This window comes from Jatropha curcas, chromosome 4, assembly GCF_041381405.1.
Source record: "Jatropha curcas cultivar XTBG-Jc1 chromosome 4, XTBG_Jcur_1.0, whole genome shotgun sequence".
Classification (NCBI taxonomy): domain Eukaryota; kingdom Viridiplantae; phylum Streptophyta; class Magnoliopsida; order Malpighiales; family Euphorbiaceae; genus Jatropha; species Jatropha curcas.
In genome coordinates, this window is record NC_143154.1 from 360035 (window position 1) to 502424 (window position 142390).

Here is a 142390-nt window from a genome sequence, read left to right on the forward strand (position 1 = left end):
TCCAAATTTTATTATAAGGGTTCGCCTAATTTGATTCTTTGAAATCGAACATGAGAGTTTTTCCCACATGCCTAATCTGTGTTGCCAACTGAATTATAATCCCTAAATAACTTCATGTATATTTGGTGAATGATAGAAAGACATTTTTAAAATTATCTAGTAAAGAAACTCAATTTTAGTATAAGTAAATTAGGCCGTCTTCTAATATACTAAAGTAAAATTGTTATATTGCTATAAAAATAAAGAGATACTTAAGAAGTCTTTATGTATGATGCAATACATTACGCAATTAAAGTCTATCTATTTATAATAAGTAATTAAAGATTAAGTGTCCATTTGATTCAACGGTTCATAGCAGTTGATAGTGACGATTGATGATTACTGTTTGTGTTTGGTAAAATTTTAATAGCGTTTATTGTTAATATATATAAAATGATCATTAAGGGTATAATTATTTTCTTATATTATTGTGTATAATGTATATATGTAATATATATTTTTTTAATTTAAAGTGAGTACATTATTCTTTTTATTTTAATGTATTATATAAATAAAAAGATTAAGTAAAATTTTATTAATTTGCTCCGAATTTGGAAATACGTGTATAAATAATAAATAAAAAAACATTCTTTATAATTTTTTTTTTAATAATTTGGAAAGTTTTGAGATAAATTTTAGATCTCCATCCAAGCAAGTTCGAGTTGGTATATAATCCTAATCCTCCTACGCATATTTGCGTGGATATATATATCTTCGTTCTCTTTCTATATATATAAACTCTAAAGCTTAAAGATAGGCACGATTCTAACGCCATTATCGTCTTCTTCTTCTTCTTCTTCTGCCATCTCTCTCTGTCCTCCAAGTCTCCACAATTTCTCTCCCTCTTGACTCGCTTTTTTCAACTCACCAGGTTTGTCCATCCAATCCCTTCTGCTACCTTTTTTTCCCTCTGCATATCTTTCTCTTTCCTTCTTGTTTTATATAATATAATTTTTATGTATTAAAAGCAAGCTTTTCTTGATATTCTGTATCAAATTTAATATTTATCTCATCAGGAATGAGATTTTCTTTTGAATATTCAAGATTTGAGAATGTTGAAATGAAATATTAAATATATAAAGAAACTAGCAGAATGAATCAAGAAGGCAGGATTAGAATAGAACAGTAATGTTTCATTAATTAGAATGGTTGTTGATGAGCTTTTTAGGCAGTTTAAGATGTAAAGGTTGTTTTTTTTTTTCTCAGCAAAGTGCCTTTTTTTTTTTTTCCGGAGATCGAACTTGTGTTCTCGCACTCACGGGCTTACCATCTCAACCAACGCGTTCATGGGTTTCAACTTATATTTTCCTATGTTTATTCATTAATTTTTATTATAATTTCTTTTTTATCTTAAAAGAATTTGTTGTTATTATCTTGAATAATGGAATTCAAATTCAAAGATTGGACCACATTTCCTTTCCCTCTGGAACAATCCACCAGCTAGTAGTAATGGTTTTGGCTTTTTCTTCATTATAAAGCCTTTCATTTTATTTTATTATTATTGTATATAACATTCCAAGGAAGCTATATGATGTATTTCCATTGAAAGGTTAGGCAGCAAAGAAGAAGAAGAAGAAGAACATTTACTATATTGCTAGAAAAAAGAAAGATATTACTATTCACCACTCCTTTTTAAGGTATCTATGATTAGGGGTGAGCAGATCTGGACCCAAGCACTTGCATAGCTATACTGATTCAATTCGAAATAATTCAAATTGAACTGATTTCACTCAGATTTGATCAATTATGAAATTTATTCAAACCAAATCAATTTGATTCGGTTTGATTCGGTTTGATTCGATTAGACCGAATGCTCACCTCTACCTATAATTGCCTAATTCGATTTATGGCGCTTCACCAAATTAATGAATATAGAGATTTTTTTTTAAAAAAAATTATTGTTATTTTAACTATTTTTAGTGACTGGTTAGCAATATTTTCATTTAAAAAAATTATTTATTTTTATTAATTTAATACATAAGTAGAGCAATAGGTGTATGGCAAGTTATCATATGGTTGATTACTTTTTTTATTATTTTCTAATGGTTTGATTTCAATTTCTTTTTTTCCTTCCCTAAGATTAGTTTCAGATCTAGATGGAAATGTCTAAATCAGGACTTATTTAAATTAACTATTTATAATTATTTTAAAATTTTAGTAATGGTCTTTTTATTAAAATATAAAATTATTAGTAAGAGTATCATTTTTTTTACATGTCATTATCTATTATATATATTTTAGATCTTTTCAGGTTAATATATTATTTTGCATTTTAATAAATTGATTAAATTTGTATAATAATATTATAAATAGAATGATAGTATAAAAATATTAATTAAAAAAATAGTTTTATTAGTAATTTTTTTATCTTCATAACTTTTTGAATTAATAACTTATTAGGACTTATATAAATTATCAAAATCAAAGAACTAATAATTTTCCAACTGGAAAAAAAAAAACTAATTTCTAAAGGGGAATTAAAAAAGCTACTACTAGTTAGAGTTAGAATAGAACTGTACACTTTACTATTAAAATATCATCTTTTGGCACTTTACAACTCTCAGCTCTGTACACTTAAATGCTGCCAACTTCTGGTTAGCTTCATGGTTCTTTCCTCTCCCAATTTTATGGTTTTTCTTTTGAGATTTTACATTGTCATGTCATTCAAAGTTTCAACATTTAGTGCATATATATATATATATATATATATATATATATATATATATAATTTTTGAAAGAAGGCAAGTTTTTGCAGAACAGTACACTTCCCTCTTTTATGATAATGAAAAGTCCATAATGGAAATAAAATTTTCTTTTTTCTAATTTTATTGTCCTAACTGTGCTTCTCTTTTGTCCTGTCTCTTTCTCTCTAATGCTCTTTCCCAGTTGTTGCTTTGTTGAAGACATTACAAGTACACATTGTAAGAGTTCAAGTGAGAAAATTTGAAGAGTTTAGCTACAAACAAAGAAAAACAGAGCAGGAAAACAATATCAATTTCTGAAACAGAGTTTAAAAGAAAAAATAAAAAGACAATATGGGTTTCTGGACACTCTTTGAAGTAGCTTCTATGCCAATTCTACAAGTGTTACTTATTAGTATATTGGGAGCTTTTATGGCTACTAGTTACTGCAATATTCTTACTACTGATGCTCGAAAATCATTGAACAAGGTAACATATTAAGTCTTATGTGAATCTTCTTTTTCCTTTTTCCTTTTTTCTTTTTCCACTTCCAATATGAGAATTCCTTTTGGCAACGCAGATTGTTTTCATAGTCTTTACACCCTCTCTCATGTTTGCTAGTCTCGCTAAAACTGTGACTTTCCAAGATGTCATTTCATGGTAGGCTATATCCAATTGAATCTTCAGTATTTTTCTTTTAAATTTCTGATATCTGCAATGCGAAAGTTAAACATGGTAATATATATAAAAAATTAGTTCCAGCCCTCCATTAAGCTCAGAATTTTGATATAAAGAGTTAATCTTGATTTGTTCATTAGGTGGTTTATGCCTGTTAACATTGGACTCACCTTCTTGATTGGAGGGATTCTTGGATGGATTGTTGTTAAATTACTGAAACCACAACCTCATCTTGAAGGACTTGTTATTGCTACATGTTCATCAGGTAAATTTTTAGTACAATTAATTTGATTCCAGGATTTTTCTTGCATAAATGCTTGTAAATTTATAAATGTTCTTTAAATCAGGAAATTTGGGAAATCTACTTCTGATAGTTATTCCTGCAATCTGTAATGAGGATGGAAGTCCATTTGATCGTGACACCTGCAGATCTGTTGGACTCTCATACGCATCTTTCTCTATGGCGGTAATGCATAGGAAGTGTAAATTATATTTCTGAAATGTGAAAATGTCATCATGATTTCTATTTTTGATTTTGACTCGTGCTATGTGCAGCTTGGTGGTTTCTTCATCTGGACTTATACTTACAGTCTGATACGATCTTCTGCTGCGAAATTGAAAGTGATTGAAGCAGCTGAGGAGATTACAAAAGCACCCAACAACGATTTAGAAGCTAGTCAAGAAACTCACCTTCTCAAACAAGAAGAAAAAGAACATGCTGCAAAATCTGTTGTTGATACAGAAACAGAAGCTGTAAGTATCCTCTGAATTTTGCATACATACTGTGTCCTAAATCACGATCATGACCGCGTAATGGCTGTGATTCAGAATGTCATAACCTATGATATGCAAAGACATAATGAAAAAAATTGTATATGTTGAACCTTTTAGGTTGTTTCCCAAGAACATGGAAAAGGAGTACCATTCTTGAATAAATTGCTAGGATCTCTTCACAAGATTTTGGAGGAGCTCTTGGCGCCGCCCACGCTCGGTGCAGTGAGTTTCCTCAACATGTCACATACATTTATTGATTTCCAATTATATATATGTATGTATAGCTTTTAACTATTTTTTTTAAACAGATTTTGGGATTCATCTTTGGAGCAATTACATTCCTCAGAAAACTAATAGTTGGTGATAATGCTCCTCTTCGTGTAATTCAAGACTCCATCACATTACTTGGGTATGCATTATCATCTTTAATATAATTCCTCGATTTGATTCGATCCAATCATTTTGTTTTAAGTAATCTGAAAAAATGAGAAACAACCTTTATTGTAGAGAAGGAACAATACCTTGTATAACACTTATACTTGGAGGCAACCTTATTCAAGGTAACAAAATAAGAACTTATTTTCAAAAAATCATAGCAAGAAAACCAAATCTAACTATGTTTTTATAAATTGAAAAGGATTACGCTCATCGAGACTGAAGCCATGGATCATAGTTTCTGTTCTTTTCGTTCGATATGTGATGCTTCCTGCAATTGGAGTATGGCTTGTTAAAGGAGCAGCTAAATTTGGATTCCTTCCATCAGAACCATTATATCAGTATGTTCTGATGATTCAATATACATTGCCACCTGCTATGAATATTGGTAAGGAATTATAAAATATCAACCATAGCTACATGTTATTATATACATAAATTTTTTGAAATGTTAAGGTTATTTTTGAAAATGAAATGCAGGTACTATGACCCAGCTGTTTAATGTGGGTCAAGAAGAATGTTCAGTTCTCTTCCTATGGACATACTTAGGTGCAGCACTAGCACTTACTGTCTGGTCAACAGTCTTCATGTGGATATTGTCCTGAGGAAAGCTATTTTTTCATAGAAAAAGAAAACCACTATTATATCAGTATAGGAGAATCATTATAGGGGAGAAATAGCCTAAAAGAATTCCATTAATTGGGATTTGTTTCATTTTTTATTTTTCTTAGTTTTTATGCATTGCTTGATTTGTAGTGATTGTTTGTAAATTGCTTACATATAGCTTAACAATTTTTTTTTTTTTTAAAAAAGAAAAATCAGATTTGGATGTGATGATTATGATTTTCTAGTCATTATCAATTTTTTCTTGAAGTTTTTAAATTGAATTTTTTATGCATGGCTTCTAAATTAAGCCATACACAAAAGATCACAAAATTGTTATTTGAGATAGATTTTGAGATATATTTACAATTTTGTTTGAAAAGCAGAGTAACATTCTTTGACAAGGAAGTCAAGTAAATTCCAAAAGAACTGAGAAAGAGAAGAAAACATGAACTTACTCGTTTTCATTAATTTGTTTATTGTTTTAATCTTTTTAGAAATTTTTGGATTGGACATTATATTTTGTGCATGGCTTATAAATGAAGTCTGGAGAATTGTCATCTGAGCTACATTCAAATATTTGCTTAGCTTAAAATGTTTGTTTGGAGACAGAACAACAAAACAATTCTTTAAACAGTTTGGGAATTCTTTAAACATACAATTCTAAAACCTTAAATTCCCTTTGACTTTTCACATATTGAGCATTGTTCAAGTGAAAATGAGGATGGACATGTTTTGATGCTGATGGGTGAAAGTAAAAAGGCACAGCTTCCAAGTCTGTTTTTATTATTTAATATTTTGGACTTCAAACAGTAAAGCAGAGACCCAATTGCAGGAGGCAAAGAATTGAGGAAGCACAAACTGTTTACATAACTATTTCTTAATGGATCTAAACTACAATTCACTATTTCAATATATTGAACAACCTTAACTATTTCTATGCATACTAAAAAAAAAAAGAAACATTATAAGCGGAAATATAAAGAACTTGAAGAGTAGAAATCAAATTCTTATTAAATATCAAAATATGAACTTTGAAATTAAGCAAAAAAAAAAAAAAAAAAAATTACAATATTCACTCAGAAAATACAAGAATAAAAAAATATATCCTCACTCAAATATATATAGTATGTTACAAAATTTTGTATACAGTCAAACCATATCGTATCCTATCCTAAGCAATTCAAACTAAATGGCATGGCAGTGTAATGGCTTCACTGTTTCAAAATCAGGGAACAACTCTAGAGCTAAGAGACAATGCCATAGACAATTTAGACAAGTGTAAGTTGGAGTTTTGGGCGGTTGGGCTGAGGCTCCACAACCTGCAAGTGAATTTTAACTGACTGCAAAATACCATAAGAAACACTACCATCCATCTTCTTGATTTTCTGTTGCTGCTCATCCACAAACCATTCTCCACCTCCTTTCTCACTCCTAGCTGTCAAGTAGACTGGTCCTTCTATGCCATACCTGTGGAAAGTGATTGTCAATCCCCACTTCATAATGTGTATAAACATCATCCACATTTTTTCAGGGAGTTGAGATGGCATTGTGAAGTCTAAAAAGAATTTTAAGGAAAATAAAGAACAGATTGAAGATTTAAAGAACTTAGATTTATGTTAATATTTCTGGTCAACATAGTGTTAAATTTATTAACATGATTTTATTTACTGGTCTTAGAAAAACAACTTGGATGTTGATCCAATTTCACTTTGATTATCAATTTGCTGAAAACAGGAAGAGATAAGAGTTAGTATATGTCTATGTCTTGTATGTCTTGTTGAGCTTTACCATTTTCCTATTAAAGCATCTAATCCAGTGAGGATTAAATCCTGACCCAAAAATTTCCCAAACTAAAACTCACAAGAAAATGAATATTGGGCAGCTATATAAGAGTTGTGGTCCTTATCCTGCATTTGTGTGTCATGAGGACATAAAAAGCATTTTAGGAGCACCAAGCAAAGCTTAATTGAAAAGGAACATAACATAAAAGTGGCAGGAGAGGCTAAATCATTCATAAAAAGTCTAAAAAGGAGAAAAAGAAAACAACTTACTTGGGCACAAATACAATAAAACCATTGGATCTTATCTTCACTATTCTGGCCTCTGTGTCTGTTGGCCTGTAGAAAAGGAGAGAAAAAGAGATCATATAAGCAAAATTGTGTTGTCTGTATGAAAATGAGAGATTATAAGACAACTTACCTGTTTCTGAAGTATATAAGAGTATGGAGCTCCACAGAGCCTCGACTTGCCATCTGAGCATTTCTGTGCCGGTAATTTAAGTCTGGAAGAGATTTTCAACAAGCAAGTTACTTTACTATGCCCAACCCAAAGCAGCTCCAAAAAGATTGAATGGTAAGTTAAAAGAGTAAGGAAGGATATCAAAAAGAATGTAAATGAGAGCTAATTAACCTTACTTTGTCTGGGAGTTCTAACAGGAATAGGGGGTTAATCAATGTAAAATTATCAAAATCTTCACATTCAACACTGTACTGAATGTTAATGGATGTAAATACAAATCACTTGCATGCAATAACCAAAAGCATCATTGATTGGCCCAAATAATTGGAAGGTGAATTTTACGTACAAGATGCATAAACCATGTTGTGAAGGTCAGTGAAATCAGAATTTTCAAAAGATACTGATAGAACTAAGATATTGTAGTTATAGTCAACTTGCTCAGTTGCAAAAATGACTTTAAACAATAAAATACATGGTAACCACATCTACTTATAGAGCATCTACATAGTTTTAGGAACAAAAGTTAACAGGTGAATAGTGTGTTGCTTACTATCAGCAATACTAGTCAGCTGGGGTCTGTCCCTGAATATCGTTGGAAGTTTGTATATCCCTAAAGATGCAGCAAGCAGCCTGTGGACAATGACATCTGCAAGTAAACAAAGCTCCGAAATAAAAATTCCTCTCTTCCACCAGGTGAACCTTAATCGGTTAAAACTTATAAATCTTACTAACCAGCAAATCTTCTAATAGGTGAAGTAAAATGAGTATATAGAGGTGCTGCAAGACCATAATGATGAAACTCTGGAGGGCTGAGATCCCCGCTACAAAAATACACTGCCTGGTTACAATTGAAGTCAGAACACACATTACAAACTCTTCATAGGTAGCAGTTTTGAAACTTCGCTATCAAATGAAATTACCTGTGTCATACACCTTGTTGCCATTATACGGATCAGCTTGTTGAAGTACGGGTCGTCACTCTGGCAAATGTCAATTTTGAAAGAAATCAATCATGAGGATGATATAAGAATATAAAGTTGCAATGATATGTGCATGCAGTTCCGATGACCACAACAAATTCTGCAACATTTCCCATAAGAAACTAAAGAAGTTTTTAAAAAGCATGCGCATTATGTGAGTCAAATAAGCTAAAGTTTTTATAAGACAATTAGAAACCTTATATGGTAATTCTCAAGTATCAAAAACCAGAAACTTAGTTGCACTCATGACAACAAACTACACCAAATGGTACTGATAACTTGTGTAACTTAGATTACAAAATGTCCTAAATGACAAACTGAAAGGCTACACAAAGCAGTCAACATCTAGATAAGCCAACCTAGCTCTCACTGGTTCCAACTTGAAAACTCATATTTTGCAAAAGATTTTCTTATATCAGTAAATAATAAGGATATAAGTACATCAACTGCGCCAAAAAAAAGGAGATTCATGTTAAGAAAACCTCACCACAGCATGGTCAAGTGAATCAGCTAGAGCTTTTGATGATGAGACATCCAAGTTCAGACCAACAGCAGCAGCTGTACGCAGCAAAGGTTCAAGCATATCTTTTGTTGGAGTAGGATGACGCCTATACAATACAAATGATCACCCAAAATTAAATATGAGCAAATCATAGTGGATAAAAAAGGGTCCTATATGATCACAAAATGCAAGCAGATTCGACGGGGGAGTTTTATGAGCTTGTGACTCAACGAGTTATTATGCATGGCAACAAGTGTTGGCATGAAGAAACAACAAGAGAATAGCATGGCTGAAATTGAGATGCTGAGAATGTACAAGATACAAGGATAGACTGATTTCATATAAAAGTAGGAAGGATGCCTATTGAAGAAAAGCTAAGAGAAGGGAGATTTTAACACACTGATTTGAAGGTTAAGCACATTGAACTTGTAAGAGATAAGAAAGTGGAGGGACAGCCTAAGGGAAGTAGTGCAAAGGATTTAGCAGCAGCAGATCAGTCTCAAGATGTAGCCCTGAATTGGATAGAACGAATAAAATAAACCCATATAGCCAAAGTCGCAATTAGTTCAGGATTAATGCCTACTTGAGTTAATAAATAAATCAGGAAACAATTGTTCCACACTTCTCAAATATCCCATATTTATGATAAAATAAATAAAGAAATTTGTTATAATAATATTCCAAAAACAAAGGAAATCTGTCTAATTGTTCTGAGCATGAAATTGCATCATAATAAAGAAGAAGAAAAGTTGAAACTAGAAAGAACTATTGTATCATAGCACTTCCAAAATGAACCAAAAAGTGACATTGTAAGATCATATTTTCAGGAGGAATCCAAGTCGAACAGTTATAATTTTGGATCATTTTCTCATAAGCATATCTTATTTTAAGATTGTGAATTCATTATCTAGCCAAGTAATAAGTTAATAACCCAAAATCTTGATTTTTGATAATAGGTGATCCACCAACTGGGACTACGTAGGCTGGGGATGGTTATTTTTTTACAAAATAGTGCTCCATGTTCCTTATCCAAAAGAAGAATAAATTTTCAGAAGAACAAGAGATACTAAAAAATAATAGAAAACTTTCACTTGACCTTAACAGCGAACATCCTGGAAAGTGTTTAAGAATTTGCTCTGCCACAGAAACATTAGCAGCAAGCATAAACTCCTCGACCATTTGGTTTGCTTCTCGAATCTGATACATACCTAAAGAAACAATATGTACATCAAAATATATAAATTCATAATGATAGAAAGAAAATTTAGGGAGGAAAAAGGGAAAAGAAAAAATAAATAAACAAGAAAATTTAGGGAGGAAAAAGGGAAAAGAAAAAATAAATAAACAAGAAAAATGCATCAGAAAATGGAACGATGATGGATTACAAATTTACAATGTAGAAAGTTGGTCCTCAGTACAAAAAAGATACTAAGAACAAAAAGTATATACTAAAAAAGATACTTCTAAGAACAAAAGCCGAGCATATATTGGGGCTGCAAACAGATAAAATCACTCAAAAAATTCCAGAACTTGGTTGCATAAGAACTAATTCATTTACTAGTAGTCAAAATATTTGATCTCAATTTTAATCTTGTTCAATAAATGAATCAAGAATGATTAAGTGTAAGCTCCATTCATTTAAAATCATGAATAGTTATGAAAGTAAGTTTGCAAATAAGCCTGTTATTGGAGTTGCTTATACGCCTTTTTTAAGGGTTGGTTTAGCTTGACTACAATAATTTCTACACAGAATAAAAACTAAAGTAAAGACATTAACTTTATGAAGGCCAACTCCTTTTCTTTACTTTTGGAATAATGCAAAACACTACCATACAGCCAAGCATGTAAGAATCCCATTCTAAAATATTATCCTGTTGTGAACTGATTCAGAGCTTTATATTTTGTAATTAAATGATTATTTATTGAATAAGTGAGCTTGTTAATAAGCTGGAGTTGAGCTCATTAGCTTACAACTTAACAGAAACCCTAGATCAAGCTTAGTTTGAGAAGTCTGAATTGAGTTCAGTTCAAGCTACAATTTTTATTAAAGCAGCCTGAACCAGGTTAGAACCAAGTAAACCTTGACTTGACTTTGTTCATTCTAACCCTATTATAAATGAACAAAGCTTGTCAATACTCAATATAATAATTTGTGAATAGTATTTCTCAAAGTAACAAATATATCTAACATAGGCTAGCTGGTCTTTACCAACCCAAATCAAAGCAACACAGCATAAACATGTGGTTTTAGCATTTTCCATAAATTTTTTGCTCAATTCAAGCACTTTATATTCCATAAAACAATCCTGCTGTTCTTAATCCTTTTCATAAAGTTCAGCTGTACAATATAGACAGCTTCCCTTGTACCCTACATCTGTGATGCCAAATCCAATACTTTGTATTCATGTCAAGTTAACAGTATGAAATGGGAAGTTCCTCGGATCCTTTTGTTCTTAGAGGTTATTATGTGCAAAGAATACAGAAATCCATACGCAAATGCATTTGGCTTGATGCTGGAGTTATCAGCCATTATGATTACATTGCCTGAATACAGTTCACTCTGCAAGCAGAGTAGCAGAGGGGGAAATAGAGAAAATACTTTTCCATATTTATAAAGCAGCAGCATACCACTAAATTCTGGAACAAATGGACTTAAATTGACTCATATTTGTTCCAGAAAATGGCATGTATGACTACCCTCAGCAAAATTAAACTCACAATTCAAGATTTTGGATCAACCTATATTTGGTTTTCTTCCAATTAAGAAAGGAAATAACTTGCTGTTGACGACATACCGATGTCAAGAGGGTCATGAGTCTCAGTATCAATCTGAAACTTCACTTCAGCAGAAGCAAGAGTTAGTGCTCCTCTCTCAATTCTCCTCTGTCTCATTATCTGCAGAATCATCAAAATAGCAAACTAGTTAGAACAGCACAGTCAGTAAAATGCAAATGGATTTCATTTTCATAGACTCCAGTGATGCGAATGACTAAAGCAAGCCTTCAGGTAGTCACACCTTTGCCAAAGTGTTCATATTTCTCAAATCTTTAGTTACTGGATCCATCAATCGACTGCAAATAGCATAAGAATAATTAGATCCATAAGCCCAAATAAAGTAAGACAATTTCAAATGGAAATTGAGAAGAGAAAATTATGATGTCACCTGTACACAGCAATTCATCGATGCAATCTTAATTTAAAATGCTATTAAGATTTTTACAAATGAACATTGACATTATGGTATCATTAAGGCAAGATACGGCAACCTAGGCCATCTATCCATTACTCAGACTTTGAGCAGGTCAGTTTACAGATGAGGGACTTGATCAAACCAGCATAGATTGCTCATGGTTTCTTATATCATTCATAAAACCTACAGAGCTAAGCTTCCTTCCTGGATTAATAAGCATTTTTCAAAAAATGAATACTAAAAAGCAAGGTGTAATAATAAGATATTGGTCATTAATATTAAACTTGTGTCAGTGATTAGTTCTACCATGGCTTGTCCAATAAGCATGAAACACCAACATAAAGTTTAAGATCCCAACCTCCATAAATCTCAAAAAAAAAAAAAAAGGCACACACAACTAGCTCAAATCACATATACTTTAAAGAATTTTCAAAGATCTTTACTTCTATTTCTACTTATATCTGTTTAATCAGCTCATATTCTGAATATTTTCACTAGGACCCATCAACTCCCAGTCCATCTCATGGATTTGGGTATGCACAATCTTCTGGATGAAGTATTGTAACCATGTCATCATTCAAAATTATAAAGTTTTATTAAAAGTGCAGAATGGTGAAGCAACATAACTACATGTCAATGGGGCAAGAAAGACGGCCAACCAGACAAAATTCTGTGACTTCTGATTCAGAGAAGCAGTTTTTGTTATCATAATTAAAGAAAAACAAAACACAATATCATGCTGAACAAAAGGTACCTATCATCCATTCTAGCCTGAGCTTCAATGTAAGACAATGCTGCACAAGATTTGATGACACTTTTGGTGTATCTTGTAGAAATAATCTCTGCTTCAGGGGTCATTTCCTGCAACATGGGCCAACCATTGAAGCAAAATCCAAAACATATCCCCAGATGTCTATCAGTTGAAACAAAATATGACTTCCAGTGCACTTTGATGTATGTATATATGTGTATGTCTATGCTATATGGTAAATCACAAAAGCAGGGAGAAGTTTGGAGGGGTATCCCTCTTCTACATGTTTATGTACATGGAAGAGAGATGTATTAGTCAATGCCCACCTGACTTCTAGAATTCTTAAAACCATGATTAGGTCACATCTGCTAGAGAAGCATATCAACTGGGGAAAAGAAAAGGGATCCATACAGCCGAAGTCTAACAAGTTCGGACGGAAGCCTAGTCAATTATTCAAGTGATCTCCAAAACTTACATGCTACAGATATGCTTCTACATGCCTGGAAGCTCAGAAAACCAGTCCATGAACCAATCAAAAATTGTGTAGTTGCAGACTTTAGCTTTGACTTATTTTCATTCATTACCAAAGAAATAACTACCGTTATAAAAAGGAAATGGACTTGCTAATGCAGATCTCCCATAATGGTACAGAATTGAGGCACTTACCCAAATGACAGAAAAAGCTAGCCTTTCCACATCAGCTCGAAGAGAACATATATCTGCAAAATAAAGCTCACTAGTATGTGAAATCTAGTTCCTATAATAAAAACAGTATGCAACCGCCATGAGCTACAACAACATGAAATAAGCCCAACTGAGGAGTAACAAAAAGCACCTTCTGTTAGAGGTTTTGGAAGCATGTCAATACGACGCTCAACAAGGTACACAGATGTGCCTCTTTGTGTAGCCTCATCATCAAGTGGGGTGCCCACATGAACAAAGTTTGTTACATCAGCAATGTCTAATTTAATATCAATAAGACGAAAAAACAAAGGTTCTCATTTGCAATTCTAACAAATAAAGAGTATGTCACCCTTATGGAGAGACTGACTGGACTAAGGCTTAACAGAAATGCTGAGAAAAGTTAGAGGATGATAAAATTGACACACGCAGTTGTATTGCTTGTTCTTTGTATATGTTTACTCTGTGTTTGTTGTGTCCATTTTTGGCTAAAATTAAATTTGGGATATGAAGGATACGAACTCCAACTTCAAAATTTCCACTTGCAAGCTGTGTACAGTGCAGTGCATCGTCAATATCCTTGCATCCTGCATATGCCATAAGCACATCCATTTTTAGTCAATTTAGTACAGAAGATAATTATATGCAACAAAGGAGAGAGAGAGAGAGAGAGAGAGAGAGAGAGAGAGAGAGAGATTGAGAGACAGTGAGTGTAATTGGATCATGAACCTGGAGGGTCAACACTGAAGACACGCAGATGTCGCAAGTCTGTCCTAATAGGATTGGCCAAATCTTCTTCAGAGACTGACCATGGTAAAGGCGGCAAGCATGCCAGCACTTGGGCAGAAAATGGTCTTGCATCTATATCATTCTCTATCAAGACCACCTGTAGTTCCACGGTAATATGCCTCAAGAATTATATTCACAAGTCTCAAATATCAGCAGCAACAATTTAAATAAGAAAAAAGCCCCTTTCTGCCTCACACACATGCATGCACACAAGTAGCTGAAATAACCATTACAAACCTCAGTTTCAGTATCTCTATCACCTATCTCTCCTATACTTCGTATATAATGACCAGAAGGGTACCGTGACTGACGGTCCCAAGAATCAACTGCCACAATAATTCTTTTGTCCAGAAGATTATCAAGCTGCCTGGTTTGAATTCGAATTTTTGGAATTCTCCGATCTTTAGAGACAAATAAAGCATAGACAAGACTACCACTCCCAGCAGGCCTTGGCATGGGCTCCAAAGATCCACAATAGCTGCACATAAAATTTAAATAAAAAACTGAATCAATAACTCGATAAGATCTTTTTTTTTTTTTAAAAAAAAAAAGGACAAAAGCAAAGATTTTGCCACAGATTATAAGACTATATTCTATAAGATTATCAGATTAGAAATAACATTCCATGTGCATGAAAGAAATTCAAAGAAAGAACATTAGATGCCTAGAAAAAAGAAATTGTATATGATTGTGATCCAGAAGCAAAGCATTCTAGAATCATGATGCAAGCATGTTGCCTCAAGCATGATGTAAACAATTGAAGTACTGCCAAAAAATCATTATCAGAAGGCTTGTCAAATGAAGCTACAAGAAAATTGAATTTGATTTTTGATGTGATAAACTAATAATGCATCATGTACATGCAGAAAAAGTACTTACGAATGCCAATTACGCTTTATTATGCCAACAACATGGCCAGATGGTCGAGTTGAGATTGGATTAGTGTCAGCAGCAGAACTTGATACAGGATTTGTAGTTCTAGGAGCATCATCTGCACTGCTTGGAACTAGATGAACTTCTTCATCATCATCATCTACGAGGGGAAGAGAAACTTGTCAAGGAAACCAAAGATGAGATACACAACAAAAACAATAATAGTAATAATAAGATTGATAGATCACAATACAAAGCAGAGGTGTATTTTTCTACACTCTAATTCTTTGAAATCCATATACTAGGACAAATCAAGATCAGCATTTGCAAAAGTAAGTTTTGCAGTTTAGAAATGTAAAACAGTTGGTGATAATTCAAGATGAAAAATGGCCCTTAGCATACCTTCATCTGCTATAGACAAAGATTCATCCTCACGCCATTCATCTTGGGGAAGAATTTCCACTGCTACTATATCACCATCAAAAGCCCTATTCATATTTCCACGCCCATAAATAACTATTTCATCGCCGATACTTTCACTTCCAACATATGCTTCAAATGGATTATAACGATTAACACGAAGTTTTCCTTGATGATATATTCCACTGGTCAAACCAGCAGTAATCTCTGACATGGGCTTGTGCTGAACAAAGAATAGGGTACAAGCAATTCATAAGCTGCATGTTTCTTTCATACAAAAAAAGTCTGGCAGCCATGAAGGCAAGCAAAATACAGAGCATACCTCTGGATAAATAACTTTCCTCTTTGAAGGTCTCAAATCTTCAACTTCCTCCATGACTACATCTTCAGAAGCGGGCTGAACAAGCAAGTCAAGCAAAGCTGGTTGTCCCAGTGACTTCACATAAGATTCAACTGAAAAAAAAAAAAAAGAAGATTTTAGAATTAAGCTTGGTGCAAAAAAGTAATTCCATCAAATTTTCACCATAACGATGAACAAGCCAAATATGTTAAATGTCAAACTCATTCAGAAGATGGGTGGATCACATGAGTAGTAACTATACATACTTGTCTCAGCCGAAAGACCCTCTTCAGTAGCTCTCTTCTTATTTTCCCTATCATTAGTAACAAGTAAAACCTTCACTGCATCACCAAGATGACTCTGATACCATCTGGCAGCAACCCTAATTGCTGAATTACACAATTTCCAGACATCAAGATTGGAATTCAGAAAACACTGAAGATGACATGTTATAGCTATGTAGCAGAGACCATCTAACATGAACAGGCTATGCATGATCAACCTTAACAATTAAAGAACAGATAACATTGCAAAAAAGTAAAACATTATTATGAGAATACATGACAAGAATTGCAAACCTCTATCATTTCTATCGTTAGGACTTTCACCAGTCATGCTCTGAACATAAGTATCCCTATGGAGAATACAGCAAGTAAAAGGAATCGATTAATGCCTAAAACCCTAACAATGAGGATTAAAAAAGAGAGAGACAGCACCTAAAACCCACATTGGTTAAATAGAAAAACAAACCTGTGGAATTCATTAGAAAAGACAAAGAATTTCCTAGCAGGATTGCTGCAGAGGGCTCGAATTCTATTATAAACAGAGGTATTCTTGTTCTTAACTTCTTGTAGCACTATTGATAGCACAACAACATCTTCAATGGCCGGATTCTCAAGCAAATCAATCTGAAAGCACCACAAAATCACAATAACAAACAAGTATATAAAATTCAACTCAATGAAATAACATAGAAAATTCACTAAATTTACCTGATTGAGAACAACATTAGTGTCAAGAACAAGGATAGTGGAAGCAGAAGCAGTCAAGCGAGCACCTGTGGTATCACATGCTTTACAAAATGAAGCTCCACAGTAAATATCGTCTCTGAGATAAACTTCCCTTACAAGCTGCAGCCAGAAAATAAACACCAATGAGAAAATTAAACAAATTTAGGGTTTTTCAGAATGAGAGAAAGAGAAAGGTGAATGAAGAAATAACTAACCTTTTGAACTTTGCCTCCCCTAGTCTTCTTATTGAAGGTCTTACTGTGTAGCATCTCTGAGTCTCTCTTGTGGTTTAACTAGTTGATGAAGCTGTTCTGAACCCAGTAAATGGCGTAGTATAGTAGAAGTGAGAGATTGTTGTTATGTTCTCGCGTTTTTCTGCAACGATACGGCCTGTAAGGAGGTCAGGGAAGGAACACGAGGGTTTCAATTCTAAATTGAAATTTAAAATTAGGTATTATATTTGCTAAGCATTGTTCTCATCGATTATTCAAAGGGAAAATTATTATTTCGTCCCTGATGTTTGTCATAATTATTTAAATAGTCTCTGATATTTATATATATATTTATAACATTTCTGAGGTTTGCCACCGTCATATTAATTGGTCTTTCTGTAAAAAAAAATACACTTTTTCCGTTAATTTTAAAAAGAAAAAACGAAATTTTCCTTTGGAAAAATAATTATTTCATCCCTGAGATTTGCCATAATTATTAAGTAGTCCTCGACATTTATATAAACATTTATAACGTCACTGAGGTTTACTTCCGTCATATTAACTGGTCCTTCCATAAAAAAAAAAATACACTTTTTCCGTTAATTTTGAGTGGAAAAGACGAAATTATCCTTTTAAAGTTTTCATTGACATTATTATTAATCTTTTTCCTCTAAAATACCTAAAACTCACATTTTCACCATCTTCCTCAACCCAAAGCGGTCTTCATTGTCACCACCGTGTCAATGAAAACTATCATCTCCATAACCAGATCACTACCAAAACTAAAATCCAACATCCAAACTCAATCAAGCCATCATCACCCTTCATCCATTTATCTCTCTCTCCTTGATTAGAGAATTTAGGGTAGTTTGGTCATTCTATTAAAAATTAACAGCAAAAGTGTGTTTTTTGGACGGAAAGATCAAGTAATATGACGGAAGTAACCTCAGGGACGTTATAAATATTTGTATAAATGGTGGGGACTACTTAAATAATTATGGCAACCCTCAGCAACGAAATAATTATTTTCCCTTTTAGTTTTGTTGGTGATCTAGTTATGGAGATGATACTTGACAGAGACACTGTGGTGGCAATGAAGACCGCGTTGGGTTGAGGAAGATGGTGAAAATTTGAGTTTTAGGTATTTTAGAGGAAAGGAATTGACAATAATGTCAATGAAAACTTATAAAAGATAATTTCGTCTTTTCCACTCAAAATTAACGGAAAAAGTGTATTTTTTTATGGAATGACCAATTAATATGACGGAAGTAAACCTCAGGGACATTATAAATATTTGTATAAATGTCGGGGACTACTTAATAATTATGGCAAATCTCAGGGACGAAATAATTATTTTTCCAAATGATAATTTTGTCTTTTTCTCTCAAAATTAACGGAAAAAGTGTATTTTTTTTATGGAAGAACCAATTAATATGACGATGGCAAACTTCAAGGACGTTATAAATATATGTATAAATGTCGAAGACTATTTAAATAATTATGGCAAACCTCAAGGACGAAATAATAATTTTCCCTTATTCAAATAAAAAAATGGAAAAAAAAATGTCCAAAACTTGGAGGATATAATGAAAAAAAAAATGACACCTTTGGTAAACCCTAAGCAACAACCATAATAATCTACGTAATCAAAATAATTTTTAGTATAAAATTAAATAATAATATTAAATTATATTATTAAATAATAATCAACAACTTGTTGACTTGAAAAGTAAGCCGCCTCAACTTATTGTTGAAAAAAATTTGATTCCAAAAGCGCACTTTGCAGCCTCAGCCTTGTATTGTTGTAAAAAGTTTGATTCCAAAACCGCACTTTGCTTGGCCTATTGATCTCGAAAGCACAAATTTAAAAAAAAATGTATATAATTATGAAATAGTCTAAACTATAAAAATATCCTAATGGAGTTGGTCCTTCATGCTTTATTTTTTTGTGACTATGCTGTTTTATGTTGAGTTCAATCAGGTTTTCTCTTTTCTGGGGGTCGATACTTATTTGTTTTGTGACTGGTCTGAGTATTCTTTGATTGTCCTTTGTAAGCCTATACTTGAGGATTTTATCACTCTTGCATGGTACATTTGGTCGATCGGTTAAAATTCTGCAATCTTGCTTCCCTATGAGTGCCAAATTGAAGCTTTGGAAATGACGGAAACCCAAACCTCCATTCTGTTTACTACTACATATTCTCTCCCATGCCAGCCAATGGATATTTCTCTGTTCATCCCTTTTAGATCCCCACCAGAAAGAGTTAAGCATTTGTTCCAGTTCCGTACAAGTCGATACCATAATAAGAAACACACTCATACAGTACATAGGAATAGATTGAGCAATTGACTTAATAAGAACCTCTTTACTAGCTTTCGATAGAAATTGACCACTCCAGCTATTAATTCTTTTCCACATTCGATCACGAATAAAACTAAAAACCTCTTTTTTATTTCGACCAATCAGAGAAGGAAGCCTTAGATAATGATTATGATTAAGAGGGGTATGCACATTAAGGATATTAGAAATAGAATTCCTTAAATCGCTCGAGACATTAGGACTAAAGAAAATACCTGACTTCTGAAAATTCACTGATTATCTCAAAGCCTTCTCATAAGTTTCTAAAATTTGTTTTACACAGGTTCCTTCCTGCATTGAAGCTTGAAAAAAGAGAAAACTGTCATCTGCAAATAAGAGATGGGAAACACTCAGGATCCCGCTCTTAATTTTACAACCATGAATGTCACCTGCAACTTTTGCTTATCGAAATAAAACTGATAGACCTTCAGCACAAATAAGGGAGAGATAAGGCGATAAGGGGTCACCTTGATGGAGACCATACTGAGGAATAACAAAACCATACTCAGCACCATTCAGCTTAATCATATAACGGACAGTTGAAAGACATAATATAATCAAATCAACCCAGCAACTAGCAAACCCCATCTTAAGCATTATGACTTTAATAAAACCCCAGTCAACCCTATCATAGGTAGAGGAGAGCAAAATATCCGACTGAACCGACAATGTTCAATTTGATCGGTTCAATTAGTCGGTTTCACCGGTTCGGTTCAGCATATATTAAATAGTGTTTTTTTATTAGCGGTTCATGGTTCGGTAAGAGTCACTAATAATTGGATGAACCGACTAAACCGACAGCTTAAAAAAAGTCTACATGGAACCCTAAAACTGATTCTCTCTCCCTCTCTCTTTTCATCGCTCTTTTCTTTTCTTCCTCATGCTGCATCTCAGCCCTCTTCCTTCTTTATGCTGCAAATGACAGTAGACTAAAACCACTCTCCCTCCCTAACAAGAGTACAAGAAGACGCCTCTCTCACTAAACAACTACTCAAAGCTTCTCTCACTGGCTCAATTCTTTGTGGCTGCTTGAACGAGGTAATTTCAAAATCAATCTATGATTTCTTGATAAATCAATCCATGTTTCTTCTTTGCATTAATTTATATATTTTCTATTTTGTTAATTTTATTTTGCAAATCTTAAATTTGTGGATTTCATACATTTATCTTATAATAAATTAATTTTTTTTCTTTACACGATCGATGAATTGCATTTTTGTTTTTAATTAATAGAGTTGATTTCATACCTGGGAACTTCTTTGATTCTATGAATCTAATAAAAAAGCACTACTCATAAAGGTCCAGAAAGAAACTTACTCCTTATAAAATGCACTAGGGCCTTTTGTAAGCATAACCTGAATCAAGAAATGGAAAAAAATAAAATATTAGACAAGAAAATAAATTTCCTTTTTTACTAACTCATTTACAAAAGTTGACTCTTCTATGAAGCTTTAAAGAAATTATATAAGCACCCAACAAAAGAAGACCGAACCACATGACTCTTTTGTATACTCTGCTGCAATTGCAAAACCATATCTATAACTATTACCGTCATCATTTTTTGTCAATCAACATGCACTACTCAATGGTTGTTTGTTGGTTACATTGTTTATGTGAAATTTGAGATGGTTACATTTCTTTCCATGTTCATTTTGCCTTTATTCTCATTCTATATACTATATCTCAATATTATTATACATCTACATGAATTATTACGGACAGTTTTTTGTTGGACAATTTTTTCGTGGATAGTTTTTCATTGGACAGTTTAGACATCCAAAGTAATAATGTTTTCTTATTGGACAGTTTTTTGTTTTTTTAGAAATGTAAGTGCAACTACATATTCATCTACCCATTCCAAGCATTAATTGTGTGTGAAAGAGAGTAATTTTTATTTCTATTTAATTCTTCATTATTAATATAATATAAGAGAGTAATTTTTATTTCTATTTAATTCTTTAGATATTATAAAAACTTGCTAAGTAATTGATAGAATAAACTTACTAATACTTACTTTTCCATATGCTTGATTGGCTCTACTCTCAATTATTAATTATAGACTATAGTTAATTTAAAAAACTTATTAATTATGTACATGTTCAACTTTAAATTTATGAAATATTGATTTTAAGACTAATTATAAATTTATTGTCAAGATGTCTTGTCAAGATGAAACACCTAGTACAATGCATGTTGATGATGGAAGTTCGCAACCTCAAGATACAACAGTAACTACTGCAAGAGGAAAGCGAAGAGCAATAGCTCCAAGATCAGATGTGTGGGATCACTTCTCCAAATTAAAAGATGCAAAAGGGGACGTTAAAGGCAAGTGCAACCATCATAGTGAGGAATTTTATTGTGATTCTAGAAGAAATGTCACTACCGCACTTAAAAATCACATCAATGCATGCAAGAGAATTCCTTCTAGTGTAGAATCAAGACAAACACAATTGAATTTTCAACCGATTGGCACTCTTAGTACTTGAAAATTTGATCAAGAAGCAACAAGAAACACCTTAATTTTTATGATCATTGGTGATGAATTGCCTTTTAAATTTGTCCAACATAAGGGTTTTAGACGATTTATGTCTATATGTTGTCCTCGATTCCAGATTCCATCGAGGTGGATAGTGTCACGTGATTGCTTTGATCTTTATGTGAATGAAAAAGCTCGTTTGAGATCCATCTTGCAAAGCAATAATCAAAAGTTTTGTCTTACCACTGATATTTGGACTTCTATACAAAGGATCAATTATATGTGTTTTACCATTCATTTTATTGATAATGATTGGGTATTGCATAAAAAGATTTTAAATTTTATACCAACTGTTAGTTATAAGGGTAGAGAGATTGGTAGAGAGATTGAAAGACGCTTAATGGATTGGGGCATTGATGAAGTAACCACCATTACTTTAGATAATGAATGCTCAAATGATGTAGCTATTTCATAAATGAAGGATAAAGTAATTAATTGGGGTTCACGCATTTTAAGTGGCAATTTGATTCACATGAGATGTGTTGCACACATCATAAATTTGATTTTTGTTGATGGCTTGAAGGATATTGGTGGGTCAGTTAAAAAAATTAGAGAGGATGTGCATTACGTGCGACAATCTCCATTAAGGTTGAGGATATTCAAAGAATGTATAGAAATTGAAAAAATTGAAAGTAAATCTTTGTTATGCCTAGATGTTCCTACAATGTGGGATTCGACCTGCCTAATATTATAAGTTGCTGAAAATTTTGAAAAAGCTCTTGAGAGATTTGAAGATCAAGATCCTTTTTTTAAAATTGATCTAATTTGTGATGGGTTGAATGGGGCTCCAAAAAAAGAAGATTGGGAAAATATTAGGAGGATGATGACTTTTTTTATAAGATTTTTATAATCTTACTTTGAAAATTTCAAGATCTTTATATTATTTTTCCATGAAATTTATTTGGTTTATCATCTGTTAAAGGAGTGGATATCTAGTTTTGATAAAGAATGAGTGGTGTGGCAATTAGAATGATAAAAAATTTTTGACAAGTATTGGAGAGATCCAAAGAAAATGAATAAATTCATATTCATTGCTCCAATTGTTGATACGAGGTATAAATTAGATTGGGTGCAATTTTCTACTTGCAAAATGTATGAGGAGGAATCGGGTGTAAAGTTTGGGAAGGATGTGAAAGAGCTTTTATACACTTTATACAATGAATATAAGAAAACACTTGCACGTGAAACTTCAAGCACACCAATTGAGACAGTTGATAACAATAATGAGATAGAAACAAGTGAAAGTCATCCATCTTTGAAAGTGAAAAATGAGTATAGAATCTGAATACAAACAATTTATGATGAATTCTTTGGGTGGAAAAATGCATAGATCAGAAGTTGATAAGTATTTGATTGTAGAAATTGAAGTGAGTTCAGAGGGGTTTGATATCTTAGTGTGGTAGAAGAATAACAGTGCTAGATTTTCTATACTCTCACAAGTAGCTTGTGAAGTGCTCGCAATTTCTATTTCTACTGTTGCTTCTGAGTCTTCTTTTAGTACTAGAGGTCGAGTGCTAGATGCATTTTGAAGTTCGTTGACTCCAAAAATAGTTCAAGCATTATTGCGCACCCAAGATCGACTTCAAACATCAAACCGTCCTATTTCTATCGAAGAAGACTTAGATAATCTTGAAAAGTTAGAGAAGGGTAAGGAATTTTCAACTTGTTTGTTATTACTCTTGCACTTATATCTCACAGTTGTATTTATTAATATGTTATCGGCTCTTTTATAGATTTACAAGGCATTTGCATAGAAGCTGCGGTGGATTTGTAAAATATTTTTCCTAAAATCTTTGCTAATGTTTTTAGGTGTTATTTACTATTTATTCAACTCATTACAAATTAAAGGAATTCTTCTAGCTAATATGATTTAGGTTTCATATTAATCTATTTTTTGTTTATTTATGTAGCCTCAATATATTGTTGCAGGATTATTTTTGTTGATGTTTTCAGATATCAATTTGGATATTGAAGTTAGTTTTTATATTTTGATTTGGATGTTGGAGTTAGTATTTGGATAAGGATGTTGGAGTTAGTAAATGTATTTGCTGCAGAATTATATTTGTATTAGAATGTTTGTAAAAGTGTTAAAAAAATTTTTTGGATTTGGATGTTTGTGTTTTTTTAGTGATCCCATTTTATTTTGATGCATTATTTTGTTTCTTTATGTGATACAATTTTATTCCTTTAGTTGTATTATTTTATTTTGATTAAAATATTTGTCAAACAGGTGCAGTAGCTTCATTTACACTTGATTGTATTATGTTTGTTTTTATTTTCATCTTTTCAATTGATTCGGTTTAATCAATTTATTCGGTGATTTCAGTCACTATGGTTTGGTTGAAATTGGTTCCAATATCAGTTTGGTTCATTTTGATTTCTGCACAATTAACTTCAATTTCAATTTGATCGGTTCGATTGGTGAATCAGATCAAAACCGACTGAACCGATCGAATGCTCAACCCTAATCATAGGCCTTACTAATATCTATCTTCAAAGCAGCTAATCCTTTCTTATCAGTCAATTTACATTTCATAAAATGAATAGGCTCAAAAGCCACAAACATTATTTGTAATTTGTCTATCCGGAACAAAAGCAGATTGGGTGTTGGAAATCACCTTATCTAAAACCTGCTTGAGTCTATTAGCCAAAACTTTTGCAACAATTTTATAATTACAAAGGGATATAGGCCTAAAATCTTGTACATACTGGGGGCTCATCAATTTTTGGAATAAGAGTGATCACAGTATCATTAAGCGATTCAGGAAAAGAGCCAGAGTTAAGCCACTCTTTACAGGATCTGATTACATCACCACTAACAATTTGCCAAAACTTTTGAAAGAAACAAGGGTTCATACCATCGAGGCTCGGAGTGTGACATCCCAGGTTTGGGGCACTACACCTTAGGCGAATCCCACATCGGCTACGCACAGGGTGTTCAGACTGTACATAAGAGGGGTGGTATCTGAACTGGTTAGCGCGCTTTTGGGTGGCACCCCAGGTTTGGGACACTCAAGGGACAAACCCGTGAGGGGTACTCGTACGGAAGGCCCTAAAGCGGACAATACTAACCAGGGCAGGACCATGACAATTGGTATCAGAGCCAGAGCCTTGTCCCTCTGGCCGGTGGTGGGGCAAACCTCAGCGAGGACGCTGAGTCCCTAAGGGGGGGTGTATGTGACATCCCAGGTTTGGGGCACTACACCTTAGGCGAATCCCACATCGGCTACGCACAGGGTGTTCAGACTGTACATAAGAGGGGTGGTATCTGAACTGGTTAGCGCGCTTTTGGGTGGCACCCCAGGTTTGGGACACTCAAGGGACAAAGCCGTGAGGGGTACTCGTACGGAAGGCCCCAAAGCGGACAATACTAACCAGGGCAGGACCATGACACGGAGCCTTATCCGAGTGCATCTCAAAAAGGGCTCGTTCAATCTCCTCATCCGTAAAATTTGTAAGTAGTAGGTCGTTGTCCATACGGGATACCATAGGCTCAATAAGACGGATAATTGGATCATAATCAGTAGGACAAGCTGCAAATAAATTAGAAAAATAATCAACTACCACATTACCCATCGGCATTTGAGATTCACAATAAATATTATCCACATTATAAAGCCCAGCAACATGATTCATACGTCTACCCGCTGAAGCCGCTGCATGAAAAAACCTTGCATTTGTGTCTCCACAATGAAGCCACAAGGGCTTCGCACGCTGATGCCAAAAAATTTCTTCCTGCTGAAGGAGATTATCTAACTCAGTCTTGTATTGAGAGCAACAGGCAAGAGAGTGAGCATCATCCAATTCTCGAGTTTCAGCAATTTTACGCTTCAAAATGGTGATATCTCTTTGGAATCGCAATCACAGCGCACTATCCTAGTCCTTCAACTGTCGACCATAATTTTTAATTTTACCCAGAATATGCAAATCGAAATCCAGAGCCCACCCGTGAGTGACAACATCATGAATGGCAGGTTCCCTCAACCAAGCATTCTCAAATTTAAAACCCTTGTAATGGCGACCGTTTTGTAAATCTGAAAGGCACATAAGGATCGAAGAATGATCTGAGGTTAAAGTCACTAGATTCTGCAGCCAACCACCAGGGAATCGATCCAACCACTCGCTAGTAGCAAAGGCAAGAACAATTCTCTCCTCGATATGATCATCACCCCTGCCATTACACCAAGTGAACCGATACCCCACTATAGGAATTTCAACTAAGTTATAAGCATCAATAGAGTCAAAAATTTCTAAGAGAAGGACCATGAATAGGCAAGCCTCCTTTTTTATCCGTCTCATATAATAATTCATTAAAATCTCCTATGCAAAGCCATATAAGAGAAGATAGACTAGCTAACCTGTGTAAAAGATGTTATGTTTTGTGCCTTCTGCTCCTATCAACATGCCTATAAAAGCCTATAAAGCACCAAATAGCCATATTATTATAAAAGATATGAACATTAATAAAGCAATCATCATAGCCAACCACCCTAACATCAACCTCACTATTCCATAATAAAGCCAAACCTCTAGAATGACCTCTAGCATCAACCACAAGATAAGAATCAAAGCCATGTAACATCCCTTCCCGGTCCACCCGTGAACCCGAATGAACTGAGCCGAGACGCTACAATCTGGTTGAACCTATATCCTATCATGCTGATATCATCTTGTACGCTAAATATGATGTCATGCTATTGCTTTATACATCATTTATATACAGACATTTATTTAATATATACAAGACATTACACTATTTTTCAAAATGAAATGGGCCCAATGATGTGCCCGGTACATGCCACAGAACCAAAATATCAAAATAAGTAGTTACCCTGAAGACTAGGTCTTAAAAAGATGAACTGCAGCAGTTGTAAAGATGACTCTCTACAGTCCAGACCCAAAACCTGCGAGTTAAAATAGGTAACTCGCTGAGCAAATAAAGCTTAGTGGATATCTCAACTTAATAAGAATTAAATAAATAAGCATGTAAGCACACATATCATTATACTTTCATGGTCTTACCTATTGTTCATTATGCTGTATGAATTATACAATTTTTATTAAACATCGTATAATTTATAAATAACACAATTTCATAACTGTATGGCTCCATAAGGTTATAGTGAAACCAAAGTGATAAGAACGACTGTATGAAACTGGATGAATACTGTATGGCTGGGCTGCTATGACCCGTATATAAATCATATCCACTCAACGGCCTGTAGCCTGAGTACCAAACTGTATGGGACGCAGATCTGCTATCTTATGTCGCGACATAGCCTTATCTACGTGGTTTCTACCTAACCTTAGTGGAGCATATTATCTGTATTATTTATAAAATGCATAAACCATACTGTTTACTTGTATGCTGTCTCATTCTATACATCGCTAACCTGTTTCATGCTTTAAAAGGATTTCATAAATGTCAGGGACTGCACCTTAGGCGAAATATCACATCGGCTAAGCACAAGGTGGAAGTGATGTACATAAGGTGTGACAGGCCTTGAGTTCCCGAGACGCGTTTTGGGCTAGGAGGTGGTTCCCTGGCCCAGGAACAAAATCGTGCGGGCCTGGGGCCCAAAGCGGACAATATCTCGGTAGAGCCTGGGATGTTACAAACTTGGTATCAGAGCCAAGCCTTGTCCCTATGGCTGGTGGTGGGGCAAACCTCAGCGAGGACGCTGAGTCCCTAAGGGGGGGTGTATGTCAGGGACTGCACCTTAGGCGAAATCCCACATCGGCTAAGCACAAGGTGGAAGTGATGTACATAAGGTGTGACAGGCCTTGAGTTCCCGAGACGCATTTTGGGCTAGGAGGTGGTTCCCTGGCCCAGGAACAAAACTGTGCGGGCCTGGGGCCCAAAGCGGACAATATCTCGGTAGAGCCTGGGATGTTACAATAAACAACTATAAGTAATATCAAATGAGTAATATTGCAAACAATTGATAACTTGTAAAGGAACTTGCATGAAATTAATCTAACTATTGCACCCGCGACGCAACTCTTACTAATCTTTATGTATCTTAGTTTAGAACATTCGAATTAAGGAAATTTTTTATTTTAATTTAAGTACTAATCTTAGGCTGAATGAATCTACATATGTATTCCAACAGCATTTCTAATGTAGCCTTAAAATCTGCCAGGGCAGTCTGTACATGTTTCACAAATTCTAGCATAACTCTTTCTTCTTAAGTCCAATTTAGGTCATTCTAAAGTCTATGGTTAGCTAACACATTAGGGTACAAATATGTCTTCTATCACCTCTTTGAAATATGTTGGTAAAGTAGTCAAATATTGAATTAAAGTAGCAACTTCCAGTCTGCCCAGCTGTTGGTTTCCAGCCTGCACAGTTTGTACCATTTTGTTCATATCTCTCAATTTATAATGCCAATTTAGGTGATTCTAAATTCTGTGGTTATCTAATACATTAGGGTACAAATATGTCTTCTACCACCTTTTTGAAATATGTTGGCAAAGTAGTCAAATATTGAATTAAATTAGTAACTTCTAGTCTGCCCAGCTGTTGGTTTCCAGCCTACACTGTTTGTACCATTTTGGTCATATCTCTCAATTTATAAGGCAAATTTAGGTGATTCTAAATTCTATGGTTAGATAACACATTAGGGTACAAATATTGCTTCTATGACATCTTTGAATTATGTTGGTAAAGTAGTCAAATATTGAGCTAAAGTAGCACCTTCCAGTCCGCCTAGATTTTGATTTCCAGCCTGCACAGTTTGTACTATTTTGGGCATATCTTTCAATGTATAAGTCCAATTTAGGTGATTCCAAAGCTCATAGACAGCTAAAACATAAAGGAACAAATAACTCTTCTATACCACTTCCTATTTCATCAGTAAACAAGTTCAAATTTAGGTTGAAGTTACTGGTCAGTTGTCCAACAAACCTGTTTCAGCATGAAATCAAATATCCAATTCATTTATTCAATGCATCCCATGCTTAATCAACGTTCTCAAACCTATTACTCAACATTCAGCAACATATCTTATCACTATCATCACACTACACATATTCTCATGCAAGAAAATTTATTAAACTAAAAGAGATATCAAACCTTCAACCAAAAAGCTTTCAACCTTTTTCTTAGCTTCCTTTCTCTTTTCACTTTGAGCTCACCTCTCCTATACATAATAACATCTTATTAATCATCCAAAATCTCACTAAATTATGAAATTCAAGAAATTCAACTTACTTGGATAAAGTCATAGGTTGAATTTAATGCTTGAAATGTTGAATATTAAGGTAGAAAATGGAGGAAGATTTAGGAGAAGATGGAGAAGGTAAAGTGAAGGAAGAAGACAAAAGTGAAGAGGGAGAAGGTAAAGTGAATGGAATTTTCGAGTAACCTCCAAATATATCTTCTAGTATGTTATAAAATTACTAAATAGTACCTAAATTTTCAATATTTTACCATTTAATACCTAAACTTTATACTTTATTTCAATTAGGTCCTAATCCTTATACTTTTATTGCAATTGAGTCTACATCTTTATGTTTCATTCAATTAAGTCCAAGTCTTTGATTTATTTAATTTTTATGGCTCGAACCGGGTTCTGGTTCGTTTCAACTCGACTCGACTCGACTCGCTAAATGCAACGACTCGATTCAGTAGGATGTCACAAGCCAACTTTACAAAGAACCTCAGCCATCGTACCCTGACTAACCAAAGCTTAATACAAAAACACAATACTCTGCCTATGAGAGCGTAAAAGCTCTTTTAAAATGAGAACTGCGCGGCTATTGCCAAGACCTCGACAGTTCCAACTGAGGCAATTCATGGCTAGCGGCAGACCTGCACTGCACTGCTCTATTCCATGATACTTGTTCCTTAATCTGCTCGTCCATTACTGCCTTTGTACTAGGAATTCCCGAGTTAATAGTACTGCTAGAAGAAGGATTGCTTGTAACAGGATGGGCCAAGCGAGCCCTTTTCTTACCCTCCAAAAACTGCACCTCTAGATCCTCCAATTCAGTTTGGTTAGGCCTAATATTAGCCTCCAAACTCGAGCCCATTACAACTTTTGTTACCGGTTCCTTTTCCTGCCCCCAGTCATAATTTGAGAATTTTGGCACTCCAAGATTGATGCCAACATGTCTCTGATAAGTTGCTCACCTTTTTCAGTAGGGCTCTTCTAGCTTCCTCCCTTAGGACGCAACTGATTACCTTGAGCATCCCGAAACCATCGCAAATCATTCTTTGAAACCAAGTTTTGTCGAGTCGCCGCCCTAAGCCACTGTCCCCATCCATAATCAACATGTCCTTCCAGCAAGTGGAACAGCTTATCACAAAAGGTCTCATTATGCCCCAAACATCCACATAAAAAACAAAAAACCAGCAATCGTTCATATTTAAAATTAACAGTTTTAGAGCTTCCATCAACTGTCTTAATCTTTTTCCATTGTTTTAAAGGCTTCCAAACATCAATCCTAACACGAATACACATTTGGAATCGCCAAAAAACTATGTTGTTGTTTTTCATATCACAATCACAAAACTCCCTAATGAAGTTTCCGAACTTTCACGCTACCGTTTCAGACATATAGCCCAATGGAAGGTCGTGAACTTGGACCCAAAAAGAAGAGAAAAATAATGGGACATCTCTAGGATCCGCTTCCTCCTTTATCTTCTCAAGCACGAGTAAATGATTATTAAAAGTCCACGGTCCATCATTCCAAATCCTAACAAGATCCACCCTATGGAAGAACTAGAACAAAAACACCTTGGGGTCTAGTTCACTAATACGAATTCCACGCCCTGGTCTACACAGATTTGCAAAGGAACTTTTCATGGCCTCAATGTTAAATTTTTTATCAGTCAGTAACCTCCCAATAAACGTAAAGAATAGTCTGGCTTAGCTTGCTGCATTTGCTCATTCTATTGGAGGTCCATTTCAGATTCCTCATCATTTGAAAGACATCGAGATGCAATCGAAATATCGTTCATCTCATTGTGCGTAGCTGCTGCCATAGATACAAAAGCAAAAGGACACTTGCACTCAGGAAGACTCTCTCACATGCCCTAGGCAATAGATAAATGACTCTTATTAACTGTTCTTACATCATAAATTCTTATTAATTGAGTTGATTTTGATTTATTGAATTCGTTGTAGAAATTTACCACAACCTCCATTATTTTCTTCCCTCTTTTATAATTAATTAATTAATTAATTATACAAAATATATAAGTTAGGCTATAATGAGTTAAATATTCAATCTAACCCCAATATTAAAATTATAGATAACAAATCCCAAAAACACCAACAAATTCTTAAATCTTAATGGGTTTAAATTTCAGGAATAAGACAATAATTTAACTTTAGTTAATTCCCTCACGTAAAATTGTTGAAGATATACTAATGTTGACGAAGACCGAAGTTTCAGAAGAACGGAAAAAAAAGAAAAAAAACCCAACTTGGTGGACGATCCGAAGATTGCAGGGTTCTGAGAAGCTTCGAATCTTCAACTGAATGCTTGTTTTGCGCCTTTTGGATTTCCATTAAGCATTGGGAATCTCTCTATTTCTCTCTTGCCTTTGCCAGTTTGCCTCAAGAAAACAAACCAGCACGACTCTTCCAACCAAAAAACGAAAAATCCTACCTTTATATTATCTATTTATCGGCTAATCCCAAGCATTCACTTATTTCTTCAATAAATGAAATGAAACTCTATTTTTTCCGTTTTTTCTGCTTGTTGTTACTGTTAATTTTGGGGGTTTTCAGCTCATTCGGCGATGGATTGAACTCTGGGAGTACGGAGATAGTGCATTCGAGTTCTCGATGGGTTGATTTCAATGCTCCAACTCGAGCTGGAGCTCGGTCTCTAAAATCATTCTCGTGAGTTTCGGTGCCTTTTTTCGTGTTGTTTAAATTTTTAATTTTGGTTTATGATTCTATTGATTTTTCTTTACTCTATCAATAATTCTATTAATATTTGTATTCTTTTGATAAAAAAATGTGTAATTTTTGGGGGTTTTGTAACGTAGGTAGTTGAATTTTGAAACATCAGCCTTGTTTTTGGGAGATTTTTGGCAATTTGCTGTAGTTTATTTATAAAATTTCCCATTTTTATGAGTTTTCCCTACAGATTGTTTAATTTCTACTAAATTTCAGTTCAGATGAATTGCTAGTTGTATATTCCATTTCTTCTGGAACCATGGGCCTTGCTGAATCCTATTGCTTGTTGATTTTTGCTTTTATATTTGTATTAGACCTGCCTTAAAGTTATTTTGTGATGGCCTAAGAGATATACTTACAAAATGATCAGCCTTATAGAATCCTGAGTTATTCTAACCTTGAGAACTTGATCATGCCTTCTCCAGATTGGTTTTTACTAACATTCCCCACCTGGTATAATTTCTGGTATTTATGTGCATATAATTTTCTATAATATTTAACTTCAATTTGGCTGTTTAGAGAATTTTATTAGCTGTTCAGTTCAGATTGTGTAATTAGTCATATTGCTTTATCGTATGGTTCCTTTTTAATGCAGACACGTTGAAGATTCAACAGAATTAGTTGCTCTCCTAAACGGTACAATTTATTTTGAGGATACTATCTCTGGGAGAGTGCTTTGGTCATTTTCATCTGGAGCACCAATACACTCATCATATCAAACTCCATTTAATGAAGATAGTGATAATGAAAATGCATCTGGACCAAGTACTGGATTCTTTGTAGATTATGGAGATGACTGGCAACTGTATGCACATGCAAAACACACTAGTGGGGTGGTATGTCTAAGAAGCACATTTATGAATGGAACATTTTTTATGATTATTTGATGATGTTTTTTTATGCAAAGGATATGCTGCCATTTTTATGTTGTTTCTTAACATTTAATCTTTTTTCTATAATTACTTGCTTGCATCTTAACCATTGATAAACTATTGCCCTAACAGAGACTTCCAATTAATATTGAAGACTTCATCCAAATTACCCCACACATATCAGAGGATGGAACAGTTATACTTGGATCTAAGACAACTGCAGTGTTTGTGGTTGAGGCCAAAACTGGAAAACTTATCCGCACTTATAAGTCTCTTGCTTCTCCATCCATATTGCAAAGGAATGATCAAGGGAGTGCTATGTATGATGACAACAAAAATAATGAGAATTTAGTAACGCCTGGTTCTGCTGCTCAAGTCGTATACATCACAAGGACAGATTATGCATTGCAAACTTTTGGTCCAAATTCAGACACAGTTTCTTGGAATATGAATGCAGCCATGATTGAGGCTTCTTTTCTTTGTAAAGATACAGCAGCTGTACTGAACTCTGCCAATAAACTTGGTTCTGAAATTGGAAGTGATTTTGATTTGCCTTTCTCATGTCAGTCTAGAAGAATGGCGGTTAGAAGGCAGGGTAAGCCACAGTTGTCTTCTCGGGCTTCTCATGGTGATGAGAAGCTTCCATTGCCAGCTCCAAATGTAATGCTTCCTTCACAGCCTGGTGTTGACAAGTCAGTGGAGGATTATCAAGAAAGAAGGATACTTTCGGGGTCTGCTCCAAATTCGATGCTCCCCTTGGAATCTAAAGTCAGAAAACTGTCAAGTTTTCAGCCCAATGGTGATAGTGAAAGAATGCTTGCTGTGCCTTATGATTCTGGAGCAGTTGATGTGCGTGATACAAGATTCCATTATGAAGAATTGATAAGCATCATCATTAAACTGTCAAGAAAACTATCATTCATTTTTTTTATAGCCATCATTTTGTTGTGCTTTATCTTCTATCCCCACAATCTAGTGGATAAAGAAAAGGTTGTTGCAGAAGGGCTGTCAACTAGTAGTAGTTTAAAAGCTTCATCTACCAAAAAGAAGAAAAACAGGAAGTCAGGAAAAAAAGATGGCTATGTTGAGGCAAAGGATTCAGATGTGTCATGTGAAAATGGGGATGGATCTGAACTTGGTGATGGCAATGACAAAACAGTGTTGGACCTTAATAAACTTGTTGATGGTGGTGTTGATGGACGTAGAATTGGTAAATTATTTGCATCAAATTCAGAAATTGCTAAGGGAAGCAATGGTACCATTGTCCTTGAAGGTATATATGAAGGTCGATCTGTTGCAGTGAAACGTTTGGTTCAAGCTCATCATGATGTGGCTTTCAAAGAAATTCAGAATCTTATTGCATCAGACAGGCATCCAAATATCGTTCGATGGTATGGGGTGGAGTATGATAAAGATTTTGTCTACCTTGCTTTGGAGCGTTGTACATGCAGTTTAGATGATTTGGTTCAGATACACTGTGATTCCTCATTAAACCGAATCTTCAGTGAGAACCAAGCTACTACAGCTGCAATTGAGTATAAACATCGGTTGGATAAAGTGAAAGTTACAGTACAAGACTTTAATTTGTGGAAGTCAAACGGTTATCCATCATCTCTTCTATTAGCATTGATGAGGTATGCCAAAAATCTTCCTATGCTTTTGCTGTTTTCGAGCCAAGAAAGAGGGGGAGAGAGAGAGAGAGAGAGAGAGTCCGTCATCTCTTCTATTAGCATTGATGAGCTATGTCAAAAATCTTCCTGTGCTTTTGCTGTTTTCGAGCCGCGAGAGAGAGAGAGAGAGAGAGAGAGAGAGACCATCTCCTAGTGTACATTTGATTATTTTACTCTTCAGGTCAAACATTGCTGGGTGTTTGTGTCTAAATAGATAACATTAAAATCATTTGATTCAGTTATTCTCTGCTTCAACAAGTAATTAATATTTCTGGAAGCGGACGTCATGGATGGAGCTATTCTGATTCTCATACATTGTAGTCTATCTTTATCTAGCAGAATTATACAGACAATTTGTTATAGAGAGAAGAACAAGACCATCTCCTATTGTCCATGATTTCTACCTTATTTGATTATTTTACTCTTCAGGTCAAACATTGCTGGGTGTTTGTGTCTAAATAGATAACATTAACATCATTTGATTCAGTTATTATCCACTTTTTATTCAAATTTGAGAAATCTGTTCTCTGCTTCAACAAGTAATTAATATTTCTGGAAACGGACATCATGGATGGAGCTATTCTGATTCTCATACATTGTAGTCTATCTTTATCTAGCTGAATTATACAGACAATTTGTTATGCAATCAGGGAAAATAATCAGAAAAATCTATTTGTTTGAATTTTGACTTGCATTTCAATTGCATTCATTTTATATTTCGGTGCATTTTTCTTTGTAGTATCATTGTAGTAGTTTGCTGTCTTCTGTCATGATATTAATACATCTCATTTTAAAGCTGGAGCTCAGCTATTTAGTTCGATAAGCAGGTTCGAGCTTGACTCATTAAGGTTTTGTTGAGCCAAGTCTCAAGCAACTTTTGAGTGGCTTGGCTCATTTACAACCCTAAAGGTCACGGATGGTTCCATGCTAATGTTTATCTTGTTTTTTTCACGATGGTCAACACTACTCAAATATGTCTTAAGGGTTCAGAATCACAACTAATTGTATTTTCAATTACTAATAAGTTGTTGAGAAATCCATAAGAGTATATATGCCTCAATGCTTCCAGTTATGGCTCTTCAACCCATCTGTAACCTATGTGAAAATAAGTCAAGGCAAAGTGCCCGTGTTAAATTTTACCATTGAATCAATTAAGCAAAACCTTCTTGTAGTATTTCTTGCTAGCACTTGACCGCCTATGTGGTTTCTTGCAAGTTAGTTTGTCTCTTGAGCTTCTCGCTGTCTTTTCTTCAACTTCAATCGTAATGGAATTCCTTAAAGAGAATAGAATAAATAAATGCCATGTTGTCTAAAGTTAAGAAAAGTTTACATTACAAATATTTTGACCTTAAAGCAATCATAGTTTTATTTGCCCTTGCAAAAAGATAATGTTGTTTTTAGGATCGTGATTACAAGTAATATAAAAGTAACAGTGAAACACAATTTGTTTTAGTTGAAAAACCAAGGTGCCAATGTGGAAACAGACTTAAGGCACAGAGACATAATTTTAATTTCTCTTTCAAGTTTAATAGACATAGGCACTGTTTGGGGTCACTTAAGTATCTTCTTGATCTTTTGCATCTTTAATCTGTAAGCAGGGATGTGGTTTCTGGGGTTGTACATTTGCACGAACTGGGTATAATTCATCGAGACTTGAAGCCGCAAAATGTATTAATACTCAAGGAAAGATCTTTATGTGCAAAGCTTTCTGATATGGGAATTAGCAAGCGCCTCCTTGGGGACATGTCTTCATTGGGTTATCATGCAACCGGTAAGTGGTATTAACTGATTTTTTTATTTTGTTGAACTAGGTAGTTTATTAATGCCCTTAGTTTCTGGTTACTACTATTTACACTTGGGGCCAATGGCCCATCATATTGTCAAATGTTTTTTCTCCTAAATATCCTAGGTTCAGCAGCCTTGTATGTTAGTGCGAGTTATTAAGTCAAACCTGGATAGAAATGGATGATTATAAGATAGGTGGCTAAGGAGTACGGACTTCATTTGCACTTTGTATCCTTATATTTGGTAAACATAATTGGTCATTAGTTGTTTCAACCTGATTTTTTTTTTTTTCACAATTGCAGGTTGTGGCAGTTCTGGTTGGCAAGCACCAGAGCAGCTTCTTAATGGACGCCAAACACGTGGAGTTGATTTGTTTAGTTTAGGTTGTGTCCTCTTTTTCTGCATTACTGGTGGCAGACATCCCTTTGGTGATCGTCTTGAACGTGATATCAATATTGTCAAGAACAAAAAGGATCTATCTTTAGTAGAATATATTCCTGAAGCTGAGGATCTTATTTCCCGACTATTAAACCCTGACCCTGAATTGAGGTAAAATAATTATTTTATTTTCAAATTTTGTCCCTGTTGATATTTGTAGCATATGGTGAACATTGCAGCTAGCCTGCTATGTTGAAACTCTCTAGTATGAGAAGTTAGATCATTTATGGCTGGTTAATCGTATTTGTTGCTAATTTATCTTTGATATGTTGTAAGGCCAAAGGCATTGGAAGTGTTGCACCACCCAATGTTTTGGAGTTCTGAGAAGAGATTGTCATTCCTTCGTGATGTTAGTGACCGCGTAGAATTGGAAGACAGGGAATATGTTTCTGATCTCTTGAAAGCATTAGAGAGTACCGCACCAACTGCACTTGGTGGAAAATGGGATGAAAAGATGGAACCTGCCTTTATCACTAACATTGGTCATTACAGGCGTTACAAGTTCAACAGTGTCCGGGACTTGCTGCGCGTCTTGCGAAACAAGTTGAATCATTATAGAGAACTTCCCAAGGAAATTCAGGTTCGTTTCTCAAACCTACAAATACATTAAAATATATGTTGCTTGAGCTTTTCAAGGCCTATGTACATACAATTATTAAGCAAGCAAGATAAACCTGATAAATTATTGAACAAAAGGGATCCCTTGAGATAGCTCTGAACCCATATTTGATCCGTCAAACTCCCATAATTTTGCAGTCAGACAATTCTCCTTTTTAAGAACCTTTTCAATTTTTCCATGCACTGATGAATTACTATATTCCCAAGTGAAAAGAGTTCTTATTGTTAGTTTGTAATTTAAACTTATGTATAAAAGTTCTATTTTTTGCATTGATACTTACAGGAGCTTGTTGGACCAGTTCCAGAAGGATATGATGGCTATTTTGCTAGTCGATTTCCAAAGCTGTTGATGGAAGTGTACAGAGTTGTGTACAGATTCTGCGGGGAAGAAGATTGCTTTCAGAAGTACTTTACAAGCAGTGTTTGAAATCTTTTAGCCCCTTCTGACTCCTGTGATTGTGATGGATGACATTGGGGCTATGTATATATAATTGTAAATACAGCAATAATCTTAGTGTATATTTCTCTGTTTATTAATTAATATAATTATTCTCTTTTACTTGTTATTTTTGCTTATTAAGAAGAGCGGACAGAAGCCTGATATGTAAGATGTTATCGTAGAATCGTCTTAGGATTTGTACTTTTAGATTAAAATTATATTGCTGACCCGTGTTGCATAGAAATGTAGAACGTTTTCGAAACCCCGAAACAGTGTTTCAAAAACACCCATGGTTGAGAGTTTCCGTGCATCATAGCTGGTGTTTCGAAAACACCCATGGTTGAGAGTTTCCGTGCATCATAGCTGCTGACTAACGGCAGAGACAAAGTAAATGCTTAAGCAAAAATGGAAAGGAGCAGGTGAAGACACATAAATGAATTGATTCAAGAGGTCTGCAAATATTTTCTGCAGAAAGGAGAGGATGACTTTGAATTCAAGTCATACTCCAATGCGAGGAAGCAAACAATTTGCATTCACAAGAACCGTGTATACCGTTTCCCAAATAAGAAAAAAAAAGTACGAGTCTTTGCCCAAATCAAATAAAGTTCTTGAATCTTATATAATTTGAATCATCTTTCTTAAAAAAACAAATCAAATTGTCTCCTTCACCTTCTCCTTTCTAATGTATCTGCATATCATTGATAGGCAGATAGCTGTGAACTCATATTTGATCCTAACGAACTTCCATAATTTTGTAGTTTTGTTTCATCTCTTATCAGACAATTCTCCTTTTTAAAAACGTTTGCAAATTTCCATGCACTGACGGATAACTATATGCCCAAGTGAAAATAGTGTTCTTTTTGTTAGTCTGTCTTTAAACTTATGTAGTATGGTTGATATGAAGTTTTATTTTGCATGAATACTTCAGGAGCTTGTTGGACCAGTTCCAGAAGGATATATGATAGCTATTTTGCTGGTCGATTTCCGAAGCTGTTCATCGAAGTGTACAAAGTTGTGTACAGATTCTGCAGGGAAGAAGATTGCTTTCAGTACTCCCCAAGCAATAATTTTTCCTCTTTGTTTTTTCCTATTTCAGGATTACAAAACAAAGTTTCCAAGGATGTTTTTCCAGCATCTTGGAAAACATGACTGTTAAAACCAGAAGAGATCAATTTATTAAATTCCTGTGAGAAGAACCAGAAACAGCTGCCAAATGTTACCATTTTTTTTTTTTTACTCACATATACCAGAAGGCCTCATTAAGCTTGCAGAAGAGCCAACTGAAAAAGAGCTTAATTTCCCTAATTTTATATTAAAAACTATTTCACCATGTGATTGTTTGGTAAAAATGAATCTATTTTACACTTCACTATTAGCATCATCATCATGAGTACATCTATTGGAAGGTATTTCATCATGTATTCTCTTTGAACTTGAACTGTCCATAGATTTATCTTCACCTCTATTAGAGATCCCTTCCAAGTGTTGTCTCTTGGAACGGTGTTTCACTCCCTCTTCCTTTTCATCAACAAACGAAAGAAATGTTTGGAGACGCGCAGATGTTGAGCTTCGACCAGAAGATGCTAACTCCTCAGATTGAAACCTGCTGAACTGCCTCAACATCTTCAAAAAATATAAGAAGAGAGCAAGCAAGCAAGCTAACCCACATATCATAAATAGGCCCCAAAAGCTTCTCAGTTGAAGCCTATCTATTTCTAACTTAGTGGCTGTGGAACTGCAAGCACTTCTCATAAGCCATTTGTCGTGCAACCTTTGGAGATCCCCATTCTCAGATAGTTTCAAAATGGCAGTCGACATGTCTACTGCTAAAGGTGAGTCCCTTGCAAATGCCTGATAAACAAATAAATAACAAAACAATTAAACCCTTTTCACCATAAATAAATCTGCATAAGAATAATGGCTAAGAAAAAAAACATGAGTTTTGTTGTTTGGCAGAACAACAAAATTATTGCCTTTTTGCATTAGAGTTGAGAGCGAGCTATTGGCATTTCTACTATTAATATGGTTGGAGTAGTGTTGCAAAATCTAGCGGTTAGTGATTCAAATTTATAACTGAAATATTGAAAAAATTCTAGTTGGTAGCCCTACTGCCAATGTTGATCCTTCAATCACTAATATTGACAGTGACCGCTGACTCAAACAAGCAATCGAAAAATAGGGATGCAGGTGCACTTACAAATCCCCATCCGTTCTTGGTGAACTCTTGACCGACAATGCTGAATTCACATCTGGTTGAGAGGAAGAGCTCTATATATGCGCGCTCATCGACTATAGCAGCAACACCGCCTTTCTGGGGGCCATCTTTCAAGGCTTTAGCATATTCTTCTGGGGTGACAAGTGGAACTAATCTGGCCTCTTCAATGCTGAGTTCTTCAATCAGATATTCCCTTGCAAATGAACCCTGCTGGTAGCCTATGGGATCCTTGCTCGTCCTTAAAGTTTCGATGCCTTTAATGGGAGAATAAAGCTGCTGCACTGTTAGGATTGAGGTTAGGCTTGCTGTGTAGCTTGAATTAATTATAAGCACCACAAACAGCCATATAAGTAGAACAAGGCGACCAAGGGTGCTGATAGTATTTTCTTCTGCAGAAAATAGGAAAAGGCATATTGTCAATTTAAAATTGAAACTGCTTTGGGGCTGTCTATTGGAAAAGACTGGTAAACTTTTTTATTTGACTTACTATGGGCAAAGAACCATGTTGAAAAACTAAACCTGCAAAAGGAAATTAAATGATTGGGGAAATAGAACAAAAGATGAAATGCTTTGCATAATTACCACAAGAAATAAGCAGAAATCCGAAAGGAACCATCCTCACAAAAAAGAGAAAAAAAAGAACAAGGAAAATGGTTATGCAAAAGATTAGTTCTTGGGAGTATTTTATGTCTTTCCCTCAAAAGAATCTGATAGGTTTCTTGGTTACTTACCATAGAATAGTGATGCATTGTCTTCTAGGAGGACCTCTGAAATCATCATTCAATCTATGCTCCAAAATCCAGACAACTACACCAACAATTATGAAAAAGCTAGCGGTCACAGCCCACATCTTTCTGGAAAATGGCCTCAAAAATGCCCAAGCATCAGAATTCGATGTCTTAACTGGAGCAACTACAACTAGCCCAGACTCAATATACGGCTGCGTAAAGTCAGCCATCCTTGTTCGGTTAGTGGTGATCGCTATGTCACCTATTGCTGCATCAAAGACCTATACAGAATATGCACATGTAGAAGATTAAAACAAGAAATGTGTAAATGATAAATGAACCATTCCATATCTAAAATCTTCAACTTTCTATTTTGAAATACTCACACCAGTTGTAATCAAGCGCACAAGCTCATTGTCACTTGGATTTTTTATTCCATCCCCAAATGGAATTAATTTATAAGGAACAGCGTAGGGCAATAAGTTAGCAGCAGCAGTAAAAACATCAATGCAGTAACCAGAAAACATTTCTGTGCCTCGTACTTGGGAGACAAATTCACGATAACTAGCACGATTTGGGACTCCAATTCTCAAATGTCTTCCATTGTTTGGAAACACCCACCCACGAGGTGTTTGTGATGACTGTCCTGGCCAAATGACACTGTATAATATCTGACTTGAACTGGAATGATTAGGAGGCCTTGAGTAAAGTGTTTCAGGAGGCACAACTGATAAACCAGAATGATTAGACCAATAACCAATTTTCCTATACCCTGTGCCAACCACATTGATGATTTCATATGCAGGATGAATAAGGTTCCTGTCAGAATTGAACTTGATTGGACCTGTGACACCTGTCATATTAACCTGCAAAATGTTTTTAAGCAAAAGTTTTCCTCCATTGAAGATACTCATTGCATCAAGATGCAAACCCCCACCACGCAGTTCAGTTAGTCTCGAATCATTGGAAAAGGAAATATTTCCCCCCTGATCAAAAAATGCATCAATTGCATGGGTAAGCATCCAAACTGTGTCATAGGCATATAGACCATAAGTGCTCAACCCAATAGGGCCATAACCTTTTATTCCACTAGTCAAGTTGCTCCACCTAGAAACAAATTTCCTTCTGAGATCTGAATCTGGTGTATGCATACGCAATGTAATAACTCCTTGAATATTATCAACTGTGTCTGCGGGTAGAGGAGAACTAGTATCTAGCAAAGTGGAGAGCCAATTAGTAGCTATCCACACATATCCAGGTCCCATCATGCCTAGATATTGAGCCACACTTAACACAGTTGGAGCCCAAACGGACAAAGTATGAACAACAAGGATCCTAGACTCAGTCAAAGCCACCTGAACTAGCGCATCGGTGATCTCATCCCTAGTTGCTTTAGGACTCAAAGGTGCTTTATATGAAATTTTACACCGTTTCTCTGCAAGCTTATCACCTAATGCAGCTATCCCATTTCTTCCATAGTCATCATCACTATAGATTGCTATCACTTCTCTCCATCCATAATAGTAGACAATTTCAGCTACTGCAGCCATTTGAAACAGATCATTTTGTGATGTCCTAACAAAGAATGGGAATTGAAGTGAAGTAAGAGTAGGGTCTGTAGCTGAATATGACAATAGAGGGACTTGAAGCTCATTTGCAATAAAGGATACTACATGGGCTGTCAATGAGGCCTGGGGGCCAACTATGGCTATTGTATCATCTTCCATGAACTTTAAAGCTGCAATCAGCGATAAAATGGAAGGATAAAGAATCATAATCTATCAATGAATTCTAAAAAAATTATTCAAAGTAAGCAACAAGTAAGATACTGCTAAGAACGTACCCTCTATAATGCCCAGAAATCCACTATAATTGGTGTCCTGCATTTTAATTCTTAGCTTAGTTCCACCAAGAATAGATGGATCAGAATTCACATCATCCACTGCTGCTTGTATCGCAATTCTTGCAACTTTACCAATAGTGGAATTGAATGACAAAGTCGCTCCAATGTTCACAAATTCTGGTCTTCTTTTAGTGGCTCTAGTAAACCCATTTAGACAAACTCCATTACTAAAAACCATGAAAACCAGAAACCAGAACACTTTCATGGTGACTTTTCTTGGTCCACTTAACATTTACTTAACTTGCTCTGCAAAGAACACTACCAAAACAAAAGAAAAGGTAAACACTAGAACCACAAAATCCTTAATTATCAAAAGAAAAAGGGAATCAATTGGTGGAAAATCCAGAAACTATGCTGGAATTCATTCATTTGTATTGTATGGGTAAAATCTAAGAGACAAAATAAGATTATGTAAGCAAGAAATATAATCACTCCATAATCAAGAAAATAGAAACAACATAAAAAAAAAAAAAAATCGAACCAAGAATCCATTCACAAGAATAAGAAAGAGAGAGAGAGAGAGAGAGAGAGAGGAAAGAGAACTTAAGCACTAGCAAAGACATGAATTTCATGAAACCAGTACCATATCCATTAAAAGCAAGAAATAGGTGATTGGGTGTGAAAAGTGGCCATATCCAAAAGGAAAAAATTTAAAAGAATCAAACAAAGTTCACATTCAAAGTGAAACAAAACAAATAAAAGAAAGAGACAAGCTTTTGGATCTAAATAAAAAAAAAGGGTAGAATGTTGAAAAGCAATCTCAAGAAACTTTTGAGTTCACATGTGAGTAAAGTTAAATAGTAGTACTTACAGATATGTAGTTGCAAAGCCAGAGGATAAGGGCTGAGCAGGCTTAGCAAGAACCAAAGGCTGCTTTGGTTGGAGGGAAAAGAAACTGTTAACTGTGCTTGTATTAATAAAATACATCCAATGAAACCTACACAAAAAAGAAAAAGGAAATACAAGTGACATATTCTCACCTGAGAAATGAACAAATTCTGTTATTAATTTATTTCTCATATGGTCATTATTCCATTTTCTTTTTCGTGTATGGTGATAATTGGTTTCCTTTTCACTGCATAGTTCATAGTGTATTTCAAAGGGCGAGTGGTAATGGTTGACCTGCAAATTATTCTCTCAAAGTGCACGATTATCATGCGCAATATAATAAAAAAGAAGAGGACTGACTGTATAAGAACTATATAGAAAGCATTTTTTTTTATCCTATTTGAAAAGAAAAACATGGAAAATACTCTGTCCCAACTCCAAAAAAATAGCAATAGGGTGAATTATAGGTTCGGTTCAACCCGAAATTTGTTTTAGTAGCTGTTAGTAATTATAATAACTGTCATTAGAAGTGAGCAATTCTCGGTTTTTAACCAAGAAATGAATTAAACTGATTCATTTCGATCGAATTCGGTCTGTTGTATTAGAAATTTAGTTACCGATCAATTTGGATACTTAAGACCAATTGATTTTTGATTTTTAATTCAATTATAATAGATAACTAACTGAAATTTATTTTTAATCCCAACAAATTGCTAATTTGATTTGAAATAACTAACTCGAAACTGAAAATTTCATTCAATTTGATCGATTATTATACCACTCAATTGTAGATTTATATACCATAAAAATATATTCGGATACACCGAAACTAAGCTAATTCAATTTGGATATCTGAATGCTCACCCTAACTATCATCCACTCTCAACTTTTAAACACTAACGTAAATAATTAATACTATTTTAAGAGCTGTTATCGAATACAGCCTAATTCTAATAGCAAAAAGGTTTGGCTCAAAATTCAAAATTAGTTTAGTTATACCAATTTTGAGTTTTTGAATATTTAGTACTAGAACTGCTTGATGTATTGGGGATTACTGATTTTAGTTTGGCTTGATGCCAAGTTAAAAGAGGGAAAAAAAAAAAAATTAATACCAGAAGATTTTAGAAAAAGTAATTGAATTGTAATCAATGGACCCTTACCAAAACTAAGACCAATCTAAAAACCGATTGAGCCAAAATCTTAAAACAGGACCGGTTCAGATCCTAATTCCATCTCTCAACTTTGAACTCCCGGTTTATAGGAACCAAAATAAATAAATATTTAATATTTATGTATATAAATATAATTATTATGTTACAAGTTAATTAAATGGAAAAAAAATTGTCGGTATCTATCTAGTATCTATTCCGTATAAAATGTCTGTACGTGAAATATAGTGGGACCACCAATAAGAGAGGGTTCCATTTGGGTAAAGGCACGACTTTGAACACGTGGTTGGAGGGATTGAGAACCATTTATAATTGAAAAAATTGCACTATGCTACTTCTCGTTTGTGAAATATAACTCATCTATCTTTGTATTTTTTAAAATATTTTAATTTTTTTTATATTTTACTTCAATTATATTATTAGGTCATTCAATCTAATTTTATGTCTTTTCTGTTAAGGGAAAGAAAAAAAAAACAAAGGTCAAAAGAGATTAAAACTTTAATATCGAAGAAATTATAGTATAGTTATTGTAGTTTGAGAAATACATGTAGTATTTTTAGAATTAAAAATAATATTTTGTCATTTGATAAGGCACTTAATGAAAAAGATATAAAAATTAGATAGAAGAAACTAGTAGTATAATGAAGCAAAACATATGGAAAATTAATTTATTTTCAAAAATATAAGAATATACCAATTGAATTTTCTCAAGTCACATTGTATGGTGCTGTAATTTTTATTTTTTAGTCATGTCATGTTCAAAGAAACAATTGGTCTCTCCTTCTAACGATGGAATGGGATGGATTCGGCATTGGTCGAAATTTCTTAAAACTTGAATCTGACTTAAAAAAGAAATTGAAGATTGGCATAAGAATAAATTAGTTTGACAGATGTTAATTGGAATGGAGTGGTTGAGACTCCTTATCTTTTGAATAAAGGACTAAAGTTCGAGCCTTAAGTATGAAAATTGTCACTCTGAGAGAGTCTCGCCTCTAAATGGACCTTGTAGTACTCAAGTTGGATATATAGTTGGAGCCTAATGGAATTTTTGATACCAATAGTTATAAAAAAAAAAAAAAAAGGTAAAGTGGCTTGCATGCATACTTATACCAAAGATTCTTATAGCTAGAACAAATTTACTATCATCTTCATAAATATTAAATTCTTATAAAAAAATTTACCAATTAATTTTTTATTTAAAAATAAAAAATATTATAAACATAATAGATCATGTTTATGATAACATGAAATGCTTCAAATTTTAATAGCCTCATCTAAAACTACTAATTCACTAGTACCAATTTTTATTATTTTTACATAATAAGATTTAAATTATGAAAACCACCCTTTTCCTTTTCTTCTTTTGACATAAAAAGAATCATTTATCTATAATAGTAAAGTTAGGAGTTAGAAATTCCAACTGCTTACTCTAAACGAAACGACAGGCTAATGGTCCATTATCCATGTCGTATGTTTAATGTTTTTCCTTATGTCTTCTGCTTTATGGGCCCACGTGCCATATCCAATGTTCATGTCAAGAAAGAGCACGTGCCTCTTAACAAGTTCAATGAATGGCCCAACCGGCTAATCCAAAGGGTTAGCAAGTGTGATGTTTCTTCTTTTATTAATTTTTTTAATCTTAATGTGCATAATTATTTTTAATTTAATCTAAAAAATAAACTTAACGTGACAGAAAAAATTAGTTTGTATTACTTGCTATCACTAAATTAAAAAAAAAAAGACTAACAAATTTAATAAATGGCTCCATGGTAGGAAAAGTTGCCTACTGTCACGACCCATTTTCGTGGGCCGGACCGGCACTAGGACCTGGATGGGCTTAAGGCCCCCGAAGCCCGTAGTAAGCCTAAATTATTTAAAACTCATATGCTATTCGTAATTGTGGATTCAGGACCAATAATTTATTTCACAAATATATCCAAATAATAAATGTCTATACTTTATTTATTCATTTACAACTCAGTTGGAATACAATTGCGGAACTCTACTCCATAATTCACTATTCTTTGCATTTACATATTTAATACAATGATTATTACTCTTATCGATCCATATCTCGTTCATTCAATTAGACTCCACGATTCTTCTTTCCATCTATTACCTGGGGAGGGTTGGAGGGGGGTGAGTATTAAACTCAGTGAGTAGAATTAGATAACTCTCTCACCCCACACAATCATAAAAATGCTAAAATAATTTTATGTGGTCACCCGTTAAATTATGTGATCATGCAGTTTGGCACACAAATGGCAATACAACAGCAATCACAAATATTATCACCTTCATATAATCACATCACGTGGAAATTAGTCAGTGGAGTCACCGAAACCCGATGAGCCGTCCTCCCACATGGCCCATCCTCTCACATGTGCACCAGGGAGCCAATCCCCCATTCTGGCCGACCGGTTTAATCCTCACACAACCAGTCCTCTCATTATTTTTCCAGTCTCTCTCTCTTTTTTTTTTTTTTTTTTATCAACAGGAGGCAACCCGGTCGTCTCCATCAAATCTAGATCATCAGGCGCTCACAACAGGAGGCCACCCTGCGGGCTGCGATCAAATCTAGATTATCAGGTGCGCCCAAAAAAAGAAGCCAACCTGTGGTTTTCCATATCATACAGATCAGAACAGTAGGTGCACACGGGGGCGCCGATCTCCCATTTACCCGGCTAACAGAAATCAGAATCAGGATCCATATAACAGTAACAGTCTCACAAACCCATGGTGACCCACTTCATCCCAATTCCACACAAACAAGGCACAACAATATCACATCACAGATAATCAAGCAATTTTTAATATCAACAAATAGTGCAGCACGATATGGCAATTCAACAAAATAATGCATGATAACATTTAGCCGTGAATGCATGAATGCAGGCGGATGATACTAGTTATCTAACACTACTCACAGTTCTTTATTGTCCTCTAAAAGGACTGCCTTTCTAGCCACATGCTTCCAGCCTTTGTCCTCGCATTTTTGAATTTTTATAATCCTCTAAAATAAACAAGAAAATTCTAAGTAAGAATTCTAATTCAAAAAAAAATTATATTTCACATTCGTTTATTAGTTTTGGTTTCCAGTTATATATATATGGTTTTCTAATTTATATATTTATTCTAATTTATCAACTTTAAATAAAAGGTTAAGTAATATTTTATAATAATACTAATAAGAATACTAATATTAATAATAATAATATTATTAATAAGAATAATATGATTGATAATATAATCTTACTAACGATAATAATTTTATTCGTACTATCTATTAAAGTCCTAAAAATAATCTAATTTCTACCGAAATTTCGGCAGCATCTCCCCTAACAATTGGACTATCCACCTGTTAAAATATCAACAATTTATCAAACCACACAGCCCATCCATCGGGCAATCAATCAAATCAAATTTCTCACCCTCCTTCAATCTCAGCATCACCGCACAATCAAAATTATAATTTACAATAACATTATATCTAAACTACCTTAATCCACACTTAAATTCTATTAATATATCATTATCAAGGTTCCTTAATTAAATCAATACTAATATTATAAATCAATTAACTACTCACAATTAATAAATTAAATTAACTAAATTAATTAACTTCAAATAATAAAATTAATTTAATTAACTAATATTACTAAAATTAAATTAACTAACCAAGATTACTAAAATTAAATTAATTAACCACAATTAATAAAATAAATTCATACCCAAACAAAATATTATTGCCGGAGTTTGCTTGATCGGTGACGAAACCAAATCGACTGGGCTTCAACCAATCTCAATGGAACGAAATGAAAGAGCATTCACTGGATCGACCAAAACTGGTAGCAGCACTAACCGGAGTCGCGCGCAGGAGCTGCGTGAAGCGGCGGCGACTGGCGGTGGCAGAGAGAGCGAGAGAGGAGGCGCGATGGAGGTGGAGCTCGTGGTGGTGCTGCCCTTGCTCGATCGAAGGCAGAAGAGAACCAGTGTAGCGGCGCGATCTGACAGAGGAGCTGGCGGAGAGACTGCGGCGTCGAGCTGCAGCGAGGTGGCGCGCGAGGAGGTCCGATCGGGCTGGAGGTGGGCGCAACTCTGCTGCCCTGTCTCGCCAAGGACGCAGACGCAGTGAAGGGAAAAGAAAGAAAAGAAGAAGAAAAGAGAAGAAGAAGAAGAAGAAGAAGAAGAAGAGAGGAGGAGGTGGCGCGGTGGCTGTGTCGGTGGAGTGGAGGTGCAGCGCTGGTGAGGGTGTGAGGGGGTGAGGTTTGCGTTGGAGAATAAAAAAAACAAGAGATTTTTCTAGATGGTTTGGGTCGAACCGGTTCAATTCGGCCCAAATCTTTGGTTTTCAATTGGTTTTCGGCTTTTTCAATCGGTTTCTCACAGTATTCGCATTAAAATATTTAAATAAATTTACAGGCTGTCGGTTCATTAAATTTAATTGGAAAATATTTTGAAAATAAAAATTCGGGTTGTTTCAGTCTTCCCCCCTTATAAAAAAATTCGTCCTCGAATTTTGAAAGTAACAAGAAACTAGGATGCAATAGTTGTTTACGACAATGATAGTTGTGCTTCTCACATAATGCTGCAACTGCTAAAAGTTATTGCATTCACATTTAGGAGGATACTTGTTCGTCTGAGCAGCTAGAAGGGTGAATCAAGACGATGAGGTAAATATTTTGAGTTCATTAGTCAGAGTGGTGAAACTAATTTTTATTAGATTTATTAATTAAGACAACCCAATAAACAGGCACGGGAAGAAAATCTAATTTATAGAGAGGGTAGGATGATTATGAGCTGAACTCATCCCCAAAGTTTAGATATTTTCCTTATCACCAAAATTAATTTAAATTTGAGTTGTACTATATCCACAATTCATCAACTCAAGTCAAATATTCATAACCCAAGGCACAGATTCGACATTAATATTCACCTTTACACGTAAGAATTTAAGTCCCTTATAACCTCTGCTCAAGTAAGAATTATTAATCTCATTAGTTATATATCATGTAACCCACATTGATGTATTGCCTCATTTAGCTCTCACTGGCTATTATAGGCAATGATCATCACTCAATAAGACAATAATACACAAACCAAGTATTAAATCTTCTGATACAAGAATCCACATATTCAAATTTACTACTATCCCAATTTAGAATCCTTATTTCAAAATTCAAAACCTACAAGCTGACTCATCCATTTTCCATCGGTTCCAAACATTAATATCATTATTCCAATAATCATGGAAGAAATTTAAAATTAGATAAGATGGTTGCTGCTAATTCAAGGAGGTTTTCGATTATTATCAAATTCTGCCATTAAGTACTATTTGATCATTTCTAATTAAAGAGAACAAATTCTTACCACTACTACAAGCTTATTTCAAACAAAATCATGACATTTCTCTAGCTAATTGCTATCAACTGATAGGAGATCCTGACTTCTATCCCAATCTCATCACATATTTATCACCTTAACCATTTTCCAACGAAAGATATATAATCTCCTTTCAAATCCTACTAATGAGAATCCTCATAAAAACAAATAGTACATCAACTATATAGAGAAAATTTAAACTCATAGTCAAGTCCCTAATTTAGTTTTAACTTCTCTGTTCCTCTTTCCAATTTGTCATACCATACTATTTCTTAACTAATTATGACAAGAACTTATGCAACTAGCCAAGTTAACTATTGTCATGCCAGATAATTCTTAATTCATTTTCGAAAATTTGCAAACGCCATTCAATTATACTCAATTCCATAAAGAAATCCAGCCTACATTTTATTTTTTTTTTACAAGCTGAATCGTGATGAAAAATTCTCCAAACCAATTTACCTATTTCTTTTGTCTTTAATCAACCTTTTAGACCGAAATTTACTTATCTAGAAATCAAGAATCCTAAACAAGTAGTGTCTTTTGCTCTAGCTAAGTAAATGATTAAGAATGTTAAACCCATAATTCAACTCCTGACTAGACTATGTCCTTTATTTTATATTTACTCTTAATCCCATGAATGCCTATGAATATTCAGACAATAATATCATTGGGTTATTCCTTTTCTCCAAGTCTATCTTAATGTCTATCATCTATAAAATTTATACCTAACACGATCTAGGAATATCCTCAACCTCAATTATGTTCTCTCTATATTCTTACTCCAAACAAAGTTAATACCTCATTGAATTCCTCAACATCTGAGTTAGAATGTACCAGTCCTCGAATTGACCTAACTAATTAAGTATTCCTTTAAACCACAAGTTATATCACAAATTGCCATTTATAACACAATTTTATTCATTCAATCATAATTTCCACCAATTGCTAAGAAATTCAGAATAGCTTTACATTGACTCCAAATCATATATTAATCACTCTCATCCTAATTGATATCTCAATAATTCCAGGAGCAAATTTTAAATTAATAAATCACCAGATTAACACACTTAAGTTAGTCGTCAAGTATAGTTAATATATACTCTTAGATCGTCTTGTTAGCACATCCACTAATCCTATACTCTATATTTTCAATCTTTAAATACTTGCGTGTATTCTTTTCACTAAATTTGCTAAAATTATTCCAAATCTACTTGTTTGCTCTTACACAAATTTTCAATATCCCAAACAAATAGTAAATTAAAACCCAGCTAGCTTACTAATAAATGAAAATACTCTAATTACCTTTACGTTCTACTAAGGACATAAAATATAATTTTTCCTTCTTTATCCAATAAAACAAGTAACTTGCAAAAGTTGCACTAATTAATAGAATTTCCTTATTTTAATTGCTTTACGGCTAGAAATTAAATTTATTCACATTCGTTGTCATCTCAAGTTAAGTCCCATATCCTTTTTCAACTCTTATTCCCAGTTATTTCTAACACTTATCACATGCACATAATATATCTATGAGCTCAACATATGGGTTCAATTAATATAACTCATAAAACTATTTCCAACTAGATGCTATCAAATTACAGAAGTCAGAATTTTCTTATCTCTTGCTCTCAAGTAGAAAGTCTATCTTTCTTTCTGAATATAAGTACCAAGTTCTTTCGTCATCGGAATTACAATCCTTGAATTATTTATCTATTCGTTTATCACCAAACATTCAATAGCTTCCTACATTATCTCTTTTTAGATTCTAAATTTACTATTTATGAACCACTAAATTCTCTAAACTCACCTCGCAAGACCCGATTAACTCAACTCAAAAGTTTGGTCATAACATTATCAATTATTTGTTTAATATTCTATTAGAATTATCACCGACAGTGATAATTATTTTAAACCTCAAAGCCATTTTCCTACCTTCAATAATATACATGTTCCATCATTCTACCCTTAATAGTATTTCACTTTTTTTTTTTATCACTTTAATAGTAGTTATTCCTAATTTGTCAAAATTCTAAATACCAATTATCCTCATTTAAATCCTATTCATCTATACTCCTCACATTTTTGTAGTTAATTCTTTTCTTAATATCCATACAATAATAGAACTAGATCCAGTCTTATTTATCTAATTCATTGGTGTAACATCAAGTCCATAGTTGGACGATTATCCTTTAATGTCCTATATCATTCATCAATGCACATAACTGTCATGGCCCACTATTTATATAACATAAAATCTTAATTTCTTTTTATGAGTCATTTACTTCTTCTCGGATCATAGAATCTCTCATTAAACAATAGTCCTTATTTATAACTTACATAACGTCTAGAATGCAACCATTATTTTAAATATCAAAAGACTAAATCTCGTTGAATTTAATTCATAATCATGTCCTATTAACCCATAAGGTGCCACAATCCACACAATATCCGTTACTAGGTACATAAAGATTAAAGCAATTCATTTCTTACTAAGAATCACAATTTACCTTTCTTATAACCACAATAATTTATATCATTCCCCATAGTCATACACTTGAAAGAAATAGTTGATTATTACCACAATACTCTTTACTCCAATAAACAGTAATTATTTCTCGTAATTAACAAGCACTTGATATAATTCCACCAACATTATTTCTTACGAAAAACACTCATCATCAATTATTATTGCAAATCACACCAAATCATTTATCATTTAAACCTTATAAATATCATTCATGTAAATGTACTGATCAAAATATATATCCCATCCAGAAAAATGATTTATCTCCATAGTTCTAATAAATTCCACCAACCATATCATGTAAACTTCATCAAACAAATATGCCAAAATCAATACCCTCATTAAATAGATCCTAATGTCCTTGACTCCGAATCATTTAACTCTTTTATCAATTAAGACTAGCAACCCATTCTCAATATACCCCTGCTGTACATACACATATATACAAATCTATGCAATTTCAAGCATGTACTCCACAGTCAACATACAATAAATAACACTAGTATGCTTTTATTATTTACTTCAACCTATTAAACACATATCACTTATCCTCTTATCTAAATGTTATTCCATAGGAGAAAATTTAAATTTTTAAGCTAAGGACACAATTTCCATTAGAAAGAGTACACTGGTTGATCAGGCCACCGCACTTCCTTCTAATTTCTTCTGTGTCTCAAAGCTTTAACTAACTTCTAAAATATCATTATTTATAGATATAATTATCCTTCCCCATTTATTTATTCATTTATTTATTTATTCTTATTATTTATTTTATTTATGATTCTGTAACTGTCTTAGTGCACAGTGCGTCCACCTGCATTAAGACCGTCTCCTATTTAGTGTCTCTCCTTTGTTGGTTACGGCCGATCCCAACGTAGGAGTTTTATATTCAATTTCCTATGTTCCGCAATTGATTCCTAAGGCCCAACTTAATGCTCTGATACCAACTTTGTCACGACCCATTTTCGTGGGCCGGACCGGCACTAGGACCTGGATGGGCTTAAGGCCCCCGAAGCCCGTAGTAAGCCTAAATTATTTAAAACTCATATGCTATTCGTAATTGTGGATTCAGGACCAATAATTTATTTCACAAATATATCCAAATAATAAATGTCTATACTTTATTTATTCATTTACAACTCAGTTGGAATACAATTGCGGAACTCTACTCCATAATTCACTATTCTTTGCATTTACATATTTAATACAATGATTATTACTCTTATCGATCCATATCTCGTTCATTCAATTAGACTCCACGATTCTTCTTTCCATCTATTACCTGGGGAGGGTTGGAGGGGGGTGAGTATTAAACTCAGTGAGTAGAATTAGATAACTCTCTCACCCCACACAATCATAAAAATGCTAAAATAATTTTATGTGGTCACCCGTTAAATTATGTGATCATGCAGTTTGGCACACAAATGGCAATACAACAGCAATCACAAATATTATCACCTTCATATAATCACATCACGTGGAAATTAGTCAGTGGAGTCACCGAAACCCGATGAGCCGTCCTCCCACATGGCCCATCCTCTCACATGTGCACCAGGGAGCCAATCCCCCATTCTGGCCGACCGGTTTAATCCTCACACAACCAGTCCTCTCATTATTTTTCCAGTCTCTCTCTCTTTTTTTTTTTTTTTTTATCAACAGGAGGCAACCCGGTCGTCTCCATCAAATCTAGATCATCAGGCGCTCACAACAGGAGGCCACCCTGCGGGCTGCGATCAAATCTAGATTATCAGGTGCGCCCAAAAAAAGAAGCCAACCTGTGGTTTTCCATATCATACAGATCAGAACAGTAGGTGCACACGGGGGCGCCGATCTCCCATTTACCCGGCTAACAGAAATCAGAATCAGGATCCATATAACAGTAACAGTCTCACAAACCCATGGTGACCCACTTCATCCCAATTCCACACAAACAAGGCACAACAATATCACATCACAGATAATCAAGCAATTTTTAATATCAACAAATAGTGCAGCACGATATGGCAATTCAACAAAATAATGCATGATAACATTTAGCCGTGAATGCATGAATGCAGGCGGATGATACTAGTTATCTAACACTACTCACAGTTCTTTATTGTCCTCTAAAAGGACTGCCTTTCTAGCCACATGCTTCCAGCCTTTGTCCTCGCATTTTTGAATTTTTATAATCCTCTAAAATAAACAAGAAAATTCTAAGTAAGAATTCTAATTCAAAAAAAAATTATATTTCACATTCGTTTATTAGTTTTGGTTTCCAGTTATATATATATGGTTTTCTAATTTATATATTTATTCTAATTTATCAACTTTAAATAAAAGGTTAAGTAATATTTTATAATAATACTAATAAGAATACTAATATTAATAATAATAATATTATTAATAAGAATAATATGATTGATAATATAATCTTACTAACGATAATAATTTTATTCGTACTATCTATTAAAGTCCTAAAAATAATCTAATTTCTACCGAAATTTCGGCAGCATCTCCCCTAACAATTGGACTATCCACCTGTTAAAATATCAACAATTTATCAAACCACACAGCCCATCCATCGGGCAATCAATCAAATCAAATTTCTCACCCTCCTTCAATCTCAGCATCACCGCACAATCAAAATTATAATTTACAATAACATTATATCTAAACTACCTTAATCCACACTTAAATTCTATTAATATATCATTATCAAGGTTCCTTAATTAAATCAATACTAATATTATAAATCAATTAACTACTCACAATTAATAAATTAAATTAACTAAATTAATTAACTTCAAATAATAAAATTAATTTAATTAACTAATATTACTAAAATTAAATTAACTAACCAAGATTACTAAAATTAAATTAATTAACCACAATTAATAAAATAAATTCATACCCAAACAAAATATTATTGCCGGAGTTTGCTTGATCGGTGACGAAACCAAATCGACTGGGCTTCAACCAATCTCAATGGAACGAAATGAAAGAGCATTCACTGGATCGACCAAAACTGGTAGCAGCACTAACCGGAGTCGCGCGCAGGAGCTGCGTGAAGCGGCGGCGACTGGCGGTGGCAGAGAGAGCGAGAGAGGAGGCGCGATGGAGGTGGAGCTCGTGGTGGTGCTGCCCTTGCTCGATCGAAGGCAGAAGAGAACCAGTGTAGCGGCGCGATCTGACAGAGGAGCTGGCGGAGAGACTGCGGCGTCGAGCTGCAGCGAGGTGGCGCGCGAGGAGGTCCGATCGGGCTGGAGGTGGGCGCAACTCTGCTGCCCTGTCTCGCCAAGGACGCAGACGCAGTGAAGGGAAAAGAAAGAAAAGAAGAAGAAAAGAGAAGAAGAAGAAGAAGAAGAAGAAGAAGAGAGGAGGAGGTGGCGCGGTGGCTGTGTCGGTGGAGTGGAGGTGCAGCGCTGGTGAGGGTGTGAGGGGGTGAGGTTTGCGTTGGAGAATAAAAAAAAACAAGAGATTTTTCTAGATGGTTTGGGTCGAACCGGTTCAATTCGGCCCAAATCTTTGGTTTTCAATTGGTTTTCGGCTTTTTCAATCGGTTTCTCACAGTATTCGCATTAAAATATTTAAATAAATTTACAGGCTGTCGGTTCATTAAATTTAATTGGAAAATATTTTGAAAATAAAAATTCGGGTTGTTTCACCTACCTATGGGTGAGAAATTTTGGTAAAATTTCGATTTTAATAATTAAAATCGAACCGAATGAAACTGATTCGATTTGAGTCCATCATACTAAATGTTGACTCCAAGGCATAAATCAAATTAAGGATACTTCATGCACTAGGTCGTCGTCCCTTTTTCTTTAACTAATAGTATAAAAACGTGATAATATATTTAATTCAATGATATAATTATTTTAAAAAATTATAAAAATAAAATAAAAACAACAGTTATGCTTCACTCTCCACCCAGAATTCCGTTTCCCTATTCTTTTGCACCTACCCTTCTTCCCTAGCCTAATTGCAATTCCTTTGTGCAAACCCACCACATGCTTGTGAGTGGAATTAATGATAAAATCATGTGTTGTTTGCCAAAAGAAAGGAGGCATTTCTTCTTTTCCTTTCAATATACTTTTCTTTTGATTTCTTAATTTAAAAATTGAAGATTCTTCTCAATAATTTATAGCTATTTAGGCAAATTGTTCAATGAAAGATCATATCCAAAGATTACTTGTTTTATTTTATTAGGAGTCCAATATTGAAAGTGTTTGTGGCTTGTTCATATCCAATAAGAACCGGTAGTGGTAGGTGTTGGTGGTTTTGGTTGGAATTGCAGAGTAAACAAAGATAATTCTGTTCTCTAGCTTGATAGTGTCTCATGCTATGAAAATCCCTCCCACCACCTCTTTAAACCTCCACAATCAATCGTGTCAATACATTTTCCGTATAACAAGAACAACCAAGCTTTAGTTCCGAACGAGTTGCAGTCGCCTATATGAATATCCGTTCTGATGAAGTTAATATCTATGCAAAGCAAAGTATAACTTGGGAGTAATTTAAAATTATGCAACATGTCTTTTCTTTCTAAGAAGTGAATATCATGTAATAGCAAATATATACATATGTCATAGTCCAATTATTGGATTCTTAATTCGTAGCCATAAGAGGAACTAAATAAACAAGTCTATGCATTTGCCAAGATTTATGATATACGAAACCTCTAGTCACGGGTGTTTCCGTGTGCCTATTTTCCTATGGAAAATACCGTTTTCCATGCAAAATTATATTTTTAATGTCGTTTCCTTGTGTTATTTTCACGTTTCCATGTTTTCTGATTTCTGTTCAACATAGGTCAGAATATATGTATTGAGCATTTCATGTGAGGATGAGCATCAAGAACCAATACCAAATATTGCCAAGTCACCTAAGGCTGAATTCTACACAATTAGATAGTGAGAAAGCAACATTTGTATGCAAGTGCCTGAAATACGTAGCAAAAAGCCCTTCATTTTACACTAGCAGACCAGTATCCTGAAAATAAAGTACAATTAGAGGGAGCTACAAGTCTAGACTTCAAAGGTAGAATTAGTACTCATAAATGAAATATTCTTTAATCCATTTCCATCCATGACTCTATTTGAGGCCCTCTGATCTATTCGCCTTCTCTTTGATGTGCTTTTCATTTCCACTTCCTTTTTGTCAACAAATGCAAGAAATGTCTGAAAATTTGCATGCCGTGTGCCTTGTATTGAAGATCCCCCATGATCCTCTGAACAATGCTTCAAAAACAGCCTAACCATCTTTATTACATAAAGGAGGAGAGCTAGGAAGAGAGTTAAACCACAAATGAGAAAAAGACCCCAAAAGCTTGTGAGATGAAGCCGGTTTGCATCCTCTTTTGCACCTTCTGATCTGCAAGCACTTCCTAGAAGCCATTTGTCATGCATTCTTTGTAGGTCTCCACCTTCTGATAGTTTCAGGATCGCATTTGACATGTCTAGAGCCAGTGGCGAATCTCTTGGAAAAGCCTGATGGCAATAGAAAGAACATAAAAGGTATAAAGATTCTTTTCTAAGAATGTAATTGATGGGCGCACTAAACTTGGCTAAGAATGTATAAAGATTCTTTTCTTGAAATAATTCTTAGTGAAGAGATAAAAGCACATACAAATCCCCATCCATTTTTACTGAATTCTTGACCAACAATGCTGAATTCACATTGGCTTGAGAGGAAGAGCTCTATGTATGCTCTTTCATCAACTACAGCAGCAACACCACCTTTTTGGGGACCATCTTTTAAGGCTCTAACACAATCCTCTGCAGAGTTGAGAGGAACAAGTCTAGACCGACTTATTTGGTATTCATTCACCAAGTAATGTCCAGCAAATGAACCACGTTGGTAGCCAATACGTTCATTGCTAGATACCAAACTTTCAATCCCTTTAATGGGTGAAGAAAGCTGTTCCACTGTGAGGATTGAGGTTAAACTTGCCATATAGCTTGAATTGAGAATAAGAACAACAAATAGCCAGATGATTACTACAAAACGACCAAGGGTGCTCCTGATTGTTTCTTCTGCAAATAGTGAAGACGAAATGCATATTTAATATCGGAGGATCTGCAATGATTTTTATGATAACCAGAGAATACTATACCATGTCACTTACTATGGGAAAAAAACAAGGTAGAAAAGCTAAACCTGCATTATATGTGCACAAATGTTAGCAAATGGAATATTTGGATATGGAGGACATTTGAGACCTCATTCAAATGATCTACTTGGCAGTGTATATTCCTCATAATGCAAATTATTATCAATGCACCTACTATTGTATGTTTGATTTGCAAGATGAGGTATGAACTATTCACAAGTTATACACCACTAAAAAATCCAAAATAGTAATACCTGTTGGGTACTCACCAGAGAATAGTTACAATTTGTTTTTTACGAGTGCCACGGAAATCATCATTTACTCTGTGCTCCAATATCCAAACAACGACTCCCGTAATAAGGAAGAAAACTGCTGTTACTAACCACATCATTGGAGTGAATGGTCTCAAGAATGCCCAGGCACTAGAGTTTAACTTCCTAACTGGGGCCACTACAACCAGGCCGGACTCAATATATGGCTGTGTGAAATCCACCATCCTTGTTCGCTCAGTCGTGATGGAAATATCACCTACTGCAACATCAAAAACCTATATAGAGCAAGAAAACATCCATCAATCAGGAAACAGAGTATATATTTGAAAAGAAACTGTTTCCATACTCACTCCAGTAGAGACCAATCGCAGAAGCTCAGTGGTATTTGGGTTAGTATGACCATCCCCAAATGCTATAAATTCAAATGGCAAAGCATAAGGCAACATGCCCGTGGCAGCAGTGAATACATCAATGCAGTAACCCCTAAACCCGTTAGCGCCATTTACCGAGACAAACTCATGATAAAAGACTCGATTTGGGACTCCAATTCTCAAATGCCTTCCATTGTTAGCAAATACCCACCCACGTGGTTTGGATACTGTTTGTCCAGGCCATATTACACTGTATAACTGTTGACTTGAACTTAAATTATTAGGTGACATTGTGTAAAACTTTTCTGGAGGATCTCTTGATAAGCCGGAATAATTAGACCAATAACCAATCCTCCTAAATCCTGTGCCAATCACATTGATCACTTCATATGAAGGATGAATGAGGTGTCTATCAGAAAACTTGATTGAGCCTGTTAAACCAGTGAAATTAACTTGTAAAATGCTTTGAAGTAACAAATTTCCTCCGTCAAAGATTTTTAAAGCATCTGCTTGTAGATTATCCCTTTGAAGTTTTGATAACCTTGGATCATATGAAAATGATATGTTTCCCCCTTGATTGAAAAATGCACTAATGGCATAAGCAAGTAGCCAAACAGTGTCATAAGCATATAGTCCGTAAGTATTTAACCGAAAAGTGGCACCAGCTTCCTTTCCAGTAGTCAAATTGCTCCACCTTGAAGTAAATTTCTTTTTCAATTCTGAATCTGGTGTGTGCATTCGCAATGTAAGAACTCCTTGAATATCATCCATGTTTTGTGAAGGGAGAGGAGAATAAGTGTCTATAATGGTAGAAAGCCAATCAGTAACTATCCACACATACCCAGCTTCCATCATACCTAGATTCCGTGCCACTCTAAGCACTTGTTGACCCCAATCTGAGTAAGCTAGTAGAACAATAATCCTAGACTCCATTAAGGCCACCTTGACCAATACATCTGTGATCTCGTTTGACCTCTTCCCTTTAGGACTCAAAGGAGCCTTATACGAGATCTTGCAACGTTTTTCAGTTAGTTTGTCTCCTAAAGCTGCAATTCCATTTCGCCCATAATCATCATCTACATAGATTGCAACTACTGTCCTCCATCCATAGTAATCTATGATATCTGCAATTGCAGCCATCTGGAATATATCACTCTGTGTTGTCCTAACAAAGAATGGGTACTGAAGCGAAGATAGTGTGGGGTCTGTTGCTGCAAATGATAACAAAGGCACTTGAAGCTCATCAGCAATATGAGAAATGACATGAGCAGTGGTAGAGAACTGGGGGCCAAGTATGGCCACTACTTCGCTTCCAATCAAGCTTAAAGCTGTTATAAGAAATGAAAAATAACAAGTAATCACAGCTCATGAATCTATTGAATTTTTACGAATATAAATGATTATAGAGAACTTAAAAGGTGATGCTATCTATTTCGTCTTACTTGAAAGGATATACCTTCAAGTGTGTCCAAATACCCACTATAATCTGTCCTGCATATAACTTGCAGCTTAGTTCCACCAAGAACAGAAGGGTCTCTATTCACATCTTCTACTGCAGTTTCTATCGCAACTTTTGCAACTTTCCCAATGGTGGAATTAAAATTCAACAGAGCCCCAATGTTTACAACGTTTGGTCGTGCATCAAAATTGCTGCTAACATTTGAAGAGAACCCATTATAGAAAACCATCAAAAACACAAGCAAAAACTTATGCTTGGTATATTGGTCAATCCCAAACCCCATATGATCTCGGTCCTCTGCACAGAGAAAAATTCAACTTTAAGTCAAAAATAGAGCAAACTACAGGAAAGAACTTAAATTTTTGCTCTGGAAAACATCAATTGATAAAGAACTTAAATTTATTCTCTGGAAAACATCAATTGACATGTTAAGATCAAGCAATTTATCATATAAGAAAAAAAAAAAAAAAAGAAAATTAAGTAAATTGAAGCTAAGGTAAGTTCAGAACTAGTAGCGATATGTTCAAACAATTAAAAATATAAAACCCAGAAAAGAAAACATAAAATAATTATGATATACAAAATTAAAGAATGTGCCTACAAAAACTACAATTCATAAAATGCAAAAAGTTGGAAAGTTTCAACTTTTACGAAAATTACGAGTTATAAAAGAAAATGTTCATACTAAAAAAAGAAAAATGAAGAAGAAGTTTCGTTTTACACTTGCTAGAGTTTTCAAAAGTTCTTATGATGACACCCAGTAAAATCTCGGTTTTCATTAGGATCAAAGCGGAGTTGCAGTAATGGCTTCCTTCAAGACTTATCAACGTCTTGGGGGTTAGCAGCTCATTTATTCTAAACACTGATGACAGACAGTAATTGGCCCTGACCAACTCAGCTAGCGACGATGGTGACCGAACAGAATCATTAATATCATATTCCCCACACCTTCAAATAAAAAACGCAAGGCGAGGGAGAGGACTGTGTTTGTGGATTAAGGGTTTATTAAATGTAAAAAATCATTAATTTGCATATTCCATTTTGTATTTACAATTTTATATATTCTACAAAGATAATTTGCATATATTATACTATTTTAAATAAAATAATTAGTCAAAATTTTTTTTTGAATAATAAGAAAAATCACTTTTTGAATCCTTAAAATAAGAAAAAAAATCCAAAAAAAGAAAAAGAAAAATAGGGAAGTCCCTTCAAAGTGGCTATATATCCATCAGTAAATTAATAGGACTCACAGATGCAATTGCAGAAGGTAGCAGATGAGGAGGCTTAGCAATATTCCAAAGGCAACTCTTGGATTTGGAGGGAAAAGAAACTGTTAAGAAGTCAAAAAACAAACAGTTTAAAAAAATGAATAAAAGCTTGTAAATATCTTTCCCCGACTACAATTTGCGTGTGTGTATATATATAAATTTAGACATGCACATGTGCAAACGGGCAGCTCGAAACACTGAAAATCGAAAATAACTTTTGCTTGAAACCGAACCAAATCAAAGTAAATTCACAAACAGAAATAAAATTGAAAATAGCTTTTACTTGAAACCGAACCAAATCAAAGTAAATTCACAAACAGAAATAAAATCGGTTGGCTCGGTGCACATCGGTTTAGTTTTACTCATAAAATAAGTGTTTTATAATTATCGATTCAAAGATCAAAAACTGAAATTATAAAAAGTTGAAAATCGAAGTCGAAAACCGATAGCCAAATAACCGAACCAAAAACTGAAAATAATAGGTGAAGTCCAGTTCTCACCTGAGATATTTATTTATATATGAACTAGAATTCTGCCATTTAGTAATGTATGTAAAGAGAATTGCTTGTTTCTTTCTCTTGGGTTCAATTGCTCTTATATAATGGTGATAAGATGAAAAGAGTCACATACAGTGGCTGACGTGCAAGTGCACCACCATTACCACCACCACGCAATAGAAGAAAAGACTTCAGAATGTGGGGTTCACTTCCTCGTGTTTTCACAAGTAGTGAACTTTTTTAAATTATACAACAAAAATATCCAATCTCATTTGCTAGATTGACAAGTTGAAAGTGCTTAATTTTTTATTATTTCGTGTTTGAATTTGAATCACGTTCCTTCTTTAAAAATGGTTTGCTCTTGAGTGGAGAGAAAATATTAATTTAGTAGGTGCCGATATCATCTTACAACGTTCGAGTCTCAGAAATTTTAAAAATTTTATAAAAATTGTGAGCATTGGATGAAAATTTTAGATAGAATGACAATAACATATTTTTCTGAGCATTTAATGCAAATATCATAAAAGTTATAAATGCCTAAAACAAACAGCAGAAAAGCCAGCAGGGTTTTTTAGTTGCAGTCACATGATAATCCTGAAGAGGGAAAAGCTTTAAGGTAAAAACCAACATGAAAAAAAGACAATCTTTAGTAGTATCTAGACATCAATGTCGGAATTGGAAACCTTAGATGAACTATTCCTTAATGCATTTCTATTTATGTTTGTATCTGAGGCCTTCTGATCCATTCGCCTTCTCTTAGACCGCTTTTTCACATCCTTTTCCTTTTCATCAACAAAGGAAAGAAATGTCTGAAAATGTGCAGACAATGAGCTTTGTCTTAAAGATCCTCCTTCAAGTTCCTTTGAATATAACTTAAACTTTCTCAGTAGCTGAACTAGATAAAGAATGAAAGCTAGCAAGCAAGCTGTACCGCAAATAAGAAAGAGACCCCAAAAGCTTTCCAGATGAAGCCTGTTTGCCTCTCCACTCGCATCTTCTGAATTGCAAGCTCGTCTGGAGAGCCATTTATCGCGTATTCTTTGCAGGTCTCCACTCTCTGATAGTGTCAGGATTGCACTTGACATGTCTGCTGCTAATGGTGAATCCCTTGGAAAGGCCTAATTATGACAATTAGAATGAAAGACAATAATGTTATATGTTGAAGAACATGCAAAATAAAACTAAATCTTAATTTCTTGCAGTAGTTGCAAGTGAAGGATATATACACATACAAATCCCCATCCGTTTCTGCCGAATTCTTGACCAACAATGCTGAATTCACAATTGGAAGAGAGGAAGAGTTCTATGTATGCTTTTTCATCAACTATGGCAGCTACACCGCCTTTCTTGGGACCATCTTTCAAAGCCTTAGCATATTCCTGTTCGGAATTAAGAGGAACAAGTCTAGACTTGTCTATGTTATATGCATTGATTAAGTAATTTTCAGCAAATGAACCATACTGATAGCCAATAGGTTCATTGCCAGAAATCAAACTTTCAATCCCTTTAACCGGCGAAGAAAGTTGTTCCACAGTGAGAATTGAGGTCAAACTGGCAGTATAGCTTGAACTTAGTATAAGAACCACAAATAGCCAGATGATCAGAACCAGACGACTAAGTGTGCCCTTGATCTTTTCTTCTGCAAACATCAAGATAAGAAATGCACAATAAGTATTCGAAGCTCGACACCGATGATTGAGACAGTTAGGGAAGACAAGTAAACCAAGTAACTTACTGTGAGCAAAAACTAAGGTAGAGAAGCTAAACCTGCAGAACAAGTGCATAAATGTTAGCCTGCACTATGTGCAAATGTAATCAAAACAGAATCAAATCTAACCTCTATTTATAGATACTCACGACAAAATAGTTACAATTTGTCTTCTAGGAGGACCTCGGAAATCATCATTGACCCTGTGCTCCAAAAACCATACCAGAATTCCCATAAAAAGGAAGAAAACTGCTGTTACTAACCACATCAATGGAGTGAATGGTCTCAAGAATGCCCAGGCACTAGAGTTCAACTTCTTGACCGGAGCCACAATAACTAGGCCTGACTCAAGAATATATGGTTGTGTGAAATCCACAAACCTTGTTCGCTCAGTTGTAATGGAAATGCCACCCACTGCAAAATCAAAGACCTATATGGAGCAAGAAAATGAAACAAATTGATCAGGTAAATACATATAAGTTAAGAAGTTTCAAGAGAACTTGTTTTATACTCACACCAGCTGCAACTAATTGCAGAAGCTCGGTCATATTCGGGTTCTTGTGACCATCCCCAAATGCTATAAATTCAAATGGCCCGGCATAATGTTGCAAGTTCATGGCAGCATAGAAAACATCAATGCAGTAGCCAGCGAACTTATTAGTTCCTTCTACAGATACAAACTCACTAAAAGAGACTCGATTTGGGACTCCAATTCTCAATTTCCTTCCCCTGTTAGGAGAAGCCCATCCACGAGGCTTCTGTATTGTTTGTCCAGGCCATATATAACACTGAATAGATGTTGACTTGTGCTCGAACGATTAGGTAACTTTGAGTAAAGCATTTCTGGAGGTTCTACTGATAAGCTAGAATGATTAGACCAATAACCAATCCTCCTAAACCCAGAGCCAATCACATTGATCACTTCATATGAAGGATAAATGAGGTTCCTATCAGAAAACTTCACTGAACCTGTTAAACCAGTGAAATTAACCTGCAAAATGCTTTGAAGCAACGTATTTCCTCCTTTGAAGACTTTTAATTCTTTTGCTTGTAGTTTTGATAACCTTGGATCATATGAAAATGAAATATTTCCCCCCTGATTCAAAAATTCATCAATTGCATAAGCAAGCAACCAAACCGTGTCATAAGCATAAAGTCCATAAGTATTTAACCGAAAAGTGCCAACAGCTTCCTTCCCAATAGTCAAATTTCTCCACCTCGAAGCAAATTTCCTTTTCAGTTGAGAATCTGGTGTGTGCATTCTCAATGTAAGAACTCCTTGAATACCATCCATTTTTTGCGAAGGGAGAGGAGAATAAGTATCTATAATGGTAGAAAGCCAATCAGTAGCTATCCACACATACTCAGCTCTCATCATCCCAAGAATCTGTGCTGCTTCAAGCACTTGAAAACCCAAGTCTGAGTAAGCAAGAAGAACAATTATCCTAGACTCCATTAAAGCCACATTAACCAATACATTAGTGATCTCACTTGACCTATTCCCTTTGGGACTCAAAGGAGCTTTATACGAGATCTTGCAATGTCTTTCAGTTAGTTTTTCTCCTAATTCTGCAACTCCATTCCTCCCATAGTCATCATCTACATAGATTGCTACTACTGATCTCCATTCATAATAATTTACGATTTCTGCAATTGCAGCCATCTGGAATATATCACTCTGTGTTGTTCTAACAAAGAATGGATACTGAAGTGAAGTTAGTGTTGGGTCCGTTGCTGCAAATGATAACAATGGCACTTGAAGCTCATCCGCAATCTGGGAAATGACATGAGCCGTGGTAGAAAACTGCGGGCCAATTATGGCCACTACCTCGCTCCCAATCAAGCTCAAAGCTGCTGTAATTTATGAAAATTAACAACTCAGAAATCATTTTTCGAGCAAATATAAAATCTTATAAATAAAACTTGCAATTTACAAAGAAATCAAGAAGTTATACTATTAAATCCTATACCTTCCACCGTATCCAAATATCCATTGTAATTTGTGTCCTGCACAGTGAGATTGAGCTTAACTCTACCATGAACAGATTGGTATCTGTTCACATCTTCTACTGCTGCTTCTATTGCAACTTTTGCAACCTTCCCAATGGTAGAATTTAAAGATAAAAGAACTCCAATGTTCACAACCTTAGTTCTTGCATTAGTAATATTGTTACTAGCAGCATTTGAAGAGAACCCATTGCAGGAAACCACTAAAACTACAATTATAACCTTCTGCAAGTTATATCGGTTAAACACAAAACCCATTTGACAATAACACCAACTGAAGTGTTAAAAGTAAACGAGCAACGTACAAGAACAAGAAAATTGAGAGTAGAAAGCCAAAGAATGAACAGAGCAAATTCTTAAGAAAGAAGATAAAGAAATAACTAGGATTAAGGAATGTCAAAGAACATATAATATAAATACAAAGAAAGCCGATCAATGATCAAGGAAATAAGTTTCAAAGTCAAATATTGTGTGATGAAAATGAGTCAACAACCCAAATAAGTTATTTAATGCATCTCTTGTTCTGTAACACTTTGATTTCTTTTCACTTGGATTATTAAAATAATTAAGCAGAAATGAATTGTGCAGTCCAACATGATATGGCTTATAATCAAAATCTATATTATACAAAAAGTCGATCATGCATGTGCAACTCATAGTCTGAAAGTGATTTTTTTAAAGAATTTTAATCAAAGGTATGTCGTTTACCCATATTGCTCACACCTACCTACCCACTATCACTAATAATAACAAATAATAATCACAATAATAATAATCCTCCGGTGGGTATGGTTGTGGGTATGTGCTGGTTGAGAGATTCACGAAGTCAAGTGATCCGGGTTGAGAGATTCACGAAGTCAAGTGATCCTGGGCACCTCGTGAGATGGAGATGAAAATGATGGGTAAGAGGTTAGAACCACGAGTAATATGGGCTCGTTTGGGCTTGGGCTAACCAATGCTAAAAGATTATTACTAACCAATTAGCTAGTTCATTTGCCTTTGTATGCCATGATGATATTTAGGCCATGTGGGATTTTCTTAACAGATACAAAAAAAAGCTAAACTTGCAATTACAAACTTACAATGACAGACCTGAAACTAAAAAGCTTAATGCCAGGGAGAAAAAAGAAAAAAGAAAAACAACACGAAAATACAATATTTGCAGGTCTCTCCACATTCCGATAGTTTAAAGATCGAAATTGACATGTCTAGCATAAGAGGTGAATCTCTTTAATTTTTATAATTTTTTTTATCTCAATATACCATGTCACTTAAGTTATGTTCGACAATAGCTTTTTAAATAGTTTTTAGTGTTTTGATCGGTCAAAACGCTAAAAATTACTGAACAAGTCGTTCGGTAACATAGCGTTTAGACTAGCTTTTAGAGCTTATGGCAGCGTTTTATGAAAAGTTAACTCATATAACGTTTGACTTTCAGCATTTCATGAAAAGTTACTCAAATAGCTAATAGCTAAACGCCACTAAAACAGTTAATTTTGCCGACAGACCCTAGTATGGCACAAATTTTAGCAATTGGAATATTTGGAAAGCTAAACTTGCATGGGCATAAAACAAGATAGAAAAGCTAAACTTGCATCGTATGTGCACAAATTTTAGCAATTGGAATATTTGGAAAAGGGCATCTATAACTCTTCACAAGTTATTAGTAAACCATCCAAAATAGTCAAGTCGATTAATGTCTCCTAGAAGGTCTATTATAAAAAATGTATGTCAACGAAATATGATTAGTCAAGACGATTTTCCAATTAATAAAGAATTTCTAATAAATAATCATACAAATATTTGAAGTAAGTATCATTATTAAATTTAATTATGCTTATATAAATAATTCCCTCTGTTCTATTTAGATAGAGAAATATTCATTTTTGGGTCTTCATTTACATAGAGAAACTTACTTAATTTGGTAATTTTGGAATGCACGCCAAAGTAAATCGTCCATATTTACCCTGTGTGGTTTATGAGCAAAGTTTTTAATGTGGAAGAATTACAAGGTAGCGACAGACAAGACATTGGATAGTCATTAATGCACTTATATTACCAAAGAACATATGTTTGTAATGTCAATCCCCTCTTAATTACTAAACATGAACTATTTTGCAGTATGAACATAGATATGATTAGGATAACAACTTCAAATGGCTATATATATTCATTCACACTTTTTAGGAACTGTCATAGTCATTGCAAGAATATTTGATACACTTGTGCACTAGTTTTAATATATTTTTAATTTTCAAAGCCAGTTTGCTGCATAAATGAGCATGATTCGCTCATACATGCACACGAGTAGTTGTGACACAAGGCAAAAACAAACAATAGAGAAGCTGACTTCGTAGAAGTAGAAAAAGCTGTTTGCAACTTGTTGAATACACCGCACATTTGACACCATTTCCAATGTCAGCAAACAATATTTTACGAACAAAATTTTTAACTTCTTGAGTAATGTTTTTTTCTTTTGTTTCTTTTTCTTGGTTTTTCTGGAACACTGTGGGAGGGTTGTATGATTATATTATCTATAGACACTAGTTGTTCCTCAATGGGCAAAGAGTTCAGATCTAATGACACATTAGTATATATGGACACATCTTTTTCAGTTGCAAGCAGGACATCGACAATATTGAGATCAAAGTGCATCGTTGGATTCATCTTAATCTTTAGTATTTAAGTTATGGGCTCTCCTTCATTTATATGACATCGTTTTATGGAAGTTGAGGGATTCTTTGATCTTTCAAAAATTTAATGCATCCCACTTCTCTCTTATGCATGAGTGGACTCGCATAGAAACTTTGGTAGGAGTTAATGACATTTTATGGGCAAATTAGAAAAGAAAAGAGAAATAATTACAGCTAAACTACCTCTTAATCCTTACAAAAGTTTAGTTTTCTCTAACTAAATAGAATAAAGAAAGTAATACAAACGACTATTGAAAATGCAAAAAGTTGATTCTCATTAGTTATGCAAACTGAGTGTGTGTGCGTCTATACATAGATACATAGTCGATTCTCATTAGTTGTACAAACTGAGTGTGCGTGCGTGTATATATAGGTACACAAGGTTTAACTCACAATTAGAAGGTGCGCACGTTATCTATATTTATTTTTGTACTCGTGACTTAATATTTTTAATAGTAAATTTAAATTTAATTAAGACTTTCATCAAATCCTAAACTATCTGTCGCCTCTCTCCTTGGCTCTCTCTTTTCGTTTGTTCTTTTAGATTTTATTTTTAAACCACCGGCGACCGTCTTCTTTGTTTAACGATGGTTTCTTTCAATCCTTTTATTGTTTTTCGTCCCTTTGTGGTTTCTTTTCATCTCTTTATATCGTTTTTTTTATTTTGTTTAATTTTATTTCTAATAATTTCAAAATTTATTACCATTTGGAATAAAACTTAGATTTAGTTCTGCAGATCTGATGATCTTGATTGTTTTTGCTATCCTTTTAGTGGTTTATCAATTTCTTTTCTCTCATGGGATTGTTCCTTGTTATTGAGGAGTTTCTATGTGGATATTTTATTTCTCTGGGATTCAAAATACAAGATGGATTATTAGTTACTTGAGGTTGGAGACTTCGGATCTTCAAGTTTGGGTAAGTTTCTTTTATCAATGGAGTCCGGTAGTGCGACATGTTTTTCCATTAAAGTTTGGTATGTTAAATTCTTTTGCGGGTGCCAATTGTAACAAGTTTTCGAAAAAATAATTTTTAGGACAATATTGCGGGAATTTTTTTTTGTCGTCCTATTTGAAAATGGACCATTTTTCACTCGAAAAATTAACTTCTTCTGCCAAAATCAAGAGCATCTCCAAATAAAAGATTTCAATTTTTTATATGTCAATTTTTTATTCGTATAGGAATATTATGAGGTAGTCAACTTATATTCGTTATTAATGAATTGTTAAGTTTCCAAAAAAAAAAAATAAATAAATTTAAAGATTATAATTCCTAATTGAATTTAAATATTAATCCTTTGTAATATTTGTCTTTTTTTATTCAATTTTGATATTGAAATATGATTTTTTATTTTTAATATCAGATATAAATATTGGTCATCATCATAATAATTGAATTAAGTATTAGTTATTTAATATTATAATTTAATTGTAATATTAGGATTACAATTAAGTACAAATATTAGCTCTTTAATGCCAATAATGAAATATTAATTCTTGAGAATTCTAATTGAATTGGTAACTTCAAATTTTGTTATTAAATTAACCTCATTAGTTATGAGATAAGTTTCCAAATGAAAATAATCTTGAAATGGAAAAAAGTTGTTGTTAATATTATGTTCTAACCATATCTTGCACGTATCCGATATAATTTTCTGAAAAATAAAACCTTCAAAATGGATATAAGATTTAGTTTATAATCATTGAATTTCATAAAATCAAGCATTCAGATGTATAATTTTCTACTTGTGTCCAATTTTACTATTAACATAGACTTTTTGTGTCTGAAAAGGCAAAAGGTTTTTTTTTTTTTTTCCTTTTTGTATTTTAATTTCAATTATAATATATTCTAATAAATCAAGGAAGCCTTGGCTTGACATCCAAGCAAATGTCCTTTACATTCGGATTTGAATCTTACTCTTGCCCCTCTGGTTAAAGAATATTAAGTTTCTTATAAAAATAATAGGGAAAACTCTACAATCAAATGCATAAAATCAATCTATTGATTAAAGGGCATTAAATTTATTACAAATATACAGATAAACGTTGCAATCAAATATAGAAAAATCAACTTGTACTTGACAAGGTTGAATGAAAGAATAAACAATATCAATTAATTGTCCATAGACTTAGTATAAATAAACGGTTCAATCAAAAATAGAAAATTCAACATGGATTTGACAAATCTAAATGAAAGAATTAGCCATATCAATTAATTATAGATATCGTTGCAATCAAATATTAAAAAATCAAACAGCTCAGAATGAAAGAATTAGTTATATTAATTAATTTGCTATAGATTTACCATAATTATAGATAACTTGCAATTAAACATTAAAAAATCAATCTGTATTTGACAACTCAGAATGAAAGAATTAGTTATATCAATTAATTGGCTATAGATTTACCATAAGTAATATGTTATGTCTGTAACAAACTATCCATCCAATAGTAAAATCCTTTCTTTCGCAAAATGCAAAGCAATAAAAAATGTTAGGCTCCTTTTATTTCCGAATAATAACTTATTTTTGAAATATTTTTTTTGTAACTTATTTTCTACCGTTTGTTTAAATATGAAATATGAGTTAAAAAAATATTAGAATTTAACATTTAAATAGCAAAATAAAAAATTGAATACGGATACTAAGGGAAGAAGTCTTCAATGTCTCATTCAAACCCAAAAATTATTTATAATCGAAGTCATAACAAATTCTTGATAGTCAAAGAAAGAAAAATGGCTAAATAAATAAATTTTATGGTGATTTTTTCTCTAGAAGTTCCAAAATAGGATTCTAATTCCCAAGGAAGATTGAACAAATATCCAAATTAGGACTAATGATATATAATTATTTAATATTAATGAATCATAATTTAATTTATATCACGTTTATTAATATTAGCTCTATTCAACAACAACTGAGGTAGCGTTTAGCATTTTGACTAAAATCAATATTATCTTTATTCCTTATAGTATTCGGTAATATAATATTTGTGAAGTGTTTAGAATTTGAGGGAGCAGATTGTGAAACATTATTCTCTCGAATGTTTAATGCTAGCTAAACAACTAATAACTACTGAAACAATTAACTTTGCCTAAGTCTTGAGTTATTTAACATGATATGAATGAAAACAAAATTAAGTATTTGTGGCCCTTCATGCATTGGAATTGTATTGAAAACAAAATTTAAAAGTTATTTTCTTTGTTGATAAATATAAATTATTTTGGAGGAATTTCGTTATTCACAAATATAAGTCAATTGGAGAATATTTAGAAGTAACTAATAATGTCTTTTCAATTTTACCCTTACTTATATTAAATATAATAATTATTTTTATAATTTTTTAAAGAAAAATTTAGTCAAATTAATAAATATTTTAATATAATTTAGAAAAATTAATTACTTTTTTAATCACTACTATGACTTATATCCGTGAATAGAGGGATTAAAATTAAATATTGTTGGCAAGCGTTTAGGATCGAACGAGGAGTAAAAAAAAAAAAAGAAAAAGATAAATGAGCAGGTGTGGGTGTAATTACAGTTTTACTGCATATTAGGCAGCGGAGGTGTATATAAGCTGACTCCAACTCTTCAATTTGAATCATATTCAAAACAGAAAGTCACTACAGTGAAACGTTGAAAGATAAGAGAGGAGGGAGGGAGGGAGGGAGGGCCAAGAGAGAAATGAAGGGAAGAAGAGAAGGAATTCGATCGTTGATGAAAATGTTCTAACGGATGAACATTTCTTCATCTTCAGAAACCTTCTCTTCCAGGTATGTATCTAATTTCATTGAGTTTTTCAAATTTTCCTGAAAAATGAAATGAGAGCAAGAATTTTAAGTAAACGTAATAACATAAAAAATATATTAAATTACTTTGTAACGTTAGAATACCTCGTCTTCTTTCCTTTTCTTAAATTTTGGAAACTTCGAATTAGCGACATTACTTATTTCAGTTTCAACAAACGGAATTCTTCTTCGTGAAGCAAATCAGTAATTCTCCCATAAATAAATATTTAAGCACCGAAAAATGGCAAATCATTTTTAAATTTGCATCAGATTCCCTAAAATATTAATCAAGCGAAAAAAAATTACATTCTATTATTTAACAAGATGTACACATGTGACTGTAAAAGATAATTTTTATTTATGGAGTCTAACATCTTCTTGACATTACCACGGCCAAGAAGAAAGAGATTTCGAATTGAAAGTACATAGAAATTTATTATTTTCTAATAGCTTAACAAATTTTTATGCATCAGGTGGAAGTTCAAACATCCCTAATAAAAAATACAAATCGATTTTAGAATACACAACCTCAAATCTACAAATCGATTTGAGGTTGTGTATTCTAAAATCGGTTTGTATTTTATCAGGAATATTTGAACCAACTCCATATGTATGAAAACTTGTCAAGTTATCAGAAAAGAATTATGAATTTTTATCTACTTTCACTTTCAAATCTCTTCTTGGGTGCGATACTGTCAAGAAGATGTTAGGCTCCATGAGTCAACATCTTTAACTGTCAGGTGTGTGTATGTCCTGTTGAACTATAAAATGTAACTTTTATTTGCTTGACTGATATTTTGATTTGATGCAAATTTATAAATTATTTGTCATTTTTCAGTGCTTTATTATTTATGGAACAACTACTGATTTCCTTCACGAAGGTTGCGTATTTTGCAACTGCGATGGCTAATGTTGTTAATTTGCAATTTCCTAAATTTTTTGAAGGAAAAAATATACAAGGTATTCCAACTTTGCAAAGTGTTTTAGTATATTTTTTATCTTATTACAGTTACTTAAAATTCTTGTTCTTATTTTATTTTCTAGGAAATTTTGAATAATTCAATAAAATTAGATGACATTTTAATCAAACTTGGTTGGTCAGAAGAACAAGAGCACGCAAAAGAAGAGATTTCTACCTCTATAAATTATGTAATACTATACGACAAAAAGTTTTGGGTTATCTTTGATTTTATTTTTATAGATCATCGGTATCCGGACCCTATTATCAGAGACCGTTTAATTCGGCTAGAGACTTAATCACAGTTAAGGCTGCTCGCCTTCTATGTGAGTACATTTGGTGGGGACCGAACCAAAAAATTCTTTTCACATGCTCAACCTGCGTTGTCAATTGAGCCACAACCTATTGGTTGTATTAATCTATTTTTAAATATAGGCTTTATACTAAAAAAGTCTTGTGCATTGAATATAATGTTTTGAATTAGCTTACTAATATCTTATGCATGGAATATATTATGCTCAGAGTTGAAGGTAAGATTTATATTTAGAGGGCAAAAATTGAACATGTAAGTTAAGATTGAAGAAATACATTGTTTGATTGGTGAATGAAGATCGAAGAAATTACAACCATGAATCCTATAATTTCACAACTAATACCAACAATTATTTAGAATTTTAATTATTTTACCTATTAAAGTAGTTTTATACAATTTTTTTTAAACTAATAATTTGATTTTTATTATATTATGTTTTTCAACTTTAGGTATTACTAGTTTTTGTGTTTTAATTTTTTATATATAATATTTCATCTAATATATAATATTCTAAGCCGTTTATATTATTAATAATAATACTCAATATTGTATTATCTAATATTACTTTAGGTATTAGTAATATTCAACCGCCTTTTTTTTCCATTAAATGAAATAAAAAGAAGAAATTTGAACATCGTCATATCGTACTTGTAGAAACATTATAGAGTCGAACAACGGCCATGAATAGCAGCTAAATGAAGCAAGTCATCTCTTATGACACAAATATTACAATTTGACAATTCAATCGAATGCTTCAAATAAGATTATATTTTATATAAGTAGTTTATTATTATACTTTTTTTATAAAAATATAAAAATATATTGATCTATATTTTATATTTGTATATACTTTCCTTTTAATAAAATTTCTAGTATAATCTCTTTAAAAATAATTATTTACGAAAACACAGTTCACAAATGGAGCCGCAACGTCGTGTATCTATATACTGTGCTTGCCATGATAATTCGTAAATGGGCTTGATGATTGAGCTTAGTTATCCTTGGACTTATTACGAGTCTCGGTAGCTTTAAATTTATCTAGAATAAACGAATCATATTTAATTATTTTGTGCAGTTTTTTTAAATTTCACTAATTTGAGATTCCTTACAATTCAAATGTATTAGAACTATTACTACACCAAGTTTTTTTATACAAACGAAGTGTAAGAAAATTAAAACTTTAAAGTTTAAATACAATTAATCAATATACTTATACCTCATCATATGTAAATAATAAGAAAAGTAACATTATAAACTGTTGGAGGCATGAACTGTGATTTGATTCGTGTATTTAATCCCGTGGTTGAGATGCTCTGTTGGCTCGTTAACCTTGATAGGAAGATCACTTATTCAATTATTCGTGCATATGGGTAAGGAACTTTTGATTTTATTTAACTCCCATAACTAAATCAGTGTTTATAGTTTTAAAATTTTCAAATTAAACTAAATCATCAAATCTTCAAAACTCCAGTTTTTGGTTCGATTCGGGCTATTTGGGGCGGTTTATAAACACCCATAACAAGCAATACCTTGTTTTGAGAACGTGAACCATCAACCATTAACGAATCTAACACACAAGACACAAGGCCAAGGATACCACTTTCTCTGTGCAAGAGCAACACCACGTGTCAATACCCCATCACCTTTTCGATCCCTGTAATGGCAAGCGGAAAATCTGGAATCCCCACTCACCCAACCACGTACTATAAACTTCCTCTTTCCTCTCAATGGCTCTCCTTTGCCTTTTCCTATGCTAAGGTTTTAACCTCTAATCCTATCCTCCTTTCACATACATTGATCAAAGATAAGAATTTTCTTTGAATTCCTTTTGTTTTAGGATATTTTTTAATTGGGCTTCATTCTTGAATCTTGATTGAAAGGAAATTTTCAGGAATGCTTTTAATTACTTAAAGAATACAAGACTTTTGGAAAGCTGTAGTTTTTTTCTGGTTAGAGAAGAACTAGATTAGGGTTCATAATTTGAAAAAATTTTCTTGGATCCAGTGCTTGGCTTGCACCAGTTGGTGACAGCTACTTTTTGCTGTCTGGGACCTTGGGATTTAATGTAAAATGGCTTGTCTTTGAGCTATGGGTGTGCCCAGCTAATTGCAGTTGTTTCTGTTTATAAATTTTATGCTTACAATAATTTTTAGATTTTGGAGTTGAGAATGGATTAAACTTGGGAAATGGCTTCAGGGACTGATGTTTCACCTCAGATACCAAGATGGGATATTGGATGTGCCCCTAATAATGACAGTTTGCCTGTCATGGAGGATGAAAATGGTGATAGTAGTGAAAATTTGACACAATCCAGAAAAGGAAAACCTCCAAGAAACGTTTCTTACATGAGGCATTGTAGCAGCAGTGCTTTTTTTATTGATTCTGTGAGTTCATTCCTTCTCTTTTTGGGTCACATTGCTTTTCTTTGCTTAGCGCATGAAATTTTGCAATTTGTTCTTCATTAATTAAGATCTATTAGCTTGATACTAATTAGTTATTGAATGTCCAGTGCTTCCAATTCAATTTGAATATCATTTTGTGGAAAATGTGTCTCATTGAAAATTATAAATAAATGGCTCTAATCTGTTCTTCTAATTGTTGAATGCCAATTTCCCGATAGGCATATTACTTCTACAGCCTTAGAATCTAACTTTGATCACACCCTTATAGGCACAAATAATTGTGTTTGTGATTTCAGTTTCCTATTGGACTAATGCTGCAAAACATTTCCCAAAATAAGCAATTTATCCATGCTTATTTTTCTAATGTCTTGTTAAGGTGAAGGATTGTGCAAATTTCTTTTTTTTTTTTTTTTAAACAAGAACTGATCTCAAAGGACATTTAAAAGAAGTCCCGCAGCAAATTGCTCGCTTCAATCATAGCTGCAAAAAATGAGGCTAGATAGATGTTATATTTCTTTAAGCTATACCTTAATGTGCTGTGTTGGGATTATTTTGAAGAGTTTGTGCATTTATCTTTAGCCTCTCATCATCTTTTTTTTTTTTTTTTTTATTTGTCTGTTTTTAATCCTTGTGCATGTATTTTTGTGTCATGACGATGTCTTTGCCCGGGTGGAATATATAATGCCTACTAGATGCAAAGTTTTGATATTTTTTGATTAGATGTTGTGGAATATCCATAACAGAAAAGTCATATTTCAACTAATTATCCATTATTGTCATTTTTCAGGAATTTGATGTTGGAATTATTGGCTTGAAGTCACCATCAACTGAGAATTCTGGATTTCTGCCTGTATTTCGCTCTGGAAGCTGTTCGGAGAAAGGACCAAAGCAGTACATGGAGGATGAGTACATATGTGTGGACAATCTGAATCAACATCTTGTTGCAGTTAAAACTCCTGCACCTGGAGCATTTTATGGGGTGTGTAAGTTGCTGATAGTTTAGGGTGTTTCAATAATTCAGAATGGCATATTATATATTCTTGAAAAATTTTTATAATTGTTGGTCTATTATATTGTAGTTTACTCAGATGTAAATTGTTCTGACCTCCAAGGAAGCATGCAAACAAAAAAGAAAAAGAAAAACCTTCAATATTTGATTCATCAAATCACTATGCATTGTGATTCATTCATTCATTGAGGTGGTGCACTGAATTCGAGTTTTATTCATTCAGGTGTTTGATGGACATGGTGGTATTGATGCAGCAACGTTTACAAGAAAGAACCTTCTTAATTTTATCGTCGAAGACTCCCAGTTTCAGTGTGGCACAAAAAAGGCGATTAAGAGTGCCTTCCGGAGGATTGATCATGCACTTGCTGATGCTAATTCTATCGATAGTTCCTCTGGCACTACTGCTTTAGCTGCCCTTATCATGGGAAGGTGAGAAACTATACATCAAATTTGCCTCCTACCTTTAATATTGCATCTAGAGTTGCTCTTGGTTTTTGCTGATGGTTTAATTTTTAGTTTAGTTTAGTCTAGATGACGATTTGTTTGACCTTCACTATTGTAGGACCATGGTCGTTGCTAATGCTGGTGACTCTAGAGCTGTGATGGGCAAACGAGGAAGAGCAGTCGAGCTATCAAAAGACCACAAACCTAACTGCACCTCGGAGCGACTAAGAATTGAGAGACTAGGAGGAGTTATATATGATGGTTACCTTAACGGTCAATTATCTGTGGCTCGTGCTCTTGGAGATTGGCACATTAAAGGTCCTAAAGGTTCGAAAAGCCCCTTAAGCGCTGAGCCAGAGTTAGAGGAAATTAACCTAACAGAAGAAGATGAGTTTTTGATAATTGGCTGTGATGGCTTGTGGGATGTAATGAGCAGTCAATGTGCAGTTACAATGGTGAGGAAGGAACTTGTAATCCATAATGATCCTGAGAGATGCTCAAAAGCACTCGTCAAGGAGGCGCTCCAGCGCAACTCGTGTGATAATCTGACTGTTGTTGTAGTCTGTTTCTCTCCTGATCCACCTCCTAAAATTGAAATGCCTAGGTCCCATAAAAGGAGAAGTATATCAGCTGAAGGGCTCGATCGTCTACAGGACATCTTGGATAATGGTGTGTGAACAAGAAAAAAAAAAAGAATAGGAACTGCTTATATCTTGTATAAGTAAAAAAAATAACATAGAATATCTGAACTTCCATTTTTGCCGAGGGACCTTTCAAAGTCGATTCTGCTAGCTTGCTACCTACTGAAAATGCTGATTTCTTCAACATAAACATCCTGTATATTTTTGACGTACCTTTGTGTGAGAACCAAAATTGCGGAAGCTTTAATTAGTATCTTTAATTTGTTTTCTTCATTATTTCTTTTGTAGTACTGATCAAGTTCTTGGTGTAATTTGTTTTGGGCTCTTGAGTTGTGTTTCTCAAGAAACAAATGTCCACTACAAATAATTTATGAGCAACCAATTTTGTAACTAGAATCCGTCAGTAGAAAAAAGTTTAAACGAAGAAACTGTACTTTTGATATGTGATATATATGTATAGTCTTCATCAGCAACACAGTAATTTTTTCTTTTAGCATTGGAAATTAATTATCAACAAAAAGATTGTGATAATCTCAAAGAAAATTCACTTGTTCATGATTCAAGTATTGATAATCCTTTCCATTTGGTTATTTACATGAAACATATTTTTGCTTTCTAACCAGATTGATTCTTGACTAAGACAAAGAAGCAATGAGTTCCACGTGAAATAATCAGGAAATATACCATTTTCTACCATTTGTGAAAAAAGACTTGACCCCTTTTGAAAATCCCCCTTCCTGCAAAAAGCATAGATCAGAGGATTGTAACTGCCTCTATCGGGCGCACAACCTCTCCCAACCATGTCTTCAAGGAGTTTCAAGGCATTCCTTTCCTTTCCTTGTCCACAAAATCCACTAATAAGAGCATTAAATGATGATGCAACAGGAAAATAACCATGGCCAACCATCTCATTCATCAGCCCAAATGCTTCCCACAGACACCCTTCTTGACAAAATCCATGAATTAAGCAGTCATAAACAAGAACATTTGGAATTCCGCCTTCATTAATCATCTGATCGAAAACCTTCTTTGCATTTGCAATTGCACCCTTCTCGCAAAAGCCTAATAAACTCAAGCTCCTATCAACAGCTCTAGGAAATAATTTTTCCATCTTCATTAGAAAGTCAAACGCCTCATTCCACATATTTTTCTTGTAAAGACCATATAATACACTATTATAAGGACTAATACGACCCCCAGAACCCCCTTTAGACTCCTCCATCAGCTCAAGGATTTTGAACCCATCTTCTATCCTGCCTGCTGAAAACAAACCCCTGATTAATGTGTCATATGTATTGAAATTCCAAATAATTCCATCTGTTTTCATATCATTAAACATATCAAGAGCCATATCCAGCATTCCATACTCACAGAAACCAGAGATCAATATATTATATGTGTCTGCATTAGGAAGGCATCCTTTTCTCTCCATTTCCTTCAAGAAGCGATGCCCAACTTTCGTTTTCCCTAATCCACAAAAGCCTTTTATAAGGGTGTTGTAAGCCACAACATCAACCACACCTCCCTTGCTCTCAACTCTCTCTAAAGTCTCAACTGCTTCTGTCACACGGCCTACATTGCAAAGAACTTCCACCACCTTAGTAACTGTAACTACATCAGGCACAAACCCCAAACTAAAACTCTTCTCTAGCAGTACAAGAGCCTGAACTAAGTTGTCTTCTTTACAGTACCCAGATATCAAAACATTGAAAGTCACATCATTAGGCTCCTCAATCTCATTCATTAAGCTCCTTGCTCTCCCAACTTTCCCATTCTTGCATAAAGCATGAAGCAGAGTATTATAAACAACAGCATTTGGCTTTACACCACTAGACTTCATAACCTGCAAAAGCTTAAACCCATCTCCAATTCTATTAGTTAAGCAAAGACCCTTCATTAAAATGCCAAAAGTATAATCATCACCTTGAACACCACTCTCCATCATTTTCTTTCTGTAAAACTCCCTAGCCAAGTCGATATCTTCCTTAACAAGAACATCAAGTATTGAATTAAATATTTTCAAAGATGGGTTCTTGCCAAACTTAGAAACTAAATCAACTACTTTGATAACGTGAGGAATCATTCGAGCCCGGCCAAGACCTCGAATCATAGTGATAAAAATGTCATCGTCTGGAGGAAACCCTATCGAGTGGGGCATTTCGTCGAGCAGTTGCTTTGCAAAGTCAAAGCGACGGAAAGTACAGAGCTTGTGAATTAAAGCTCGATAAGTAGATTGAGAGTGGGTGAAGTTGGGGATGTTTGTTGCCCATCTGAAAGTTTGAAGAGCTTGAGACGCAGATTTCTGGTCTAAAATCAGATGGGCTATGTGTTGATGAGATGGTGTTGATGACGAGAAGGAGAAGGAGCGACTGGATTTTAAAATGTGAAGTAATTTGTGAGGAAAATTAGCAGTTTTTGTGAGTCTTGAAAGAGGGAAGAGGTTGGGCATGGATTGAATTGGAAGAATGACTTAAAAAGTAGTAGAAATTTGGCGGGAACCAAATCCTTCTTCCGTTTCCCGTTATTAACCTTTGCAGCTCTGCCTTACAAAAATTTAATAATAAAAGGTAGGAAAAATTATAATTGTATCCTATATTTAATTAAAAATAATTATTTTATTCTTTATATATATATATATATATATATATATATATATATATATATATATATATATATATATTGTCATAACTTATAAGTCTATTATACCATGTACCCCTTCTATCTATTTTTTAGTTTTTTTTTTTTAAATGATTTCAGTTTTTTTTTTTTTTCTAAATTACAAGTTCAATGAGCAAATTGGTTTTATTCCTAAAAAATCAATATTTTGCTATATATAAATACACACACAATAGAATTTGAATCATAATCATTAATCTAGTTCGTTGATGATTCAACCCAGTGAACCAATGGATTGGATGCCAAATCGAATCGAATTCGTTTTTAAACCTTTTAAGGAAGAGAATATGATTGGACACAAAATCAATTAAACTAGTCTATCTACACAGTCCCGATTAATCAACACAAGATATTTTTTATTATATTATGATTATTTTAAATTTTAATTATTTAATTAATATTCTCTTCGTCCCATAAAAAAATAACATAACTAAATTTCACTTTTTTTAGGAATAGTTAGTTATTGTCCGTTAACTAAAGGGAGGAATGGTGTAAATATAGAGAATGTAATAACAAAAAGTATAATCCTCTGTATAGGAAGGTAGGGGATTGGGTAGATAATGATAATATAAATAAGAGAAGGGATGTTGTATAAAGTATGAGCCTTATTGTAGAGAGATAAGTGAGGGGTGGGATTGACGACATTCGTGTAGTATTTTTTTCATTACTTCTCTTTTTCTTTATTTTTCTAGGAACAACATTCTTTCACTCTGAAACTGTATGTCGTAAATCCCACCCTAAAAGTTTTTTCATTTCTTTCCATTTTTATCTTTATTTATTGACTCTTGACCCATTTAACATCCAATATAGTTTTAGTATCATATTAATCGGTTCTCACTCTACTTTCTAAAAAAGGAAGTGTGTTAATAACACAGTTAAATAAATGGTATTAGACTGTATTGGACTGTATTTAATATTCAAAATCTGAAATGATTTGAAAATTTTATTTGAACCATTAGTTAGATACAGTGAATAGATTGTATTTTCAGACGAATTATTTGAAATTCGAATTTGAAATACACGTTGATCAGAGAATTTTACTTGAATATACATCGGGTTTAGCAAGAACTTAAAAACAGAATTTTTGATGGCAGCATCAATCAACTTGTTGACACTTTGATTGATGATATGATATACTTGTTCAAGTGGAAGGATTGTAAATGCCTCTGCATAAAATGTTTGAAGGAACTGAAAAAGAAAATCTCTACTTTCCTGTTTGGAGATGATAAGGAGTCGTAGATGATAAGGAGAATGAAAACGACAATTCGTATCAGATAAATGAATAAAAAACAGCAAAAAATAACAACCTTTTTGTCTTTGATCAATGCACCTTACTTTCAAGACAGAAATGTTTTTCTAGTAAATTATTACTCAACTAGTAATTTTTAATACAATTAAAATATCTAATTGTCTGATCCGAATCTTATTTTTGCATTTTTTTTTCATCAATATTATATATAATGAATTTTTACACTCGACTTTCCTCAATAATGATAAGAATTTAAATTATTTTTGCATTATTTTTCACTTTATTAGGCAACAAATATATAATTAGACATGTGGAATTATTAGCTAGCACCCATTATATCAAATGTCCTATCTCTCTCTTTCAATTGATTGTTGATAGAAAATATTAATTTCAAAATGGTTTTTTGTTTGGACATTTTGCAACTTGTTCAATCTTCCAACGGATTTCATTTGAATTTCTTTTTCTTATGTTAAAAATTCAAAGTACCCAAATAATATTATAAGCTATGATACCAGATAAAAGTAGTACTTTTTTTAATTCATTCAATTGATGATAATTTTTACAATCGAGATAATTCGGATATAAGATTCTCACTTTCTATGTTCTTATAAAAAATGAAAACGTGAACCTCACGTTCTACTTTAAAAACTTTTATTATTAAAAAAATAAAAATTATTAGGTAAAATAGTAAATACTGCTTCTTTTGCAGTAAAAATCAATGTCAATCTCTTTAAAATTTGCTCTAGAAGGCAAAGAACAAAATAATTGAGTGCCAATCCCTGAATTTGCTATTTGAACTCCACTTGGCGTGATAAGTTGCTTTTCATTTTTCTTTAAGAAGAGATAAGTTACTTGTAAACTTGTGATATGGAAAAATCAACTCCCACAGCCCATAGCTATAAATTGCGAAGGTGGTGGTACGATGTAAACAAAATGTGTTGAGCCGTGCTCGAAACTGTTAAACTCGAAATTTGGCTTGATAGAATTTAATTCGGCTCGAGCTCCACTCAAATTTCAATTAGTTGAAAATTTTAAGTTTAAGTCCACTTTAAATTCAATGAGCTTGACAATTCTAGATTTGCTCTTGACTCAACGAAGGTTCGAGCTTAAATTAAAATATAAATTCAACTCAAAAAATTTTAAACTTGAGCTCAACTCAATATTTAAATAAATTTAAAATAAACATTATATATATGTATATATAAAACCTCGATGAATTAACTTAATTCAAGCCGATTTTTTTGAACTTTTCTCAAGCCAGGTCTCGGAAATTTACACCTGAGGTGGTAGGAAGCCTGCCTGTAAATTCCGTTGTATTGTATTCATGTTGGTTGTGGAAGGTGGAAAGAGTCGTGAAGCGTGCGGAACTGCGGATCATAAAAAACAACGGTGATCACACGGGATAAGGTTAGAAGAGTCCATTCAACACTTTTTTTTTTATTATTTTTTATTTTGGCAGAGAACAAATTGATTATGGGAAGACATTGATGTTACCGTGTACCTATGCTAGTATTGATGGGCTACCGACAACTTTCATTGATGTTACCCTCTTTATGTCTTTTTCCTTTATTTTCAAAGATATTTTCTTTAATTCCACAATTTTCATTCTATGAGGTGATTCGTTTGATTACAATTTCTTTAAATAAAATTTATGTTAATTTATAGTACAATTTATTATTTTAAAATAAAATAATACTTAAAGCTTTTCTTTTTTATAAAAACAAAATTTTAATATGTGATTTTTTTCAAATTTATAATAATTCTAATAAAAGAAATATTTTTTATTTTTTATTTTTTATTTTTCCTTAAAAATATTTTTTCTATCTTTACATTTAAATCAGATGTGAAATTTAAGTAAAAATCAAGATTTTCAACCTTTGATTTCATAAATAAAGTTTTCAAAAAATACAATGTATTTATATTGATATAACTCCATATTGACTTGGAAAAAAAGTGTTTATACCATGTTTTGTTATTACTTTATAAGTAGTTTAAGATTGTTTTATGGTAATTAAAGAAGTAATTAACTTTTTAAATTATAAAATATTCATTAATTTAACTAAATTATGCTTTAAAAAATCATAGAGATAATTATTGCATTTAATATAAATAAAGATAAAATTGAAATTTTTTATTAATTACTTTAGATACACTCAAAAAGATCTAAATTTGGTTTCAGCGATACTGATAGCTATTGCTGATTATTGATAGCTGATAATTTATAGCAGTCAACTGATTATTGTTCTATATTTGGTAAAATTTGGATGGCAATTATTGTTAAAAGTACAATATATATATATATATATATATATATATATATATATATATATATATATATATATAATTTTAAGGTGAATATATTGTTTATTTTATTTTAATGTATTATATAAATAAAATTTTAATTGAAATTTTAAAATAATATTTAAAAAAACATTTTATTTTAAATAACTATAAATAAATGCTCACAAAAATATCAATTATTGATGAAAAAACTTACCTAACAATTATTTTATCTCTCAATGTTGCACATCTATCAGTTGCATAAATTAATTGAATTAAATACTCTAAAACGATTTTAAAATGATTTATATTTATATAAAAAAATGATTATTTCCTAATCAAATAAAATCAATATAACAAAATATTTAAAAAATAAAAAACTAAATAAGAAGCTAAACAAGTAAGTATCTAGAGCCGTGTTTCCCTATCTTGTCTAGATGTGTTTGTGAAAATGAAGAGGACTTATCAGTACCACTTCCCAATGTTCTAATCGATGTCTTTTCAAAAAATTTCATAGTGTTTTTTCTTCTTAAAGAAAATTATGGTTTATGAACAGTTCTATCTGAAAATCACCGAGTCAGAGGTCATATTATATACTTGAATTGAAGATCTTGCCACTTGCCACTTTCATTTTCTGAGACCTTTCTTTTTGGTTTTTCATTGTCAAGTTGTTCTCTCTTTTTATTTTTTAAATTTAAAAACAAATGGAAGTGTCATCCCCAATGGTTAAATAAAGAAAGACGACATCAATTTGCATTTGGGTTGTTTCTGCATCATCTTGTTCTGTAATTTCATTTTAATCCAGCAACCAATCCCTGTTTAAAGAGGCAAGAACCCAACCAAGCACCACCTTTCCTTCTGGAATCAAACCCACTTTCTTGGTCTGATTTCATTTGCAATTTCTCTCTTTTACTCTTTAAATATCATCTGAAACTAATCCCACCCATCTCTAAATCCTCTGAAAATATGGGATTTGATAAAGAAGCAAGCTCATCTTCTCATGTCCTTCGGGTACCATCTCTTCCAAGAGAAGACACACCTCTTCTTGGCAGGAAACCTCCACTTTCTTCTAAATTCAAGACTTTTGCTAATGTATTCATAGCCATAGTTGGAGCAGGCGTTCTGGGACTTCCTTACACCTTCAAGAAAACAGGATGGGTAATGGGTTCTCTTATGCTCTTCTCTGTTGCTTTCCTCACCTATTATTGCATGATGCTTCTTGTCCATACTCGCCGCAAGCTTGAATCTCTTCAAGGCTTTTCCAAAATTGCTTCTTTTGGTGATCTGGGTTTTACTGTTTGTGGTCCAATTGGTCGTTTTGCTGTTGATTCCATGATTGTCCTTGCACAAGCTGGGTTTTGTGTTAGCTATCTTATCTTCATTGCTAATACTTTAGCTTATGTTCTTAATCAAGAATCAGATGAAAAAATTTTGGGTTTTTTAAGTCCTAAAGCTTTGTATATATGGAGTTGTTTTCCTTTCCAGTTAGGGTTAAATTCAATTCCAACATTGACCCATTTGGCTCCTCTAAGTATTTTTGCTGATGTGGTTGATCTTGGAGCTATGGGTGTAGTGATGGTCGAGGATGTGGTTTCTTTCTTGAAAAATAGACCTGTTTTAGAGGCTTTTGGTGGGTTCTCTGTTTTCTTTTATGGGTTAGGTGTGGCTGTTTATGCTTTTGAAGGGATTGGTATGGTGTTGCCATTAGAATCTGAGGCAAAAGACAAAGACAAATTTGGGAAAGTGTTGGGATTGTGTATGGCATTCATTTCTTTGTTGTATGGAGGATTTGGGATTTTGGGTTATTTTGCTTTTGGTAATGATACCAAAGATATAATCACCACCAATTTGGGTCCTGGATTGATCAGCAATTTGGTTCAGTTCGGTTTGTGTGTGAATCTGTTCTTTACTTTCCCTTTGATGATGAACCCAGTTTATGAGGTGGTGGAGAGGAGATTATGCAATTCTAGATATTGTTTGTGGCTGAGATGGGTGGTGGTTTTGACAGTAAGCTTGGTGGCTCTATTGGTGCCTAATTTTGCAGATTTCTTGTCTTTGGTGGGAAGCAGTGTGTGTTGTGCTCTTGGGTTTGTGATGCCTGCTCTGTTTCACTACTTGGTGTTCAAGGATGAGTTGGGAACTTCTGGTTTGGTTATTGATATGGCAATTTTGGTTTTTGGAGTTGCCATTGCGGTCACCGGAACCTGGTCTTCTTTACTGGAGATATTTACTTCTAAGTCTTCCTAAGTGATTTCATTTTTTTAGTTGGAGTTATATCCATTATTTGAAACACAACATTAGTAATTGTAAAACTCTTTAGTTGTTTTCTACTCTGATGCAGGATTCTGTCTATATATAATTTTACAACATTATATGAACTTATGTGAGACTGATACATGAGCGTTCCTATATATATATATATATATATATATATATATATAAACACACAGTTTTTTGTTTGATAGAACTACGAGGTGTTCCTCCACCTCTTTTGTATGGACTTAGTTTTTTTGTTTGATAGAACTAGGAGGTTGATATATACATGAGCGTAGAGCGCATTCTAGAGATGGAACTTGTGTCTTGATATGTGAAATTATAAAATATTTGAGATTCACTTGTCTCAGCTAATCTTGATCACAAAAGTGGAGCAAATGATGCTTTTCTCAGTTATGGATGATCAAAAGAAATGATTCAGATCTTATATATGTGGTAATGGATGGATGATATCCTGTGTTCTGGCTATACTTGCTGTTCACTTTTCATACATCATTATGTTTCAGTTTTGCATTGCTTGCATAACTTAGGCCATATTCGACAGCAGAATTTAAAGTAATGTTTAGTATTTTGATAGATTTGAAATACTATTTTAATTAATTATATTGTTCGGTAATACAATATATATCTAGCCTTTAGAGTTAGAGACAGTGCTGAAAAGTTATCTTCATTAGCGTTTTATAATTTTTTTACGACACTTATACATATCACTTGTCTTTACCTTGTTCCTCGCTTTCATACCGTTATTTGTATTGTACATTTATTTTAAACCACTATATAATCGTTAACCAATAACAATTAATATTTAACACTTATTCTAAACCACTATATAATCTTTAACCACTAACAACTAATACTTAACGGCTAATCATTAATAAAACAGTTAATTATTAGTGGTTAGCTATAAAAACAGCTAACAGCTACTAGAATTTTCGAACAGACCCTTAATATTGCAATTAGATTATGCAAAATGCTTCTATTTGCATTTTCATAATTAGAGAAATAATATTATCTAACACTTTAATTTTATTGAACCCTCAATTTTTAACTTGACTCATCAAACATTTTAACTTATAAACTCATTTTGTTAAATACTTTTAACTTGTAAAATTAATTCAATTAAACATTTATTAAATAATTAAAAACAAGAGAAAAATTAGCGATTCAAAAGTTATACTAACTGCCCATCAAATCAATATTTCATATACAAGTCAAAATCAATATTTCATATACAAGTCAAAATCCATAAGAACTATTGTTACTAATATAATAAGGTGTGTAATTTATCAAAATTTGCAAGTTCAAATTCACAATTGCTTATCCACAAACAGGATTAAAAATGCATAGTTCAAATTTATGTAATTTAACTTTCTTATTACAAACAGTACTATTAATTTGATATTATATCAGCTTGCAAGAACTGTGTTTTTCTGTCTAAAGCAAATAAATGGGACTTCCCACCTTCACTTTGATGGATGCACTCCATCATGATTTCTATTCAAAAAAAAAAAAAATTGAAAAGAGGCTAAAAGAAAACACAAATCATCATTCACAACAAAGATCTGCACTTTAAACTTACGGAAAAACCAAGCTGCTAGCCCTGAAGGACCAAATCTCGCCAAAAAGGTAATTTAATTTAACTTCCACATCACAAAGTAGTGTTTTAAGTGCGTATATGTTTGAAAAAATTACATATAATTCATGTGTCCTGATCAAAAAATTACAATAAAAGGATAAAAAAAAAAAAACTAACATAGAAGTACTTCAACTTTAGACAAGGTAAAAAAAAATCTGCAAAATCAAACAAGAGCTTACACCACAAGGCACAACCAATATTCATCACCACACTATATACTCATGGAAGAACCAGACCGCCACCCCTAGAGACCGCCACACCTAGAGGACCAAATCTCACCAAAAAGAAAAAAAAAAAAGGCAGGCTTTTTATGGAAGGAAAGCACCTAGTAACATATCGCCTGCTACCTGACTAAAATGCTTTCCAGTTATCCGAGTTCTTCCTTGGAGTTTCAGTCTCTACTGATGTCTTAAATGGCCCAGTAGAGCCGAATGGATCAGCATCATCAAACGATGATGAGAACCGATGACTATTATCAAAGTCTCTGGAGCTATGTGCAGAATCGAATGTAGCAAAGGAATTGCCAGAGGATTGAAAGAATCCACTGTCATTGGCATTAAATGAATCGAACCTTGAGAACCCATGACTATGATCAGAATCTTTAGTTTCTCTAAATGAATCAAAACTTGACGGGAACCCATGATTATTATCAGATTCTCTAAACGAATCAAACCTTGATGGGAAACCATGACTGTTGTCACTCTCTCTAAATGAATCAAACCGCGAGAATACTTGAGTCTGATCTGAGTCTCGAAACGAATCAAACCTCGAGAATCCATGACTTTGTTCAGAGTCTCTGGATTCTCCATATGAATCAAAACTTGATGGGAACCCATAATTTTGATCAGAGTCCCTAGTGCTGCGCATGGAATCAAATCTTGAAAGAGATTGGCTTGAAGATTGAAATAATCCGCTGTCGTGCATATTAAACGAATCAAACCTAGAGAAGCTGTCAAAAGAATGATCATCTGACCCTTCATTGAACTTATAGGCAGGAGTGCTGGGAACAGAGTCTGCAAATCCGAGTGAGCTCTTCCCCTGGTTATAGGCTGGGGTGCCAGGAACAGAATCTGCAAATCCAAAGGAGCTCCTCCCCTGGTTATAGGCTGGGGTGCTAGGAACAGAATCTGCAAATGCAAATGTGCTTTTCCCCTGGTTATATGCAGGGGTGCTTGGAACAGAATCAGCGAACAAGCTCCTACCCTGGTTATATGCAGGTGTGCTTGGAACAGAATCAGCGAACAAACTCCTACCCTGGTCATATGCAGGTGTGCTTGGAACAGAATCTGCAAAAATAGATGTGTGCTTTCCCTGGTACAGATTATCTGCATGCGGAGATCCTGTTTTGATTGATTTTAAACCAAATTCACCCAGTCCAAATAGAGAACCATCACCTTGCCTATCATGATCCAAGTCCTACAACAGAAAATTTTATTAATTCAGTCTATATATAGAAAGGCAAGGCCAAAAAGAAGTGAAGTTACAGACAAAACTGGAAGATCAAATCCAACATAATCACCACCCAGAGAAGAAAAGAAAAGAAAACATAAATCCCAAATTTTGCCAATGATGATAATTCGCCCCAACCGATAGAAGCCATGAATAACTATATATGCATGCATACATCTATAGAGAGATAAAAGATGGATTCAAATCTCTTCATTTGGCTTAAACTAGCATTAGGAAGTTGTTAAACAATGACCATTAATTCTTGTTGTCAACTTCAAATAAAAGGGAAAATGAATTAAAATCGCCCTTATCATACCTTGCCACTAACAGAATCAAAGCCCCAAAGAGATTCTGTATCATATTGAGTGTCAAATCTGCCCCATCCAGGTTCATCGCCACCTTTATCTCCAGAAAGCACAGATTCAGTACCACCCATATCACTGCATAATTATGATACTGGTAGCATCAGACATCCAAAAGAAGCACTAGAAGCAGATTGGAAAAAAGAAATAGATACCTTAGCCCTCCTGCTAAGTGATCCCACAAAATTGTTTGGAAGTTGACACTTAGGGGAAGAGCAGCAATGTAAAGAAAACACAAATGCAAAACAAACCTTTGGATTTCTTTAGCATGTGGTGAATCATCAGCACCAGACACCTCTCGGGATGGAGAGTCTCGGAATTCATGCAATTGGCTGTTCATTGCACTTCTTCCAGCAGGACTGTCAGGAGGACTTCTTGCAGTGCCATTCTCACTCTGCTCATTAGTCGCTTCTTTCTCTTGATTCGCTTCACCTGGACTTGGAGCCTTCTCTAGCTTAGCCTCTGCCTTTGAGGTGGAAGCATTTACATCCTCATTTGTGGGAGGATTTGCGTTTTCAACTGAAGATTTCTGTTTTGGGGGCGCTACAACATTTTGCACATCCAAAGTGAGCTCTTTGACAAATGTGAAACCTGAAAGTGGGTAAAAGCCTATTACTTCTCAAAATTATAGATTTGTAAAAGGAAAGCATAATGTACACTTGACAGGAAAAAAATCCAATTCTTCATACACAGACAAATAGAGATCCATCCTCATTGGATTGAAACGAACCCAACAAACACCCAGCAGGGTAACAATTTTACTATACCTTCATCCTCAAATTTATCCCAATCTTCATCCCAGTCAGCAGCTCCTTCTTGAATTCCAGGTTGCCAGCCTTAACAAGGATAGCAGAAAAAAAAAAAGTTAAGTAATAAACTGAGAAAAAGAAATTACAAGGATGAGTTTGCTTGTCCCAACATAAAAAACCTAGAAACACAATCATGGAAAGTCCCTTACAGAAAAACTATATGAAGAACTGAAAACATAATAACTTATAACTTTTGCAGAGATGAATACTGAACAAACAGTGTAAGGTCCTTTAAGTGCTCAGTGGAAAACCATAAGCTGGCCATACTTCCTATTTCCTCCATTTGACAAGTTGTTTATCATGAAATTGCAAACTATCACCAAATAAACAGCCAGATAAAATTTAGCATCACTTTCTAACCAGCATTTTAAATTTCACCAACTACAAAACAATCTAAATAATAGACATTGCATCCACATGCCAAATCTCTATCTAGAAAAAACCGAAGTTCATTCTTAAGGCCAGAATCACATCCACGATACATACTTGGAAGATAAATAAAATATTAAACAAACAACAAAGAATGGAATCCTTCACCAGCAAATTTATACCAGAACGTAGTCTTTTGATCCTTTGTTATCAGCATACGCCTTTTTGACTTTCTATGAAAAGAAAAATGGCTTTCTTCACCTAGTTACTCATTTTGCACAGGGTTCTATTTTAGCGTAATGAATCCACCATTTGGACCAACAAAATATCTTTATAACTGAATTGACGATGTTACCAGAGTTTCTACTAAATTTAAGATCAAGCCATGAGATGGAGCCTAGTTACTTCAATTTCTTATTATTCAGAAAACATTATTAGATTCATCAACCAAAGTGCAAAAGAGAAAATCAATTTTAAGAGAAATATTTCATTGACAATACTTTCAAAGGAATTTTGTTTGTTCACAAAGATAATGAGAACATTGTGTTTACAAAGATAATGACAAATTTTGCAAATGAGATATCAAAAAGGTAAAATCTAGCTGAACCAATATTAGTTTGCTTTACAAAAACTAGCAGGAAAAGAAAAGGCAAAATAAACCAAAGAGTTTTCTAGATGAGATATGAGATATCTAAGCTAGAGGATCAATGAGGTAATGACAATACCAAAAGGAAGCTCAACTAGTGAAGTTGGCTTGGCATGCAATCCATATTGTTTACAGCGTTCATTCACACTTTTTACTAGTTCCTCAAGACTTGACTGGATATGCTCAGCACGCTCCTACAAAACCAAAACCAAAACCAAAAAAAAAAAAAAAAAAAACAACACTTATACACAAGTTTCACTTTTCCTCCACAAACAAATTATATCATAGAATACCTTCAGAACGCCGTCACCAGTAGCTCCTTCTTCCATTTTAACAATTGACCGATATAACTCCATTTTCTTCTCCTGCCAGCAATTGAGTACTATTTAGCTTAAATGCAAAAGAAAAAAAAAATCCTTATGCAAATAGAGAGAAATTTTAATAGAAGCAGTTCATACTCAAACCAATCAGACAATACATTTAAACCAGTATAGAAATAGAAGGAAAAGTTTAATAAAACACCGCCAGAGTTCATAAATACCTGAAGATCACGGAATGTGGCCTCTTCAATAGTTAATTTTGAGGCTACATCCCCAGTTTGTCTGTATTTCTCCTCATATTTCTTAGCTAATGACTCAGCCTGACATTCAAAACAATCTAGTTAATCTCTTAAGCAGAAAACTTTGAAATGGAAAATATAGCTAATCCGCATTACAGATGGAGATACCTCACGTTTATCAGCAGCCACCCTTTCTGTTACCTCATTAAGTCGATTGTCACATCGGCTTTTATATAATATCTAACATCAGTTGCAAAAAAATATTAGCAACATATTATGCCTAAGGCTTAAAGAAGAAAATATAAGTATTTTCCTCCCTCCCACTCAACCAACCTAAAATCAAATAACACAGATTAAATATCACAAGAATAAAGATCCAACAATATTTCGATGCAGAAGCTTATCAGCATTTGTCACATATGAGATAATGGCATCACCACAGATGGATTTGTAAATAAAAGAAGATTTAGAAAAGAAAAAGAAAAAGGAAAAGGAAAATGTGAGAACAGACTTACAAGTTCCTGCATCTTAACACGATAGAATTCAATTTTCTGTCTAGAATCAGCTATTTCCTTTTCCAACTCTTCAACCTTCAATTAAAAAGGAGAAAAGTCAACATACATACAACTGAACCTATTATTTCAAGTCAAAACAGAACCTCCCAAGGACATAACTCAATCCATTTCAAGACGTCTAAATAACAGTAACAATCAAACTCCCTCGATCAAACAAAATATAGGGGAAAAAAGGAACTTTGACAAATTAGATATTTAGATAAAGATTGCAAAAATAAAAAAGTGCCTTTCTATCAGCTTGAAATGCCTCTTCGAATTTTGAGCGCAAAGAATCCTGCTCCTCCTGGCTAAGTTGATCAACAAGATGCTTTTCCAGCACAGGAACTTTGGGCTTTTGCTGAGCGGGCTGTTTTTCCTCAGCATGATGAGTAGTGGGAGGCCTTGGTGGCCTTGCTGCTGGGGCAGGTGGTGGCCGCGCACTAGTCATAAATTGCGGTGGTCGAGAACCTATGAAATTTTATTTTCCGGTTTAAAAGGTGGAAAAAAAAGGAAGAGGAACAATGCTAATTTTTAAAGAAGATAACAATATAACAAAACTAATACCAGAAGCAGGTCCCCAAGTTCCGCTGCCATATGAAGCTGCAGGATGGCTTGTAACAGCCAACAGATTCTCATCAGACATGACAGAGCTTGGAAGTGTTGTAGGTAGTGGACGGCCTTTTATGTAACGCTCCATCAAATAGACAGCAGTACAGAACTCTCTCAAAGAAAGCATACTATCATTGTCTTGATCAGACAAGTCCCAAACCTGTATTAAGACCTCTGAAACAAGGATGATAGTATATGATTGTCATTTAATATTAGAGTGCATCTAGTAAAAAAAAAGTGTTAATACAAAAGCTGTCATAATTTGAGGAAACTACAGGTAAAGCTTCAATCTGCATTATTGGAAACACAAAATAAAAGAAGGAAAAAGAAAAAGGTGACTACTTTACTGTTCCAGATAATTAACTTGTAGATTTGCTGGCATCATTTGAAATGATCAAAATTAATCCCAAGAAATACTAAGTCAGTCTGTTTCCTAGCAAGCTATTCTTTTGCCACTCTAACATGTTTCGCGTCTATTCTTCAGCTTATGTTCTTTTCAGACCAAATAATATATATTTTCAAAATGATAACAGAATCCAAATATTTATCATGCGAAATTGAAAAGCTTACACTAACAACTAGCTGCAACAAGGAAAGTTCCCTATGAATATTCCCATAAAGGTTGCATACTGGGCTTCCAATAATCTACCTTAGATAATATTTTACCATCCATGAACTCATCTTCAAGCTACATAATTGAACTTCTATGAAAGGAAGAAAGGATGTGTTGTAGTCTACCTCTTGGCAGCCGCCAACTTAAGAAGAGATTGCGTGCCTGTTCACCTGTAATCTTTCCATCTCTATCCGTGTCTACCTGCACAAATACCTTCATATACCTATGAATATCAGATTGAGCCATCTTAGGCCATGGAGCCTGGGATTGACTCGAAGCTGAATTCCCAGCTCCGGCAGGAAACCCAGATGTAGAAGTAACAGCTGGAGTTTGAGCTGCAACAGAATGGTTCTGTCTCCCTGCTGATTGACCACCAACAGGTTGCTGAGAAAATGTACTCTGCAAAGTGTCAACAGAACCTGGCTTAGCTGAAGGTTGAGATCCAGCAGGAGACGGGACAATTGCTGGTGATACAGCTAGACTACTTGTAGATGATGCAGCTGAGGAGGAACTTTGTGCTGGCTGGGCAGGAGTTACAGAAAATACATCTCCAAAGAGTGAGTCAGGGGCAAATCCATTCCCTGAGACTTTAGAGTCCTTAACTGCTGATTGGTTGGAGGCAATAGCTGCATCTTGTGGTTTCGGAACAGGTGTTGATCCAGTAGTCGCTTGTTGTCTAGGTTGAACAGAGGGCATCAAACCTGATCCCGTCAACCCAAATCCATCCTGAGCCGAAGGAGGACTAATTGCCCTGCTTTGATTTTGGGTAGTTGGGACACCCATGCTTCCACCAGGTCGAGGAGCAGCCATGATACTGGCCCTGGGCACACCTTGGCTTGCAGGCACTTGATGCAAATGAGACACAGAGTTGGAAGGCCCAGCTTGAGGTGGCCTCATAAATTGATTTTGCTGAGGTGAGAAATACTGCTGGTTTATGTTGGCATTTCCAGGCACCTGCGGTGGTCTGACGCCAATGTTTTGTGATGCCACTGATGTAATGCCAGCCATTTGAGGAGCAGCTGTTGGTGCTCTAGGGGCAGGTGCGGCTGCAAGGTTTATCTGAGGAGCAGGAATTTGAGCAGAAGCAGGGCTATATAATGCTGCCCTCACTATATCTGGGGTCAGCTCTCGCTTTCTTTGTGCCACAGTAACAAGCTTAAGGGCATTATAGAACTCTTGTCTACCAAGGTAGCCAGCTTTTCTCTGATCAGCATACGTCCACACCTGAATAGCACAGAAGTGGACACTTACTATGAGTTTAATCCAGCAGGATTCAATCTAAAATGAGAAACGATTTGCAGAACCAAAAGCAAAAGGAAACATCAGTTGTTCTGGGAAAAGAAATGGAAAAGACACTTTCTTCCTTTGAGGAGAAGTTAAAACTTGTCAATCAGAGCATAGAATCCAATGGGCTTAATTACCAGTACACAACAAATGTAACCAGGTGAGCCAGCAAAATTGAGTGAAGAGCAAATTTATAACTACATCCAAAAACATCAAAACAGATAAACCAAATAAGTTTACGAATTTCATATCCCACAATGGAAAGATGTATTCATAATTCCATCTTAAACTCAAACAGCTAAATACATTATGGACTTAAGTACATGATAATACAAATCTACAATCCCACCATCACTTCCTTACAGTCAGCCTCCGCCACGATTAAAAGTCAAACTCGCAACAACTCCTAGAAGCAACTAAAAACTAGCAGCTACTAGATACTGAAGGTAACACCCTTTATTGCATTGTAACCTATCAGGTTTTGGACTGAAACACCAGAGAGCTAACAAAGTTGTATCTATTGAGATCTTAACTCAAATACCAACATTCCTTCGTCATTTATTAACTAATGAAACGGCAAACAAATAAAAGCGAGAGGAAAGCATGGAAATGACACATTACTCAAATAAAAAATCAGAATTAGAGGGATTGATCACTCCAATTAGAGCGAAAAACTAGAAAATACGATCTGCAACTTCGTAACCTAAAATTAAAGCTAAAGCAATAAGTTTTTGGCAAAGGAAATAGGAGAATTGAGAAATTACAAGTACCTGAGCAAGGACTGGTTTGGGCAAACCAGAACCTTGAAAGAAAGCAACGGCTTCAGCTCCGCTAATCTGACCGTCGCCATCTAAATCTGCTCTCTTGAAATATGAATCGAACAGATCTGTATTCGCCATTTTCAATCAAATCGAATCTCATACGATACAAATCCAACCCCTGTCGCCGGATAATTTAAACGATCGCTTGCACAGCTTTTTATTAATTAATAATAATTAAAGATATTAATATATGAAAATCGATCGCCCAACGCAAGGCTAGAAAGAGAAGAGAGAGAAGGAGGGCATGCACTGACGGTAAAAGGAAGAAAAAACCCGACCCCACCAACAGGCTAGCTTCGCCCATTCCGTGCGTGGCTAAAAGTCATTGGGTGCAAATATAATTTTACAAACGTTGTCGTTTTTGTAATACCAGTGACTATATCACCGTTTTCTTTTTTCCGCTCATAAAACGGTAGCGTTTTTGCAGCTCAACCACAGTTAAAATTCACTCTCGCGTCTCAATTGTTTCAGACTTACTGTTAGGTGAACGGAGTTAAAAGGGGATAAAAAAAATTAACCATCTTCTGAAAAAACCAAAATGGGCAATTAATTGGCCCAGCCACTCTGCAAAACTTCTCTAAGGTAAAAAAGTTTTTACTTTGAAGTTTTACCTTTTAAGGATTTTACAATTGTAAAGCTGTTTTTCAATAAATACTCCCTCGTTACTCAGATGTATTCTTTATCTACGAAAATCTTTATTGTCAAATTATACATATGTTCATCATTAGACTATGTCTTAACGTGCATTAGATAATCATTTCAAGAAAGAATTAATTAAATTTCCAAATGATATAATAGTGCAACATGATGGACTTAAAATGCATTGTACAAATTATTTATCCATGACCTCAATAAAAATATAAAAATTTTGATTATTTGAAAGATAAGAGTAGATAAAGCTATTTCAATACTTAAAAATGAGACGGTGCATCAGTTAAATGAATTCATTATAGAGCTAATACAAAATAAAGGAACTGCTTATTTTAGCTCGAGTAGATTTTGCAACTACTAATACTACAAATGATGACAATTTATCATATACAATAAGTTTCAGAACAACCTAAAATTTGTCGAAGTTTCTAATTATGATGTATAATTAAAAATCAGTGTCTCTATTGTGCTTCTTATTAACTTTAATCACAGATAGAGGTTTTGTGCAATGGCAGAATGTTGATCATAAATCGTATTGGCAAATAGTTCATAACAACATCAATAACTTATGAAATAAATATTGGCAACAAAGTGATAATTCTATGTGAATCATAATATCAAGGTGGAATATTTAAATATTAATTAAAAATATAGTTTATAAGAAAATCTTCAAAACATACGTGCAACAATTTATAAATAAAAATGTACTAGAGCTAGGGGCGGATCGAAGGTTTGTCCATTGGGATTGGGCATGGACGAGCCTCGATTGAGCCAGCATTGATGAAAAAATGAAATATGAAAATAATTAAATAAAAAAAACTTCTCCCATCGCGTCCGGTGTAGGATTAAAGATCAGGTCCAGGATTCGAGTCAAAGACATAAGTTCAATTTTACCATTTCTTTTCATTTTTATTGTTAATATTTTTTATATAAAAGGTTTCACTACTAAATTCACCGAGTTTTATATAAATCTCCAATTTGAAGATTATATTAATCAGATTTTTTTTTTAATATTGGAAAAATGAGATTCGAATCCAGATCTATAACCAGATCATAAATGCATTTATCACTAGACTATATTTTGATGTGTTTTTATTAATCAGACTTTAAACGATGTTCCGATCAAACTCACTTATATTGTAGTTGTGGTATAAATAGATGAGTGAGTGATTTAGTTTTATGATTGTCGATCCAATTCACCCCTATATTTTATTGTCTGCAACATAAATTTTTGGTAAGAAATTATAATAGTTAAGCTTTATAATCACAATTGCACCACACATATTGTTTTGAATTAGTTTGGTGAATCAAATATGGGTTTTTACATTAGTATTACATAAATTAACCCATTAATTTTTTTTTATCAAGATATAGTTTTTTCTTATTTAAATCTCAAGATTTAGCTTTTATGTGAGATTTTGATTAGTTTGAGATTATTAATTTGGGAAAAAAAAAACACATTCCTGAATTATAGTAAAAGTAACACATAGCTCCTTTTATATTTGAATACTGACTCGAACATCCTTAAATTAACATTTTATTGTACAATTACCTCCTTCCGACTAAAATTATCTAATTTTTCGTTAATGGTAAAGAAAATATCCATATTATCCCTTGATCATTAATAAAATTGTTGTCAATTTATAGACATTTAATTAACAATAATTAAAAAACTAAAAAAAAAAAAAAAAAAGTATTGTAGTGGCTCTTTCAGCTCCAACACCCATGGAAAAAATGCACAGATCAATAAAACCTAACACAGAACATCAAATAGGAAAAGAACATCCTTCTTTTTTCTTCCTCTCTTTACAATCCATCAACACCCATTTACAATATCAACATGTATCAAGCTCAAGCCTCCATTGCAGAACCACCGCAACCTCCGCCACAACACTCAAGCCTCCTATTCTCACAAATTTTATATGGGTCAATAATAATATATAGTTTTGGTGTTAGATCTAAAGAATCTTCACTTCAATTGTTCCCAAAGAATTCGTTCATCTTGGTCTCCAAGCTGTCAAATTTTTTTTCCTTAGAAAGTTGACACGTGGCATATTCCTCTAATTAGGCTTCCACTTGACATGGTTTAATTTGATTATTTAATGTATTAATGTATTGACTTGGTTTGATTTCAATTTATTTTGAATTAATATTTTGGTTTGGTTTGGTTTGATTATTCAATGAATTAATGTATTAGTTTAGTTTGGATTTATTTTAAGTTAGTGTTTTTTATTTGATTTGATTTGATTATTTAATGTATTGGTTTGGTTTGAATTTATTTTGAATTAGTATTTTTAGTTTGGTTTGATTTGGTTATTTAATGTATTAATGGCTTTAAGTAATTATTATTAATTATTAGTTTTTTAAAAAAAATGATAAAATTTAATAACAATGAATTATTCGATTAATGTTCAATGTATTGCTTTGAACAAATGTTTACTCTTATATTTATGAAGTAACAAATGTTTCTTTTAACAACCATTAATATATCTTTAAAGTTTCCATTTAAAAAAAAAAAGGTATAGTAACGCACTTTTTTCAAAAAAATTTTAAATTATTTACCCTCAAGAAATACTCTAGTTTTTTTAGAAATACTATATATAAGTTGTATCACTATATTTTTCTGTATTCTTGGCAAAAGTGTATTAGTCCCTGCTTATATATATATATATATATATATATATATATATATATATATTTGTACAAGTTTAGAATTTTCTGCATTTCAACTATTTCCATTAATGAGGTTAGTAGTTCTTACTCAATTTTTTTTTTGTCTACTTTTTTAGAGATTATTTAATATACTTTTTCTTGATATTGCCACTTAAGATTTCAAATTAATGACATATGCATGACTTAATTGTTTATTTTTATATGTATTTGAAAATAAATTAATTTACGATTGAATTAAACCGTCTCAAATGTAATTGATTAATATAACATTAGAGAATTAATAGTATGTTAAGTAACAATTTATATCACTTTTAATGATATAAATAAATTACATAATTTATAAATTTTAATGATTTGTGCAGTTATTATTTTGTATTAAAAAATTAAAAATTTTTGTATTAAATTAAATTATATTAAATATAATTGATTAATTAAAATATTAATAATATGATAAGTTGAAAATTTATACGACTCTTAATTATTTATTTAAAATAAATTATTTATTCATTAATTTTAATGAAATAATGAGTTAATTATTTTTTACATTAATTTTAAATTAAATCCAATTAATAAATTTTACCACCTTTCATTTTGATTTTTTTATTTATCTCTATAAATTTCAATATTTTCAATCAATATTCCTGAACATAGGCCTATCTACTAATTTTTACTTTAATAATTAAATTTTAATAATCAAAAGTCACGCTATAGTTTTTTTTCTCCCTTAATCTTGTTTCAATAAACTAATTTAGGTGTTGTCCTTCTTCTATTTTAGTTTTAAACTTTCATATTTTTATATGGGGTTTTAATTAATTTAAAATTATTAATTTTCACGAACAATTAACTGAAAAATAAATATGAAGATTAAGTAGTAGAATAGAGATAAGACTGATATATAATTAAATTTTGAAAATAATATCCTTATTAATGTGTTTAAGTACAATTAGAAAATTAAATAATAATTGAAAAAATCTAGGAAAATATGTAAATGACTGTATTTACAAAGCAACAAAGAAAGCTTTGTGTGAGAGAGAGAGACAGATAGAGAAAAGGTGCACTGACTTAACTTTCTATAACAATTCAAATCCAGCTGAGATAAGAGTGAGGAAGAATTAATCAATAATAGAAAAAAATTTTTTTTTTCACCCTTGGAAGTGCTCATTCAATAATAATAATAATAATTGCCTTTTTGCTATACATTTCTTTCTATTCTAATAAAGGGGAGAGAATATTTTAGTACCCAAAAAACCCAAACAACCTAAAAAAAAAAATTATAAAAAATATATGAATAGGACTGAAAACTAATACCATAAAGTCCTGGGAATGGTTAAATTAGGTAATATTAGTGTTATAATCTTCATTCAATTTTAGTAAAGGCAATTTTCTTTTTTTTTTCTGTGTATAATAATTTATTTTTAATAGGTTAGTGTAGTCTTATGTGCTTTTAAATATGCCTATATATAACTAATTATTAGCTGGTCCAGTCGGATGAGGCGTTGGATCCCTTAAGTAATATCTAGCGTTCAAACCCTGATGTTGTGAATGAAAAAACACTAAGTTAGAAGGTGGACGGTATAAAAAAAAAAAAAAATTATTCGACAACTATATTTTTGATCATATATAAAATTTGAAGTACTAAATTTATGATTTTAAATTTATATATAAAAATAACAAATGGAATTTATTTTAATTTATTGGGAGGCTAGTGAACCGAATACAATATAGGGTAGTCCTCTCCTTCATCCACCAACAAAATTGATGAAAACCTTTATAGTCAAGATGATTCAAACTCTCGAACTCGAGACAACTTACTCCTCACGTAAATGAAAAGACCAAACTAATGGATAAACAAAATAAAATTTTAGAACCAAGTTATCTAATAAAATAAACTTCCAAAAGTTTATTATATTGAATTAATGCTACTCTAATATTTTAGTTACAAGATATATATACAATTTATTTATTAAATTATTATTACTAAAATGGTATTAATCATCAAAAATTACCAAAACAGTGAGACAAAATTAGATGATGATAGGGGAGAAGAGATAAGAAATTTCAATATCAATAATAAAATTCAAAAGGGATGGACCATTGGTTATAGAAAACCTCCAATCATGAAATCATGAGAACAAGTAGAAGAAGCAAAAATAGAAAAAAAAAAAAAAAAAGGATTAGCTATGACCAAACTCCTAATAATTATATTAGGCAGTTGGCTAAGGCGCATCAAGCAAAATAGGAGTTGCTCAGAACCCTTTCCTTTGATTTGTCCGGTCCACCTAATATCCAACCAAAAAGATAAACAAGAAAAGCACAAAACCTACTTTGGTTTTATTTTCAAGCATATTATATATAAATTAATTTATTTTCAAAAAAAAATATGTATTTACAATATTATAATAAATTTGTTAATGTTTGAAAAATATTTTTCTTATTTAGGGTATGTTTGGCAAAATTAGTTGTTTTGATAGATATTAGTTGTTCTAGTAGTGTTTAGCTATTAGCTGTTTCGGTAGTTTTTCATAAAACGCTAAAGTTAGACGTTACATGAGTTAATTTTTCACAAAATGCACCTTAACTCATTAAAACTAGTTCAAACACGATGTTACCAAATACTATAAAAAGCAGCGTTTAACGTTTTGATTAGTTAAATAGCTAAAATCTATTTAAAAAGCTGTTGACGAATATAGCATTAAAAGGAAATTTTTCTTCCCTCTTATAGATCTGATGTGCGTGAGCTTGATTATACTTGGTCCAATGGATCAAGGACATTTGTGATATAAACCAGAAAAACAGAAAAGAGACAATCGGCTGATTATTCTAGACACGTAAGACATAGAAAACTCAGATTATTATTATTTTTCCAATAATGATAATAACAATTGTCAATCTTTATATATATATTGATATTATAAATAATAGATAATATGGTATTAAACGCTATTTTGAAAGTTGTTATTGCATGTTAGCTATTTTGGGCAAAAATCAACTATTAGCCGTTGCTTAGGTGTTTAAATAACTTTTCATAAAACGCTAAAAAATTAAACATTTTAAAAAAACCTACCTTAACCACCAAAGCGATTGTCAAACACAGCCTTAGTGGCGTTTAGTTATTTGAATAATTTTTTATAAAATACTAAAAACTAAATATTATAGGAGTTAACTTTTTATAAAATGCTATCTTAACATCTAAGCTAGTTCAAATGATATGTTACTGAATATTGTAAAAAATAGCATTTAGTCAGAACGTTAAAAGTTACTTAAAAAGTTATCGTAAAACCCAACTTTTAACAAACTAGTAGAATTTATTGATTTTTTAACAAATTAAAATAATATTATATATTCTTTTGAATAATAAAATTAAAATATAAGAGATAACATTAAATTTTTTGGCTTGAAAATGATTTGATAAAAGATATAAATTTTTATAGAACTTGCGATATATGATGTATGCAGAATAGTTGCCGTGGCTATATATCAGAAAATGAATTTAATAAATTAATAAATAATATCACTTTATCACAAAATAAAATTGAGTGTTGAATAAAAAATGTAATTAAAAATTATAAAGAAAAAGGACAAAATGGTAAAATTAGGAAGAATACCTTTAAAAAGGAGGGAGGCCAACGCCAAACCAACAAATTTACAAAGACAAGACCCACATAACACACCAAAGGCAGGAAAGTGGAAGGAAAAAGAGAAAAAAGTGGAGAAAACAGAGACAATACCCTTCCCTTTGTATTGAAGGCCACACAATTTCGCAGTCTTCTCCTTCTCCCTCTCTCCTTCTCTCTCCCTTTACCTGCAATATACCCTTTTAACATATAAACAAAACCTATCTTCTTCTCTTTCTCTTTGTTAATCAATACTGTAATAATCCAGATCAATCAAAGATTCATTCAGTGATTGGTTGATTGCAAGCTGCAACTCGATCTGACTGCAACGAAACGATGTCGTGTTCTTCTTCGTCGGGTTCTGAGTCTGAGGATGATGAGGGAATCGACTCTTACAGGAAAGGTGGTTACCATGCCGTTAGAGTCGGCGATCAGTTTGCTGCTGGCCGTTATATTGCTCAGAGGAAGCTCGGCTGGGGCCAGTTTTCAACCGTCTGGCTTGCTTATGACACTCAATCCTCTGTACGTCATCGTTTTGGTTATTGGTTTTTGGTTTGATTTTGATCTGTAAGTTTTTTTTTTTTTTGGATCATCCAATAACTGCCTTGCTATGCTCTGCTATGCTCTGCTTTGCTCTGTTCTACTGCATATCATTTCTATATCAAGTTTTTAATTTACAGATTTTGTGTCGTTATTAATTTCTATTTATGGTAAGACTTTTGTTTCTATGAGATCAATGTAATTTTTCAATTGTATGGATATGGACAAAGGATTTACTCTTATCTATCTTTCTTTTTTTTATTATTATTTTTTTATTTTTTTAAGTTTTACGTGCCTCAAAAGAATTGGATATAATTGTTGAAAAGTCCGTAAATTTCTTATTTTGGTTGAATTTTTTTCCATATAAATATAGTGGAATTATAGTTAGTGTGGTATTAACCATTTCATTGAGGAACCTTGCCAGAGACATTCAATTTGTTGGAACTTAAACACGTCCTTGTGGGTTTTTTTTGTCACCCAAAAATTCCAATTTTTAAATGATAAGTAAAGTAAATATTTTTGGATTATGTTTGTGTTGTGTGTAAGCCGGAGAGAACTCTTGAGAGGGTAACTGTGGAGGACTTGACTAGATAATTTCCTGGTTGAAGTCTCAGTTGATTTAAGCTAGTTGTGTACAATATTAGTCATGCACTTTCGCCACTTATCTAACCAATTGTTGGAATGCGCATACGTCAGGCCTGTGCTGCTATCAGTGCAGATGTTACCATTGCCTATCACTTAAAGCCTTCATTTTTGATTGCTTTCCCAACCTTTCCAGGTTCAATTAAAACGTCTGTAGCTTTTCTTTTCTTGAGTTCATAATTTGTTTTCTTATTCTATTTCTTTTCAATTTTCAGAATTATGTTGCTCTTAAAATCCAGAAAAGTGCAGCGCAATTTGCTCAAGCTGCCCTTCATGAAATTGAAGTCCTTTCAGTTATAGCTAACGGTGATCCGTCTAATGCCAAGTGTGTTGTGAGGCTGATTGACCATTTCAAGCACGCAGGACCAAATGGGCAACATCACTGCATGGTCCTTGAGTTTCTCGGTGACAGCTTACTCCGTTTAATCAGGCATAGTCGTTACAGAGGTCTTCCTTTGAATAAAGTTAGAGAGATATGCAAATGCATTTTGATAGGCCTGGATTACTTGCATAGGGAACTTGGTTTGATTCATACTGACCTAAAACCTGAAAATATTCTTCTAATTTCCACCATCGATCCTGCTAAGGATCCAATTAGATCTGGCTTCACACCAATTCTTCAAAGGCCTGAAGGTAGCCTTAATGGTGGAGCTACAATGAATCTCATTGAGAAGAAGTTGAAAAGAAGAGCTAAGAGGGCAGTTGCTAAGATTGCAGAAAGACGGACTTCAATGGGAGTACCTGTGAAAAAGCCCGAAAAATGCTTGGATGGGATTGATCTGAGGTGCAAGGTTGTTGATTTTGGAAATGCATGTTGGGCTGATAAACAGTTTGCAGATGAGATTCAAACAAGGCAATATAGGGCGCCTGAAGTCATTCTGCGATCCGGGTATTCCTTCTCTGTTGATATGTGGTCATTTGCTTGCACTGCTTTTGAGCTTGCTACAGGTGACATGATGTTTACTCCCAAGGTTGGACAAGGATACAGTGAGGATGAGGTAAGGATCCTATCTAGCATTTCCAGAAATAATACCTTTTACAGTAACATCAATTTATCTTTACTTGTTTAAATGCAATTTATATTTGATATGTATTATGCATAGAAAATAACAAATATGGGAAGACTACCGTGATGAAATTCCATGCATCCTTTTGCTTTTAACAGTTTTATTATGGACTAAGCAACAAAGAGAGATGGATTGATTGGAAAATAAATTGCAACCTAAAAATTATATGAATGACCACGATTTGGCTTGTCTGCAGAGAGCTTATTGTTGGGTAAACCTGTTGTTGTACTGATATATAATAAGACTGACTTTGAATTTCTGTTCCCTGGTAATAGTTGCCTTCACCTTTTTTTATCATTTGAATTATATGTAAAAGAAACAAATGGGATTATGGTTTGAATTATGGACTGACCTTGATTCTTGACTTGATTGGTTAATATGTCATTTCTCTTAGCTAGCTAGTTAATTAGTCAACCAAGTACATATTAGCACTATATTTCCGAGATTTACATGATAATCATGGAAACATCTTTGGTTTCAGGATCACCTTGCTTTAATGATGGAACTCCTTGGAAAGATGCCCCGAAAGGTTTGCTCAAAGTTTGTTAGTTGCTTATGACATTTATTCAATTAGTTGTCGCTCATTCATCTCTTAATTATTGCATGAGCAGATAGCCATTGGAGGAGCTCGATCCAAGGATTTCTTCGATAGGTATGGGGATCTAAAAAGGATTCGAAGGCTGAAATTTTGGCCACTTGATCGCTTGCTGATTGATAAATACAAATTTCCTGAGAACGATGCTCGGGAGTTTTCAGAATTTCTTTGTCCTCTTCTCGATTTTACACCAGAGAAGCGGCCCACTGCTCAAAAGTGCCTGCAACACCCTTGGCTCAATCTCAATAGTTCTGCTCAGATTGAGATGAAAAATGAAGATGGAATAGAAAAATTGCACGTTGGGATGAGCAACCTTCAACTTAAGTTGGGTAAGTGAAGAAGGGATTTTAGGTGTTGGCACCATTTTCAAGTCCCTCCCTCCGCCTATATGAATATTAATTGTTCTTTTTATTATTTTTGGGTTTGTTACATTTTTAATAAGATTTTTTTTTTCTTACTATTGATTAACTAAAATGTAAATTAGTAATTGATTATTGTGAGGAAATGACATGAGAGGGAGAGAATTAACTGCAATGACAGTCAATGGTATCAGAACAATATACATGCTTTCCACATGTAATTGATTTTACATTCATATTAGTAAAAGAATGTGTTACAACATAAAGGGTTTTGCCCCTTTTGAGAATAGAAATAATGGTTGACTTCATTTTTATCATGTTTTTATTCTGTTGGATGTCGTTTGTTTGCTGCAATAACCAATTTATTATTGATAAGACTTGAACATGAGGTCTTAGTAAAAATTTATTATCAATGAGACTCGAACTTGACATCTTTCGTAATAACGAGCTGTTAACTCAATGATGGAGCTCGCCCCTTATAATTACATCGATGCTAAGAGCTCTTTGCTAAATGGATAGTTTGATGTATTCATTGAGAATCGGTTTTTTCTTATAAAAAGTGAGAACTTGTTAGATTTTAATATGTTCATCACGGGGTTGACTTTTTTTTTTTCTTGTAAGAAGTGAGAATATCAATTAAACTTTATTATAACTGATCAATTTTTAAGTTTGATATAATTAATTATTTATTTCCTTATTTAGATAAATACATTAAAATTTTGAGATACAAAACTGTTAACATGAAAAGACAAAATTGTCCTCTCTATCTCCATTATCTTCTTCTTCCCGCTGCCATCGTTTTCTTCTTAAAACAAGAAACAGTACATGGTAATGGATATATATAGAAATTTAACATAAACCTTAATGAAATATCTAATGACATCCTCTCTGTAATTCTGAGATTTAATTAGGGTACATTAAATATCAGATCTATAGCACATGGCTTTACTTGCGGTATCCAATAATTAAGCATATGCCGGAATTTTAAAAAAAGAAATGTACGAAATAGCCTGTTAAGTTGCACCGGCGTTGACAGAACCACCACATCAGCTGATGCCAGAGCTACTGGTGTTAGAATTAATGGTGGACACTTTTCTCACTCACTTAACTGAGATGAGTGTTGAATTTTCATATATAGAGCAAATACTCACTGAGAACACTTTATCTCTATTGATGAACTGATCAAATGCATTCGCATATTAAGATATAGTTTAGTGGTAAGTGTGACTGGCAATAAACCAGAGTCGGCGAATTATTATGGTTGACCACGAGAGATGGAACCAAATACCGGAAATAGCCTCGGGTCAAAGATATGAATGAATAAATATAATCTTAATAATTTAATATTTTTTCCTGATATTTCGGGAACTTTGAATTTACTACAGAAGTGAGGGTTTTGATAAAAATAATGTTCTCTATAAAACTATTTTCCAATCTAATGTCATTTCAAAACTATTTACTAATTTAATGTTTATTCTGACATGGAGAGAAAGTGTTGGACTAAAACCACAAATTGAGTTGGTAGTTTTAGTGCAATAGAAAAAATAATCCATACTGACAAGCAGTTAGCAAAAAGTAATATGAATAAACAATACTTTTTATTTATTGAGATCACCGATTCAATTGGTGGTTTCAATACAAAATGAAAATTTCAAGTTGTCAATTAACCTTTTCACTAAAACACATAATTTGTTTGGTGGTTTTAGTGCAACTATGAGATGTGACCACTAGTCGGCAAAAAGTACATGGGTAAATAATGTTTTGTTAAGAGTCTACCAGATTAATTAGTGGTTTCAATAAAAAAAATATTTATTCATTCAAAATATTTATTCACCAAAACATACATATAATCTGTTGATTTTGATACAATACATTTGATATGTGCAACGAACTAGACGTTGGATTTCATTTTGAGGTGTAGAAGTTAGAGATGTGGTAATTATTCAATATCTTTTTATCTTATTTTATAATTTCTTAATCTAATTGAATAATAAATTTTGTGCTTATTTCCATAATATTTTTTAATACAGGTAGATTGGCTCCAACATATATATCACAGTTCAACATCACCAACATTCTGTCGAAAATTATTTAGCCTATTTGGTGCAATGAATGAAGAAATTCGTACCGACACTCATCCTATGCTTCAACCTGCCCCTCCATCTATAAAGTTTCCTCGTGTTCAAACACCAAAAGAACTATAGAGGCGAAGGAGACATGAAATGACATCTACACGTATTCCAGTTGAAGCCCCGCTAGTAGACGATATACCTCGAGTCCCTCCCCCTATGACATATAACTATTCTGAAGGTTACCGCGCTAATATGCCCACCATATTATCTTCTGCACCACAACTTGAGTGGAGTGTACCATCTGCAGCATTAGAAATGTCATTGAACATTTATTACACTACGATGATGGAAACCCAATAAACCCATACTTTTTACTCCGAAATAGGCGAGGCAATGCATTTTCAATATACAATACATGCTTTTAATACTTATGTGGTGGCTTTCGACATGTGATAGATCTACATCTCATGCTGGGCACTCATTTAATGATTTATTTAAGATAATGATGATAACCGAGCAACAGACTCATCTGACCTTTTTCTATCCCACAAAAACCATTTGTGAATGTGGTTCAAGCTCCTTGTATGAGTGTCGATATAAATATAGAGCATGGAGAAGAATATCAAGATATTAGAGAAGATGCAGTACACCGAAATCCACATCGTAATAGGAGGCTTCCATGGTGTGGTATAGGAAGACATGTGGGTAGACATATGATTAATTTTTTATGTATTAGTTATTAAGACATTTCTAATATTATACAAGTTCAACTTGAAACACTTTATTACTCTCAGTAATTTTTAACTGTGTAAGGAAACTTATGTTGTTATTACTTAACTTGAAATAATTGTGAACCAAAACCTCTAGATCATATGTGTGTTTTGATGAAAAAATATTTTGAGTGACCAATTATTTTTTTTTATTGAAACCACTAATTAATCTGGTGAACTCTTAACAAAATACTATTTCCCTGTGTACTTTTTACTGACTAGTGGTCACATTCCATAATTGCACTAAAATCACCAAACAAATAGTGTGTTTTTAGTGAAAACACAAATTGACAATTTAAAATTTTCATTTTGTATTGAAACCACAAATTGGATCGATAATCTCAATACAAAATAAAAATTATTTTTTATTCATATAATTACTTTTTGTTGACTGCTTATCAGTACAAACTATTTTTTCTATTATACTGAAACCACCAACTCATAACTCAATTTATGGTTTTAGTTAGATTAGTAAATAATTTTGAAATGACATTAGATTGAAAAATGATATATCAGATAATTATGTGCGTATTAATTGTATTAAGAATTATATTTTCAAAATATTTTTAAAATAAATTTTATTTTAATATGAAAAGTGCTCAAAAGTTATCACCAATTTGATTAATTGTATTAAAAATTATATTTTCAAAATATTTTTAAAATAAATTTTATTTTAATATGAAAAGTGCTCAAGAGTTATCACCAATTTGATACGGACACATTAAACCTTTCAATAAATAAAAAAACATTTTAAAAGGAAAGAAATTGATTTTAATAAATAGTCTCTAGCTTCTTAATTTAGGAAAAGAGACGTCTTCAGGAAATTTAGCAAATGCGCAAAATTTGCTCCTCTCACTTTCAACCTCCAATTGAGATGCCGTTTCACTTCAAATGCCTAGAACTACTTTTTAGATATTTCGACAAAAATTGATCTAACAGAAATTATTTTTCTAATAGAAAGGGAAAGCTTAGCTTTTTGACAAAAAAAAAAAAAAAAAAGTACTTTTGAACACTTGATAAACTTATTATAAACAAAACCCCAAGTTGCCTGCAAGAGACTCAACTTTTAAAATATACAATTTTTCTTTTAATGAGTTCAACTTCATTACAAAAACCAAAAATGAACAAGATAATCAAATAAAGCCGTTTCTATATTTAAAAAAAAAAAGCATCACGAATCCTACCTCAACTATCAACTTCTATCTTCAGAGTCACAACCTGTTATGAGAAGGTTTTGACTATTATGATTGAATGACTTTATTCTGTTTGACACATGCAGGTGCCTTGAACTCCTGGCATTTCCTCATTGGAGCAACTTCTATTGGCATCATATTATCTGCAGAAGGGTCCATAGAAAACAATGGCTTATTACGAGTTGTAGGATTGCCAATGTTCTTATCACCCAATGGGGAACTTCTAAGAAAGCTATCATCTTTGGGGTTTGCTTGATCTCTAGAGCTACAAATGCTTAATGGCAACTTCTTTAGTTTCAGTCTTCCTCTCTTTTTACCTGGTGAACTTGCATCTCCTGTCATTTTCTCTTTTGACTGACTTGATTCTGCTTCCCCACTATCTATCTCTAATTGGGTTGCTTTTTCGTACTTTGATGTCTTCTCATCTGCCATACTCGTGTATACTTCACCAATGGAGCCTTCTGAATCCAATTCACCTGCTATAGCATGCCCATTGCATATAGATGATGGATTTCCTCCAAATGCTACGCTTCCATTGGAAACCCAAGTTTTTTCAGAAGTTGGTGAGCTTTTAGGCTTCTTACTTTTATGACCCTTCCAATCGGAACTGGAAGAGTTCTTTGAAATTCTAGGAGAGCTGTTTATAACTCTATGCAACTTGCGAGCTAACTCTTCATCATCTCTATAATTCTCAATAGGTTGGTGCTTTTTGTACAAAAGTTGAACCTGCACATGCTTCTTCTGCTTATTCTTTTTTAATTGTCTCTCTTTGTTAGCTGCCTCTTCAGGAAAAGACGCAACTAAGGCCAATGCACTTTTAGCAGCTGTTATAGCTTTAGCTGCAAGAATAGCTTTCTCTTGCGCAGCAGCTCTTGCAGCTTCTGCTGCTTTAGCAGCAGCATCAGCTGCTGATTTTGAGGCCTCTACAATTTGCTCAGGTGAAAGATTATGGTTATTTCTAAAATGAGAACTCAACAGATTGTTGAGACGGCTTTGAAGTTCACTTGAAGTTGGAGAAGGGGCAGTTGGAGACGGAGGAGACAATGATGGAGTAGACGGAGATGGAGATGAAGGAGATGCCGAAGATGAGGAGGAAGCAATTGTAGGAGGGACCAAAAGAGCATCACCATCAGAACTCTGTTTCTTGAATCCAGCAAGCAAGCGCTTACGAGGAGGCAAAAGGACATCAGCATCCAAGTGATTGATGTCACATATATTAGCCTCCATTACTCCTGTTCTAAATTCAACTATTTACTGCGAATGACTTCAGATTCTGTATCTATCAAACTGATGCCATCTTCCCAACTACATTCAAGCTAAAATAATAAAAACAAGATCACAAAATCAGTATCAAAACCTATCACCAAACCCTAATTCCAATACAAATTGCAAAAATCAAAACAAAATTTTCTTAAAATCAAAATCAGTTGATAAATTATTTCTTTTGAATCAGATCATAATTTCACGATTCAGGTAACCGAACCAGTTCCATTTATTTTTCAATCAAAAATGAATCCACCTAAACCCTAATTTCGATTCACCTAACTAAATCCGATAAACAATCAACCACTGCGCGGTTGTCATAGTTAGCCAGATAAAACAAAACGTATCAAACATACAATGCAAAAAACCTGGAAAGAGGTCTGAATTCTGGTCTTTCTCGGGACACAAACAGAGTCCATCATTGAATTGAATTGACCAAACAAAACAAAAGGATATCAAATTCAAAGCAAGAGCAAAATTCAAAACAGACAACATGCAAAAAATAATAATAATAACAATAACATACAGCTCTGAAATCATTTCAGCTGAGAAAATTCTGCAATTATTATAAGAATCAAGATCAAAAACAGGGAATCAGAGCAAGAGAAGTGTCAATCCAGAATGCCAGAAGCTCGATTCATTTGAATTATACAAATCTAACAGAGGAATCAAAAGCTGGCAAGAATAGATATGGAAAGAGATGGATGATTAGAGCTGGATTTGAATTGAATTCTAAGTACCTGATCACTTCATTTTACGGTGAGAGAGAGAGAGAAACGGCGACTTTGAATTAGGGTTTTTTTTTTCTTAGGTTGCAGAGGGGGGTGGGGGGGTACAGGAGGAAGAAGAAGAAATCCAGGTAGAGAGGATAATCAGAATATGTTACCTTTTTATATTTATATAAAAATGTCAGATTGGCATTTTTCCATTGGTTCTGTTTCTAGAACTCAAAGACCCAAATCCCCTAAATTTCTTCTTTTTTTAAAAAAAATTAGTAAATTTATTACACAACTAAATTTGATGCTCCTCTTTTTTTTGTCTAAGTAACATTGTTTTGCTTTTAATTTACAGCATTACCTTCCCCCCAAATTACATTATTACCACTAACATTTTCTTCTTTTTTTTTTTTTTTTTTTTTTCATTGTGAGGCCACGAATTAACGTGATAGTTACATTTTTATACACTTATTCTCCTTATTAAATTGGTGAAAATTCTTATGATTGAGAGTACTCAAAACTCGAGAATGGCACTCCTTATATTAACAAGAAGACTAATTACATCACATTTGAATCAATTACATACGTCAAAAATGCATATTTTTCTCAGGAAATTATATTTAAACAGGCGTTTAATTGAACTTTGTCATGTTATTGAATCATACCTAATATGCAGGTTATAAAATGTTTATTAAGATTTTAATTAGCTACTGATAACTGATAGTTTTATCAATAATTAGATGAAATAATTAATATATGTTGATAAGAATTATAAAAAACAATAGATAAGTGATGAAATAATTAATATATTGTTGGGCATTTGGTTTTTGATTGATAAAGATTGAACGCGTTTGATAAAGATTTTAATCAATAGTTGACAATTGATAAAAGTTCCTAATTAATTCTTGAAATTTTGAATTTTTTCATCAATTGTTAGATGATTTTTATTTATGTTATATTAGTTCTATAAAATAATTACTGATAAAATTATTTGAAAATATCGTTATCGTTTTATTTATAATTAATTAATTATTATAAAATGTTTAATTAATATTTTTAATTATATAGCATATTTAAATAAAAAAAACAATGGATTCACCTTAAAAAATAAAAAAAAAATAGCTTATAATTTTTGAAATAATAATACCCTTGGACATTATACATTTTAATAATTACTGTTATTAAAATTTTACTAAACAGACTGACATGCATCAATTAACATCTATTAGTAATTATTACAAGTTAATACTCCCTTTTCAATCTTTTTGAAAGAAAAATTATTTTAAAATATTTTGGCAAATATTTAGAAATTACTTCTTTTATAGTTAAAAATTAAGATTGTCTAATAGATAATTTTAAGAAGTAATAAAAAGATTTTCAACTAACCTACTGGTTGTAGCTCAATTGGCAACATAGGCTGGGCATGTGGGCATGTGGAAAGAGTTATCGTGTTTAATTCTCACTAAATACACCTCCATGGCAATTTAACAAAAAAAAAAAAAAGATTTTCAACTAGATATTCTAAATAATTAAGAAGTAATTTAAGTAAGGATAATTACAACAATATGTTGAAAGGAAGGATAGAACCTTCGACTAAAAATCCAAGAACCTCAGCCTTCCAAAAGTGTTTTAAATCAAGAGTTCAGTGTAATATTGATTTTCATCATTATTATAAACAATGAAATGAAAATTTCTACATATAATTCTAAATTAATGTTCTACCATCATGTTTGGAAAGAGAGTATGTCGTTGAGCTTGTTATTCATAGCTAAGCTAGAGGCACGGGTGTGTAAACGGGGAGTTCGGTTTCAACCCGAATCTCGAAATTGTTTTACTGTTGAAATCGAACAATATAAAAGTTAGTTCGGAAACCAGATTGAACCTATTAATTTACTTTGGTTTGGTCAAATGGTTTATTTATTTCTTTTGAAAGGAGAAAACATCATTATCTCGAGGAAAATAAATCCAATAAACATTAAGGAATACTATCCTAAATTTGGACATGAGCATATTGATTTTACTCAAAAAATTATTATTTTGTCATAACCGATTCAAAAACCGAAAATCAAAATTATAAAAGATTGAAAACCGAAATTGAAATTGAAAATCAAGTAAACGAATTAAAAACTGAAAATAATTGGATTTGATTCAATTTTGGACTTTTTATCAAAGTTTGCTCACCCTTAGCTAAAATTATTTAATAAGAATTTTAATTGGTAACTCATAATTGTAGAAGTCTTAATGTTTTTTTTTTTTTTTTTTTTTTATATCCGTGGCTAATTGATTCTTATTTAACTATTTTATATTATATTCAAAATCTAAAAATAATGACCGTCAATTTTTTAAATTAATATGTTCATATAATCATTTTAATTATGATTATTTAAAAATTAATAAATAACCCTTAAATATTTTAATTGATATTTTTTATTTATATAACAAGTTAAAGTAAAAAATAATACATTTACCATAAAAATAAAAAAATATATAATACATGATATTTTACGAAAGATTTTTGCTCATTTTACTTTTTAATAGCAATTACTACTAAAATTTTATCGAACAATCACCATTTACATTGAATAACTATCAACCACTAGCTACCATATATGATTATAACTGTTTATCACCGTTTACTTTATGAATATAAAATCGTATGGTTTAGTTGTTTATAATAGCTGGTACCTAGTAATAGTTGTTATTAAAATATAAAATGACATTGAATATAAGAATCCAATTATCCGTTTTGGGTCCAGCCCGTACTGATTTTTTCCTGGGCTAGAACATCTTTTATAGCTCAAATAGTCTCTACTAGTCTAAAGTTTATCTATCCTTATGTACATTATTTTCATCTTATACTTAGCTAATATAGAATTTGCCTAGGTGTCACAACAGTTTTAAATTAGACATGAGCACCTTTGTGGATGATTAACAATTTCACCAATTCTTAGCTCGAATTAAAAAAGCAATTATATTTATTTTTATGCCAAATAGTTCGAATAGCTTACCATAATTTCACTTAAAAAAAGAAAAGACAAAAAAAAAAAAAAAAAAAAAAAGCTTACCATATTTTATTCACTTTTTGTACTTATCATCCACGCGCACACATATATACAGGATTATCTTTAACACAAATATTTTCACTAGTCACATTACATATGGGTCTATTTTTATGATTTAAAACCATGTTTGGTATGATGTAATCAACCATGTAATAGAATGAGAATTAACATTATATAACCATTACATTGTTTGGTTAGACTTTTTTTTGCACAATGTAATGTAATTGATATTACATGTGTAATCTTCATTACTAATATTCATTACATAAAAAAGGACATATATTGTCCAATACATCGAGCACATGTAATACTAATTACATCAAGTTAATTCAATAAAAACTCTACCATTCAAGACCATTTAATACTATAACCTCACCACCACCGCTCTACCACCACCTCAACCACTCTATCACCACCATAGCGTCACCACTACCACCACCACTTATCCACTACTCCACACCACCTCTACCACCACCACCACCACTGTGCCATAACTACCACCACCACTATTGCTCCACCACCTTAACCACCACCACCATCACCACCTCAATTATCACCACCACCACCACTACCTTAACCACTCTACCACCACTACTGATCCACCACCACCACCATCGCTCCTTCACCTCAACCACCACTATTCCAACACCACCGCTGCTTCACCACATCACCACCATCTTAACTACCATCACCACCACTATCGCTCCACCACCATCACCACTGCTCCATTGCTTCTGCCTCAACTACCACCACCACTTCAACCACTAATCACACCACTACCACCATTGCTTTATCATCTCAGCCACATCGCTCCTTCACCTCAATCACCATTGCCACTACTCCATCGCCTCCACTCAACCACTATCATCACCACTAACGCTCTACCACCATCATCACCACTGCAATCATCACTTTACGTCGCTGCCACTACCACCTCAATCACTCTACTACGCCCACCACAACCACTACTACCACAAAAATTATATTTTAGTGCTTAATATGCAACACGGAATAAAAAATTATATTTTATTATTTTATTTTATTTTAGGAATGGAAAAAATAGAATGAAAAATTACTAAAAAAAGATCAAAATACCCATAAGTTTATATTGTAATTTAATTTATTCAATAAAAATATATGAAAAAAATTAATTTCTAATAACTTAATTAACTTTTATTTTGTCTACATTAGGGGTGAGCATTTGGTTCATCCAGTCCGATTAATTCGATTAATTTAGTTAATTCGACCTATTTGATTCGGTGAATAAATGTTCGGTTAAAGAAAATTAAAATTTTAGTGATCGATTAAAATTTTGATTAAAAATTAATTTAACCGAATTAATCAAATTAATCGATTCTCAAAACTACGTCGTTTTGATTAAGTAGATAATAAAATTAAAATTAAAAATATTTCAGTTTTTATTTTGATTAAGTAGTAATTAATAATTTCAATTAATTTTTATTTCAGTTAAAGTCGGTTAATCATAAATTTTAATTAAATTCGATCCTTTAATTAAGTTTTTATTTTCTTTAACTTCGGTTCGGTTAAGAATCAAAATTAATTCAGCCAAAATTGTTCGGTTAAAAAATTATTTCGGTCAAATTTGGTTAAGTAAAAAAAAATTTGATTAATTTATTTTAGTTAAAAATGTAACGTCCCATTTTTCTATTGAATCGAGTTGTTGCTTAGAGTCGAGTCAGGCTAATCCAAAACTCGGTTCGAGCTATTAGAGTCCAGAGTGGGGTAGAATGAGAGGTAATTGAAATCAGGAAAAGAAGTGGACTTGAAGGAAACAAAAAGATCAAAGTATAAGGATTAGGACTTGCTTGCACTAAATTATAAAGTTGAGGTCTTGAGTTGTACCATTTTGACACTTGAGGTACCATTTGGTAATTTTCACATAAAAATCATGATATTTTGGAGGTGTACCCGTGAGTTCCATTTCATTTTCATTTCTTCATCCTTATCTTCATCTTCTTCCTCTACTTTCCTCTTCCACCTTCCTTTCTCCATAACTTTTAATGGTAGTGAAGATTTTAATGGGAGTTAAGCATTAATTTAACTTCTATTCTATCCAAGTAAGTAAACCTTCTTGAATTTCATAATTGAATCATTTGGTGATATTTTTAGATGATTCATAAGAATTCTTATGTATAGGAGAAGTGAGCTCAAAGGTAGAAGAAAAAGGAAGCTAAAGAGAAGAGCTTAAGCTTTTTGGAGTGAAGGTGTGCTATCTCTTTTAGTTTAATTCATTTCCTTGCATGAGAATTTGTGTGTTGTATTAATAATGAGAAGATATGTTGCTTAATGTTGAGTGAGAGGACTGGAAATGGTGAAAAAGCATGAGATGAAATGAATAAATGAAGTAGATATTGAGTTCATGCTGAAACAAGTTTTGCTGGAAAAGTTACCAGTAACTTCACCATGATTTTGACCCTATTTAACAATGGAATTAGGAAGTGTCATAGAAGAGTTATTTGTTCCTCTATGTGTTAGCTTTCCATGGGTTTTTGAATCACCCAAATCGGAGTTGTAAATTGAGAGATATGACTAAAAGAGTACAGACTGCGCAGGCTGAAAAACACGACGCGCGCTCGCGAATTTCGTTGCGCGCTCGCGAAGTGTGCCTGTAAACTCTCTGACTCTCATTTTGCACTTCTCGAGCTAGCGACTTTCATTGCGCACTCGCGAATTTGGCCTGTAAACTCACTGACCCTCATATGTACTTCTCGCGCTCGCGACTTTGCATGGCGCGCTCACGAATTGTGTTCTGATGCTCTTTTGGACTTCATTTTCAATGCAATTGTATTCCTTTGCTCAACTTGTATGCCTCCAATCATTTTAAAACAAAAAGACCACATGAGAACATGTATCAAAACAACATGCAAGCATGCAAATGATGTGAAATGAGGTAAACACAACTTGTAATTGTATTCTATGCAATTGTGAAATGATGTGAAATGGTGTATGAAGTTATGAATTCTATGCAATTGTATTCTTTTTCTCAACTTGTATGCCTTCAATCATTTTAAAGCAAAAAGACAACATGAACACATGTATAAACACAAAATGCAAGCATGCAAATGATGTGAAACTAACATGACACAAGTTGCCCGCTGGGCAAGGCTATCAGCATACAGGTAAGCAGTAAGGTTTATGAAATTATGAAGCAGTTAATTTCATGACACAAGCATGCAAATGATGACATAAGCATGTGAAAATAACATGGCACAAGCATGCAAATTATGACACAGTTACTATGCATTTGTTTTATCTATTGGCATACCATTAATATGCTCCATTGAGGTTAGGTAGAAACCATGTAGATAAGGCTATGTCGTGACATAGGATAGCAGATCTGTGCCCCATACAGTTTGGTACTCCGGCTACAGGCCGTTGAGTGGATATGATTATATATGGGCCATAGCAGCCAAGCATACAGTTTCATACAGTTTTTCTTATCACTTCGGTTTCACTATAACCTTATGGAGCTATACAGTTATATTGACTACAAAGTACATAATCATACAGTATAATGAGCAGCAAGTATGATAATAAAAGTATCATGATATGTGTGCTTACATGCCATATGTGAGTACATGTTTATTTCTACATATGTATGTGCTTATATGTTTCTTTATTCGTTGCTATAAAGAGACATTTATGTTGAAATTTACTGATTCTATGATTATCAATGCTTTATGAACTTTGTATTTTCAGTTAGTTGCCATCACACTTTGTTAAGTATGTGAATTATGAGCACCACTGAGTTTTATACTCAGCGCGTCGATTTTTATCACGCGTAGGTTGAAGATCGTGGTTGTTACTTGAAGACTTGAAGAGTACTATCAAAGCAGAAGTGACTAATTTGGGAGTAGTAGATTGAGAGTTGTATAATTAAGAATTATGGCATGTATAATTATTACATTTGTTAGAGCTTATGTGATTGGAAATATAATCGAAGCATGTAATTATTTTGGTGTAAGCATTTGGAGATAAGAATCATACTTATGAAATGATTGAATATGAAATCTTTTACTATAGTCGATATGATTAGGTCATGAAGACTTGATATATATAATGAATGCAATTAATTGCTGGATATTAAATGCTATTGAGGTTTTATATAATTATGAAAAGATATATAAAGTGTTATTGTGTTATAATGATTATTTGGAGATGTTGGAAGTTTAGAGTTTAATTGGGAGTGTTTTGTATTCATATTTAGCATATAGGATGATATCAGCATGACAGGACATAAGTTCAACCAGATTGTAGCGTCTCGGCTCAGTTCATTAGGGTTAACGGGTGGACCGGGAAGGGATGTTACAATTTAAATTTTACTCAAATTGACCGAATTGACCAAATGATCACCCTTAAATTACATTTTTTAGGCTTACCTTCTTTTAATTTTTTAGTTCAAATAAATTTATAAATCTAAATGATCTTTAATAACTGAATATAATAAATACTTTTCAGTGCAGATATTTCTTTTATATTAGTAATGATGTGGTGGTGATAGTAGTTGTGGAGTGGTGATTGATGGTGTGATTGGTGGTTGTGATGGTGGTGGTGGTGGTGAAGGAGTGATGGTGAAGGAGTGGAGGTGGTATGATTGGTGGTGGTGTCGATATGATTGGTAGTGATAGTGTTTTAATTACATTACATATTTATAGACAAACATAAAAATGGAATGGTGATTACATTCCATAAATTTTATCAATTATATTACTAAACATAGTAATGAAATCTTAATTACATTACATTTTATTACATTTTTCATTGCATTGCAAGTTTGATTACATTACATTGCATTACATCCAACCAAACAAAACCCAAAAATTTTCGTGACTATTAGAGCATCTCTAATGCAATCGTGGATTGTGGCTGATGTGTTTTAATAAATAGAAGTTGTAAAAGATGATATGACTAAATGTGTATTTGTAAATGTTAAATTCTAAAAATGGTTCTCCAATGCACAAAGAAAAAATCAGTTTCAGTGCGAGAAGAAATCTGAGCGCAAATAAAGGAGAAGGCATAAAGGAAAATAAAAAGAAGAAAAAAAATAAATAAATAGGAAGAAAAAGAACAAAAAGTTGAGTTACGCTATCTAATAGATCCTCTGAAAATAGAGAGCATGATAGAAAATGTTTATTTTTCTTTTTGACACATCAGACTCACAGATTAAATAGACAATAACGTTGGAAAAGCTTTTTATTGTTAACTTTTAATTTTTCAGACGGGGCAAATAAATTAATGCAATCAACGGTTGCATTGAAGCAAAGGCTTATTTGGTTTAAAAATAATTTATTTTTTGAAAATTACATTTCCAAGAAACGTAATTTACATATGTTTGGTATGCAAATATCTTATTGAAAACTAAATTGCTTTCAATTTACAAAAGACAATAACATTTATAATATAAATTTAAGTATATTTATATAATATAATAAATTGGTAAATTCATTACAATATTTTTTTTAATAACGTTACATTTAATTAAGGAAGTGTAACTTTCCTAGTCGTTTCTAGAAAAGTTACTTCACTTGTATAAGAAAAATTGGACAATAATTCAAACCTGTATAAATCATATATGCATTTACTACTAAACTGACATAGGCGTGCAAAATAATAATAATATATATCCTGAAGCGATGTTTGATATATTTTTTTATAGGTTTCCACTTTGGCATTTCTTTCCAATATTTATTATCGTATAACTATTATTTGCAATTAATTCTCATTAAAACACACGCTTTGAGAAAATGAAATAGCTAGTTTTATTATAATTTTAATTGTTTTAATTGTTGTAATTATTACTATCATTTAAAATAAAAAATAGTTTAATATCATAATTAAAATTTACAGAATACTCCCTTCGTTCCAGTTTAATAGCAACTTTTAATTTTTTTACATAGATTAAAAAAATGATTGAAACGTATCGATTTTCAATAAAATATAATAAAATATTTTAAATTGCCCATCTTAAAATTAAGAACTCCTTATTAATTTTGCTACAAAACACATAATAAATTAAATATGGGTAAAATTGAAAAAAATAAAAAATAATTAATAGACTCTCAAAATCCTAAATAAGCAAAATGGAACAAGATAAAATATCTATTTATTGTTATTAAAATGAAAAAGCAAGAGTATTATATTTATTAAATTAAAAATTTGAAATTACAATTTATAAAATTATTTATTTATACGTAAATTATATGAATATTAGAAAATAATTTTAATATATAAAAGTGAAAGATTAAAATTGAAATTTAATATTAAAAAATTAATATTTATTAGAGTTGTATATTGCACAATATATATAACTAGTAATTTAATAAAGTTAAATTTTAAAAATCAATAAATCATTTTAGCAAATAATAGTAGGAATGTGTTAATAATTTCAATCAAAATTCGGAAAAAATACTCTAGTGTATTACTCAAATAAAAGTTAAATATGCTTAAAATGTTTCCGAACTTGCAGGTGGCAACCAATGTCCAAATTAACAAATTACGTGTAACTATAAAAGCCCAAACACTTACACCGTGGCGTCGTCACTTTCAAGTACACGTCACGTCACTGACGGTGCAAGTTAACAACACTCAGTTTAGCTGCTCAGCCCCCGCGTTTTTGGCTTCTCATCAGGTTTTTAAAAAGAAGCGAAGTAGAAATATGTGCTGATTCCGACGAAAATTCTGGCCAAACCCTACCGGAATTCTCTTTCTCGGACAAGAAAGAATGGCAATGCCGTGCTATTTCGTTGCATTTTCAGCTCAGTAGAACTTGAATTTGTCGAGTAATCAAATTGATTAAGCATTTGATGGTTAAATTTAAAGCAATTGCTTAATTGTAATCTAATGGGGAGTATCAAGCCTTTGCCCGAGTCTGTTCGTAATTCGTTACGTTCTGGGATTATATTGTTTGATTTGACGCGAGTTGTCGAGGAACTGGTTTTTAATAGCTTGGATGCTGGTGCTACAAAAGTAATTGATAACTGATTGTAATTTAGGGCACAGCTTTTTGTTACTTATTTTCACTGTGTTGCCTTTTTTTTTTCCTCCTGAAAATATGGTCTGCATTTGCTAGTAATTTATTGCTTTTATTGGAAATGATGATAGTTTGTTGTTTCAGGTGTCTGTCTATGTGGGTATTGGAACTTGCTATGTAAAAGTGGTGGATGATGGTCAGTTCTGAATAGTGATTTTTTTGTATTGTATGTCCAGTTAGTTGGTAGTTGATTCTGTGGTTTTTGCGGTTGCAGGATGTGGCATCTCTCGGGATGGATTGGTCTTGTTGGGAGAAAGATATGGTACTTCTATTATCATTCATTTCTCTTGATTTATCAGTGAATTGTGCTTGCGGATGTATACTGAGTTGCAAATTATCCTTGTAACTATCTAAAACGTGTTTAAATTCTTTAAAATTTGTGAGGAATGTTTTTTGTTTCCCCTGAGGGTTTATCTTTATAATAAAGATTAATCAAAGGTTCCATTGGAAACTATCAACTACATTGTTTCTTTGATTGAAAGCTTATACAATCAAGAAAAAGTAATGGAATTAATCCATTTCGTAGCTGAGGCTTCATCTACCAAAAAAGATATGAAAGATCTAAAGGCTGGAATATTCTTAATTTATTAGATAGCCATGTGATGATGCTGGGGTGTTTGTAATGTGTGAACAGTGACATCAAAGCTTCATCATCTGGCTGATATGGATTCTGCTAACGAGAGCTTTGGTTTCCGAGGAGAAGCATTGGCTTCTATTTCTGATGTCTCTTTGTTAGAAATTGTTACAAAAGCTCGTGGGATGCCAAATGGATATCGTAAGGTCCTAAAGGTTAGTGTGGTTCAGCACTTCTCTATTTTTCTACTTTATTTTTCCTGTTCTCATCGTGAGTTAGTGTTATTGCTGGTATACACGCCAAAATGATTTACTTTACTCCCTTCAGGGATCAAGGTGTTTGTATCTTGGAGTCAATGATGATAGGAAAGATGTTGGCACAACAGGTTTTATGTTCTGTGCAGTATTGGATTTAGATCTCATGCATCACTATCTCTGGTTTAAGCATTTAATTGATTTAATCTATTTGACAGTTGTTGTTCGTGATTTATTTTACAACCAACCTGTTCGAAGAAAGTGTATGCAATCAAGGTGTCTTATTGTTCCATTTTTAATTCTATTGCAGTATTAATCGGTGGTTCACTCTTGCATTCTATTCCTCTGCACTGACTTGATGCTTTTCTCATTTGCTTTTCCAAATTGGAAGTCTCAAGAAGGTTTTGAACTCTGTCAAAAAATGTGTGCTTCGTATTGCGCTTGTGCGTCCAAAGGTTGCCTTCAAAGTTGTTGACACTGAAAAGTATGTTCTGGTCACAGTAGCAAGTTGGAGCTTCTATTATTATTATTTGTTTCTTGACATCATGTTTCATTCAAATGTAGTGAAGATGAGCTTCTTTGCACACGTCCTTCTTCTGCATTGTCACTATTGATGAGTGGCTTTGGGATTGAGGATTCTTGCTTCTTTCATGAATTGGATGTTAGCAATGGGGTCTTAAAGCTTTCGGGATATATATCTGGTCCATGTGATAGTTTAACCTTCAAGGTGCATTTTGTAACAATTTAGTTACTCGATTGCTCTCTTTTATGCTTTGTTCAGCCAACTGGTTTCTTACTGGAAGATATTCTTTTCTGCAGGCTTTTCAATATGTTTGTATCCTTAAGTCTATATGTTTAAACAGTGTACAGATTTCTGGGTTATGTTATCTGTGGTCAGAGAAGATTAAGTGGCATTTTCATTTTCGTTTAGACCTTGACAATTGCAGATATCAACTCACGGTTTGTCTGCAAAGGTCCAATACACAAATTGCTAACTCACTTGGCCACTAGATTTGAGCGTCTGGACTCTTGGAAAGCTAATAGCATGTCTGAAAAAGGAAAGAAGTGTAAGCCTCAAGCATGTCCAGCCTATATTCTAAATTTAAGTTGCCCTTCAGCTCTCTATGATTTATCTTTTGAGCCTTCAAAGACACATGCTGAGTTCAAGGTAAATTCCATGTCTGATTAACGTTGCTGTGTTCAGTATGACATTGTATGGTTTATAACACTGAATATTCAGATTCAAATTTGACATCCTTCAGTGCTTTAATTTCATATAGAGATTTTATGGATCTTTTCTTGTTGAATGCATTTTTGGAGTGCAATAGGGTTATGCAAACACTGGTTTGACGTTATTTACTTCTGGGGGAAAATAAATACCTACATCCTCTTTTCTCCCCTCTTCCCCCAGACCCCATCTGAAAGTCTAAATGATTTCTTACGATCTTCCTCGAGCAAGAAGCAACTTCCGTAGCAGATTTACATGGAACATGGTATTGATATAATTTCCTAGGTGCATAGGAGAATCTTGGTTTGTGTTAAGTATACAATCAAGGAGATGTAAATGGGCAAGATAGTTTTTTGAAATATCTAACTGTGACAGAAATGTTTTATTGCTGACCCACCTGATATGTAGAAAGATGCATACAAATTGCTGTAAGATGTTTCACTTTTTGGTTTTTCCCTTATTCTGCCAGTTAAAAAAGTTACAGATAATTTCCTCTTATGCATTTCAGGACAAAAAACTCTGCTACATATGAAATTTCTAAATTTCATTGTTATTTTAGTTCACAGTAACCTTGTGTTGTGGCCTGCCAGGATGAAATTTATCTTTGTCACAAGCCTTAAACTATGTTACAATTTCTGTTGACTTGTAAAATAAACTGGAGAATGCATATAACTGTAAGCGCGGTGTACTTAACCACAGATTTTGCGACTTTGCATGGGCTTTATACATAAAGCTAAAGATAATGCCAAACATATGCAACCGTGTATATATTTTTCTTCCTATGGTGGAAGTATTTCTAGAATACAATGCTGCTAAAAGTTCATTGTAACTAGGTTCTATGCTTAATGCTTCAGCTTGTTACTTGGAAGTCACTTTCGTAATTAAAGCTTTATGTCATTGTAATGTAATTCTTGTCCAGGAAACCTATTACTGTCTCTTTGCAATGCTGAGATTCCCCAAACCGTTTTTGCCAGGATTGGATGCATATACTTGATTTTGTCGAGAACTCCATTCAACAACTATGGAGGGAAAAAATGATCTATGGTATCCTCAAAGATTCCTGTGTTGCTGTATATGATCCTTTTTTTCATTTGTTGGTTTCTGATCTTTTTCCTTTTAAATGTTTCTAGCAGAATCCTTTGCAACTGGTACATTGAGGAAAGACAAAATCTGGAAGGAAGGTTGTTATGCTATCAATATTCCCACTTACTTTCTCCTGCTGTATAGATTAAATATATTTTCATTTTTGCAGAAAACTGTTGTTTTACCTATACCTCAGGCTTCATGAATTACGAAGGAAAGAGACAGTTCCACATCTGAAATGTTTTTTTATATCTAGATTTTCTTGATGCAGATGTTTCAGAGAATTTTGAATTTGCAGTAAATAAGTGTGAGATTCAAAAACATAAGTCCTCTCATCACCATGCTTCCTCCCATTTCAAGATACCAGCCAAAGAGGTTGGCCATATTTATAGCAGGGGGAGTGACAAAGTTCCATTTCAAGGGTTTTGCATGAATATTTCTGAATTCAAAGAACAAGAAACTGATACAGAATTTTTGTGTCATAGTGACTACACTTTGCAATCATGGAATGGCTACCTTTCTAAGCATGCATCCACGATAAACCAGAAGAGTGACAATCATCTATGGACATCTGATGACAACTTTTTGTCATCAGGTGATTATTTCCTGGAAGATAGATTCACAGCTAGACAAAGATCTAGTGATTATGAGCAGGGCGATACCTTGGGCTTAGAGTGGCAGAGTGAATCCCCTAAAATAACATCTGTTGAAATAAAAGAATTTTCTGGGGGTCCATTTTCTTTAGATTATCACAAATTTGGTGATGAATTAGAGGTTAGCAAGAACAATGAAAAACCTTTTTTAAAGAGTTGCTCCTCACAAAGAAGCATGCCACTTGATAGGTCTTTGTTTAAAAGTGAGGAAGGTCTTGAATTTCCAATTAATGACTTCAAGACCAAAAGAAGACGGGTTTGCTTTGATGAGAAGGTTCACATTCTAAAGATTGACGCCAGGGACCACAGATTTGATATCATTCCAGGGGCCATGCAGCAGCATGAGGCAACATGCTCTCAGAAGTTTCCTGTACTTAGCATGGGAGTTGACATGCCTGCAGGTTTTGATAGTCTGTCTAGAGCTTGTGAGAAGTCATTTTCATTCCATGGAAAGCTTTGTGCTGAAGAGAAGGGTCTTGGTTCAGATTCATTTGTACCATTTGATAGCTCTGTTTCATGCTACCAGTCTGGAAATTCTGAATGGCATTCTCTCACTACAGATGCATTATTTAAAAAGACATCTTCTGCCGTGGAGCATTCTTCAGATGACAATTCTTATGAATGGAGAGCAAGGTTGGGTAAAAGAGAAAGTTGTTGGCATTTTGCGGATGGTGAAGAAACAGAGGAAAGCTGTAGTTATAAAATGGCATCAAACAGATCTAATGAAGATAATTTCATCTCAAAGCATGCAAGCACTATGTCAGATGTTAAGGATCATTCTGCAACTCCTATAGATTTCAGCAAACCCCTCCAAGGATACAATTTAAATGATGAATTATCTTTAGAACATTCTGATGTATCAGTTTGTGAGACAGAGTGGTTACAGTTAGATTTGTATTCTGGAGGTCTCAAAAGTGATGACAAGTATGAAAACCAAGAAAATCAACTTAGATGTCGAGATTGGAAACAAGGTAAATTTCCTAAAGAAAGGTGCAGAAGAAGTCGATCAGCTCCACCATTTTACAGAAACAAGAAGAGGTTTATTTCTTTGAGCCATCATTCTACGATGAAAGAGGGAAATGCTCAGTTGTTCCATGATGGCCTTACTTCTTCAGGTATTCTTAGATTTCACTTTATATCTTAAGTATACTGATGACAGTTTAACTAATATGCCTATACTCTTTCTAGAAACTGATGACTTGGAGCATCTAAAGTTTCAGCCAAATTATGTAGCGAATTCATTGTTTTGCACTAGGTATTACAACTTTGTGTTCCTCTTACTCATTGTTGTCTGATGCCCCAAAAAATATATCTAATCTCTTTCTGAGTCCTGCTGTCAGGTCCTATTTGAAGAATGGACAAGACACTGTGCTGGAAATGAAGGAGAGCAAAGCAAATGAAAATTGCATACACTCCCAATCTCTTTGGTCTCATGATTCTCCAGTTGAAGGTAACTCCACCTTTGAAAATATTTATGGTTATGATTGAAGGTTAGTATGGAGTGAAATACAATTCTTGAGGAAAAGGTTCATGCATTTTAATAATAAGATTTTTTTTTCTTTGATCAAAGAATAAATAATAATAAGAATATTAAGAAGCATAAAAAACTTTAACTATTATTTTACTAATATCTATGTGGAATATTTTGAAACCCTGACTGTCCATAATATTTCAAACTATATTTAGATGTTTTTTATTGGTTGATAAGAAACACATGTACTTGTATTTTTGTCATATCAAATATTTTATAGATCACTTTAGCTTTTGGTTTTTTTGCCACAACTAACATATTAATTCTATAATCAACAACACCACACCCAAATGTAGTTAGGGTAACGCATTTACATGTGGCTTTGTGCATCTGTGCATGCCTGCTCCTTTGCGTCAACAGGTAAAAACATACATTCAAATATACATATTTGTGTATTTTCAGGAGTATGTATGGATGAGTGGTTACATTTTCATGCTAACTTTTTAGGTCTTATTCCAAAGCAAATTCAGTGCTCAACTGATTATGGGACCAAATGGCGGAATGGTAGTCAGCAAGTTGCAGTTGAGTATTTTTTGCAACTTTTGAAGGATTTATTCAATATCTTTCGTAACTGTTAAACCCTGATCGATCATAAATCTTTTTCTCTTTCATGCAGTGCAACAACACATCAAGCAATGTTGACAATCAGCGTAACATCCTTGATATCTCTTCTGGATTCTTGCACCTTGCTGGCAATTCACTAGTACCAGAATCTTTCCATAAGAATTTCCTAGAGGATGCCAAAGTTCTTCAGCAGGTGGACAAGAAATTCATCCCAATCATGGCTGGTGGGACACTTGCTGTTATAGACCAGGTGAGTTGCTGTTATAGGCTGAATCAATTGCATCTTATTTCTCGAAAATGCTTTTTGTACTTTTTGGATTTTAGAGAGGGTGAATCTTCCTGCAATAGTTTTAGACAGCAGAAACTGCCTCCTTATGATTTAGGAAGCCTAGAACACTGGGAAACCTTACAATTTTATGTAACCATCTTGTTGCTCTATAATGGTGCCTTTGTTTAGTAATAAGCTCAAAATAAGATCTTACATGGATTTGACCCAAATGTCTCTAATAGAATTATAGTTACTGATCACGATGAAAAATTGTTAACGGATGTGTTTGTCGATAATAAGCCATGATTTCTCAATTTCTTATGCATGTATTCCTTTAGAAGCATACAATTTTGATTTCTACATAAACATATGCATTTACACAACTTCCACCTACATGGACCCGCAAGCTGAAGAGAGTTTTGAGTTTTTGGCAGAATTCATGACTTTGATACTGGTGTTATCTTACAGCATGCTGCTGATGAAAGGATTCGACTGGAAGAGCTTCGTCAAAAGGTTAAAAATAGATATTTAAATTGTGCATTTGTTGTATATAAGACGACTTAGAGACTACCTTAATGCCAGGTAATATCTGGGGAGGGAAGGACAATTGCCTATTTGGATGCTGAAAAAGAGCTGGTATGACCCTTTTTACCCAGGCCATGTTAGATTATGCTGCATATCCTGGTGTTAATGAGAGTTTTATGAGTTTGAGATGACTATGAGCTCTGTGATAACAGATCCTTCCAGAGATAGGGTATCAGCTACTTCACAGTTATGGTGAACAAATAAGAGATTGGGGATGGATCTGCAACATTGAAGGACAAGGTTCTGGCAGCTTTAAGAAGTAATTTCAATGACTCCCTCCATCAAAACTTTCATAGTATTATGTAAAGAAAATTGTTCACTAATTTAATTTGCAAATGAAACTGAGACTTATCCATTTGTTGGCAATGAACTTGGACATGAGTGTAACTGACTGAGGTGGACTCCATGTGTGTCTCCATTATTTCTAGGCTGTAAAAGATGTGAAGTAGCTAAGGAAAGATGTGAAGTAGATAAGGACTTTTACCAGCTTTATCTCTTCATGATTCACCCATTTTCTTAGCAAATTCAGCATTATTGTTAACTATAATGGCTTCTGGTTCTTGTAGGAATCTGAATATTCTTCACCAGCGACCAACTATGGTCACTCTTCTTGCGGTGAAGCATACTCCTTTTTTCCTTGGAACTTCATCTATTTAATTATTTTTTCTCTTGAAAGGATGTTGGAAGAATATTTTCTCACTCTATCATATGTTATTTCGTATGAATGACATGCAGGTACCCTGCATTTTAGGTGTCAATTTATCCGATGGTGACCTGTTAGAATTTCTTCAGCAGGTAATACTGATTTTGTCATCTAGAATCTTACCTCTCCCTCCCTGCCTGCCCCCAACCCCAACCTTCTCCTCCTCCATTCCTCTAACAAATTCAATGCCTTCATCACTCATGTTCGTATTACAATTTGTAGCTTGCTGATACAGATGGCTCTTCTACAATGCCTCCATCTGTTATTCGTGTCCTAAATTTTAAAGCATGCAGGGGTAAATGCTTCATCAAACTGAAAACTTTTTTTTTTTTTTATTTAATGGATATAATTTATTTAGGACAGTAGAACCTGTCCTTCAAGGAAATTTGTATTGATCTGATGAACTTTGCTTTTCTTGTCATTTCATTATTCAGGTGCAATCATGTTTGGAGATTCTTTGCTACCATCAGAATGTGCACTTATTGTTGAGGAGCTAAAAAAGACTTCACTTTCTCTGCAAGTAATATGTTTAGATGCACATTTCATAGAACTTTGAGAACTGAACTATTTTGTGGCTCATGTTGAATAACAAATGATTTTTTTTTTTTTTAAACATATAAATGAAGTGTGCTCACGGGAGACCAACAACTGTTCCCCTTGTCAACTTGGTGGAACTTCATAAGCAGATAGCTAAAATTGCAGCGTTGGATGATAGTTCAAGTGAGTCGTGGCATGGGCTACACCGTCAGGAACTAAGTTTAGAACGAGCGGCACAGCGTTTAAGCACAGCTAGAGGTTAGTGGTTGATGACAAACCGATTACTGCTTTTGCACATTCATTGCAGTGAATTTGTGCTGCTATAAGTAGAGAAACATTGATTGTAAAGTCATTCTTTGTTGACTAGTAGTGTGTATAACTCAGACATATTAGTCATACAAATTATGTCGGCAGATTCCACTTTGTGTATTGAGAGAGTGGATCTTCTTCTTCCATTGATTCTGTATTCACATGTGATGCTCAAAATTCTGTTTCTTTTTGTTCTCTTGAATTTATTTTTGGTCAAAGCAAATATGGAAACACCCCTGACAGAAGAATTGCTGGTCCTATGACGGTACCGACCTACGATGCATGGAAATTTCTAGATATGAGCGATTTCGCACATGCGTTTTCATATATAAAATATCATTTTCTATGTAAAATTATATTTTAAATATCATTGTTCCCGTATCACTCCGGCGTTCCGCAGGACCACATCTAACCTGCTGTGAGTGCTCAAACAGGACTCTGCCTGTGTTCCAAATTGGATGGCACTAACACCAAATCTTTGAAAACATCAATCATTTTAGGCTTGTAGATATTATTTTGTGCGTACTCATGGAAAATGGTTCTCTGTTTTTAGTTTTCTGAAACAATGAAAAACCGGAAACAAAAAATTGAAAAGTCTCCACTTATTAATAACAAAAATAATATTTCAATTTAATAATAATTTTTTTTCATAATTTTCATAAATTTAGATGTCATAAAACATATTTGGAAATATTTTATTTACATTTTTTAAACGTAAGAATATCATCAATATAATTTTTTTAAAAAAATAAATGTTATCATTATAAATATATTTTTTATGATAATAAAATTGATTATATATTAATGTATAATAGAAAATTAAAAAATAAAAATGTTTACTTAAGTTATTTAAGTATCCTTTCTTTATAATTCTAATGACAAAAAAAAAAATTTAATGAAAAACAATTGTGAAATATGAATTTTGTTATAAAGAAAAATTATGAAAAAAAACTTATATTAATTTTTTTAAAATCTTAATTAAATTTTGGAAATCTGATGGATTAGAACATGAAATTTCATTTTTCAATTTTCCTAGAAAGCTTTTTTAGAAAATTACTCTAATTTTTTACAAGTAAACAGGACCACACTGTTTTTTTTTTTTTTTTTTCATCAATAAATGATCAAAATATTACCATAAATTAATAAAGCTAAACTTACAAATTGTTTATTTTTCCCAGGACCCAGACTGTGTTAACCAAACTCCAACTCCCAAGTATTTGGTTGATGAGTGGAACGGAATATAATTTAATACATTTCAAATATAAAGATGAAGGTTATTTGCAATATAGTTTGAATTTGGGAACTCACATCTCTAGAGGTCACACTTATATAATCATACAGCAGAAGGTTAAAATATAAAATCAAGTCCATCGCCAAACTTTTATCTTAGTTATATAATCATACAGCAAGTCTCAAATGCTGCAAATTTGTATTACTGGCTATAAAGCATATATTAGAAGCTCAAATTCACTAACAAATTAGCATATTCCTGAACATAAATCTATTAATCACAAGCCAAATAAGATTATAATGGGGTACAGGACTGTCCATTCTCCAACTTACAACCATCATCAAAACTATAACCAACTCTGCTATACTTTAGATCTCACAAAGGGAGTGAATTGTCTTTGGTTCTCATGTTCCATTTGGAAAGACATGATTTCTAGTCAAGACATTCATTTGTCAAACAAATTAGCATCAACAGATAGAAACATGTGTCATCCTCCCATGCCATAGTCGTCTGCCTGATCGTAAAGATTGTAGCTTCCTGGCATTCCCATCTTTCCAGTTAAATGGTCATCTCCTGCATTAACATTCCAATAAACAATATCACTAATTTTGATTTCATGGTTCCTATATTTACTCTCACACAGACAATTTTAAAGGACAAGTGAGCAAAGTAGTGCTAAAACCAGTTCAGATGGCACAACTAGTGCTAAAAAAATTAGCAGAGCACCGACACAGTGCAAAGTACACAATATCCATGATTCAGTAGAAATATAAAACTACAAGCAGGATAGGATTGCAGAATGTACACCTAAGTCGCTAGACAGAGATGAAAGAGAAATTTAGATATTGTTATGTATTCATGTACCATTCTTCAATACCTAAAATATAGCATGTGGTGTACTGCAATTTAATCAGGAGGCAACAATAGAATTATCATGCAAGGCACAGTAAAGGGTTCAAGATTACTAATATTTCCATTTTTATTACTATGGTTGTGCTGACTGTTATCTAATCTGTCTCCCTGACCATGTTTACCCTACAACTGTGCCATATAATAAAATGTAGGGTTTCTAGGTTGTAGGGACCGTCAGCAAAAGAATATGCAAAAGTTAAAATGTCTACATACTTTGGTTTGGTAACACACCCAAAAAATTCAGTTCAGAGCTTATCTCAGGGCTCTGGAAGCATAGATCTTCAACCCTTGGAGGGGTTTGTTGGGAGTGAAATATTTCTGGTTTTGTTTTCTTCTCATTTAGCGAGTCAACTTCTGTTTCAACTTCTGATTCAGCATTGTTAGACGAAGCAACCAATTGTTTTCTTTTAGATCGTGCGCGTCTATTTTGAAACCAATTATACACATTTGATTCAAAAATTTGTCCATGCTGGCTGAGTTCAGAGGTTATCTCTTTAATCTTTTGCTTGCTTGGAGTTCCATTCCCCTGATCAAAGATACGCTCCAGAATCTGAAGCTGCACTGGTGTTGGAGTCCATCGCTGTCTTGCAGTGATCTTGTGTCCACCAGAAGCCATTAATGGGTCACAGTACAGATTTCCCAGCCTGCCTCCTGTAGAGAAATGGAATAAGTATTTCAAGTTTTAACATAAGTTATAGAGGTATAATCATTTGTCTTATCCCCTAAATTAAGGGAGGGATCATAGACTGATATAAGCATATAAGGGACATTCCAAACTAAGAAGACAGACAAGATTAGAACTTTTTAATTTGCTTGACAAATATGTAGCATATGACATTTTGGTGAAATGAATTTCATAAGCGATTACCTTCAATTAAAAAAACAATTTGACACTGTTCCCTTTCAATTGGAAAATCAAACATAAGAACTAAAAAAATAAAGCTAGAACCTTCGCACAGGGAAAGACCAAAAATTGTAAGCAAATTGTATCAACCACTAAATATAATCTGATCTATGACAGCACAATTAGGGGTAGTATGTTTTGCAGTTCAGTACTGACACTGAGCTCAGCTTCCACTAGAAATGATAAAAAATCAAACCGACCAGACTATAAATCCAAATCTCAGTTGTTCATAGGTCATCTCTAGCTAAGTTGATAACAAATCCCTGCAATGGAAGCAAATACTAGAATTGGACCCAATTGTACCAAAGGAGAAATTGGAACAAAAGTTAAATGATGCATACGGACATTGAAAAAAACAAATCAATCAGGTATAATCAAAAGTTCCAATTATACACAGAAATGTACAATTTCAATTCTTTTTAAAAGGCCCAAACCAGAAAAGGGAAGATGAAAATTAAACCCCAAACATCTGAAATGGAGGATTATCTCAATGGAAAATGACAAAATAAAAGTACAGCAGAAAACCCTTACACAAAAAACTCACAAATGAGCCAAAGAAAGCTGATCAACCTTAAATTCCCCAACAGAGAAAACAAACACAAGAATTTGTCAGTTCTATTAGTATCAAATTTTAACTATCATAGCAGAAAGAGAGCGAGAGAGAGAGAGAGATCAAAGTACCTGCAAGATCTTGCTGGGCAGAAAGGGTCTTGTGCATCTCAACAAGTTGTTCACAAATAGTGGCATAAACAGCAATCTGTTTCCTAAGAGTTTCAAGTTGCTCATCAGTCATCACCTTCACATACAACATTCCTCCATTTCCATTCCCATTAACACTATTGTTGCTCATATTACCATTATTTCTGTTTTCAACTCTTTGATTTTGATTTTCTTGCTGTTGTTGTTGATTTTCTTGATTATTTTCCCACTCCATTCTTTTTTTCCTCACACCATTAACATCTCTCCCTCTCTCTCTCTCTCTCTCTCACACGCACACTTACAGAGAAAACAGAGAAAAGAAAAAGAAAAGAAAACAAAAGAAAGTCAGTAGTGAACAGTGGAGAATGGTAAGGAGAGAAATAAAAGAGAAAGAAACAGACAAAGAAAGTGAATCCTTGGTCTTTGGTTTGGTTTGGTGTGATACACACAATAGCGTATTTTAGCAACTCCATCCATCTCGTGCCTGTGTTCTTTTATTTTCTCTGCTAATGAGAAATCAGCGAAGCTCCATTAAGGCTATAATTATGTTAATGACATATTTTATTTTCCCTTTCTTTTATTATTATTTTATTTAATATTTTTCCTTCCAAATGATTTAAAATATAAAATGTTGAATTTGCTTTCTTTTGTTCATCACTCCCATATAATACGGCATAGTTTTTGGTAAGCTAATATTTAAATGATTAACTATTTTATTTATATTAACTCGTAAATAAATAAATAAATAAATAATATCGCTCTTAAAATTTCAAATGAATTAGAACTAGAATTTTTTTTTTTTTTTTAGTGTAAAAAGAGGGATTTGAATAGAGAGAAGGAACATGGGCTAAAAGGGCCCAACCCCCAATATAAAAAACTTCAATTTTTAGTGTTAAAAAAAATTTTAAAAAAAAATATTTTAATTTAACCCCTTATTAATCAAAATTATGATTTAACCCTCTTTAATTTCTTAGACTGAGTTTGTCCTCAAATTCGAACCTAATCTATTATCAGTTTGTGTATATAATTACGGGTCACGATGTATTTTTTATTCTCAATATTTTTTCGTTAGTAACATACATTATCTGGCAAGATATTATACATTGATAAATATAATTTATATAAGAAAGTACTAATAATTTCCTATTAAATGAGAAAATGATATTGGAAACTAAAAATATTTAAATAATTTGGTGGAGGAAAATGAATATATTAATAAAAAAGATGTTTTATTTGGTAAGGTCAGCAATAGCATGGATAGGATAGTAGAGTAGTTAGGATTAGGAGTTGGTAGTAACAAATCCCAAACAAAGTCTCTGACAGAAAGAAAGAGAAGAGAACATTCTGTACAGTAGGTGAGTGCAGTCTCTGCCATAGATTTCCACTTGTCTTTCATTTATTACTCCTTCCTTTTCGTGTTAGGTCCCCAACCTCCCCAACTGTTCACTCTATGCATCTCCACTAATTTCTAAAGAGGAAAATTACGCTCATCCGCCTGGTTTGGGAAAAACATTTAATTTGTTGCTATCTTTTAAAAACTAAATTAAAATGTCTATATAGTTTATTTTTATTGTAAAGTCATTTCGTTTAATTTTTGTATCACTCTGAAATCTTAATGCCCGCTCTCCAATCCCATTGGTTAATGATGCACGTAAGTATGATGATATTGGGCTATGCAGCTCTTTTGTGTGGATCATTATTATCAGTAGCATTTCTAGTAATCGCATTTCGAAAAATTATAAGAATTACTGTTAATTTTTCGAAATATGATTACTAGAATATATTTTTCGTTAAGTATTTTATAAAATGACGAAAATACCTCTTTTGTATTTAAAAACAAGGACTGACTAGTTGATTATTTGAACTGAATTAAAGGGTTCTGTCGTCCTAAAATTAAGATTCATTTTTTTATATTTTCAAATCATAGAGACTGTACTGTAATTTTTCTAGTATAATATTTTAGTATCTCTTTTTTTATCTCTGTATTTTTTTGTTGACCTAATGTGAAAGATGCAAAAATTGGGTAGAAACAGAAAGACCTAATAGTGTAACAAAAGAAATATATAGGGACAAATTAGTACTTTAAAAAAGATAGGGACGGACTACTTATATTTTGCAAACCACAAGAAACGTACTGTAATTTTTCATTTCTAAAATCTTATTTATTAAATATTTGAACTTATAAAATGAAATACTCCGAATTTTTATTTTCAAAACTTTTAAATTTTTATTAAATCAAAAATTTCGATTTTTGATTATATGGGCTTTAAACACCAAACAATCTTAAATTTGGGTCCAAAGTGTTGTGAGTTGGGCCCAAGCCCAAATATATTGTCAGAATTTTCGATTTGAGAACAGTTAAAAATTTTCAAGAAATAATATGAAAGCAATTTAATCTGTTATGAATATATATAAATTAATTATCCTAAAAATCAAATATCATAATTGTTCATATTTTATTTATATTGAGTGAATGGAGAAAATATTATGGAACCAAACTAAATAATTAAAATAAATCGAACCAGGCCTTAAAACCAAATTGATCTTTCGAAAACCAAACAAATAGCTTGAAAACCAAGTGAAAAAAACTGCAAACCGAGCAAAAATTGAGGCGAATCATTAAACTAGACCAAACCGGTTCGAATCGAACCGGAATGGTCTAGAAGCCCCAAGATTTTTTTTTTTTTTCTTTCTTTTCTTTTTCTTTTCTTTTTCTTTTCGTTTCCTTCTTCTTCCTTGCGCCAGCGCCAGGCGCGCGACAACCCTCCCCCTCTCTTTTTTTTTGTTTTTCTTTTTCCGACCACCTGAGACCATCGCCGGCCTCGTTGTCGCCTCCTCACTGCAGCAGCCCTCGCTCTCTTCCCGTTCCGGTTGGCACAGTGCGCAAGGAACTGCGGTTTTGCGTTCCCATCGGGACAGTAGCTCAACCAGCCCTGTTCTTTCATTTTTCCGACGACATTGCCCTTAGCCGGTGTGCAACTCCTTCAGCCATTGTTCCCTTCACTTCCAATCGAGCTAGCATCGATATAAATGGTTTTTGAGCAAGGGAGCTGCTTCCGGTCACTTTAACGGGGAAATTTCAGTATTTAGTGCGTTTTTCAGCTGGGTAAGTCGGATTTCAACCTTCTTTGATACATTTAGTGAATTGTTTGAACAAGAGTATAAATTTGATGCATGAATCAAGTTGGGTAGAGTATAAATCCCTAAATTTGCTACTGTTTGAGTGTGAATAATTAGAAGCTTTGATTTTACTCTTTAAATTGATTTATAAACTGAAATTCCTTATACAAGTGAATAAGTTATTTAGTTTAATGCATATTTTGGTGAAAGAATTGATAAACCTGAAATGGCAGCTTGCTATTTTAACTATTTAGCTTGAATAATTGTTGTGGTATAATGCAAACGAAGTTATAAATTAAGTTCTTAAGGGGAAATGGGTTAAGTAACATATAATGCATGAATTTTATCAATAACTTAAGATTTCTTTGATATATTGGCAACTTCTAGTTAGAGGAAATCATGGATTTTTGCTTGAACCAAGTTTATATTGTTAGAATAAATGCGCTCTTCATAACTTGTTGTGGATGTAGAGGTTCGAATGACTAAGTTTGATAAGAATTGAGAAACTTTGGGCAGTGGCAGCAGTTATTTTCAATCATTTATATAGATTATTGCTTGATATGGAATTTTTATAGTAGTAGATTTAATTCTTGCTAGGAATTAGTTAGTTGGTATATCTTAAGTTGTAAAATTGGATTTCTTAATAGATGTATCCATTAAATGTTAGTTTAATTGAAGCATTTGTTCTTAGTGGCTAATTTAAAATTTAATAAAGGTATAATATGTGGTTGTTATCTTTAAGCAAGGATGAAGAAATGAGAGTTTGATAAAGAGTACTATAATAGTTAGACACTACGAAACTATCAAATGAAAGTAATTGAAATTAACTTAATGATACAAGTTTTATTCGATTATAATTATATATGTATTAAAGCTTTCATATGTTTGGCAATTAGCTATAGAAGCTAGTTATAATTATATGAAGTAAAGAATGATTGGTATTATCATTGGAACATAATTGGAGGTTATTGTAAGTTGTAAATTAATGGTTGAGTGTTGACATTGTTATTTTGGAAGGAGGATGGGATTTTAAATTGATGGATTGCCCGGCGGATGGGCTGTGTGCATTGATTTGATAAATATATAGTAATATTGTGATATTTGAGCAGGTAGATAGTCCAATTTTTAGGGGAGGTGCTGCAGAAATTTCAATAGAACCTAGACTAGTTTTAATGAATGACATGATTAAATAAGTTCATTTAGATTAATTCTATAACTTGGTACATAATAAATAGAGTGCTCTGATTATTTATTATCTTTATTACTCATTTAATTATTTACATATTTATTTATTTATTTTATTATTGTTAATACTATTTATTTATTTATTTGCATTGATTTTGGATGTTTAATTGTGCATTGCATTACGATGTTTAATTGATTAATATGTCTGCATTTGATTGCAATGTTTGATTAATTGTGTTGTGATAATGCTATGCTTTGTTTGTGTGGAATTGGGATGAAGTGGACCACCGTGGGTTTGTGAGGACGGTCTGTGATATGGATCCGAATATTATATGATATTTGACCGTCGGCCGGGAAAATGGGAGATCGGCGCCCCCGTGTGCACCTGATGAAATGGATTATGTGGAAAACCACAGGATGGCTTCTTGTTGTTGCGCACCTGATAATCTAGATTTGATTGTAGCCCGCAGGGTGGCCTCCTGTTGTGAGTACTTGATGATCTAGATTGGATGGAGACCACCGGGTTGCCTCCTGTTGGTATGGAAAAGAAAAGAGAGAATGGAAATACAATGAGAGGACTGGTCAGTGAGGATTAGACCAGTTGGCCGTATGGGGGATCGGCTCCCTGGTGCACATGTATGAGAGGGCGAGCCATGTGTGAGGACGGCTCGTTGGGGTTTCAGGTGGCGCCACTGACTAATTTCCACGTGATGTGATTATATGAAGATGTTTATGATTGTGAGTGCTGGTGATATGCCATTTGTGTGACTGGCTGCGTGAGCATATAACTAGTCGGATGACTAGATTAATATGTGTACACATTTGTGTGACTGCGTGTGTTGTGCAATAATTATTACTTCTTAGAAAACTCACATGTCTTGTTTGATTTTTCAAGAAGTAGGTTTTTCCTTTAATCGGATTTAGGCTATGTTTCTTCGGCGTAGGGCAATAAAGAATTTTTCCTAGTTCCATAATTATTTTGTTATGTATACTAACAGTTAGTGACTCCGCAGTTGTAGGATTTGTATACTTTTAATCATTTATTATTATAGATGAGATAATTATGTGAACCCATATTATAAATGTGATGCATTGTTAATTAGGCCCGAACTGTGGAATGTTGTAGCTTATAAATTTGGGCCGAGATTTAATAAAATATTGAGGTTTATCTTTCATATTCATATGGGCTGAATGTTGAAATTTTCTATCGAGATAATAGATTCTAGCGTTTCAGGCTTACTACGGGCCTCGGGGGCCTTAAGCTTACCTGGGCCCTAGTGCCGGTCCGGCCCACGGAAACGGGTCGTGACAAAGTTGGTATCAGAGCTTAGGTTAGGGTTTTAGGACACAACTGCGGAGTATAGGAAATTTCTTTATGTTGGGATCGGCCGTAACCAACATAAGGAAGGAAACTTTGTAATTTTCCTCTCTAGGGATGGTGGACGCACTAGACCCTATGAGGTGGGAAAACCCACACCTATAGTGTAAAAAAAAAAAAAAAAAAATTGAAGAATTAATTGAGAATTAGAGTGAAAGTAGTGGATAGTAGGATGAACCCATTGCAATACCTATAGGGGCCAGAGTTGGTATCAACCCTTAAGCTAGGGAATAGAGTAATACCTGATGGTAGTGGATTGGCCTGATCACCCAGTACACTACTTTTCATGTGAACTCTATTCCTATCAGTGAACAGGATAGTGTAGAGAATAAATAGGTTTTCTAATTGTATAGTGGATTGATGAATTTTGGGTGATTAGGAATCGGTATTTTAGTATTCAGTTCGGCTACTGAACTTCTTTAGAATTTCTCTTTATTGTTTTATTTACTTGATATTTCATATTTAAATTTAAAACCCTGTTTTTATTTTGAATTTAAATTGTGTTATGATAAAAAAATTTGAAATTGATTATTTATATAGAAATTATTTTTGAAAAGTTGTCTATTTATATCACGGGGCCAATTGGATTAGAGTATAAAATGAAATGATTATGAGGATAGTAAAATTAGAAAGAAGATTTGAAAAGAAGAATAAGACAAGTAGTAATATATGTTTAGTTTTAGATAGGTGAGACAGGTAAATTGAATTAAAATTTGATATAAGCAAGTAATAGATAGATGCTAATTTTAAGTTAATAGTTCCACATATGGTACCTAATACTTGGTTAAATGAGACTAATTAAAATGTTACCACTATGGTTTGAAATTGTAATCTAGGAGAATTTGGACAAAAGAGTAAAGAAGTTATTAGCATATGTAAATTAGACTCTTAAGAAGTTAATGAGATCAATTTGATGTGATATTTGGATGGTAAAGTAGCATTACCTTGGGACTAAAGGAATTTTGTTAGTATTGATGAGAACTAGTTAAAAGGTAAATATTTAAGGCAAGCAATAAAGGTTAGGTTAAAATGTTGGTGATTAGATAAATCATGAATAATGATGATTAGTAGTACAAAAGAAACTGAGTGGGCGAAATAATTAATAAGAGAGTATGTAGGATAAATAATAATTGTAGGATGAGATGCTGATAGTAAATAACTTATGAATTACAATGATAAGTAGTATAAAAGGGGAAGAGTAGATGAAATAATTGGTGAGAGTATTCTAATATCTTAAGGTATGTTAATGAGTAACTCAAATAGAGTAAAAGGTTACCCCAAAAAAAAAAAAAAAAAAAAAAAAAAAGTCAAGATCATGAACCGAAACAAGGACTGTTAAAAGGTATTGTTATGAAATTTAATTTTAGTAATAAGTATTAAGGTGACATAAGGAATAAGCGCTGCAAAGGGTCAAAATCTTTAAATGAGTGAGATAGTTAAGGGGTGCGGTGACTCAGGAGCTATCTAATAGCTGCACTAACATAAGGAAAGAATTTTGTAGGGGGGAATAGAACTTGTATAGATAAGAACTGGGAGAGAGTGAGTTCGAGTCGCCCTGTGATACTATAGACAACATGAGTTACAAAGGAAAATTTTTCTTGAAATTTTGCTTTAAAGTAATAAGGTTTTCAATTCTTGATCAAGAAGAGTTCTAATAATTATGTGATTTAATTCTTATTACCATAAATAAATCAAATTTCAATTGTTTCG

General features: G+C 33.3%; 14 protein-coding genes, 1 long non-coding RNA gene and 1 pseudogene across 29 annotated transcripts; 6 read left to right on the top strand and 10 right to left on the bottom strand.

The window, feature by feature from the left end:
- Window positions 1-730: 730 nt before the first annotated feature.
- On the top strand, window positions 731-5441 carry LOC105628582 (protein PIN-LIKES 7). 4 transcript variants are annotated; one of them, XM_089720156.1, is made up of 12 exons: window positions 731-910; window positions 1594-1692; window positions 2926-3209; window positions 3301-3380; window positions 3539-3663; window positions 3746-3864; window positions 3954-4151; window positions 4290-4394; window positions 4481-4581; window positions 4680-4732; window positions 4810-4995; window positions 5088-5441. In XM_089720156.1, exons 3-12 carry the CDS (start codon window positions 3075-3077, stop codon window positions 5210-5212), a joined length of 1227 nt encoding a protein of 408 aa, XP_089576282.1. In that variant the 5' UTR covers window positions 731-910; window positions 1594-1692; window positions 2926-3074; the 3' UTR covers window positions 5213-5441. The 4 variants fall into 4 exon arrangements, with proteins under 4 accessions (XP_089576282.1, XP_089576283.1, XP_089576280.1 ...); XM_089720157.1 differs by having other exon boundaries at window positions 1594-1676; XM_089720154.1 differs by lacking the exon at window positions 1594-1692.
- An 856-nt stretch (window positions 5442-6297) lies between these two features.
- EMB2763 (ribonuclease II family protein) lies at window positions 6298-17424 on the bottom strand. Its single transcript, XM_012210028.4, has 24 exons — window positions 17203-17424; window positions 16970-17107; window positions 16728-16885; window positions 16556-16611; window positions 16244-16366; window positions 15960-16090; window positions 15620-15860; window positions 15224-15377; window positions 14582-14822; window positions 14285-14441; window positions 14074-14142; window positions 13710-13835; window positions 13541-13593; window positions 12878-12984; window positions 11950-12004; window positions 11729-11828; window positions 10030-10141; window positions 8919-9039; window positions 8372-8431; window positions 8184-8289; window positions 8002-8097; window positions 7413-7494; window positions 7265-7330; window positions 6298-6680 (listed from the first exon to the last, which is right to left on the bottom strand). Exons 1-24 carry the CDS (start codon window positions 17254-17256, stop codon window positions 6482-6484), a joined length of 2805 nt encoding a protein of 934 aa, XP_012065418.1. The 5' UTR covers window positions 17257-17424; the 3' UTR covers window positions 6298-6481.
- A 7985-nt stretch (window positions 17425-25409) lies between these two features.
- On the bottom strand, window positions 25410-26676 carry LOC149496593 (uncharacterized). The gene is made up of 4 exons (XM_089720383.1): window positions 26596-26676; window positions 26453-26510; window positions 26041-26311; window positions 25410-25941 (listed from the first exon to the last, which is right to left on the bottom strand). Exons 1-4 carry the CDS (start codon window positions 26674-26676, stop codon window positions 25410-25412), a joined length of 942 nt encoding a protein of 313 aa, XP_089576509.1.
- Window positions 26677-31338: 4662 nt separating this feature from the next.
- Window positions 31339-37957, top strand: IRE1A (Endoribonuclease/protein kinase IRE1-like protein). The gene is made up of 7 exons (XM_012210026.4): window positions 31339-31948; window positions 32604-32844; window positions 33013-34514; window positions 36149-36321; window positions 36638-36884; window positions 37050-37353; window positions 37675-37957. The coding sequence occupies exons 1-7, from the start codon at window positions 31773-31775 to the stop codon at window positions 37816-37818; spliced, it is 2787 nt and encodes a 928-aa protein (XP_012065416.1). The 5' UTR covers window positions 31339-31772; the 3' UTR covers window positions 37819-37957.
- Window positions 37958-39111: 1154 nt separating this feature from the next.
- LOC105628579 (glutamate receptor 3.6) lies at window positions 39112-43802 on the bottom strand. Its single transcript, XM_012210025.4, has 8 exons — window positions 43657-43802; window positions 43488-43546; window positions 42617-42934; window positions 41160-42511; window positions 40777-41054; window positions 40533-40564; window positions 40028-40434; window positions 39112-39681 (listed from the first exon to the last, which is right to left on the bottom strand). Exons 3-8 carry the CDS (start codon window positions 42906-42908, stop codon window positions 39190-39192), a joined length of 2853 nt encoding a protein of 950 aa, XP_012065415.1. The 5' UTR covers window positions 42909-42934; window positions 43488-43546; window positions 43657-43802; the 3' UTR covers window positions 39112-39189.
- Window positions 43803-46606: 2804 nt separating this feature from the next.
- Window positions 46607-56205, bottom strand: LOC149496594 (uncharacterized). The gene is made up of 5 exons (XR_016320657.1): window positions 55476-56205; window positions 54672-54757; window positions 48405-53864; window positions 47601-47686; window positions 46607-46792 (listed from the first exon to the last, which is right to left on the bottom strand). It is a non-coding gene; the product is annotated as an uncharacterized LOC149496594 (long non-coding RNA).
- A 1307-nt stretch (window positions 56206-57512) lies between these two features.
- On the bottom strand, window positions 57513-61688 carry LOC149496595 (glutamate receptor 3.6-like). Its single transcript, XM_089720840.1, has 7 exons — window positions 61464-61688; window positions 60776-61075; window positions 59299-60647; window positions 58946-59223; window positions 58692-58723; window positions 58193-58599; window positions 57513-58053 (listed from the first exon to the last, which is right to left on the bottom strand). The coding sequence occupies exons 1-7, from the start codon at window positions 61555-61557 to the stop codon at window positions 57592-57594; spliced, it is 2922 nt and encodes a 973-aa protein (XP_089576966.1). The 5' UTR covers window positions 61558-61688; the 3' UTR covers window positions 57513-57591.
- A 1315-nt stretch (window positions 61689-63003) lies between these two features.
- Window positions 63004-66798, bottom strand: LOC105628617 (glutamate receptor 3.6-like; annotated as a pseudogene). Its single transcript, XR_016320384.1, has 6 exons — window positions 66225-66798; window positions 64770-66108; window positions 64404-64684; window positions 64282-64313; window positions 63779-64185; window positions 63004-63664 (listed from the first exon to the last, which is right to left on the bottom strand). The product of XR_016320384.1 is annotated as a glutamate receptor 3.6-like (transcript).
- An 8748-nt stretch (window positions 66799-75546) lies between these two features.
- On the top strand, window positions 75547-78780 carry LOC105628577 (putative protein phosphatase 2C 47). 2 transcript variants are annotated; one of them, XM_020677113.3, is made up of 5 exons: window positions 75547-75766; window positions 76205-76392; window positions 77198-77389; window positions 77643-77848; window positions 77982-78780. In XM_020677113.3, the coding sequence occupies exons 2-5, from the start codon at window positions 76276-76278 to the stop codon at window positions 78538-78540; spliced, it is 1074 nt and encodes a 357-aa protein (XP_020532772.1). In that variant the 5' UTR covers window positions 75547-75766; window positions 76205-76275; the 3' UTR covers window positions 78541-78780. The 2 variants fall into 2 exon arrangements, with proteins under 2 accessions (XP_020532772.1, XP_012065412.1); XM_012210022.4 differs by having other exon boundaries at window positions 75547-76392.
- A 246-nt stretch (window positions 78781-79026) lies between these two features.
- Window positions 79027-81099, bottom strand: LOC105628576 (Pentatricopeptide repeat (PPR) superfamily protein). The gene has a single exon (XM_012210020.4). The coding sequence runs from the start codon at window positions 80951-80953 to the stop codon at window positions 79064-79066; it is 1890 nt and encodes a 629-aa protein (XP_012065410.1). The 5' UTR covers window positions 80954-81099; the 3' UTR covers window positions 79027-79063.
- A 4057-nt stretch (window positions 81100-85156) lies between these two features.
- LOC105628575 (amino acid transporter AVT3B) lies at window positions 85157-87104 on the top strand. Its single transcript, XM_012210019.4, has one exon. The coding sequence runs from the start codon at window positions 85676-85678 to the stop codon at window positions 86954-86956; it is 1281 nt and encodes a 426-aa protein (XP_012065409.1). The 5' UTR covers window positions 85157-85675; the 3' UTR covers window positions 86957-87104.
- A 1494-nt stretch (window positions 87105-88598) lies between these two features.
- LOC105628574 (Calcium-binding EF hand family protein) lies at window positions 88599-96960 on the bottom strand. Its single transcript, XM_012210018.3, has 13 exons — window positions 96644-96960; window positions 94715-95813; window positions 93932-94150; window positions 93615-93835; window positions 93329-93403; window positions 92982-93053; window positions 92796-92894; window positions 92548-92619; window positions 92334-92448; window positions 91198-91266; window positions 90682-91021; window positions 90385-90508; window positions 88599-90035 (listed from the first exon to the last, which is right to left on the bottom strand). The coding sequence occupies exons 1-13, from the start codon at window positions 96770-96772 to the stop codon at window positions 88971-88973; spliced, it is 3699 nt and encodes a 1232-aa protein (XP_012065408.1). The 5' UTR covers window positions 96773-96960; the 3' UTR covers window positions 88599-88970.
- Window positions 96961-103651: 6691 nt separating this feature from the next.
- Window positions 103652-107143, top strand: LOC105628573 (uncharacterized). The gene is made up of 4 exons (XM_012210017.4): window positions 103652-104154; window positions 105030-105812; window positions 106363-106410; window positions 106493-107143. The coding sequence occupies exons 1-4, from the start codon at window positions 103969-103971 to the stop codon at window positions 106811-106813; spliced, it is 1338 nt and encodes a 445-aa protein (XP_012065407.1). The 5' UTR covers window positions 103652-103968; the 3' UTR covers window positions 106814-107143.
- Window positions 107144-110677: 3534 nt separating this feature from the next.
- On the bottom strand, window positions 110678-113031 carry LOC105628572 (uncharacterized). The gene is made up of 2 exons (XM_012210016.4): window positions 112874-113031; window positions 110678-112186 (listed from the first exon to the last, which is right to left on the bottom strand). Exon 2 carries the CDS (start codon window positions 112095-112097, stop codon window positions 110919-110921), a length of 1179 nt encoding a protein of 392 aa, XP_012065406.1. The 5' UTR covers window positions 112098-112186; window positions 112874-113031; the 3' UTR covers window positions 110678-110918.
- Window positions 113032-122414: 9383 nt separating this feature from the next.
- Window positions 122415-131453, top strand: MLH3 (MUTL protein homolog 3). Of its 9 annotated transcripts, none has more exons than XR_002283685.3 (25): window positions 122416-122898; window positions 123047-123098; window positions 123177-123224; window positions 123597-123751; window positions 123864-123921; window positions 124009-124066; window positions 124182-124274; window positions 124355-124517; window positions 124610-124625; window positions 124738-124958; window positions 125993-126062; window positions 126149-126199; window positions 126358-127869; window positions 127943-128009; window positions 128095-128204; window positions 128733-128806; window positions 128902-129099; window positions 129586-129630; window positions 129700-129753; window positions 129855-129961; window positions 130269-130317; window positions 130438-130497; window positions 130641-130700; window positions 130840-130925; window positions 131032-131086. XR_002283685.3 is itself a non-coding variant. In XM_020677104.3 (25 exons), the coding sequence occupies exons 1-25, from the start codon at window positions 122773-122775 to the stop codon at window positions 131203-131205; spliced, it is 3720 nt and encodes a 1239-aa protein (XP_020532763.1). In that variant the 5' UTR covers window positions 122421-122772; the 3' UTR covers window positions 131206-131453. The 9 variants fall into 9 exon arrangements, 7 of the variants coding, with proteins under 7 accessions (XP_089576653.1, XP_020532763.1, XP_020532764.1 ...); XM_020677104.3 differs by having other exon boundaries at window positions 122421-122898; window positions 130628-130700; window positions 131032-131453; XM_020677105.3 differs by having other exon boundaries at window positions 122421-122898; window positions 126152-126199; window positions 130628-130700; window positions 131032-131453.
- Window positions 131454-132621: 1168 nt separating this feature from the next.
- WOX13 (WUSCHEL related homeobox 13) lies at window positions 132622-135431 on the bottom strand. 2 transcript variants are annotated; one of them, XM_012210012.4, is made up of 3 exons: window positions 134980-135431; window positions 133608-134045; window positions 132622-133055 (listed from the first exon to the last, which is right to left on the bottom strand). In XM_012210012.4, exons 1-3 carry the CDS (start codon window positions 135230-135232, stop codon window positions 132970-132972), a joined length of 777 nt encoding a protein of 258 aa, XP_012065402.1. In that variant the 5' UTR covers window positions 135233-135431; the 3' UTR covers window positions 132622-132969. The 2 variants fall into 2 exon arrangements, with proteins under 2 accessions (XP_012065402.1, XP_037497349.1); XM_037641421.2 differs by having other exon boundaries at window positions 133626-134045; window positions 134980-135429.
- Window positions 135432-142390: the final 6959 nt, after the last annotated feature.

Bases quoted from the DNA above. Each gene is read 5' to 3' on its own strand.
- LOC105628582 (XM_089720156.1), top strand. From the start codon at position 3,075: ATGGGTTTCTGGACACTCTTTGAAGTAGCTTCTATGCCAATTCTACAA. The intron at 3,664-3,745 runs GTAAATTTTTAG...TCTTTAAATCAG, and splicing joins TATTGCTACATGTTCATCAG to GAAATTTGGGAAATCTACTT. The intron at 3,865-3,953 runs GTAATGCATAGG...TGCTATGTGCAG, and splicing joins ACGCATCTTTCTCTATGGCG to CTTGGTGGTTTCTTCATCTG.
- EMB2763 (XM_012210028.4), bottom strand. From the start codon at position 17,256: ATGCTACACAGTAAGACCTTCAATAAGAAGACTAGGGGAGGCAAAGTT. The intron at 16,612-16,727 runs GTTTGTTTTTCT...TATTCTCCATAG, and splicing joins TTTTCTAATGAATTCCACAG to GGATACTTATGTTCAGAGCA. The intron at 12,985-13,540 runs GTAAGTGCCTCA...CCCATGTTGCAG, and splicing joins TAGCTTTTTCTGTCATTTGG to GAAATGACCCCTGAAGCAGA.
- LOC149496593 (XM_089720383.1), bottom strand. From the start codon at position 26,676: ATGTTACATGGCTTTGATTCTTATCTTGTGGTTGATGCTAGAGGTCAT. The intron at 26,511-26,595 runs GTTGATGTTAGG...GGTGCTTTATAG, and splicing joins CTTTATTATGGAATAGTGAG to GCTTTTATAGGCATGTTGAT. The intron at 25,942-26,040 runs GTGGGCTCTGGA...GCGATTCCAAAG, and splicing joins CATGATGTTGTCACTCACGG to AGATATCACCATTTTGAAGC.
- IRE1A (XM_012210026.4), top strand. From the start codon at position 31,773: ATGAAACTCTATTTTTTCCGTTTTTTCTGCTTGTTGTTACTGTTAATT. The intron at 31,949-32,603 runs GTGAGTTTCGGT...TTTTTAATGCAG, and splicing joins CGGTCTCTAAAATCATTCTC to ACACGTTGAAGATTCAACAG. The intron at 36,885-37,049 runs GTAAAATAATTA...ATATGTTGTAAG, and splicing joins AACCCTGACCCTGAATTGAG to GCCAAAGGCATTGGAAGTGT.
- LOC105628579 (XM_012210025.4), bottom strand. From the start codon at position 42,908: ATGTTAAGTGGACCAAGAAAAGTCACCATGAAAGTGTTCTGGTTTCTG. The intron at 40,435-40,532 runs GTAAGTCAAATA...TATTTTCTGCAG, and splicing joins AACATGGTTCTTTGCCCATA to AAGAAAATACTATCAGCACC. The intron at 39,682-40,027 runs GTAAGTGCACCT...TTTGTTTATCAG, and splicing joins CCAAGAACGGATGGGGATTT to GCATTTGCAAGGGACTCACC.
- LOC149496595 (XM_089720840.1), bottom strand. From the start codon at position 61,557: ATGAAAACCGAGATTTTACTGGGTGTCATCATAAGAACTTTTGAAAAC. The intron at 58,724-58,945 runs GTGAGTACCCAA...CATATAATGCAG, and splicing joins CAAATTGTAACTATTCTCTG to GTTTAGCTTTTCTACCTTGT. The intron at 58,054-58,192 runs GTATGTGCTTTT...TATTGCCATCAG, and splicing joins GTAAAAATGGATGGGGATTT to GCTTTTCCAAGAGATTCGCC.
- LOC105628577 (XM_012210022.4), top strand. From the start codon at position 76,195: ATGGCTTCAGGGACTGATGTTTCACCTCAGATACCAAGATGGGATATT. The intron at 76,393-77,197 runs GTGAGTTCATTC...GTCATTTTTCAG, and splicing joins GTGCTTTTTTTATTGATTCT to GAATTTGATGTTGGAATTAT. The intron at 77,849-77,981 runs GTGAGAAACTAT...TCACTATTGTAG, and splicing joins GCTGCCCTTATCATGGGAAG to GACCATGGTCGTTGCTAATG.
- LOC105628576 (XM_012210020.4), bottom strand. From the start codon at position 80,953: ATGCCCAACCTCTTCCCTCTTTCAAGACTCACAAAAACTGCTAATTTT.
- LOC105628575 (XM_012210019.4), top strand. From the start codon at position 85,676: ATGGGATTTGATAAAGAAGCAAGCTCATCTTCTCATGTCCTTCGGGTA.
- LOC105628574 (XM_012210018.3), bottom strand. From the start codon at position 96,772: ATGGCGAATACAGATCTGTTCGATTCATATTTCAAGAGAGCAGATTTA. The intron at 92,620-92,795 runs GTATTTATGAAC...AATTGCTGGCAG, and splicing joins CCACATTCCGTGATCTTCAG to GAGAAGAAAATGGAGTTATA. The intron at 91,267-92,333 runs GTATTGTCATTA...ATCCTTGTTAAG, and splicing joins ACTAGTTGAGCTTCCTTTTG to GCTGGCAACCTGGAATTCAA.
- LOC105628573 (XM_012210017.4), top strand. From the start codon at position 103,969: ATGTCGTGTTCTTCTTCGTCGGGTTCTGAGTCTGAGGATGATGAGGGA. The intron at 104,155-105,029 runs GTACGTCATCGT...TTCAATTTTCAG, and splicing joins CTTATGACACTCAATCCTCT to AATTATGTTGCTCTTAAAAT. The intron at 105,813-106,362 runs GTAAGGATCCTA...CTTTGGTTTCAG, and splicing joins AAGGATACAGTGAGGATGAG to GATCACCTTGCTTTAATGAT.
- LOC105628572 (XM_012210016.4), bottom strand. From the start codon at position 112,097: ATGGAGGCTAATATATGTGACATCAATCACTTGGATGCTGATGTCCTT.
- MLH3 (XM_020677104.3), top strand. From the start codon at position 122,773: ATGGGGAGTATCAAGCCTTTGCCCGAGTCTGTTCGTAATTCGTTACGT. The intron at 124,959-125,992 runs GTAAATTCCATG...CGTTTTTGCCAG, and splicing joins AGACACATGCTGAGTTCAAG to GATTGGATGCATATACTTGA. The intron at 127,870-127,942 runs GTATTCTTAGAT...TACTCTTTCTAG, and splicing joins TGATGGCCTTACTTCTTCAG to AAACTGATGACTTGGAGCAT.
- WOX13 (XM_012210012.4), bottom strand. From the start codon at position 135,232: ATGGAGTGGGAAAATAATCAAGAAAATCAACAACAACAGCAAGAAAAT. The intron at 134,046-134,979 runs GTACTTTGATCT...ATTTCTCTACAG, and splicing joins TGCCCAGCAAGATCTTGCAG to GAGGCAGGCTGGGAAATCTG. The intron at 133,056-133,607 runs GTATGTAGACAT...ATGTTAATGCAG, and splicing joins GGGTGTGTTACCAAACCAAA to GAGATGACCATTTAACTGGA.